General features: G+C 38.9%; 1 protein-coding gene and 2 long non-coding RNA genes across 8 annotated transcripts; 2 read left to right on the forward strand and 1 right to left on the reverse strand.

Moving 5' to 3' along the window:
• Positions 1-46075: 46075 nt before the first annotated feature.
• On the reverse strand, positions 46076-86907 carry PCMTD1 (protein-L-isoaspartate (D-aspartate) O-methyltransferase domain containing 1). Of its 5 annotated transcripts, none has more exons than XM_048286604.1 (7): positions 86660-86907; positions 69181-69607; positions 65147-65249; positions 53437-53608; positions 52909-52929; positions 51771-51894; positions 46076-48754 (listed from the first exon to the last, which is right to left on the reverse strand). In XM_048286604.1, the coding sequence occupies exons 2-7, from the start codon at positions 69485-69487 to the stop codon at positions 48384-48386; spliced, it is 1098 nt and encodes a 365-aa protein (XP_048142561.1). In that variant the 5' UTR covers positions 69488-69607; positions 86660-86907; the 3' UTR covers positions 46076-48383. The 5 variants fall into 5 exon arrangements, with proteins under 5 accessions (XP_048142561.1, XP_048142563.1, XP_048142564.1 ...); XM_048286606.1 differs by lacking the exon at positions 86660-86907 and adding an exon at positions 86140-86346; XM_048286607.1 differs by lacking the exon at positions 86660-86907 and adding an exon at positions 86022-86043.
• Positions 86908-87095: 188 nt separating this feature from the next.
• Positions 87096-99172, forward strand: LOC125317288. Of its 2 annotated transcripts, none has more exons than XR_007200002.1 (3): positions 87096-87545; positions 89266-89420; positions 91892-99172. It is a non-coding gene; the product is annotated as an uncharacterized LOC125317288 (long non-coding RNA). The 2 variants fall into 2 exon arrangements; XR_007200003.1 differs by having other exon boundaries at positions 87096-87318.
• Positions 99173-115837: 16665 nt separating this feature from the next.
• Positions 115838-117706, forward strand: LOC125317402. Its single transcript, XR_007200057.1, has 3 exons — positions 115838-115953; positions 116182-116190; positions 117695-117706. It is a non-coding gene; the product is annotated as an uncharacterized LOC125317402 (long non-coding RNA).
• The last annotated feature ends 4190 nt before the right edge of the window (positions 117707-121896 follow it).

The following is a 121896-nucleotide window of genomic DNA, read 5'->3' on the forward strand; positions in this document are numbered from 1 at the left end:
AGTGCTATCTCACAAATTAATAGCTACCAGAGACCTGCTTTGTTTCTGTGGCTTTGTCTCTTCAGACTTAAACTTTCTGCTTTTGAAGTGTTTTATGAGAAGCATTGTTTAACATTAAAATCCAACATATCCAAGTTAATTCTGACTCAGGGTCTATTAAATTCAGTGCACAGTTCTACCAATGTGAATGCGTTTGAGGCCCACTCATTACTCTTTGAGGCAATTATGAATTTTACAAGACAGTATAATCACGAATTCAAAAAACTTTACAGGTTTTGTAGTCCATTAAAACTTTCTTGCTGATCTCCATTTGTTCTAAAAATAATGAATACATTTCTTTCAAGCACTCTGCTTTATCAGCATAATATCTTTTTGCCTAAGCAGATTTTATCTTGGATTTATGGAAAGACATGGTTTGGTTTGGGGGTTTTTTGGTTGAGAAAAGGGGAGAGCAATGGACCCTGCCCCAAAGCTTATCTGTTGCTTGCTTTATTTTTCCCAAGCCAACCATGTACTCAATAAAAAATAAACTCAGAGAACCCCAAATTTTGGTTGTGTTGGCACCCTCAGTGTCACAACTACTACAGTGACAGCTTAAATGGCGTGTGGATGACAGTCTCATATATCAACTTATATATCTCTTATATATCATTGCCAGCCGCCCTCATTGCAAACTTGAAGCAGGCTCAGGTGCTCCAGTCCTGCTGGATACCCCAGACCAGGAGGAGCACCATGTCAGTGCAGTTCTTGTCACTCCTAAACTGCTACAATCATCAAGCCCTGCTGGACTGGCTGCCTGCAGGTCACTTCAGAGCCTTATTGCATTTCTCTTCATTGCTGGGCCAGGCAGTACCACAGCACCAGTGGCTCTGCTGAAACCAGCTCAGGTCAGGCGTGACAGATGCTGTGCTAGACCATAACGCAGTTCTGTGCTCGTTGCACGAGCTTTGGTGTGCCCTCGATCAGAGAGTCCATCTGTGTTACTTCTGTGCGTTGCAGAAGCGACTTCGGCATCAGGAAAAGTGCTGCTGGCTGAGCTCGCTGGCTTCTTTGCAAAGGAAACATGGCAGGAGCGGATGGGATCGGCTCACATTAGTTTGGAGGTAAAGGAAGAGAGAGGCTGTTCTGGTCTGGCTTCCAACAGGTTTATTGTCAGAAGTTTAGCAACCAGAACATGGCAATGATCTTAATGTGGGCTCCCGCCGAGAGGCTTCTCCCTCAGTTTTATAGGGGGTTTGAAAACCGCGGGGAAAGGGGAAAACAACCAATGAGTTACAAGCCAGGGGGAGGATACAATTCAACAAGAACCAATGGGGGAAACCGAGAGGCGGGAGTTATAACAAGAACCAGTGAACAACCGAGTAACTGGGAATTTTCCCGAAAGGGGGGAGGCAGCTTGGACCCGGGCACAGCCCTGGGGGGATGCAGCTTAGGCTTCTGAGCCGCCCCTCGACCCACCCTCTGAGTCTGTGTCTTGGGGAAACTCGATCCACAGGAGGGTCCGGGGTTGACTGGCATCTCGCTGCCCCAGCCCTGCAGTGGGCTGGGTCATAGCAACAAGACCAGGCTGGATAAGCCCATCCAGATGCCCACTGGCTTCAGGTAGGGTCACTTGGATGTAGCTGCATCACTCTGCCTGTGAAATGGAGTATTGCCTGAAGCTGGTGAGAAGCCTGCAGCTACAGCAGGACAGGCATCAGTGGTGGCACCAGTGCTGGCATTATTTTGCAGTGCCGTCCCATAGAGAGCATTTACCTCATGGGATTGCCCTTCTGACAGCAGGAAACAGGGCATGAATAACACAGCATTTCTGCAGCAGGTGCAAGGTTCTGCACACTCCATGATCTCCATCCTCAATTATCATGTATTTTCAGATGTTCTTTGGGAGATGATCTGAAGAAGATGACACACTTGAGCTATTACAGATCAAAGACAAGAGTATATTCCATGGGGAAATGGTTCCAGAAAAATAGACTGCATTGTTAGCTGTTCTTTCCACTTTATGCCAGCCACGCATAAACAGACCTACTCAGTTCTCCTCCCACAATTAGTAAAAGGTACATCAATACCAAAAAGTATGTTAAAAACTTGAATTTCAAAGTTCTCAAAAGCAGGCACGTAGCCTGTCCCATTGCTGCCTAAATTAAGATGAAATATCTTGTTCAGCACCACAAAAAGAAAAATAAAAAGAGTGGCAGAGATTTTTTCAGATGCAGAATGAAGTGCTCCATCCACTGAACCATGCCCCATGCATCAGCTTGCTTTATTTCTGATACACTTGACCACTCAACTGTTTCTGGTTTGTCATTTCCTTAGGAGACAAACAGAAATTAAGGGAAGAAAACTGCTGACGAATAAAGCAGGCAATAGCAAAATAAAAATCAGGGTGAGCTGTGCTCTGAGAAGAAAGGTTAAGTAAGGAGAGAAAACAAATACTGGAGGGATGTAAAGGAAACATTTTAGCTGTAACAGATCTGGCTATACACAGAATACATTAGCTTGGCCAAAGCTCAGGGCTTATACCACTAGCTTGCTTTCAGAACTTTGTAATAACAATGTATTTCTGAGATATTAAGGAAAGACACATCATCTAACATCCCACTGTTAATTGTTAACAAAGGCCATCCACCTGTGCTGTTGTGATAAAAAGCACTGCCATTTCCTACTGTCTCAACACTTGTGTGCCAATGCAGAAAGCTGACATGCAAATGTTTCTGGGCTCCTGGAAGCATTCATTCATGCATACATAAGTGTATCTTTAGAGAAGAGACTTGCTTTCTCTGCTTGAATAGAGGAATATGGGAATCATCCTTGAAGATAACAGGAATACAAGATCAGCTCTAAATTTGCCAAGTATTCTCACCATGGTGACTGTGTAAATTTATTACAAGTTTCAGTAGTATCTTAATCCTTCAAGTAGCACCTAATTTAATATCCTGATTCATTACCTGAAACAAGCAGGAGAAGGCAGTTTTTAAAGAAATACAACTCACAGATGGTAGTAAAAAATGACAGTCTCAGTAGATTTTTCATGCCCAGGCCTCATAATTTGATTTTTAAAAAAGACTAAGGAGACTTTAAATCCAAATAAATCAAGAGGTACACTGCAGAGACCATGAACATTTTGGTGGTCACTGAACAACCTAAACAATTCAACCAACCAACCATCCAAAGAAAAATAGCCATAACAACAGAGAAAATAAAACTCTATACCCCTTAACTCTACTCCAATCTTTCATTCATATTAAAAAATATTGACCAAGTTAAATTGAAAAACACTTCTATTAATCTAATGAATCCGTTACTTTGGGTTATCTTCAGAGGTTTTGTTTCCACAAAAAACCCAAAAACAACAACAAAAAAAGGCCCCCAAACCTTGATATCTAGTTTTGATCCAGTAAAGAACATATATGCAAGCTTCATTTTCTATTAAGAGTTCTTTTCCTAGATCAACAGATCCTAAAGTAAAAAACCAAAATCCAGAAGTGGTAATTAGAAGTTGAAGGACATATCAGCCAAAAAGAAGAGTAAAAAAAATATACCATTAGTAGAATTAACATAAATTTTAATGGGGCTTGTATACTTTATTGTAGGCTCATTTTCAAACTACTTTGCATTGTGAATATTTTCAAGTAAAGATAAAAAGAAAGAAGCTTGACCAGGGTTTGGCAAAGTATGACTATAACTTTTGACTTAATAGGAAGTATTTTTGAAACTGTCATGCCTGCTATAGACCAGACATGCAGCAGATACAGTTGCACTCACCATTTAAATAAGCAAAATACAAGTTAGAAATCTTACCTTGAAGTGTTCTTGCTACAAGGCTTATAGTATCTACAATATCATTCATTTGTCCCAGAAATATCAAGGTGCCCATGATGATGATAATGATGATGATATTCTTATATTTCCTATTATGTGACCACATTCATGCACAAACAAATTACTATTTCTTTAGTGATACCAAAAATATTTTCTTGATTATCAATTAAAAACTGAGAACATAATTCACGTATACCATTACATAGATATATGTTAATCTCAAAAATTGGAAAATGCGTAAAGTCATCCAAAATATGTTCACCAACAGTCAGATAATTTAAATCTAATTTAAATCCTACAATTTAATCTAATTCTTTGATGCTTAAAGTTAGCAAGTCCACTAGTAAGGTAGAGTTGGAAAGCAGAACTGATTCAGCTACAGTAATTTTTAAATGGGTCACAAGAAATTATTAACTACTTTTAGCTTTCTGTAGCAGATAAGCCATGAACTGATGCACATGGAGGACAGAAAGAAAAAAAATCTTCTGAAATGGAAATAAATTACTTCAGTGGACTCTTCCAGGCATACTTCCCTGCATTTGGAGCAATATTTTGTTATCTCTTTGACTCCCGGGAAAGTGTTTACTCTGTACCAACTGGCATATACAGCACTGTATAACAGAGTTGCCTTAGCTCATGAAAACGTGTTTCATTGTAGATGCTCTTCCAAAGGGTACAAAGCCTGGGTTTCAGAGCAATTAGACACATCACAGGTGACACACTTGGCTCTGAGAAGGGGAAAATGACGTTTGTTCAACACATAAGCACTTTATGCCAACGGGTTCATTCACAGGCATTTCCTGCCAGAAAGCCTGAAAGGCATTGTTTGTACCACTGGGATTGCAGCGTAGGAAGATGAAATAAAACAGAAATAAATATTGTATTCTAAACTGAGAATCTTGGCTAAACCAGAATGGCCACTGACTGTTGTGGTTTAGGAATGGTGCTCCCCAATGTGGTGTTCACAATGAAACCACTCCAAACCATGCGCCGCGTGCTCATTCGTCCCTCCCTCTCCCTTTTCCCTGCAGCTGGATGGAGAGGAGAATTGGAGGCAGAAAAGCTGAAGATCATGGATTGGAATATGAAAATTTACTGGAAAAAGCAATGAGATAAGAAAGCAAACAGCAACAGCAGCAATATGAATAAAAAAAGTGTACAAGAGAGAGACGAGCAATTCACATGCAAATGGTCACGGCAGAGTCTGAGCTGACTGTCACCACACTCCCCCAGTCTGGGAGAGATCCTTTCCACCTGCCCTGTAAAATGAAGTGAGGTGGTAGAGAATAGACTCTGGGTCTCAGCCATATCCCCTCCTGCCTATTGCAAAAATGAACCTTGTCCTGGCCAGAACCAGGACATAGACACAGGTACAGGGTATACCTGACAGACAGAAAATGGCATTAAAAGAGTTTTGCCACCTTGACAACTTCTTGTTTATTTCTGACAGTCCCACTTGAAAGAGGGCAGTCACAGAAACAACAAAAAATCAAAAAATTTCACACAGGTTTGAAGTCTTGAGCTCAAAACCACCCCACACAGGAACACACACCCTTCAACCGCAATCTAGAGAGAAAAACCAAAAAATCCTCTGTCTTTCCCAACATTTTTGACCCTGTCAAAGAAAAGAAACAAGTTTTCAACCCTGTGATTTAGGAAAGCAACAGTATTGTCATCAGGGAAAGAAACTTCTCTGCTAACAGAAAAGCAGAACACAAACCTTGCCCTGCAGGGAGCAACAGGATGGTAACCAAAAGATTCCTGGGAAAGAGACTGCTCACTCTTGACTTCTGAAGCAACAGGGATCAGACAACAGGGATCAGACAACACCACTTAGACAGATTTTCTCATCAACAGAACTCAAACTGCAAACAGCAATTGTTTTCTAAGCCTATTTTATCCTCCTATGACTCCAGTAGTCTATGTAGTATGTTCTGTTGTTTCAAATGTACATCTTACATGTGTTTTGTGGTCAGTACACACAGGAGCAAGAAAACCAGAAAAATATGGCTATGAGTGTCTTCCCACACACCACCCCATGAAAAGAAGAGGAATCTAAACCTCTGGTCAGTATAGTTCCAGTTAGTTCCCCAGCTACATCTGCTGTCATTCAAACCACGCAACTCTGGCCTGGCTGCAGGGATCCCTAGCAGTCCTTGCTCACCTTGCCTAGGATAATTACTGAGCTCCCTGGTAAGGGGAGTTGGCAATGTGGTCTCAAATTGAACAGCATCACTTTACAGAGCACACAGCTTCCTGAGATCTGGCACCAGGATCTGAAATCCCATCACTGTCTGCCATGGGTAGAGACTGCAACATTTATATTATGCACTGGGAAGACACGTAGCTTAGTTAAGAAAAGCCTCAGGAAGATGCTAGTGTGATTCTAAAATGTGCAGAAAAGACAACAGTATATAGAATTTAAAACTGGGATTGCCACCATATACATTATCAGAAGCTGACATTACCACATACTTGAAAAGAAAGACCTGGAGCAAAGCTCAGGTCTCTGAATAAGCAAAGGTAAATACCAGTCTGGGTTTCGAGGGTTTGGTTTTGTTATTTTGTATTTTTTTGTTGTTATTTGTTTGGGGTGGGGAGGGAGTTGGGGGGATAATATTAGGGAATCAGACTCACTATTTTATTTGCAGACATGATACAGGTGCAATGGAGAAATCTCTTGGTTAGCAACATAAGCTTAGAACCCTAAATTTTATGTTTCTTTAATAGAACTAATGATTATTCACTGGAAGCAGATCTGGAAACCTCTTGGGTTTATAGCGTACTGCAAAAAAAGCAACAAAACCCAAACCCCAAAGGGAATTACAGTAACTGCAACATATACCTTAATTACATTTGCTTAACCTCAAGTGTCCATTACTTCCCTTATGCAAATGGAAAGGAGCACAAACTACAGAGGGAAGCTTCATTAAGGGAGGCAATGGGCTGACCTTGCCAGAGAGGCAGGGGGTGGCTGCAGACAGCCCTTCGATCCAGAGCTCATCAGGATCCATCTTTGAATTTAAGGAGCTACATAACTCAAAAATGGCATGTAAAAGATTAAACAGCTTCAGATTCATCCTTGTGTGTTTACAGTTCCAACAAAGAGACATTATATATATATGTATGTGTATATGGATGGATGTGTCCTTACTGTGCAGGATCCCTCCCCAGAGTATACAGCTTTAAATCACTGCAAACAAGAGACATCTCAGGAAAATGTTTTAAGATAATTGATTTCTCATTTTTGTTTGCACAAGTCTTTTTTGGCAAGCTTGTTAGCAAGGTACTCTGTGAATGATGGATATAAAGGGAGACTGCATGGGAGTCGTGACTGTTTATGGGAAGGTTAATAATGGAACTGATCATGTCACCACTGACATTTTTCCTGTCTCTATTCATTTAACATACGGGAAGAAAGTCAAGGACAGAAAATGAAGTAGAAAAGGAACAGCTGAGCTCCTTCCTTCATTGTACTTAGATGAGCTGAATAATATGGAGTCATTCACTGTGAAACAGGGCAAAAAAGTCAACAAATGCTAATAAGTCTCCATAGGTTTTCTAACATTCAATTCTCTATAGTCTTTACTGGTGTCTCTTCTGAAGCCTTGTGCTAGCAGTAAAGAGAAAACAGCATTTTGAAGCAGTACTAGAGGTCAGAGCCTGTTGTGTTGAGCTTCTCAAATTGCTGGGAATGAGGACAGCTTTAGTAGTTCCTGTACAAAATTTAAATCTATATTTCAAGTGGCATTTCAATAGCCACTGAGCTGCTGCACAGACTGAGTGGACAGAAGAAGAATGCTTCATATCCTTGATTATTTCCTCAATGGCCTTTGAACCATTCTGTGGAGTACAGCTGAACATTTTCAACCTGTGGGCAAAACTGAGAACATAAATAAGAGTATAACAGTGAACAAACATTGCCAACAGACCATGTTCACGAACGTGCTCGGTCACAAGGACAGAATACTTCTTAGAGGAGAAATAATTTATACTAAAATTGGAAGGGAACCTTAGAAAATGTTCCCTGGTGCATGTGAAGTACAACTTCTTTAGAAACCCTAATCATGTACCAGGTGACCTCATGGAGGGGTGTAACCCTAATGGCCAAAATCTACAGTGAGCAGCTGGGTCTGACAGTGCGCAGCTACCTGCACCACATAGCTGCACGAGTGCCTTTTGGGATGGAATCCTTCATCTCTGCCAAGAAAGTCTGGTGTCTCCAAAAATTGCCCCCACCTGTTCTGCACCTGAGCAAAACAATGCTGAAAAAACAGCTGCTTAGGAAATAGGTTCTTAAGACACACAGTAACCTAAATTTCACAAGATGAGACCAACCATTTAAATCTTCAGCTCTAAACCTAGGTTTTAACTCTTCAGCAAGAACCCTATTTTCTGAAGAATCTCTGCAGTCCTTGGTTCTTACACTGGGGACAAACTACTGTCCTGCGTTCACCAGGTTCTCCTTACCACTTGCTAGTCAAAATTCCTATCCAAATTTCCTTTGGGAATCTGGGATTGGTCGCCAAGACTAGCAGGCTTATTCCACAACTGGAAAATATAATTTTTTAAAAAGTGTCACTAGCAGTCAGTGTCACTACGTGCATTTATTTTTCATCTCCCTGTATGCTCTGCCATGAGACAAAAGAAGTATCTCTCCTCTGGGAGTAAGGGAGCAAAATAACATTTATCTTCTGAATGCCTACTCTACATTCCTTGCACATGCAGAACTGTCCTCATGCCAAAATTTTTTGTTTCAAACTGTTTTGGTGACTCAGCTGGGGAGTGGGACAGGATAAATGAAGATAGCTGATTTCTCTAGGGATTTTATTTCATGTAGAGACAAAGTTCAAAAATCCCTGAGCATATGCTGAATGAAAATACATGCAGACCATGCTATTCAGCCCCATGAAGCCCCCAGTCACACATTCCAAAAACTATAAGGCTATGTTTTTAAGGTGAGGTACATAAGCTAATAAGCTCAGCTGTTCCCATGCTTATTAGAAGTTAATTCAAGGATCTATGCTGTGCTCCTGCTGAGCTGCAACATTTGCCTGATTAATATTTTTCAGTATGAGCTAGTAGGGAATGATTACTTTCCTCTGTTTCTTCAGGCAGCGAGTCTACCTCTGCTACCAAGACATCTGCAAGTGTTTAAGAAACATTTCATCTCAGAGAGAGGATCCAGGCACACTGTTCATCAAAGAGTGCTGTTAGATCATGGTCTCAAGGTCCCACTTACCAGTTCAGGTTCAAATTCAAGCTGTCCCAATGTCATTTAGTTTCAGCCTTTTGTTAATGTTACCTTGAGAAGGAAAAAAGAAAGAAAAGGGAAAAAAAGGTTGTAATTTATGTTAACCACCCCTTAGCTCCATTTCTGAAACACCAGAGATGAATACTGATCACGACTTCCTAGCAGCTGCTCCTGCTTTGAGCAGAGGAAATGGCAGCTACCTGAGCTCTCTGTAGTGATCCAGGATTTCAGGACTCCGGTTTCAGTGCAGCAGGTTATGGTCCCTAGGTACAAAACTTCAAGCAACTGCTGGTGAGACACTCTCCTGCAGGATCTGAGTCATCTGAGTCAACACAGCTAGGATTTCTGTAGTTTCCCACTGCTTTTCAGCTTTCCCCCTCATCTTTAATTTCATTGGCTATCCACACAAGTTTTTTCAACTCGTCAGTCTGGTTTCATTACAAGGATTCAACAAGAATTCAAACAGACACAATATGTTTTACCTCAGACCATTGACTCCTGTTTGATTATCTAGTGTCTTGAAAGGAAACCCAGCAAAGTCTCAACAATCCTTTGTGGAGAAAAAAAAAAAAATCTAAGAATAGAAAAACAAGTTATATTATCCATAAAGCTCAGAGGGGAAAATACAGAATGCACAAAAATATGATAAAAAAAAAATTAAAAATTATGTCCCAAAACATACTGCAGTACATTCTGTACTTCATGTAGTAGCACCAGAAAGTTAAAAGCATAACACTAAAACTGCATAAACTCCTGGTTTATAGAATTTACCTTGCTTTATTTTGTCAATAAATTCTAGTACTAACAGTTATTAGGAAAAAAGAAAAAACAAACAAAAAAACAAATTAGGAAGATAACAGTAGCCTGGAAGCATTTCAAAACTGAAGGGAAACCTGGTCATTATTTGCTGGAGAGTGTTGGCAAGAGGATATAGCATTAATGAACAAACCTGCTTTGCACTAGACAGCACATTTTTGCTATAAACACAAATTAAAGCATTTGTTTCTAGTGTAGAAATCTATCCTATCAATTTTTCCTCAGGCTCTATTTTCTCACTCCTCAGGGTGTCTGGCTGTTGGAAAAGAAAAGCATTGATTTAAGACTCAGTTCTGCAACAGACTCAGTTCTGTTAATTGTGGGAGTGGATCTTACCCACAAGTCCATCCCTATGAAGCTAATGGAAATGCTCCTGTGCATAGGAATTAGAGCTGGCTGGGAATTCTCCTTTTCTCTTTTTTCTCTTTTCTTTTCCTTTTCCTTTTCTTTTCTCTTTTTGCTTCTCTTTTCTTTTCTTCTCTTTTCTTCTCCTTTCTTCTCCTTTCTTCTCTTTCCCCCGGAGACAATTTTTGCATGGATACTAAAACTTTTGACAAAATATATCAGTTTTTACACCGAACTTTCAGTCAGTTATCATTTTACTGGCCACTCTGGAAGAGAGTAAAAACAGGAGTGAGGAACTTGACTGTTCTCAGAAACACAGACACGTCTGAGGCATGTCCCCTTCCAGTTCTCAGCTGAAGTGTTCTGCCTTTTATAAAATACCCAGTTATTCCCAGGGCTAGAGAAAAAGAGATGGAGCAGTCATGGTGAATGTCTGAGCTGACAAGCTCCCACGCTGAGACTACCAGACAACATGTACCTCTGCATGTTGGATAGGGAGGAAGGCCTGAGAGGAGCAACTTCCACTCTGGTCTAATTTTTAGTCTAGAAATTAAAGAACTTGTCAGGCAAGTGGGAAAATATTTTAACAGAGGCTCAGTCGCAGTCTCACATATCCCATATGGATTTTTTTTTTTGTTAAAGCACCTTTTCTGAGAGGTGGAGTGTTTTGGCTGGTATCTGCTTCTTTCACAGACTTGGAATGGAATTTTCCACACAGATTTGCACACAGAAGCTTGGGGTCAGGAGTATTTTATATTGCACTCACACAATACACACAGTCCAGCAGAGGTCTCCTCCTGGGGCTAACATTGCTGCCCTAGGAAAACTAGTTACATGCCACTTTAGTAGGGTCAAGAATAGGAAATTTACACTTGCTTTACAGAACTTTACAAAATAATATTTTAAGTTATGATGAAGAGTAAAATACATTCATGTTAACCCGTTCCTGCTCTGGTCATTTTGTTGGATCAGCACTTACAATATGCTCTTCCATGCCTGTGTGGTAGGCACAAAATGCCAGACCATCACTCCTCAGCAGCAGGTTCTTCAATGGCTGAAACACCTTTCCACTGACAAACCAAACTCTGTGAATTCCTTCTCCTTGCTTGGAAGGATGGTGACATTTAGTATTTGACTTTAATCATATAAACAGACATATGTTCTTTTCTGTTGGCCACTAAACTGCTTGGGATTTAACCTCCCATTTACCTGCAAAAACAGCTTCATGCATAATCAACACAGAGAGATGCTATAAAACTGTAACTGTAATTGTTCATTGTATATTACCATGTGCTGTCAGACAACTTTATCTGCCCTTACTTACTATGTACTGGTCCAAAGCATGCTGAGTTTGAGATGTAGCACAGCATTGACAAACCAGGTGTAACCTAATTTATTCGAACATATTTGCAGGTTCAGCCACAAATTTAAGAGCACACCAGAAGTCCAAAATCTTTCTCTGCTACTCCAGCAAGTCTTGCAGGCAGAGCTGATCCAGGTCTTGCAGCTATGCCCAAGCCAGTGCCCAAGCCAGCTAGATTAAAAATAGGAAAGCTCCAGCATTGTGCTAAGTCCTGCATGTGTGCATATATACATGTATGCACACATACAGTCCAGTAACATGGTTTTGAGGTTTTTTTCTTGAATTACTAACGCATGCAGGAAGCTAAAATTCAGTACAACTGGAATTTTTATGTAGATATGCCCATCTTTTAATATTTTCTGTGGTTTAACTCATCAAAGTTAAAAGGTCTCTTTGCAACCAGATTAAACCAAGCCCTTCTATAAATACAGATTCTTTGTGGGAAAAAAACCCTAAGGATCACCCTGCTGTTCTTTTTAGGACTCAGTTCACTGTTCAATGTTATGTTAGAGGTGTGTGAATGGCTTCTAAAGCAAAGTACATTTCTATAGGCCTGGCACACAGTGATAAACTGAGTCCTATTCAAGAAGAAACACAACTTCATCAGCAAGGACTTGGATCAATGCTAGTACAACAAATCCCCTGACAGGAGAAACAGGGGGTTGTTGTGACCATCACATGCATATACTTCATACAGATGAGGTTTCCTATCGACATCTGTTGTAGAGGAAAAGGATTGGTCTAATTAAAGCTGAGGACCTGGGAGAGATATATTCAGGTCTCCTCATCTGGGATAGATTTGCTGTGGGACTTGGCCTATGGCAAAGTCTGACTGTGCTTAAGATTCCCATTTATAGAAAGTGGAAAAGTAGCTTTTTCATTTCTTTTAGGGATTTTGTGCAGATAAATACGTGGTACTTACAAGCACCGTGTAAAAATGTAAAACAGAATCTGAACAACAGCCTCCAGAAGATGAGAATGATACTTATTCTTTTAAAGCAAGGATATTAAACCAGTCAAGCAGAAGTATATCATTAAACTATTCTTCTTTCTAAGGTTGTAAGGAAGCTCATTTCCCTGAAGGTGACTTGTCAGGAACATATGCATTTTCTGTAAGCTACCGATCTCTATTTGCAGTTTGTTAAATATTACTGGGAATAGAATTAAAGCATTTATGCCCACAAATGTGGTATTCTCAATGGCTACACACAGAATCAACTACCTGTCAAATTTCCCCATCTTGTACCAAGAAGAAATAAGGTAAGAGGAATGGGATTTCTCTTCCCTAATCTAATAGCACAGACATTTAAATCCGAGCTAGTCACCCCAGGCTCCCCTCTCAAGTTCATGTCGGGAATACATTCCTTCCAGCCAGCGATTCATCCCATCCTAAAGCAGACAAGTAAAAATAGGTCAGAACTGCAGACCAGGAGGGCTTTTACTTCTGTCAACTGCAGCAGCAGGTTAACAGGAGAAGCTTACCTAAAAAGGTCTATGCAGTGTCCCACCATGTATCAATTTAGTGCCAGTGTTTTGTGTAGGCTTTTTCTCAATTCTCTTGCATGTGTTTAGAAAGTCTTTTAGCATAGTCTAAAATAACAGTTTGACAAAATATAACATGTTTAGAAAGAATGTTAAATGCAAATTATACCTCTTACATCCTATGAGATGAACACTTATCTTGCAAATAAATGGCACTAAAATTTTCTGGAGCTTGTCATCTACAGCTAGGTAAAGAACAGAGGAAGTTAAAACCCTCACTGGTCTTTTTCTTCCTCCTAAAGTAGTAGATGTTCCTGGTCCACAAAAATGGGGAGCTTCCTAAAGCCAGGCTTTACAAATTATGGGAGAAGAAAAGAGTATCTGTCAACCCAATATGATTTCTTTTTTTGACAAACTATATTTTTCCAAGTTCCTTAAAAAAAAATCTGTATTTCTCTTCACAGGGCTTATATCTGTACATCTTGTACCTTATGTGCAATAAGAAGGCTCCTTCACCCCTCTGCAAGGAAAAGCACAGCTTTCCCACAGGATCAATCCCACATAGGATTCAAAGTCTTACCCAAAAATTTCAGAAGCAACAGGAAGATATCTGTGCAAGAATAAAGCTCTGTCAATAGTAATTAAGAGTAAGGTACAAGCTGATAGTTTTAAAAAAACCCCAAGGATATATTTTGCCCGAGAACACTGGGATTTAAGACAGCATTTGTGCCTTAAAAAAAGAACAGCTTCCACAAATCATGATAAATTTTCCTAATTTTACTTCAGCGATCAATAACGTGTTCAGTAGAGGCACTTTGGGAAGACCTGCTAAATGAGCAGTCAAATTCACCAGATATACTTTCTTATTAGTGGTTACTTTAGAAACAATTGCTTCTGAAATGAAAGATGAGTAAAATTACATTTAAACTACTGCCTTTATCACACCAAAGAGCACCTTAAAATGAACTGAAGAGGAAAGGTATCATATGATTTTGTGGCTTTTTCACACAGCACTAATAGAAGAAGGAAAACAGAATTGTAGTTACAGAGCAGAAGTACCGATCTTCTTGTTGTTTTCATGGTACTAAAAGGATGAAAAAAAAGTATTGTTTTTAAACCATTTTGGAATAGAAGAGAGAAAGGAAATGGATCTGATTTTTATCATCCTTGTTGAATGTCCAATTTATCCTTTTACTGACTAACCTCTTCACATGTTTGAGAGATCTTAGGGACCTGTGAGTACCCAAGAAAAAGCAAAGCCACTGCTGAATTTATAAGCTGTGTTAAAAATACCACTATCACCTTTTTTTAATAGCCAGATGAAAACAGCTGAATTTTATCTCTAGAACTCATGCTACAACAGTAGGTGAGGGCCTGACATATTCCTGACAGGGCAGAGGAGGCACAAGGCATCTGGAGATCATTCCCCATGCATGCCAGATGTGCTCTGTGCTGCTTCCCATACTGACTGCAGGTGCTCAGGTGCTGGCAGTGGGGAGCAGCAGACGAGGCCTTTGTGAGGAGAGGCCAAGGCTGTCCCATGCCAGGCACAGCCATCTCCAGGAGACCCACTGCAGTGCACAGCTGAGCCCATCAACAGCACTGCTGGCTCCTCTGTGCTAATGTATTTCAGATGGTAAAAAATGCTGCACAGCATCAGTGAGAGAGGAGTGAGAAAAACATGAGAAACAGCCCTGAAGACACCAAGGCCAGAGAGGAAGGGAAGGGGGTGCTCCAGATTCCACTGCAGCCCCTGGGGGACCCACACTGGAGTCAATGGAAATTCCTGAATGACTGCAGCTGATGGAGAGTTCATTCTGGAGCAGAGGAAAGCTGTGGAGAGTAAAGAGCAGCTGAAGGGAGCTGTTATGAACTGAGCCCAAACCTGCTGCATTTCTGTACTGCTGGCTGAGAGCTGGTACCATACGGAAATTTCAGTTCATTCATCAAACTTTGACCATCACCATTCACTAACTTAGGATTTGGTCCTTTCAGCCTTGACTAATAGGGGTAGTACTCATTGAAGTCCACATCCACAGGCTGTGGTAAAATAAACAAACTTTTAACAAACCCTGTACAACTAGCACAGAGCAAGAGAGATAAAATAGTGGCTCTACTTTAAACTGCATCCAGGCCCTTGTTTAAGTCAAAAGAAATCTCAAAGATCATTTCAATCAAGGAACATTTACCAGAGCTTAGGTACACACTGCTCACACATAATTTTTGTACAGTGATATAGAAGAGGCATTAGAAATATCAACTTGGGAGTCTTCTGCCTTTTGTCCTTCACCAAAAGGGAATCCTGGAGCAGTCAGTGAGGTGGGCTTAGTAGTGGCTCCATTGGAAAGTCCATAATAGAATATTTTATTCTGAAAAGACATAACTTTATCTGCAGTAAAAAAAAAAGCAACAGAAAAACCTTTCTTCTTGAAAAGTCTGGTGTTTTCATGGTGTGAAGCCACATGAGGATGCAACAAAGGATTTAGACATAGATATCTTTTTAAGAACCCAGTGCTCTGGTCCAGTACTTCACAAAAATCCAGTCTCATATGCATGCACACACACATACACAGGCCTTGTACATTTGTTGATCTCTAATTTCTTTTTCCTCTTGACAGAGCTTATAATAAATCAGAAAGGGTAACAGGCAGATTTACCACACAAGAGAAATGAACTGGAAAAATGGATAATAGTGTTTATGTTCATAATTTATATTCCATTTGCAGCTTCATTCAGAACTGCAGCCTGGTAGCCAGTTGCAGTCTATTCAAGTGAGTCAAAAAAAAGACTTTTATAATTTTTGTTGAACAATCTCTCAGTTTGCCTGTAAATAAAATTATTTTTGTTAAAAAATTTGAATTTGCTCTAGGTAATGAATCATTTGTGGCACACTCTGAGCACACTAATACAGAGAGATGCCTGGACAGGTAACTTTTATCTGAATTGGTAGGACAGCAGCATCAGTTCTGGCACTTCTCAAGTTTGCAATTATAGAAAAGACTTAGTCCAGAAAAAAGCCTTTCAAACTTAAATTTAATAAAACTGAAGAGGGAAGGAAAACAAAACTCAACACACACCTCCACTCACACCGGAAAAGAAAAAAAAAAAAAAAGAATTTCCGGACGATTGCACCTGGCTTTCAAAATGCACTTTTGTAATTTGTTACCAAGAAATGTGAAATACTCCTAAGTGTATACAGTACATTACCAAATACATAGGTTTTCTGACAGCTTTTTCAGGCAAACAGATGAATTGACCTATGAAAAAACATAATAAGTTATGTCAGATATTAAAACATGAACAAAATGTAATTTGTCATGAAACTACATGGCAAGTTTTGATCTCAGCTGGTTCTAAAATGAAACAGTGTTTTTTCAAAAAGAGTCATGAGCAGCAAAAAAACCCCAAACAACTGTAAACCATACTGCAGACAGGGTTAGTCATAAATACCCATGTTGCAGAAGCAACACACAACTCAAAGCTCACTAGCTGACTGACCTTGAGAACCTTTTGTCTTTTCCATTTTATTTTCTTGAGAAGTGAGACTGAAAACTCTTGCCTCACACATTTCCTGATGATTTCCCCAGCCAAGCCACAGAAGAGACACAGTCAGGTATCCTGCTCCCTCTGCAGTTCAGCTGCAGTACAATTCTGGAAAATCTAATTTTCAATTTTCTTAGGGGAGAAAAGCCAATATTTTCAATCAAAATTCCAGTTTGAGAAAATATGCATTAATGCATAGCATTCCAATAGAAAATTTTTAATCAGTTTCGCTTTTCTTCTGAAAACATCTGTGGGAAAATCCCCCTCCCCTAATTGCCGTAGAGGTTCACAGGACCCCTCAACCCACTGCCATCTTTCCACCCCCCACACAAGGAACAGGTATCTGGACTGTAGCCCTCATCTTTGCAAAACACTCCTGGTTTCTCAGGAATTCATTGGACTTTGAATCTGCTCCTTTAACTTTCACTCCAGACCCATAATCTGCAGCAATGGGAATACAGGAGGCTCTTGCTCACAACAAGCCATACATTTCACTCCACACGTTCTGCCTGCAGATCTCCTGTCCCTCTCTTGCCCCTTAACTCCCTGCCCAAATTTTGTTCTTCTTCAACAACGGTCCAAGTCATAAATGGTACCTTTTAACTACTGAGAAACCATTTTCTAGCAAAATTTTACAGCTAAGAAAACATTACCATTCAGCCACCTAGAGCAGTGACGGGACTTAAACAGGTGTTTGCTGCCCATACAGTCTACACTTTCTGTTACAGGCAACGTTTTATCACAAAGGAGAGCAGTTTGCTTCAGCTGTAATCATGAATCTGTAATAAAGGACTCAGTCAAGCTGTGAATATGCTACATTAGCTACAAATTATTCCTAATCTACATACATTCCCAGCTCTGGCACTCAGTAGATAGGGAATTTGTCATATCTCCCATACAACTGTGCAGCTATTTTGTTAAATAATGTTGCCCTTCTCCTCCAGAGACAGCCCAGCCTGAAGGGTGTTCAAAACCGTGTGAACTGAAAATATCCAAAACTTGGGCAAGAGCTATAAAAGCAAATGGAGAAGTGGTTGGTAGGAGCACAGTGCTAAAAATGCCAAGATCGTGGGGTCAATCCCTGTATGGGACATTCACTTAAGAACTGGATTCCAGGATCCTTGTGGGTCCCATCCAACTCAGACCATTCTGTAATTCTCAAGTGAGATTGCTAAAAATAAGAGTTAGGTGAACAGAACTTCTTCATTTCCTGAGAATGCATCCTTACAAAACATTTTCTTGCAAGCCAGACCAGCAGGCCTAAAGCTAACTCTTGTTGCCCGTGTGACACACGAGGATAAACTGAGACATTCTGCAATAAAGCCAGATCCATTTTCCTTCCCTTACACAGCTATACAAAGCTACCCATACTCCAAAAGCTGCAGCTCTGAATGATCAAATGCAGCAAATTGTCAGCGGTCCTAAAGCAGCTTCACCAAACCCATTCCTCAGTAACAAAAAACTTGCCCTGAAGTTCAGCTCCCAGCAAGAGCTACGCAGCAGAGCCCTGTATATACTTATCTAGGGAAAACATATTGCAATACAGCACATTGCTATCTCATGCTCTAATTAAAGGTATGCAAATATACCTGCAATCTTGCCCTAGAGACCCACTAATTTGCATTTTTTCCTCATAGAATCCTTTTGACTTATTGGCATGACTGTAAGTTATCTGAAACATGAGGTGATATCATGAACTCTTCCTCAAAATTGCTTTCAGAAACTGGAAGAACCTTTGATTTGCCCCATTACTAAGTACCTACTATGCAATCCACAACCATCAATTTAGAGCAAAATTCTGGACCTGAGGTGAAAACTTATTTTTCCTCCATTCATCAGAGGAATGCACTCCACCATACAATTTTCCTGAGGTCAAAAAGAGCTTACTTGTCAAAGCAAAGCATTTAAACAGATGTTTTCTATATGTTAGTATGAATTCAAGGATTTATTTATAAAATTTTAATGTTCATGTTATACTTTAAGGTCAAATTAGAATATTTCCATATAAGAAAGATACATCTTACATCTCTCTCTCTCTCTTAATTTGTATTTTTACATACAATTCTTCATAAATTGGCTTCAAAATTTGCCTTTAAAAAGAAGACTTAATACTAGAGTGCATTAGCCATTTTTGTGGCTTTTCCAACCCATGTTTAAAATTTTAACTTTGCTCAAACTTGGAAAACAGTTTTTCATCAGACGAGAACTAAAGTTACTGGATACTGCAGTTCAAATGCAGTGCCCTTCAGACCAAAATTAAAGGACTTCATTTCTACTTAAGGAGAACATAATTTAAATGTGAACAGGTAGGAGAGAAAAACATCTCTTCTGTGCTTGTTTCACAGCAAATGATCACTTAGGAGCCTGTTAAAGTTAACAGTGCCTGTAGAAGCAAGTACAGCTTGGTGTTTAAGATAGAGTACCAAATACAAACAGGCAAACAGTCTTATCTTTTCTGTTTCCCTTTATTTCTACCTGCATGTGGCTTCAGCATTTAACCTGTTCAAGCTCCATTTCTTTAGCTGATGACATTTGGATTGTGCTGGTAATTAGCCTGGGGAGGCAAAGATTAATGACCCCAATTATTGCTGGAGGCACAGCTGGAGAGTCTTAAAAGCTAAAGTTTATCAGAGTGTGTGTGGGGGTGGAGGGTGTTTCAAAGAGAACAGCTTTCCACAAGCTAAGATATCTAAATATGGTTGTAGTGTTCTTGTTCTGTATTGTAAATTGAAGTCTTTCATTGGCAAAAAGCAGGGGTTTTTTTCTGCAATGTTATTTTGTGACAAGGAGAACTTTTGAGAAGTATAAGCACCCCGTTAAAAATGCCCACATGCATTCAGAAGAGCCTTTTATTTCTCTAACTGCGTAGCCCTGTTAATAGAGTACTGCCACTACTAGCAGCAGATCACATTCTTTTAATGAGTTTGAAAGGCCTCTGTTGGCAGAAGGAGATGTTTATGACTCACCCACAGTGTGGTAGTGCAGAAGATGCAGCCTTGGTATGAGAGCAGAGTCCCTGAGAAATGGGGATGCAGGAAGTGGCAAACACTGACATGGTGTGGCAAGAGGTGGGTCCAGTGCTTGGTACAGATGATCCCACAACTGTGCTCTGGTCTCTGTAATTTTCAGTTAAAAAACCCCAAACCATACAAGAAAAGGAAAAAGAACACCCGAAGCTGGACAGAACTGGTCTTTGGGGTAACAAATAGAACATAGAAACAGCATCTAACACCGGCAAGGAATACCTTGTATGTACAGTAAATCCAGATATAACCTGGCAATGAGGAGCAATGAAGAAAAAGAACAATACAGAAGTGTTACCAAATACACAAATGATGGATCCCAAGAGGGTCATGGGAGTAGAAACCAGTAACGTGAACACCATATTCCCCCTGGGAAAGGACTCCAGATACCAGTGATGCCTTCTAACACCCCTCCACACACCAAACCCCAGAGTGAAGCCACTGACCTTTGGATCCAATGGAGTAGGGGAAGGGTGAGCATAACCCTAGGAAAAGGGGTAGAAGCATCTGTTACAAATTTAGTAGTATCATTGCTATTGTTCATGACATTTTTCTGTATCAGTATTCTGGTTACACTATTCTTTGTTTTTCTGTACAATTAGACACAAGCTAATGATAGTGCTTGAATTAAACTCCAAGTATTTCCACTATACCTACACTAAATTCTTTGCTTTACAGATAGATAAAATTATATGTATGCCATATTTTTTAAATATATATTTATTTATATAAGGCATGTTTGCATTCCCCATAAACACGGGTCTGAGCATTGCACTACACAGTTTATTAAATAAACACTATGTCTGAATTCCTTACTGATAATTGTTTGCTTCACAACACAACTCATGATCTGCCAATTCTTAGCAACATGACGTCTCTATTATGGTTGCCCTGTTGGACATTTTGCCTCTCTGACCACCCAAAATGTATGTCTTGCCCTTATGACCTCTGAAAAGAGATCCAAGGACACAGAGTGTAAGGGCCTTCTAGAAGGAGAGGGCTTGCGGCAGCTACTCAAGACTGGCACTGTCAGTTTCTTGTAACATCATACTTAAAAATATTGGAAGAGTTATAACAAAAGTATTAGCAGAAATCATTCACCAAACTTTTCTGAAGAACAAGACAGGATTCCATTTTCTCTGAGAATATGACTGTTTTCCTAAAGAGAACAAGCAGTCTTCTCATTGTATCATAATGAAAATCTAGGTATAGTGCCGTGTGAGTTTGTATGGGATGACAGTCTGAAATATTTTTACATGGCGTTATCTGTTAATGTTCTTCTAAGAACATCAAAACTTGCCCCTCCAGGTTTCAGTCCAGCTGTATGTTTTGCCTCTGTTTCTGAAGAACTTTGTAGTGTCCCATGCAGACGAACAGGGGCCAGCCCTGCCTGTTTGGGGAGCTCAGTGAGTGCACGCCCTCCTCAGGCATGTTGCACACACAAAATTTGTGCTCTTCATTTTGCTCAGAGGAAAAATCACTCCAAGCCCAGGTAAATGGTGAGCTCTGTGTGTCCTAGACCTACCTACAAGGATCAGGTGGGTACCATGGAACTCCATTTTAAACCTCCATTGAGAAAGCTGCTTTTGGGAGAGGGTCTCTTCCATGGTACTCAGGCTCCATCAGGGTGCAAATGTAGAAGTCTGAACCATCTTCCCAGAGACATTTTTTATTTCACTGTCAGTAGTATAGTATTCCTTTGAAGTACAAAACTATTTCCATTGTCTATAATGAGACTCTTCATGTGTGAGAAGAGTGCATAGATTGTGCACAAGTATAAGCAACAGTGGGGTATTTCAAAGATAAGAGAACTTGAAGATACACCTCAGTGACATGAGGTGACATTCCACTTGGTGACATGATAGTAATCCATTTCAAGACCCAGAAAAAAAATACAAAGAGACAGCTACCTTTATATTTTCCTTCTGGAGACAGAGTTTCTCCAACTATTATTACACTTTTGACTCACTGAACTTGAAGTCTTTTTTAGGACTAAATAGGCCCCATGCATGTTTAGTTTTTTAGTTAAATGCATGTTCAGTTTTACAGATCATGACCAGACATGTCCAAAGCTATCAGTGAATTAAAAATACACTATTCAGACAAGCCCTACCTCTGAATTAACATCTCCAGGAATGAAGGCATTTCAAATAAACAAAACCAATGGGCTAAATATTGTACACATACTCAACAGACAAAGGGGAAAAAAATTCCACATTTTAGTCTTTTTCGTCTGCATGTAATTAGATTACATCGAATTCAAACAGTCATGTAAGAAGAGAAAATTAGCCAAGATTCATTTACAAACTACACATGCCGAAGTAACAAAGTTAGCTAATATGATCCTAGGAGTGCGTGTTCCTCCTAATCTCCGCAGCTGCCCCTGTGACACAGCCCCTCGGGCAGCAGTGGGAGAGCTGCGCTGTCTCCTGCGGCGGAGCCGCTCATTAGCACCGCGGCTGATAGCATCGCGCACGGCAGCGCGCACTGTGCTGCAGCCAAAGATAAGAAAGAAAATGAAAGTAGTAATTTTCTTCAGCTCAGGCTTTTTCTCCGCTTTGATGTGATTTGTTAGAACGCAGTTAGTAATTTGAGAGCATTCCTTTTTTCCCCAGTCAGGTTCCAGCAGTACTTTCACGGTGCCCTGGGGTGCCTGTCACTCTCTGACATCTGTTACGGTTGAAGGCCATCAGCTGGGTTTGCATGTCGAAAACAAATTCTCAGTGAGGTCCACAATTTCCCTGCGCTGTTGCTGTGCAGCAAAGTAGTATCTATTGATCACTGACTGTAACTGTGGTAGGTCAACAATTACTGCTGGAGGGAGCTCTCCCGCGCCTCAGTGCAGCAGCACGCATTTATGCTGCTTTAAATGAGCAGGTGGAGGGGAGGGGACTTGGGTATGTGAGACAAGGAAAGACTTTGCTCCTGAGCAGCACGTTTATAAACAAAGAAACTTAAAAGCACTTAAATGTATAAAAAGAAAACCACATTACTTAATACAGAGTATCCATCTGACACAGGAAAAAAAAAAAGGAAGCTTGCACAAGATTAAATGTCTACATCAAGAAGTCAGAGATGATAATGGATTATTCCTAAACTCTCAATGCTTCATCCTACATCTGATGTTTCAAATACAAAAACACACACACGCACAGAATTAAAGAAGAACTAATGTATTTGGGAAGTATTAAAATAATTTCTGCTTAGACACAGAGCTATTTTAGACAGTATTTCTTCCCTTACTTTTTAAAAAATTAGAAGACTTTGCAACTTCAACCAATTCAGTTCCACACTATAGACAAAAATCACTGTTTCCAATTTTCTAGGAATTAATTTCTAGGAACTAATTTCCTACCTATTTGTAGGTAGGAAAATAGCATATGTGATAGCACATTTTTAAACAGCCCTACATATATGTAGACACCTAGGGGGTTTTAGGAGAAAATAGGCAGCATAGAATTCAAGCCAGAAATTTGGTAATGATGTGGAATAACATATGTGGCTTTGTAACAGGGGTGAAAATCTATAAGTGTCAAGCTGGTCTCACTGCCCAGAGCCTTTGTACTACAGTGATTAGATTTCCCAAACCAAGAACTTGTTTTAACCATGGCTTCTAAGACAGAGTGCAATTGGCCACTGGCACATACCTTGAAGGAGGTGCTGTTTGTGAAAACTCCCTGTCAAGTCAATCAGACAAATAAAAAATCTGATTTCTATCATTCTACCTCTTTCAGTTTGGAAAGAAACAAATGGTGGTTTATGTATATACTCTACCAACCATGCCAAATGTATTGCTGTCAGAAACAGGACCAGGAAAGCTGTTCTCCAGTTCTTTAGGCCATCTCACACACTGTTCTGTGTCTTCTCCCAGTATGACCAAGGTCTTAGTTTCTGTGCCCCAGGATCTTCTGGTCAGAAGACTCTTCTCATGCCAGGCTACATGACCACCAGTGCTCAGAGCTCCTAACTTCTCTCTGGGAAAGAAGGTCTGCAGCTCTGATCTCCCAAATAAACCTGCAATCATGAAACAATGCAAGTCCTCTCCTCTCTTAGCAGAAATGATTATTTTGTCTCTGAAATAACCCCTAACATGCCTTGTACTGGTACTTTTGGTAAAGGGCTTCAAATAACCCTGTCTTAACCTTATAAACCACTCATGAGCAGAGCAGAGCTACTCACTCTACTGCACTCATGTTTTCATCAACTCTCTTCCCGATCTTGACATGAAAAGGAGACTAAGAAACAAACACACAGAGACTGACAGTTGTTATTCTGCAAACAAAAAAATCCCTTCACCCAGAGAAAAAATTCTTTGCCACACTTACCATGACACATTAAAAATTAATTTGCTTCATGGCACTTCAACAGCGACCAGGGATGGGTGGAAACAGGAGTTAGGCACTGGTATTTTTCCATCAACAAGAAAGAAAATAGGAACCAGAAACATAGGTAAACAGAAAATGAAAATAATTTTTTTTTTTTAAATCAAAGCAGACAGTTCTAATGTTAAAGGCTGCACTTGAAATATCAGAAGTGCCCAGAAAATAACAGGACAAGTAACTGATAGAATCAAATGTAAAACTTAAGAAAGTGCAAATGAGAGATCTTTGAATTACTAACACCAGTAGGATGTAGGCAAAAGGACTAAAGCATTTCCACTAATTACAATGATACACCATGGAATTAAACCGTGGCAACAGTCCTGTCTCTTTCAAACAAAGGACATGATTTGAAACTTGTGATAGGAAAGACAGTAAGGGATAGAATTACAAATGAAGTGGATTGGAAAGGTTTCTGGATTCAGTCATACCCAAACAAATAATATTTAAGATGCTGCCTTTTGGAAAAATAACAACACGGCACTTCCTCTGCATTGCTTAAAACTTTGAAAGCATAGCAGGGGAATGAATTTTTTTCTCATATATGTACCCCTTTGTTTCATATTCAGCAATTCTAAAGACTGATTGAATACATGAAAACATCTTTTCTGTATCTCTACAAAAAGTTGTTTTCCCTTCCTGTGTTTAAAAGAATACAATAAAGTACAAGTAACTTGGGATACAGATCTAGTACCAGTGCTCCAGGGGCATCAGTCATGGCAAATACAGTTAAATGATCATAAACCAAGTCAAATGTGGAAAAAATCTGTTCAGGCTGTGTTTTTATCTTTTGTTCTAATAATTTCTGGAGCTTCTCTCTCACAAGGATATGCTGAGAGATTTGGACCTGTTCAGCCTCCAGAAGAGACAACTGAGAGGGGACCTCATCCATGTCTGCCAGTATCTGAAGGGAAGGTGAAAAGAGGATGGAGCCGGGCTTTTCTCAGTGGCGCCAAGCAATAGGACAAGAGGCCATGGGCAGAAGCTGATGCATAGAAGTTCCACCTGAGTATGAGGAAGAACTTCTTTGTTGTGCCGTAACCAAGCACTGGAACAGATTGCCCAGAGAGGCTGTGGAGTCTCCCTCACTCGAGATACTCTAGAAGCATCTGCACATAATCCTGTGCCATGTGCTTAAGGATGACCCTGCTTGAGCAAAGAGGCTGGACCACATGAACCACTGTGGTGCTTTCCAACCTGAACCATTCTGTGATTCTGTGATTTCTGAAGTAAGTTTGCCATGTGCAACCACAAACACTACTTTTGTGGCCTCTAATTGTAATCACCTCATGCCTTTCTGCTTCTAGATTATTTTACTTCCAATTCACTACTATGTTTCCAGTATAAAAATGCTTCAGTTTAGCCTAACTTGGTTTTTTTTTTACAAAAATTTAACCTTCTTTGTCAGACCTTATCTCTGGATGTCACAGGAATCTACCATGATAGATTTGCTGCACTTCTATATATGTTGTTTTCTTCCAGTACCATAAAACTATCTCTCAACAACTTCAGCTCGCTTTCAAAATCTTCTACTTTCCACCTCCTTCCAAAATGCTTTCTAAATCTTACTTTTTTGTACTTTGGGGCTTGGGGGTGGAGTGAGTGGAATATCATTGACTGGGGTATTTTTTTGTTGTTGCTTTTAATTCTTATTCTCTTTATTAAAGTCTCTGTTTCCCAATTAAATAAAAATAAAATAATCAAATAACCCAGGAAACATTTTTACTACTGTTGATCACCTTATTCTTTCATTCAGGTAGTTTCTTCCTTTTGTTTCTTCCTGGCACCCACTGGGACAATGCATGCTGGTTCACCCACTGCTTTAAATACATCCAGGGAGAATCTGCAACAATGAAGGAAAAGCTCCAGATTCTTCTTCCCTCGTTGTGCAGTGTGATCAGCAACACAGAATTTTAAAATTTAGTAAATTCCATTTTTAGTCTATACTAGGAAGTTTCTTTTAAGAGTATAAACCAATCTAGTCCCCTCATTAAGACCTTTAAAATACATGAATAAAGCTAGGGTGTCATCTTCTTATATAGTAATACCCTGACAGAAGATTTATTTATTGTATTTAGGTATTGTTTCTAGACTATTATTTCTACTTCCTTTGTCTAAAATTTGATTGATTAAGAGAACTGTCAGGTTACAGAAGTGTAAGCCTTTTGAGTGGTGTAAAACATGGCTGGATTTCTCACACTGGCAGTAACAGCAGAGCAGAGACAGAAAAAGAATAAGATTAACAACTGTTTAATTGCTGTGTGGAAATGGGTTCTGTATGGTTACTGATCTGAATTTCCCAATAAGCACCTAATGAACAAAAAGAAAAAGAAATTGAAAAACCCAATTTTTATCAGTCAGATAATCTGCATGAAATGCATTTTTAGGTCTCTGCAATATTGCAAAGAACTACCATATGGACTAATGCTGCTAATCCTACTTGAGACAATTAAGTCTACTTAATGAGACAATTTAAGTAAGTCAGGAGATAAGGTGTGCTTTTCTGTTTGGTGTTGAATTTCATGAATAACAAGGAAGAATTATCAATAACAGCCTTTGTAAAAGTAGCAGAAATACTCCTAAGAAAGCAGAAGCAATTGAAATCGCACAAAGTTCATGTCATGCGGTAGATTAAAGTATGTCTGGAAAGAACCAAAAATTGTACTTAAATTGGATAAATGCAGCATACCTTGCTCTTTTGCAGTTTAAATTGCAATTTAGTTCCTAATCAGTCAGATAATTTCAAATAGGAATTAATAATGTAGTCTGTTTCCATATCAGTGACTACATGCAGAGTAAATTCTGCTAAAATACTCCAATTATTCTTTCTTTTTACTTTGATATCATGCTGCCTCCAAGTAATTACCAGAAAAGTTGGACAAATGTAGTTCCATAGGAATTATGCTGGTACCAGCAGCTAGCATTCAAATACCATACAGAAACCAGAAAGTGAAACACTTAATTCCTGGATGGTGTTCCTTGTTGACATAAAGATTTTTGCTGAGAGTTACTTGGGGTCTGGCAGTTCCTTTGATGACCTTACTCTGGTGATCTGAGATTTTATTCCCCAAATACTTGGCAGATGTGGTTTGTGCCACAGGTGACCAGCTACACTCAGCCACTCCAATTCCTTGACTGGCATTTAGGGCAAGCAGTCGAAAAGGGGCTTTGCTGGCCCATCAGCAGGTGGGGGGTAGAGATGTCCACTTTGTTCTGTTCGAGCTGCCATAGCACAATCCATCAGGTGTTGTCTGTGAGGGACCTGGACCTCTGCTGGGAGGACACTGGAGACAGTGTTTGCTGCAGCGGCACACAGGAGCTTTCTCTTCTGGACCTGACATTTCAGCAGTACATGACATGTCAGTCATGGCTGCACTCAATAGAGGAAATGTAAAAGGGTGTAAGAGCTCCTCAGGGATTGTGAGTATTTTATTTTTAACATAATGTTTAGTAGTGGGACTATGTTTATGTAGAAGAGATAAAAGCTGTCATACATCTTTCTATTTGGGATCCAGCGTGACTTCTACTAGCCTCTGACAGTTTCCATTTGACAAAACACAAGAGACTTGTGTCTTATTAGTGGCGCTTTTTTCTTTACTGTTTTCCTTTTGGGATAATAATAGGAGAAAATAATTTTAAGACCCTTTGGAGACTGTACCTCTTGCATAGGCTTATGCAAGAGAACTGATTTATCAATCTAGCTAGTAAGTCAGAGTTCTATGACTTTTTTTAAAAGAACTTATCAATTTGAAATGAAAAGCAATTCTTCATCCTACACTAAATTAGAACTTTTTGTTAAGAAAATGGAAGTGAAATGGAACAATTCCTTGTATCACAGAAGCCAAATTTTCTGTCATATCTCTGAAGTATCTCTCTTGCCAAATGTATAAGGGAAATATTTGTTGCTAGGGTTGTGTTATGTACAAGTTATTCCTAAGTAATTCAAGAAAACAGTTCATGCTGAAACCTTACAAATCTACTTTTTAATTCCCTGTCCATATTCATCCATTCAGTCCAGTAATTCACCTTCTCCCTATTAGACTGCTATTAACAATGAAGGCAAATATTGCAGCAGTGCTAGTTTCATGCAGCCTTTGACTTTTTAACTCTTCAAATCCAGATGACTGACACATTTTCTTCACCTTTACTCTTTTATATATCCAAATATTTCTTTCTGAAACTAGTGAAACAAATTCTTTTAATATTGCTTAAGACACAACTTTCCCATGAAAGAATATTCAAGAAAATTGAGCCTTTTTATACACAGCTATCATTAGGTATTTCCCACTGTTAGTCTAAACACACAAATTACAGTCTGTACTCATGGTTACTGAAAATACAGGCTTCAGTCCAAGAGATCTTCAAGTAAAATTCTCCACAGTAAACTTCAGTGTCTATCTTATTTTACTTCCACATTCCTCCCCTACAAAACTGATGGTGGAGTTTGTTTTCAGAGGGTGAACCTGCAAAGCCTTCAGCAAAAACTTCAGCTGCAGATGGGGAAATGTTGCCCTCTGTGTTGTGTGCTTATGCAAAGCAGTCATTTGCTCTTTGGTATGTAGATTTTAGGAGTCTGACATCATATTTACTGTTCCAAAATCTGAACTGGACTCTAAAAGATCATTAAAACCATCACCAGGAGTAAATAAACAAGAAGAACAACAAAGGTATGATGCACTTGGCCTTGCTGAAAACCGATGGAGGCAGAGTCAGTAAGAAAAGATTCCTCATTTTCAATGAAATAAGGCCACGTATTTAAAAAAAAAACCGAAAAGCTGTGAAATACAAGGCCACTTTGCACACACCAGAACTGATATGGTGGGCCTTGGGACTTAACCCTTTCCAGAAATCAAAAGAAACAGAACCAGCAGTGTCCTCTGCATTTCCCTCCTTACTTTTTTCTCTACATTCCGCTTTTTGCCATGTGAAATTCATTCAAAACCAAGAATTTCCTTCCGGACAGACTTACCCATATGGGTTAAGTAAGTCTGGAGAAACACAGAAATTTGTAAATATAAACAAATATAAAATAGTAAGCATGACAGTCACAACAAATACCAGCCTATCAAAAGAAACTGCCTTAAAATAGTCACATTTTCTACCCAAAAAAAAAAAAAAAATTAATTTGGAGACAAATGCCACAAACCCTACCCAAACCTTCCTGTAATCCCTGAATATGCTAGTTATTACCTCAGGCTGTAAGCTGCACTGTTACTCAAAGCTAGAATGAATTATCAGGCATTGACACCATTACAGCAGCATACATTTATGAGATCTGTACTTACACTAAATCTGTTTTGATCATCTCCCATTAAGTGAAAGATGACAACCTAGGACAATTTCTACATGATTGGGTTTTTTTTTCATTATTATTCAATAAAGAAAAAATCCTGGAAATATTTTAAAAGCTAGTGAACCAATTAGAAATTTGAAAGCACGCTCTTCTCGTAGTTTTTCTTTTCATTTTTTCCTAAATGAAAGTGAACTCATTAACATTATTCCTCGCAACTGTTAAAAAACCTCTATTGTTACTTGTTGCACGTGCTCAGAAATCTTGTATTGTATTAGAAAACCTTCAAGAATAACATCTTTCACAACTACTATCCAACTCCACTGCTTTGTGATGGGACAATTCTCGAAATAACTTACTTAGTCGTCTGTTGAGCCTCAGAGGAAGCTCAGCATGGACATGGCCCATGGAGCTGCTGGCAACCCCCTGGTGAATGTTCCCATCAGAACCTGTGCCTTCAACCACCCCAGAGCCCATCTGCAGCACCATCGACCCCCGCTCCCCAACAGGTCTGTAGCCACCAAGACAGCACCAGAACCCTCTATTGTGCCTCCCATTCTGTGAATTCCCATAAAAACCTTCAAATTCAACCAGTTTACCTTAGTTTTGCAGACGAAGAGGTTTGCACATAGTTATTCACTGTTGGCTGTAGTGGATGATGACTACCCAGTCATCAGCCAAGGCTTGCAGGTGGCTTAGAAACACGAAATGGGAAGACCTGTAGCATCAGGCTGACTGTACAATCAGTATAGGATTTATCTACAACTGGGCCAGTATTATAAGAAAAAGAAAAAAAAAAAGTCTAATAAAAGACCAGTGTGATAACCCGTATGTCAATTTTTAGAAACTGGATAACAGCCTGATGAAAATTTTTTTCACTCTTCTTGTACCAAAGAGCAGCCAGCCCAAAATTATTCCAAGAACCTTTATTTCATTTATATACATTCCATGGACCTGATTCACTGCTACGCAGTAACAAACTAAGCATAAAGAAAAGTCATGACAAAGAGGAACTTATTAAACAGTTAGCTCATAACAACATAACACTGGCACCCAGAAACTGAGTTTATAATTTTATAGATCATTACTAGCTGTCATTGTAACTGACAATTTTTGAATGATGCTCTGAAACAACATTCTTTAAATAATTTCCAGTGAATCGTATAAAAACTAAAATAAACTATGCTTCTCCCTATTCTATACAATAAAATATGTTCTCAGTTTAGTACACGTGAAAGGAACAGAGTGTAAAAATGCAATATATTTCTCTACAAGAATAGTCAAACTGCAAAGTTTTGCTAAAATATTTTTCTTTTTCCACTGGAAGGATTCTCTTGCAAAGTCCCAAGATTCCTCTGCTATCCATCTCTCCCTGCATATTTGCACGAAACTTTTCTGGCTATATATTGCAAAAGGAAATGTGTCATTAAATGCTTTTCAAAGTGACATTGCTGAGTATGTTGGAAGTATTTTCTGTGCTCTTCATGAACGACAGGCTGCACATCCCAGGCATCAGCTGCAGTTCATTAGTGCTACAACTGCAGCAAACCAGATGACTGTTCCACACGGCTTTTCAAAGGCAGCGATGATAAGCAGCCAGCTCTCACTGACGAAGGAGAAGATTATTCCTTCAGCTTTTTTAAGGAAACAAGTTGCCAGCCTGGGAAAAGTAGAGTGAAAAATAGATTTCTAAGAAACATGGAAGCACTAAGAAGAAACTTCTCTAAAGTGGAGAGTGGAGAATTGATACTGTTGGGGCTGCACAGCGTCCAGCTGGAGACATCCTTGGCTTCTGCTGCTGCAGGCAGGGGTCGGCTGCAGCAAGGAGGGAAAGCTGGCAGCTGCAGCAAGCAGGGAAAGCTGTCAGCTGCAGCAAGCAAGGAAAGCTGGCTCCTTCGCAAGGAGCGAGCCCCAAACAAAGGTGGTGTAAAAGCGTTGGCAGAAGCAAAGGACGACAGAGGTATCTCTGTATAGGTTCCAGCCGATTTACTGCCAGTGGAAGGTCCAGGGACAAAGACCAGCAAAAAGGGGAGAGCACAGCATTTTATAGAGGGGTGGAACAACGGTAAACAACCAATGGGGATTGAATGAGGAGGAGTTAACAGAGGACTATCCAATAGAGATAACTTAAGGGAGGGAATTACATGAACCAACCAATGGGGCGTAGAAGAAGGGACAACTTTCCAGAACTAATACATAAGCAATTAAGAGAAATGCATAAACATGAGCTTATGCATAAAACTTGATGGAGAATTCCTGACCCAATAAACTTAAAACATATAAACTAAGAACCACTAGGAACATGGGAACTTGCCGTAACCACGGGGTGAGAATCAGACCTCTGTGTTCTGGAGGCCTGTCCACCAGTCCTCTGAATGCTCTGCTGCAGGGGCCACTGCCACATGCACTGCAACAGGGAATTGTTTGCTGAAAATTGTTTTGAAAAAAAAACCTCTTTATTTCTTGATGCTTTGATTTTTATAATTGGTGGAGGTTTTTAGGGAAATCTAGCATGAGCTCAGAAGCACACAATGCCTGCAAAGGGTATACAGAAGTATACTTCAAGTTTCCTCACAGGTATTCATATTATGCTCTTTAAATTTGACTCGTATGAGTGGGTTCATTATTACTAGTAGCTCAATTTCCTCTAATGGTTTCCTGCATGACTAGATTTTCATGAACAGAAATTGAATCTGTAGATTAAAATCTTGCATGCACCACAGTATTTTTCAGGTATGGTTTGGGAAAGATGAGAGCAGGAGCCTCTTAGGTCTTGTTGATTTAAAACCATTCTGAAGATTAGTTGTTCTTACACTAAAGAATAGGATATTCCTCACAAAAACCAACCAACCAAACAAAACCAACAAACAACAAAGAAAAGCAAAAAAACTCAAACCAAACCAAAAAGAAACACCCAAACCAAAAAAAAAAACAAATAAAAATCCCCAAACCAAAACCAACCAACCAACCAAAAACCCTGGAAAAAGACATTTTTAAAAGGTACAGGGAAATATTTAACAAAATGCTCTATTAGTTCTCTAAAACAAAATTGCCAAGTTTAAACCTGACGTCACAAATACTTTCAGAAAGCCTTAGAATTGTCATAGGATGTTGGAGGGGAGACAAAACTGCTCCTCTGCCAAATCTCACTGCTAAGAACTACAGAATGAGATCTGAGCAGGTACCTACAGAAGTTTTAAGCATAAACATGACCAGTTTCTGCATGCATTGCCGTAGCATCCCACATCTCCTGAGAGATGTCTGAGAAGCTGTCCCACAATCCAGGACACTGGCAGTACCAAAGCAAATCTTTGCAGCCACATGATACCATAAAACTAAATAGACATTGAAAGAACAAGAGCATGCCACTTTTGTTAGCATGCTCCCTTGAAAAAACAATTGCAATCCAAACTTGATCTTTTTGATGGACCTCAAACCTGAGCATCGGGAACTCCTATTATAAAACTCTCATGTCTTCTTTGCTTTTTCCTTTCAATTTAGAGAGGTAAGATGTCAGGAATGTTCATAACAAACTGTAAACTGCAAAGCAAAAACCTTCAGGCTGGATAGACACCATCCACACTTCCTTTGTTTCTAAAGTCAGTTCAGATAAGCTTGTGACAAGACATTGCTCAGCTGCAGGAAGGTTTGTAATTAGACATAATTAATAGACTGAAAAATGCCCAATACATTCTTGAATGGCTATCAGAGAGTGGAACATTTGACAAGACATCAGGTAAAGAGGGATGGATGAAGAACACAGACTCTATGCAAGAAACCAGGGATCAAATTGGGTCCAATCCCACAACATTTCTACAATTGAGTAGTTTCAGCTCATACACACAAAAAAAATGTTTGTCCACACTGAAAGGGTTTCCAGCTCAATGAATAACAGCACAAAATAAAAGAAAGAAACCCCCCAACAGATGATCACAACTTTAGACATATCATCTGAAACATGAAAAACAAAGTTATATTTGATGCCCTTTCCTGCTAAGGAAAAGTTAACTTCTAGCTGGACTGAAAACTCAAATCTCAAGCAAATCCTATTTTGTCATTGACAAAAAAGACGTTATTTGTTCAAGATGGAAAGCAACTTTTTGACCATCCTTACTCTTTTTACACTTTGTATCATTGCTTCACAGGAATAGGCAAACTCTTCATTTCTACACCAAGCAAAACATGCTAGGAATAGATCAAACATGGACTTGACACAATCCAAGTGAGAGATACAATACATAGGAGAGATTCTACAATATATGAAAGGAATCCTAAAACAGGAAAAAACCCCAACTTTCAAATAAGTATTTAAAATTTATGTCTGACAAAGCACTGCCTACATTCAAATGCCAACCACGTATTGCACTTTCTTGACTTTTTCTTTAGTTGGTGTTTATCTTCTATACAGATTCCCATACAATTCACCAGAGGATTGCACAACATATTGCAACAATGCAGAGCACTCATCTGAAACATTTGAGACAATGTTAGACTCTCTGTTAGCAAGCAGCTATTTTGCATCTAAAACCCCTGTGTTTATTACCAAGATTTTTAGATCTTCCAGTGTTCTGATCCATTGCAAAAAGCAGAAGATTTAGGCATTGCTTAGTTTATTATGGGAGTTCATGCTCTTTGAGGGACTATACTGCATGCAATGTGTATGTGTAGCCAGGTTAATACTGAAGATAATGGATAAAATTTCAAGCAGATGTAGTTTTGCATTTAATTTTAGTTTATTTAGCTTATCCTTAAACAGCCCTAGTTTTTGTACACTTTGACAGAATAAGGTTACAGCTTAAATCAGTAAATAAGTAAACAGGGACAATTACATGCATACCAACCCTTACCTAGTGTGCTTGTGGGTATATTTTCAGGGCTGGGTGATTTTTTTTTATTTATGGTAAGTAGATATGTTCCAGAGCAGAGGTTTTATCACTTGTATCTTCTTTTCGCAGGTCACAGGCCTGAAAAATGGCACACTGTAGGAGTTCAACTCATTTCTTATAACACATTGCAAACCTTTGTTACCATTAAATTAATTTAAATATTTTAAAATAAATCTCTCTGCTCCCAGAGGTTTCCATTTCCTACATGTATTCTGTTACTGAGTCTCCTGTGGCTCCATGGCTCACATACATGAGCACACAGATGCAGGGATGGCTTCAGTAATATTAAGCCGACAGCAAGGAGTTGAGAAGGGTCCTTGCTTAGAGTTCCACAGAAAGCAGCTTATTGCTACAACTTGAGAAGGTTTCTAGAGGCAAATGACCCCAAACATGTGACAGCTCGAGCTTAAGTACAGGGCTGTGGCTAACACCAGGAGCCAATCGGGGAAGCAGAACTGGGGTACATTACCATAACCAAACAAGGCATCCTGGCAGAGGCTCCTTTCCCTCACCATAACCCATAAGTCTTTGGCACCAGAGACTGTCTTACCAAAAAGCTCTCTCTGTCTTTTGTACCGCTGGTCAATCGGCCACCACAGTAATCCACCTTTTATGGGGAACATAGCCTTAATTATCTTTTAAGATCCCCCATTAATATTGTGCAAAGCACTGATTAATTGTACAGCACCAATAATAAAAAGAACTGCCAAGATAAAACCATGTTCCTTCTTGTGGAAGGTATGCAACAATGATGATTATTATGGTAGGTGGTAGATTCCTCATATGCCTCAGCCTGGAGGGGGCTGGTGCCCTCCCAAGTGACAACTCTTGACCAAAAAACACTCATAGGCATCCACTGAGGAAACAACATTTCAGTGATTTTCTCAACATACTTTTCCCCCATTCTCTTCCATACTGCATCATATGTAGTGTCTTCCCAGTGCTATTCCACTCCCTGCACTACACATTTCCACATTTCTTTCAGCTTGTGGATAACACCTTGCCAGGTCCCTGGCTCTGACAGGGCAAATTGTGCTGCTCAAGACACAGGCAGAATTTCCATAGGAAATTTCCACAGAAGAGGCTCCCTCATGCAGGAGTGATGGGCAGGGTCTGACTTCAAGCTGTCAGCTGGTGCACGGACTGTGCAGTGAGCTCAACATGTGGGCCCTTCATGAATGATCAGTGACTCGACCAGTACCTGCAGTAGCAATGTTTTTGATAATCATATTGTAATTCATCTCTTAATGCCAATATAATCCACAGATGACTTCACTTCTTTACTAAGGCCTCCAGCACCCAGCTGTAGGTAGGTGCTGTGACTGTAAATTGCTCTTTTCTTTTTCAGAAGAAGTAAGTGGGTGTGAGAGGGTGAAATTTTCATTGATCTGAGCTTCAGGAAAGAGAATTTGAAGGAACTTCACACAGTGTTGTGGCTATAAAACTTACTGCTTAGCAGCTTCAGGTAATATACTGTATTTGAGAAGATTAATTAAATTGTGATCAAATCCAACCCAAAGCTCTTTCATTCCCCTAAAATTTCCTGCCCTCCATTTTTCACCCTTCTATTTGGAGCTTGCTTCCCAGGCTCCAAAAAAGCATCAGACAGATCCCTATTAAGGCTATAAAGACAAGAAAAATGATTACAAAGTTCTCAGAGACGCTGTAACTCTTTCCTGAAGACAAACACCTGACTCAGATCATCCCATACACACACACAGAACTGGTCAGGAAAACAAGGCATATTTGACCACAATAGTTTTAATCAGTTACAATCAAACTAATTTTGATTTTAAACAGTTCACAAGGAGGTGGCAGGCTCAAAAGTCTAACTGATTACAAACACACAGTCTAAAATAATAGTAATTTGATAATCCCATGCTGCTGTAATCATTATCCAGTGTTTCTTGTTCATATTACACTCCCACAAAACAAGCATTTCCAAGCATCCCCTTCTAATGTACAAACATAAGGAGAGCAAAAATTACATGTGGGAACCTTAACTAAATGACAGTAGAAGTAATCAAGCTGAAAACCATCTGCCATTACTGGCTGTGCAGTGAAGTTTGCTCTGAAAACTAGTGTGGGAGGCTTGTTTTGTGAGCAGAGATAAAGGTATCCTGGCAAGGAGAGCCAGCAAATCCCAAACCTTCAAATGCACAACAGCCTCCTCCACCAGCAACTGCTCTGTGTGGCCTAAAGCCTGCCATCAGCTATGCTTCAGCTTCCTCAGACATAAGGACATTACCTTGGACATTACCTACTGTTTGTACTAGCAAAGTATCCAGCACCTTTTTTGTTCAGCCAGGGCACCTGATGCAGCCATGTGGTGCAGGAAACAAGCACTTCTCAGTTAAGCAGACAATTTTTTGTCCTCCTGCTGCTGCTTTTTATTCTGCTCAGAAGTCCTGCCAGCACTAGGATCTTTGGAGCTGCTGCACTTTCACTGCTGATATATCCAGAAATTCAAGCATTTCAAGGTTCTTCTGTGACTTTTTAAAGGGAAAGAGAAAGCAGAGGAAGAGCTTCTCCTCCCCTGGAAAGTAATGAAAGCAAGGCTGGACAACTCAGCTGTGCACAAGCCTACAGGAAAAGGAGGAAATATTACTGATGCCAAACTGTCTTGTAAGAGGAAATCTGCCAAATATGGTCTGCTTCCAGAATTCCTCAGAGACAGTATCAGTCTCAGGCTGTGATAAGCAAGAAGCTATCTAGATTCAGAGCCTAAAAGCTACATCACATTCTCTGTAGAATGGGCAGGTTACTCCCTTCTCTTTTGCTCTTGCTCATTCTTCCTTCACTGCTGCCTTTCCCTGTTCCTTCCCAGTAAGAAACCAGGAGGAAAGCAGATCACTGACTTGGTTTGTCCTGCACCAGGATCTAGGGCCAGCTGGGTAAGGTTTCATTTAAATAACAAAATTCTTTTTATAGGGAAGAAGTTCTCCTTGTAAAAGCATTTGCCAAAGGGGTTAAGTGACACAATGCATGTTTTCCCAATGGGTAAACTGAGGCATGGGCTAATGACATGTATGGTAACCTACAGACCAGGAAAGGAATCTTCAATTCCACTCAGATTTTTTCCATCCCTCTTACTAAGATAGGCTGTTTCCTCAGATCTGCTGACAGAATTCAAAATTTGTGGTCAGATCTGCCAAGCAACTTAGATCTCAGTTTTAGCATAAGCATTGCATAGTACTCCCTAACTTCCGGACATCTTGCATACAGATGATAAATGCTCCTATTGCCAGGCAGCATTTAAAAGCTTGAAGAAAATTTTGGAGACGAGCTCTTTGTTTTCAGCTCTGCATTTTCATGGAAATAGACTGGCATCTTCAGAGGAAATTAATATTGTTCCCTTGGATCACAGCGTAGAGCATCTATATTTATTCCCAGACTGCTGTTGTGCCTCATGCCAAAGAGCTATTCCACTGCAGCACTTTCGCCACCTCCAGTCAGCTCTTTTAACAGCAGATTTTAGGATATGCATGGTATATGCATTAAGCAGGCACCCTCCCCTCTGTAAGGCCCCCAAACTGAGGCTGGAGCCAAGGCACAGGGGAACTGCAAAGGCTAGGGACTGTATTCAGCTAAAAGGAAATGCTGAAGAAAAGGTGGGACTGGAGGGCAGATCTGAAATATTACAGTTCCAGGAGCAGGGTATTTCATTGTGTCTGACCATTTATCTTCATTGAGACTGAAGGGGCTGAGCACTCACCTGATAGAGGCTTGTACTGCTCCTTTCTCATGAAAAAAGTGCAAATGCCAGCACTTTCTTTCCTCAGTAGTTGAATTACTACAGGAACAGTTTTCTAATATTTTCCCTGCTCCCCTGAGGGAAATACGCTGTACTGGGGTGAGATGGTGATGGTGAGACTCTGAGCCCTGGCTGGGGAAGGGCTGGCCAGACCCCATAAAAAGCAGGAACTGGTGGCCAAATCACCACTTAGTGACTGTGAGTTCATTCCAATCCCTTTTTGGGGGCATCCACAGCCCTTCCTTCCTCCCCATCTCTGCATATCTGTTTTACCTGTTTGCAGCCAGGAGGCAACAGCAGAGTCCTTACCGACTTGAATGGAATCAGGATTTTATCTTTTTCAGGTACTCCTAAGTAGACTACTGCTTTTTGTGCTCGCATCATTGATGTTATAGGTAAAATCCAAGTCAGAAATTTCTATTCTGTCTGTTCTACTCTGAGGGAAAGTTTCTAAAATATTTACTTCTAGGATGTCAGAGAACAATACAGTGAGAAGCTTACTGTTCAGCTATTTTCATTAAAGGTTTTATCATCTATTCTTAGCCATATCCCCAAGTTCTAATTAGGAAATTGCTTTGACACAGAGCTTTAAAAATTGAATTGTCAAAGCAGCATAGTTGGTGTTTTTGCCATTCTTGTTTGTGACTAAACACTTTCAATAGCTTTTTCAATCTCTTTTTTAATACTGATCCTGAAATCCCCAAACAGCTTAGCAGCAAAGCAAGGCTGCATCATTAAAGGCAGTTCACTTACAAACACTATAATTTCTGGAGAGAGGGGAAAAAAAAAGGTAAGATTTGAACCTAACACAGAGCACATGCAAGCAAATATAAGTTTTGCTGTGTGGTGCCAAGACCACAGTGGGACTTCTTTTCCCCAGAAGGGTTAAACAGATGAACTGAGACCTGGTGTCCTGCTACCTGTCCACCACACATCTGAGATAACTTGTGGGGACAGCATGGGATTCACAACAGTCAGCATGATGGCATGGGAACTAATAAAACCTGCCCCATATATTGAAGTCTAAGAGAGCAAAAGATGATTGTAATTCACTTCCACAAATTCTCCCAACATGGAATTTAGATTTCCTACCTGTCACAGGGGAATTTTCATTGAATACCTTTGTCTTCCTGGTTTTGTGAGAGCACTTGCACCAGTATCTGGTGTTGTTTGCAATAGCTTCATTCACCTTCTCCAAGGCCTAATCCAGCAGGAGTGTTTTGGGCTTTCAGTGATGCCATGAAGATTTTTTGCCTTTTCTTTTATACCCCTGTTATACTTTTTTTACAACTTCTGTATTCTTAGTGCTTTTTGCCTACATTCTTGGACTTGTCAAGCTAGGAGACTAAACATCTTGGAAGCCTCGTAGTTAGGGATCAGTGTGCCCCAGACCCCAAGGTCCTCTCCAGAACACATTTCGTAAACTGAGATAGAACCATCCAGGGGAAGGTTCCTTGGGGAGGAGGAGCTCACTCGAGCCTCTCACTGGAGAATCTTTGATAGATATGCTAATTAGTAAGACCTATAATGTTATGCCCGATCTATTGTGGGTGTGCATTGCAGTGTGCGTTTTGGCGCATTCCACCTGGACGTGGTACACCTAAGGGTCCTTAAAATAAGTACTGAGGTAAAATCCCTTTTTCCCTTCTAACCATGTTTGACTCTTAAGACCAGGAAAAGGCATAATCAGGACAAACTGAACCAGGAAACAGCTGCTCCATGATCCTTTGTTGGGACTTGGGTGGCAATTAAGTTACATTAAACCCCAAAGCAAGCAGGTGGGAATTTGAGGTAGCACTTAAGAAGCTATGGACATACAATATTTTACTTGAGGTACCTCAAGAGGCAACCGGACACTTGAACACCATTGTGGACCTTTGCCTATATGATCTACTGATTTTTAAATCTCAAGTTAGTATCACATCATTATCACTGCCTTCTCCACAAAAAAGGAAAAAAAAATTAAAAATGTGATATACTTTTGTGTTCAAAGGGAAAATAGTCTGCTTTATTTTTAAACCAAATTTCTTGAAGCAAGAAAAGGTCCTGGAGTTGCATGTCATAATTAAAAAGATTTAGTAAGAATTAAACAAAACCTAAAATCCTGGTTCCTCAATGTGGAGAAGTCACTTAGTGCAGTACTTAGAATGGCAATCCTGTAACACCTTTGTACAACATATTCATACCATCCCTACTTTGGGGAGTAGAAAAGAAGAGCCATGGAATGAAGCACTAGAGGTTTTCGTAAGGAGACAGCTCATTACCCATTTCCCGCATCTCATATGTTTAGTGGCACTTTGTGCTTGTGTTGGGTTGACCCTGAGTTGATGGACAGTCTTTAAGACCAATTACGCTTCTCACAATTTACATATTTAAACGGCACGGAAAGGTGGGACTTCCCTTTTTGGTCGGAGCTCGCCTGCTGGAAGGTGGGGGGGCTCCGAGCCTCCAGGCCCCGCCGGGCCGGGCCGCGGCCACTGCCCCTTTCCCCCTTTCCCAACGCCGCGGCACGGACCCTGGGTCACTGAGGGGGACTGTCCCAGAGCCGCAGGCAGCTAAAACCAGCCATGGACTGCTCACAGCTAAACCCATCCAGCGCGGCTTCTGGGGACAGGCGGGTCCCTCTCCCCTCCATGCGGAGCCGGCGGAGCCAGCGGGAGCCGGCAGAGCCTCCTGTCTGCAGCCAGCACACTCCGTGCTGAACTGAAGAGGACACCACGCAGCCAGCAGCACAGAGGGAGCGAGGCTTTCCCCACCGTAAAGCCCGAACAAGAACACTCTTCAACATGGCGGCTTCAGAGTCAGAGAGAAAGAGAAGTGAGTCACGTGGGACGGAGCTGAGCATGGCGACGGGAGAAAAGAGGGCGGTGCCGCGATTCTGGCGCGCAGCTTAAAAGAAACCTTCTTGCATGCCGTGGTAAGAAACTGTAATACCACAAACTGTTTGTCTCTTTAATCCATTTGAAGAACATGGGGGCGGGGGGGGGGGGGTGGAGAATCAACGTGTGCCTATGAAGTTTGTGAAGAGTGCCTATGCCAGGCTATATAGAAGTAGTAAGAGGCTGTTAGAGACTTGTGGCGAAGAAAAGCCTCTGTGTGCAGGCCAAAATAACTTATCCTTAAAAAGATGAATAACCCCATGTGATGGCCCATGTTCTGTAGTGTGAAAGAACTGTGAAATTCTTCATGGGAGAGATGTTCTACACACAGCAGACTGTTTGTTTCCGGGTGGGTCTGCTATTGGTGGCAGTTTGGGAACCACGTGCAACTGAAGGAAAACCCTTTTTTCCTTAAGCATAAGAGAGAGACTTTTCAGGAACTGCAACACTGACTAACATCCCATGTTCTGTTATCCCTTGTGTGAGCTGGATAAAAGGAGAGAAGTGCTGGAAAGAGGGGGGGGGGGAGGGATTTACTTTAATTTTGTTTTGTTGTTTTCTCTTTACTTTTAATTCTGTTAGTAATAAAGCTCTTTCATTGTACTGCAACTGTTTAAGGTTTGTGCCTGCTTTGCTTTTCTCCTAATTCTTATCTCACAGAAGGAAAATAAGTAAATAATTAATATTTTGAATCAAAACCACTACATTTAATTGGCGTTTCCGCCCGGTTTCAAACTCAACCCGCTACAGTGCTATTTGGGCTAACAAGCCTGACAACATTTGTGCCCCTGCAAATCCCCACTCTGGCCTTTGAACATTCACTATTCATGTCCTTCCTCTGCTATTACAATTGTTTAGAAATGTGCTGGTTTTATTGTTTTTTTCAAGAAAAATTGAAACTGCATCTGAGCAAGATTGTTGCCAATGCTCATCTCGGCACTGGCATCATTAGCAAAACTGGTAACAAGCTGTGGAAACAGTATGATAGATCGGGTTTATGCCTTAAATATGACACTTGCTTTTTTGGCCACCTTTTCATATTTTGCCCAGTTTTCAGAAAGTAAATCAACAACTGTCAGAGACTATAAGCTCTTCGGACTGAAAAGCTGCCAGCTTGCTGGATAGTGAGGTTGGTTGTTGCTGAAAATGCTGAAGGTAGGGTTGGGATCTGTTTGTGGCATAGCTTGAGTATCTGGAAGGTACACAACAGTCTTGCTGGGGCCCTGGGCAGCACAGCAGCAAGCACAGTTCTGAGGCACTTTCCTTCAGATTACACCTCCTTCTCGGGGAAATGTCCTGCAGGGGCCAGGCTATAGTTCTACAGGCTTCAGAACATAAAATGTGTATTTGTTTCACAACTCTGGCTTCCCAGCCTATGCCTCTGCTCCAAGCAGGAAATGAGCAGCAGCACTGTGCAGCAGGAACAGCAGCTACTGCATTACATGTCTGTAAGTCATGCACAGACACAGGGTGTGTCAGCCATGGCAGTTTTCTGCGCAGGTGTGCTTTCCTCATCTGCCCAGATGTCCAGTTCTCAACAAAAGGTCTTAAGTAGGCATTAGGATGAAGTCCAAAATAACTTTGGCAGCTGAAGGCATCAAATGCCCAATTACACAGCTAGTCAAACCCTTACTGACCCTTTTGCAGTGTGGTACCTTGAATGGTTATGAGTGAAAGGCTTTATCCACACCATCACTTCTGGAAAGTCTCGGATTGCATTAAAGCACAACCCAGAAAAAACCTTTTATACTATACACCTAACACAGGAATTTCAGAAATTTATCTGGAGAAGTCATAAAGACTCTTCTGAGACTGACTCTACATTTTACAAATGTGTGTTTGTATCTAAGCAAGTTACTCAAAGAAATATTTCACTATAAAAATATCAATGTAGATTTTTTTGTCTTTCTTAACAGGTGCCAGCACCCAGCCTTCGTTCCCGAAAGGCAATGCTGCCCTCTTCTGGTGTCCTTGATTACACACAGGGTTTTAGATGAAATTCTTCAGTAAGGTAAAAAGCATTTTTCAAAGATGTACAACTTTTAACTGTGTAGAAAACAGACACGTCAAGTTTGGAGAAAAACAAGCTAGAACAAGTGAAGTGCCACAAATAACAAACTTAGTTTAGTAGGCTGTTGATCTAAAAAGGGCACTGCTGTTAACAGATTATGGAAAGTCAGCCGAAGAGAATTTGTGATATGTGGAGCGGAGTACAAAAGCAGTGCTTTAGAGGGTTGCTTTTACTGACTACATCACAAAATAACACTGTGCCAGTTGGTAAAGGGAAAACTGAAGGCCAAGACAAACAATAAGGTTAGAAAGATTTAAATCAGGTATTTAAAGTGGTTAAAACACAGAGCAAAAATCTCCTTTCAAGCTAACATATACAAAGACTATGGATTGTACAGACCTGGTAAATGGCAGAAATGGAAGATTTTTGAAGAGGAATCAAAACTTGCAGCTAATTTTATGATATAAACTGATCTCTCACTACCATTTATTTACCAGTAACTTCCCCCATACCAATTATCCATCTCTCCTTTATCCCTGCTCCTGTTCCAGCCCTGAAAAAAATGCTTTTTAATTACTGAGTCGAGATATGAAAGCTTCTTTTCATGCTTGTGTAGCTTTCTCCTATGTACAGCACTGACATTGCCCATGGCAGGACAAACACTTCAGTCTCTCTGGTTGACCTGTTGTCTATAGATAACCTTTCACTCTCCTACACTTGTGTGGCACAAGCTTAGTTTCATATAAGAGTAGCATGTCAATGTTATTTTAAGAATAAGCTATTTATCATTCTCACGCAATGCTATAGTGCAGAAAACACAGCTGTGGTCTGGGAGCAGAAAAATGGAGACACAGGAAGCAGCAAAGGGACACAGGTGTGGGCCACCTTGGTACTGGAGATTCCAGAGTTACGCACAGCTCTAGAACAGTCAGTTTTAAAAATATGCAGACCCCAAACTTGACAAAACTGGTCTCTGAAACAACAAAATATAGTATCTAACATAATGCAGATTCCACATACAGGTAACTTGAATACAAGCTGGAGATGCAGAACAACGAATGAAGATACAAAAAGCACATTATCCAACATACAAATGACTCCCAATGCAGATCCCAGGAGGGTAGGAAGGAACCATCAGCGTGAACAAAATATTCCGCCCACAAAAGACGGCAGAGGCAGAGAACTCTGTGTTACCCTCTCAAGCAGTTGCAAGCTGTGGATTTAAAACTCAAGGTAAACAAAGGGAGACTGAGCATAACTCCAAGAGGAGGATTAGAAATGAAGAGCATGTGCTACAATTTTAATTGTATTACTGTATTAAAGAACTGCAATTTAACTCTTCAGGTCTATTTGCCTGCAAGAAACATTTTTCAGTTTGTTGAGATCATCCATTGAATGCAGTCAAGTAAGCAGCAGAGCAGTTAGAAACTCTAATCAATTATTTTTCAGCCAGGATAAAACGGCTACCAAAATGGAAAGGAAATGCTTATTAAAAAAAAACCAAACCACCCAGCATTTAGCCTGTACTGATACCTGTAATTTTGCTCTCTGTTCTCTCTTTATCCTAAATTCATGGCTAGTCATGAATTTATGAAGAAAAAGTGAGAGAAAACAATGAAGTGCTTTTGCTTCTCTCCAGCATGACAGTATTTTGTAAAATATCCTGGCAAGGTATTACATAGACTCCTCCCTCGCAGTAGAAGAGGACAGAGCTTTACCAGGGATGTGCAAGTTCCCTTTGCTCCCCTGACAATTCTCTTTAAAGCACTGCAGAATACAAAGGATGACAATCAGAAAACTCTAGAAAGAAAATGTTACCATCATGCTGAAAAGCACTGATAAATCAGCATTAGATTCTTGCTTCCATACTGACCACAAACATGGTGCAAGTCTTGTGGCTAAACAAGCCAGCTTTACTTAAATAGAGTAGTTCAACAAGTTGACACATACACTGTGAAGCTACAGAAGCAAGAGAGGCATTGACCAAGCCAGTCATCTAGATTTTACTGAGAAGTTGTTTTACTAAAGCAGCTCAAGAAATACACACCTTTAAAGCCTCACTGTTCCAGTTACACTCCAATGACCTTCTCAGATCAAGTTTATGGAAAACACCTCATACATGATTCAAGTGTTGTCAAAATAAGTAGCAGCTAATTAAAGTGAAGTTCAGTATATACACCTCTGAGAAGAACACAGAACACCACTCCTTTATCTTTTATAATTGATTAGTAAATCACACAAAGCCTTCAGTTTTACTCAATTACATGAATGATGGGAGCAGACACTTAAGGACATAAGGATAAATATTTAATGAGTTAAAACAGCTTTAATCAGAACACAGCACATTTTATTACATTCCCTATTTGTTTTCAAATTGACAGGCAAAGATGCATTTTTAAAAGTACTTTAGAGAAAGAAAAAATACAGAATTAAAAAAAAAAAACAGACTTAAGTTGCCAGCACCTGAACAAGCAACAGAGTGCTCAGTCAAGCACAGCTGTTCAGGCTCATTGCAATGAAAACTGCTCTTTTCAAGTTTTTGGGAGGCAGCTGCTCAGTTTGTCCTGAATGACATGGGATTAAAAATCCATGTCTTTTGAAAAGACTGCACTGGTCTTGGGCCCCCCTCCAGATCAAAGAAGAGAAACCCCCGTGAAGTTCCAATTCATCACATCTTTCCTTACAGTGACCACAATTATAACTCTGCTCATCAGCCTACCCAACCCACCTTGCATCTTTCCTCCAACTGGCAATAAAATGGAGCTGCATCCCGAAGGAGTTGCAGTAGGAAGTGTGACTCACTGTTGCTCACCACCCTTGAGGCTCTTACCTTCAAGTTTTTATTTATTTTGACCCAGGAAACTGCTCAGTTGAGGACAAAAAAAAAAAAAAAAAAAACAACCACCCACCCCCTCAATATTAAGAAAAAAAAAAAACACACCATGGAAATATTCTTCAGTATATAGCTTCAATATATTAGCTTCTGGGCTCTCTCCAGAGGAAACTCTCCACACGAGTACTCCAAAAGTAGTGTGGGACCAAAATAGCTTTCCCTGTGTCATGAATAACATCTCATCTTTCAACCTTTGCAAAAATACAAAATTTAGCAAGAATATATACTTCTGAAATTCAAAACCAGCCTTTATTAAGAGATTACTGACCTAATTATGAAACAACTGCTACCTGAATTTCCAAATAACTGAAAATACTTCCACAGAAACACAGAAATTCAAGCAAGCAGAAACCACAAAAAACCATTTTATTGCAACAATGTCCCCATCATCAAGTGAGATGGCAAAAATTAAATTTTAATTAATTTTTCGTTTCTACTTTTTTATTTATGTAAATATAAATTCAAGAGTGTAAAATAAATCCACATATAAAACACAAAGGAAACATTCTCTTTCAGTGACTCCAAAAAAAACTTACATACTGAAGATTCATGACAAGTCATCCACTGTCCATTTTTCCAAGTATACAGGCATGAAAGAATGCAGAAATTTTTTCTCAAAAAGCATCCTGTATAAAGTCCTTGAAGTACTTAAGTAATATTTAGTAATCTCATTCTTGAGATTATGGATGTAGATTCCAAGAAAAGAAGAGACAAACATTTCAAATTTCAGATTATTTAACTTCCATCTAAAATAACCCATTTAAAACAAGATTATGTTCAATTCTTATAGCTGAAGCATCACAATTACTTTATTAGTATCATTATTTTGGAAAACTATTTCTTATAAGGTTTTCCTGCTTTTAGAATAAAGTCAGAATATTTATTTCAAATACTTTTCCTTAGTTATACAGTAAATATATTGCGGAAAGTAACTCCACATGCTGGTACAACAGGCCTTCATGAAGTTCCAATTAAACATTACTATGATGTACCTTAAAAACAGGGACTACAGCATGAAATGCACCAAAAAGAGTCAGTGTCATGGGATTGTGCCTGATCTTCCTTCTCAGATGGAATAAAATGCTAATGTATTTTGAAGTTAATATTGGAGTGCTAGACCATATGAACACTGGCTGGTTACAAATATTTGGAATAGGAACATTTACTGCTTTAGAAATATGTGATTATTTTGTTAATTGTTTCACACAAAAAGAAGTGTCACCAGTATTATAAAATGTATCATGGGGGATATTTCACTAGGAATGTTTTTCATTGGGTGTAACAGGCATATGTTTCCAATGATTGTGGTTTTTAATACATATCATGCCAAGTTCTTACTAAACTGTTTACCCTCATGGTTATGTTACAACAGAATGAAGAAATTAAGATGGTAAAAGCAAAGTTAAAAATGAGAACTGCAAGTAACTTCACAACTAGAAGAGGAAAAAAAAATCATTGATGGATTTAAATCAGCACTATTGTGGGTCCCCACAGTTGCACTGCTACTCTTAGGTTTCCAAAGATGCGTATGATTTTATAAATATTTTTGTGCTAAGAGCCATGCTCAGAAACAAAATATAGGCTGGCACAAGTCTACCTTCTTGGAGATGCATGTTAAGTATAAAATTCACTTACTAAAGTGCATTTGCTGAACAAATTCTAACTTCTACTATTATAGCTATCCCAATAAGCAATACAAACTAAACTTTGTTGAAATTCTACCTCTACTTAAAAGCAGTAAATATAGATGACTGAAATCTAAATTACAATCTTGCATTACCAAACCTTTTGACTCAATGCTGTGAGCTTTAGAAATAAACAAAATGTACTGCCCTATACTTCCCAAAAATGAGGAATTGCCTCTAGTTAGAAATACTGACAGTGTAGAATGGAGTTAAGTATAAGCAGAGCTGAAGTAAGCATTGCTTTGCTTCTTATTCAATATGGTATTTCTTTAAGGCTCTGAGAGAAGCTGTTAGTTGTCTCAAGATCTTTTGGCAAAAGATAAATACAGAAGTAGCAGGGTCATCTGACATTTCAGAACTTGAATTTTCGTATTTCACTAAAGCCAGCTCATTCAGTGTCTGTATACATTTATTGCACTTGTGTTGTTGGAATACATCTATACCAACATAGTAATAATGATTGCAACAAAGCCATAGTAAAATAAACTTTAAAAGGGTCTGATTTGGACATTAGAGGATAAGTGTCTGCATGTTTAAAATGCTTCCCTAATAGTAATAAATACAGACAAATTGCTCATCAAGTCAGATGCACATGTTTAACCAATTATTTAGCATATATAAAATTTCACTCATCCTTTTATCAATACAAATCTGTTAGGGATCAAAAAAGACTTACCATGCAAAATATTGATTAGTGCTGCATAATGGAATATATATTTCTATCAGAGTTAAAACAGCATTTTCAAAATTTAAAGAAAAATAGATTTTTAAAAAGGGATTCTACTGTCGAATGCAAGTCTTCCTTGTAGCAAAGACAAGATAGAGACAAGTTACCATTATCGCTGTACTTCAGTCTTGATGAAAGACTAATAATAATTTGTCCACCTACTTCTTAATAAATGCTACATTTTCAAGAATAAAGGAACTATCAGTAGGCATTATCTCTACTTAAAACAAGTTATTTTTCTCTGTAATAGGTCAAGTATGCTTTTAAAGATTCAGGTAATGGTAGACTCATAATTTTCTCTCTCAACAGATTTCGAGGAGGCTCTTCTGGCTTCAAGGCCTCACTGTGATCTTTATCCTCCTCCTCTTTGTTATCCTCTTCCATTCTTTCATCTTCTTCACTATCTAGAGGCTGAGGAATGAGCTGATTACCAACAAACACATAGGTGTTAATCCTGCGTCTACGACATCTCCTGCGTTTGCGTTTTGGAGGAGCCTTCTGAGTAATACCCTTGGCTTTCATCTCCTCGTTTATGAAGTTTCTAAGAGTGCGTCTGATATATATTCGAGCTAGGTCCTGGAGGTTCCTAACAGCACATGGAGCTAGAATGAAAGAAAAGTAAGTTACACTAAGTGAAATTTCCCTCTAGCAAAAACCCCCAAACTAGCTGCAAGGTGGTGAGACTAATGTTCAAAAACAATTCAGTTGAAATTTACTGAATGATACAATATGCAAATGAAACAAGGTTAGATAGTATCACCTTGACAAACCCTGTGGCACAGTCCAGGAGTAGAAAGCATGTACAGATCACTAAAATAAACATAAGAAATCATACAAGTACTGTCACTTTTTAGCACCTGGCACATCTTGACACCTACTGCTACCACTGTTAAGATCCTGTTGTGGGAAAACAATTTCTACCTCTGTGTCACATTTGTTTAGGCAAATGCCTTTCGTCTGCCTCCTTCTGCTCACCATGCTTTTCCTCACTTCCTACTGAATCTAACTGATGAGGGAAGGACATGTCTAATTCACAGGTGACCAACCAGATAAGCCACCTATATCTTTGCAGAAGAGGAATTAAAATTACTCAAGTCCTAAGGGGAAAAAACCCCAAACCAACAAGCAAGAAAAAGCCAAAACTTTATGTTTTCCAATGACAGGCAGGTGATAAAATACTGCTTGGTAACTCGACACCTGCCCTAGATGAGCTATGGATGGCTAATTCCAAGGAAAACAAAACCAAAAAAAGCACACCAACCACAGCTAAAGCTTGTTTAACTTTCTTACTTGTCACTTTCCTTCCTGTACAAAATACCCTACACTTAATGGGGACTACAGCAAGTTAGTAAAGAAGTAATTTCAAAAATTACACTTCCAGAAAATTTGTTCAGCTAAAAAAGCTCCCAATGTAGTTGAAACAAGATCTATTGTCACATACAATGACTTCAGTTGCAGACTAATTAATTTATCTGAGACAGAAAGGATGTTAAGACTGACAATACTGATTTCAGGTCATGCCAAAGAAGGGGGGGGTGGGTGTGAAAAAGTGTCTCATTTCTTTAGTATAAAATCAGCTCAAAAGTTCAAAATTCAACAACAACCCTAGCTAACCATCCAGAACAGGTTTATAAGTTCAGGTGAAACAAACCATGATTGCAGATTGTATGCCAATTATAACAAAAGCAAGCATTTTTTAATAAGAGGAACAGGATGCAAAATTTTGGATATTTAATGTGCATGTATTTCCAATTACCTACTACCAGTGAACTGCATCCTAACCAATTACATTGATAAAACAATGATAAACATTGATAAACCTTTTAACACCACCTCTGTAGTTTTCTACAGGAAAAAAGACTCTACTTTGAGCATGGCTGACAGATATTTTACATATGAGAGTTATTTTAGTTATATATAAACACTACATATATGTCAGAAGGCATTCAAGGGTTGTCCAAAGTATGGCATAGACTCCATGTTTACTTCGTAATGACATTTGCAACCACTGGCTAAAGTTTACAGAAGGAGCATTTTCACTAGACTACTTTGAACTTTTAAGATAAATTATAGGCCTTTGGATTTGAAACAAATAGACAATGTTACTATAAAAGAGAAATTACCTAAAAATTTTATTTCTTAAGCTTTTTACACCCCCGACCTCTTCCACGTACACCCAGCACACCCACGCAATGTTTTAAGTTTCAAAATAAAACCAGATCAGCCTGAGCTGTGGAAAGAAGCTTATCTCTCTGATCTCATTTTACAGTGCAACTTCAAGTCTCCAACACTTTTTTATTTTAAATAGTTCGAACAGTACCACATTTGCTTATTTTTTTCCTCTTCTCACTAAAAAGTCATTTTGAAATTGCAGCACAGGAAACACCTTTCTTGTACTAGCATTCAGCTCTGAATGTCCACAGTCCGCAATCCTCATTCTGAAAATTTAGGAATGTTGATAGAAAATCCTCTTTTGTTCTAGGGAATTAGACTGTATAAAATCATTGTAAAGTCTGACTATCCACCTCTGTATTTCATTGCTAGATATGTTACAACCTATTATGGACGGAATGGAGGAAAAAATAATCTTGTATTAGTAAGTTAATTTCAGGAAATGATTTCTGAGGGCTTGAAACAAGTGTTCAACCAACCAAAATTAATTATTTCTGCAAAGGAACAGATTACATAAAGGGAATTCTCTTCTATACTTTGTATAAAAAAATGTAAATGTAACTATCATAACAAGCTCACAAACACTCAAAATTAAAAGCCAGATCAGCAGTTACAGGCAATGCAAGCTGATTGGACTCCTGAAGGGCTTACACAGTTAAAAAACACTTGCACTTGAAACATACAAAGGGGACAGTTCTCTTTAGTTACTTGTTAACAGATCAAAAGAGGAGAGAAAAGATGTTATCTTTTAGGCTCTTTGTTGGTTTATTTAATTTCCCATGTGCTACGGAAGCTCTGTATTATTCTTCTCCCAGCCCTGACTACTCTGACAGAAAATTTCAACTCTATGCTCTTCTCTATCAGCTTTTTGTCCTTCCCTGTTATCATCCTATCTTACCATCCTGGCAACAGGCGGACTTCCAAACACTTTCTAATTACCTTTACTACCTCTGCTCAAAGCATTGCAGCTACAAAGCCAATCCTGATGACTAATAACAAACAGCTAGGTATGACTATAACCATTGCAGACAGACATAAAAGCACACTCGGGCTTATTAATACTCTGTCATACCACAGCCCCAGTTTAGACTCTTCCTTCCATTTCAGAGGGAAGAGAAAAAAGGTTTTCTCTGGTAGATCATGAGAAAGTTAGCACTATGAGGGACCTAATAGTAGCTGCCTATTTTATCTATACTGCTGTAACAGAGAAGCTGAACCTAAAAGGAAAAGGCGGCCAGAAAAACAAGGTAGAAACATTCTATCACTTAAATTCAGAATATTAACTGTGAAGCAACACAAACCATGCACCAGGAGCACAAAAACAGATCAGTGAGCTACTGCTTTGCTAAATGGAATGTCTCTACACCACAGCCTCTCAACTTCCAGACCTCCAACATCATGCACTGTAACATCGCTTCAAGCCAAAGGGAGGGAACACAAACTTACGCAGTCCTACAGTGTCATGTTTGCCGTTGTCATTCCTGTTTGGTTGCACTAGTGGAGCAAATGAAACAGCAAGGATATTCTTACTTTCCCATGTGTTCTGTCCTGTTCTCAAGATCTGTGTTAGCTGCAAAACAAAACCAAAATAAATCAGTGGTTACAATTTTGTCATACTCAGTACTATTCAGATTGGTGTTCAAACACACTGCTATTTTGTTTTGCTTCAAAATGAATAAATTAAGGCTGTTTTATCAACAGAAAGAACTTTGATAATCCTTGCTATCACTTGGTCACTGGAGTACTGAATAAGGCTTTTTGGTAACGGGAAGAGATGCAGCTGGAAAACTAAGGCCCTAAGGTAAAAACTAAGGTAAGTTTCGTTTTTTCTCATTTTTCCAAAAGATCAAAGAACACTTTAGATCAGAAGCAACCTCTGGAGTCCTACCTCTTCCCTGAACAGGGCCAACTTCAAAGTAAAATTAGAAGGTTTTCCGATTAAGTGAAAAAAGATCTAGGACTGAGATTCCCCACCTGTCTAGGCAACCTGCTGTAGTGTTCAACCATTCTTACTATGAAAAACTGTTTTCTTTATTTGCAGGCAGAAAGCTCCCTTACTGCCAATTTGTAACACTCTTTCAGTATGCTGTGCACCTGTGAGGAGACTTGGACTCCTGTCTATCAAGTAAATTCTCCACCCCTGACCACAAGAATCAAACATTTCTTCATTGTTTTTCTGCAAGCTAGATTATCTCAGATCTTATAGCTACTCCTCATACTTTACATGCTCTAAGCCCCTATGTACCTTGTATGTAAGGTAAAAACAGTCACAATTTCTCTCTTAAATTGTGACTACTTTTAAGTTGGATTCCATCAATTTCAACTGACAGTATCTCAGTTGAATAAATAATGAAATTTTTAATGAAACTCCAGGAACTGAATCATGGAGGCTATGCTTAAATCCCTTTGGTATTTTAAGAAAGCAGGTAGATAATGTGAGAATTCTTTTTTGAAAGTAAAGTAACTAACATGCTTATCAACAAGCACTTTAGTAATTATCTGTATTTAGGACAACATCAACTTAAGTCACATGATGTACTTTTCTCAATTTCCCTATAAGTAAAACAGGGAGAATAATACTTACCATTGAGAAGCCTTTTGAGGTCTAAGGATGAAAAGTGATAAAAGTGCGAAGCATTATTAAAATAATATGCCCCTGTCTGTTAAATGCAACATGGAAAAGCAACACTGAAAACTGCTGGGAATGAAGTAGTATTTTCCCTTCATTTTTTTCCTCCCCTTACAATGTCCCACTAATCACAGTTATTTTGTATTCTTTGAAATCAATTCTCCTAGTTTCTTTGTTTTGAAATACTGACTGAAAATGTCTGTGTGGCATGAGATTTCAAAGCAGTTCTCGGGCGGTATAACACATAGGAGATAGTAAGAAACAGACTGTTAAAAGCATGTTATTGATGCCTTCCTACAAATTTAAGGGAAAAAGGTTCAAGACTTCATTAAAAAGATCAGTATCTGCTTAATTGCAACAATACACCAAATCAAGGTATCGTTAGTTGAATATTAACTTAGTCAAATATATATTCCAAAGCATAAATTAAATTACATATTTATCATACTAGAAGATAAAAAGGGGAAATTGTCACTAAGTCACCTGATCTTCTATAGGCATTACTAAAATGCCTCCAACTTTCAATAAAATTTTCATGTAGTTTTCATGGTCTTTCTGGACTCCAGCTCCACAGTAAATCCGGTCATATTGATGGCTGTCTGAAGCTATTTCCAAACAATTACCAACCACAAAGGCAGGTTCACAGAACTCAAATCTAAGGGGAAGAAGAAAAAAAGAAAGAGGGGACACATTTCAAATTAGGATTTTTAAGAAAATCCAGATAAAGACAGAAAAATGTATTTCATATCTTCCCTTATATCATGAAGAAAGATTAACATACACAACTTAGAAGTCTGTATTAAGACATTACTTTGAAAGTAATCTGGTTTTTTTCTGCCACATCAGGGACCACTGAAGAAAAACTCTTAAGCAGTTATAATTATGTACTATGCAAAACAGAGAAAGCTTAGAAACATCATCTTCCTCACTACAAGCAAGTAGATTCATCCAAAGAAATCTTAAGACATATGGTACAAGTGCCACTAAAACAGTATGTTTATCAACAATGAGTGATACCCAGGCTGTTGACTAAACATTGAAAAGTTTCATTTCCCAGTAGCTCCCCTCCATTTTCTCTAAGTTAGGGTTTTTTTAAAGACTCATTTTTCTCTACCTCCCGATTTTCCACCTTGAGCCCAATCCACTTTCCCCCAAAAGGAATTCAATGGAAAAGTCTGACATTTTTTTGACACACGCAAAGCAAGACAAAAAAATAAAGATTCATTATCTCAGAAACATCTCATTTTCATCCGCAAATGAAAGTTACACAACTGCATTTTAGTGGACCTAAATTTATAACACAAGTTGCAAGGACTGTAAGTGTTCTCTCTCACTGCATGGAATACCCAATGAAAAATGTACAGGGCAGTACTTTATTGCTAAAGCTTCATATATTCTCCATAACACTGTTATTTTCTGACATTTTTTACATCTCTGAAGCATGTTACTGCTTCAGCTGTTAACACCATAACAAAATTTACCGTTTTGTAAAAAAATTCCTTGTGTGAATAGCTGTACATTTTCCCCAGGCACTTTATATTTAAGAAGAGAGGTTACAAAGTAGCTCATAGAAAGGATTTATGATTTTATTTGAAAAAAATATTACATAAAACCTAACACCCTTGTCGTTGCAAGAAGAAGTTCATAAACTTCATCTGGCAGTATTAAAGTCCAGTGCATCTCAAACATCATCCAGAAGGAATGATTTTTCTGAAAACTTCAAATACATGTGGCCATTTTATGAACATTACAGCTGTCAATGGAAAGTAATTTTTCTTTTTGCTTGGCTACCATTAGCAAATCCCAGTACACCACCTGACAACATTCAAATCAGTATTTTTTTCAGCTACAGTAAAATTGGCAGCTTTCACTGCTTAGGGATGAAACCTGTAAGGGTTTAGCTGACTTTCTGATCTAGAGGGCTGCCATTAACAAATCAGGAAATTGAAGTTTTTGCTGGAAGTATATTTTTTCCTCCAAGATAGGATGCTTGATCTTGAAAATACTCCAATGCTTCTTTCTTTGATTAGTCCAGAGAGACCCAGAATCTTTTAAAAACTACCGAATGGCTCTCTCTCATGTACTTCTTGCGGTCAACAGTCCACGTTGTCGCTTCCAAACCCAGATGGGGGGAAAAAAAAAGAAAACTACAAACAACACTGGTCAATTAAAGAGAAAAAAACAAGATGGAAGGGGAGTAGGGATAAACTACCTTGTTGCACACAACTGGGAAGGTGAAGCTAGACCGGCCTGAACTGTGGTTGAAATAATTCCAGACTAACACAGAAAGATCTAGAAATACATTAGACAAGGTTAAATGCTGGAAAAAAAATTAAATCCAAGGCACTGATCAATGTGCTGAAGAAGCAAATCTCATTTTGTAAGCACTTGTGCTATCATGTTCTACATTTTCTACATTCCACATACAGGTCAATCAGGCAGTTTATGCTATAGTTTTCATTTCAGGTTGTCTACAGTTTAAATTAAACTTTACCGCATCAATTTAATTTGAAAGTTTGAGCAAAGTACTTTTGTGGATTTAAAAAGTAAAGGAGGAAGGGAGAGGGGACAGGGAGAGAATGAATATGGTACTTTTCCAAAATGCAGTTTTAAATCTTGACACAGTCCCTGGTTAGTTATAGAAAAATGAAGACAAGCCTCCCTGCCTGCCCACACAGCTTTTACAACTTCTTCTCAGAACGCTCTTCTAAAACCCACCAAATTTATTACCAGATAATCCTGTTTCCTCTACCAGAAAGCACCTTAAAAGCTCAAGAATACACTGATCACAGCCTCTTAAAACAAGGAGGAACACCAAACTGTCCAAGAAATACAAGACACAACAAAACCCCACGGAACATTCCCCAGACACAAAATACTCTATACAGGAGCTGAGGACAAAAATCCACAGCAGTCTTCACTAATACAGTAAAATCTGAAGATAATTTGTCATTTAGCTCCAGGGCTTGTAACCAGAACGGCACAAAGTGCAAATAAAGACACAAAAGCAACTTCTTAATGCATTTATAAGAGTAAAATGGGTTAAGCACTAGAGACCAACTCTGTCTATAGGCACCTTAAATTAGCGGGACTGTGCTCCCTCCATGCTATTAGCAGAGTTTTGTGAACACACAAAGCTCATGACCAAAACAGCTGTTCATTTATTATTCCATTTGCTTCAAAAAATACTGTCTTCCTCTATATAGTTTTTCAGCTAGTTTCAACCCAGTCTGTCAGTGGCTGGTCTTCCTGACACTCATTTCCCACAGCAAAACTAAACACTTTATGGACTAGGTTACATGTAAATTCTGAAGACACCTCTTTAATCCATGTCAGATAAAAAATGAAGTCTAATCAGCTCACCTGGCCATGCCATGCTCACCCCCAGCTGGCCTGAATTGGTGTGCTAGCTGCTGCTGTGCTGCTAGTTCAGGAACTGCCACATGTAGTTCCCTGTTATCCAGAAAGGTAAAAGTAGGTAGAAGAAATGGGAGGAAAAGGTGATCAACTGTCTCTGGTAACAGCAACATGCCTGTTCAAAAGCCAATTCCCTCATTCGTGCTTCTCATGAAATTATTCTAAAGTAACTGCTTCACGTGTTACGGTTTGAGCAGTGACTTATACCAGATATACCAGAAATACAAGAAAAGCATACTGCATTCCTACTTAGAACAGCACCATGGACTTTTCATGGACTAGTTAAGTTGTAGAACAGTGAATCTGGTTCCTCCACACTCCCATGTAACATAGATCTCACTAGTGATGTGGCAAGACTCTTTCCTAGATCCCCGAATCTTGAAATTATTTCGATTTCACAATTATATACACACCTCTGAATGAGAAAGAGCTGATAAAGGTATGTACCATTTTCTTGTATTTATCCAATCTAGTAATTTGAGATGACCTTTGAACACAGACTGAAGTATAATTCTGAAAATTGTTTCTACTAACTTGCCTAAGTAATTTTCAAAAAGAGTGAAGTTTAGATTGGTTTTACTCAAGTATATGAGACCCCATCAATTGATCACAAAATTACTTAAAATTTAAATACAAAGGTTCTACAAATACAAGGAAGTACTCAATATTAAGAGTACCTACCAAGAGCAACACAAGCATGTTAGTCTTACATTAGGAAAGTAGTACCAACCATATTAGGTCAAGTTCCATTTTAAAACAATCAAACCCAAATTCTTCTAGTACTAATTGTCACTACATCCAAAAAGTTTCTTTGATTCCTACTGCATCTGGGGTATCAAAACAGACCAGATATTACATTTCATTTTGTGTTACATGGAGCTATCTTTTATTAATATTGATGAAAATAAAATTGTTTATTGCTTTAACGTGCAGTATTGAAAAACATGCAAAGTAACTATCAAGAACAGCTAATATTTCACTTTAATACTTTGTTTATTTCCAAGCTGAAATGGAATTAAGAAATGCCATGTCCTTTAATGTTTGTTTACCTCTACCATGTGGCCAGGGTGGCTTTACAGAGCATTATATTGGTAAAATGAAGAAAACCTCTTATTTCACACATCAGGTAACAAAAAGAAGGGAAAAAAGTTCTGTAACTATCTGGAAAGGTTCAGTCACTTCAGGTCCTTCAGTGGAATCGGCTATCTTGATTACAAGAGAACCAACAGCCAAGAACACAGAAATTAAGAGTTCCCATTACAAATAAAATAGCAACAGAAAATCTCTGATTAAACAAACACTTGCCACAGAATAAATTTAAGCACACACAGATCACATGAAGCAATGGCCCAGGATAACCACACAGTTTCAAGCGTGTAAGACTTTTGCATGGGATAGGCATTTCAAGTTTGCACTCAACATAGCCAAGGTACTTTTTCTCCAGCTAAAAAAAAAAAAAAAAATCTGTAGAATTTAAAGTGAGTTTTTGCCTCTGCTGCAGAAACTTAAGAAAATGATCAAGTAATAGATTGTAACTGCCCATGTTTTAAAGTCAGATTCCCTATAGATATCAACACAGCAAAGTATTACTACTGTAATAAAATAAACAGCCATTTAAAACATTTACAGCAAAGAACTAAGGTAAAGTTTGTTGCTCTTGTATCCATATCCACCAATCTAGTGTATGTGTCATAGCAAAATACTAATTAAAAAAACAAGAGAGTATAGCACTAACTCACCCTAACAGCAGGGATTTTTTTACAAGGGGATTCACTGGTTAGTCCTAATATGATACCCACCCGTGAACCCTACCTTTAATTACTTCCAGCTCTGAATATGTACAGGACACTTCTTGGGCTAAGCTCTTCTACCTATACAACCTCCATGAATGCAGGATGTTATGCTGATGTCTCATGAAGATGAGACTAGGTGCAAGGAGGTATGGATTGTCTCCCTTTTTGTTGTTTTAAATGGTAAACATACTTGATTTAAAAAGGAAAAAAAAAACCAAGTTCAATAAAATTGGAGAGAAAAATAACAAGTTATTTGAAGGAAAAAAACCTGCCAGCATCCACAGATTTGTATCTGAAGGAAACAGTAAAACATGTTATGAGATGTTTAAAAAAAGCAATATTGGGGAACCACTTAAAACTGTTTTTGCTAAGAGAAGAATTATTTAGTTCTTAAAACCAGCACCACTCCAGGTACATTTTACACCTCCTAACTACTACATTCACATCAGAATATCATCTGACAGTACACTTCCGCCTATCCCCATATTTACTAACACACTCATATCTCTCAGCTTACTGTTCACAGCCCTTATAGAAAGAAAATCCATGTCAGCATGAATTTAGTATGCTGTTTTCCAATCCACACATTTCCTTTAGTTGGTCAACTCAAACGTCTAAAAAGCCTGAATTCACATTCAGTACCACCGAACTGCTTTAAGTAATTCCCTTCTAATGGGAAATTTATTTAAATTTATTTAAATTTAGGGCACAAAGGACCACCGTTCTATTTTAATAATGTATAAGAAAAGGTTGGCAAGTTGTTAACATTTGTCATTTGAACTACAGTGACACGACATTAGTAGAAAGAATTTCACTCAAGTCTTTGTGGGGAAAAAACCCCCAAAACGTAACATATCTTAATAAATATTTCATAACAGAATAGTAAATCCAGCATAAGAACTCATGGAATTAGCTTTCTATCAAACTACCCTTAAACCATCAAATACATTAATAACCAGACACTGAAATGAATCTGCAAAATGTGTTGAGTCTGAAAATAAGTGATAAAACATTAAACAATTTTGCTTACTGTGATGAGGAAGTAACACTTACATTTGTCCTATACTTATGCACTTTTGTCCTAGCTCTAATATACTGCTAGCCATACTTTCCAAAAATGGACTCCTCAGGATGGTAGAAAAAGAGAGGAAAGAAGGAAATAAAACCCCCACCAGTACTGGCACATTTGTTGGTGAAGAGAAACAAACCCAAAAACTGGTGTATGAAGCTACAGCAGTTGCAGACTGAGTTCCCATACTGATTTGAAGACACAGACTGAAAAGCTACACATCATTTAACCTAGAAAGGTGTGGCTTCTTTGTCCAGTTGAATTAAGAATACAATCTCAGAGCTTTTCTTATATCAAACAAGTATTTCCTAAATCAGTAACCTTACTCCAAGCATTCCGAGAACCTAGTGTTTAAACACTAATGTATTCACTGAAAAAAGCTTTGAAGAAGTTTTCAAATCATTTAGTCAATTTTTCAGGTTTTAAAACTTTTCTTCTTTGAAAACAACAGATGAAGGTTAATATTCACACAGCTTTATGTGATATAACATGCTACAAGAACATAAAGCAGATTAATGAAATAGCTTTTGATTTCTATGACTCATTAGTCTCTCTCATTTTAGTTGACTGCAAAAATGCTCTAGAGCTAACACCAGTCAGATACAAAGGTAAACAATGTTTGAAGACTGTTAATTCTTTTCCCGTGAAGTGGGGCAATATCAGGACAAGATGGCAAGCTCTTTCCTCTATTCCTCTATCACCTTTTCTCTATTTCTTTCTCCACTGTTCACTGCATCTCTTTTAAGTATTTTTCCAAGCTTTTTGAACTAGTCTTTGGCTCTGTATAAATGTATATTTATGTATTTCTAGCATGTTTTGCTGAAAAGTCACACATTTTTCACCTACTAGTATTGTTGATACCTTTTGCATGTATACTAGAAATACTAGAAAACAAACAGATTAAAACATTACATCTTTGAAAAGCTCCCATTGTTGACTTCATTTTAAGTCCCTTGCACCCAATTAGAACAGTAATAGCCAAAAGCGATGCTGGCAAAATTTCTATTCAGTAATGTTGCCTTGAACATTTTTTCAGCTTCCAGGCAATGCTGTAGGGATAGTGAGAATCTCTCTACCTCACTTGTATTTGTCATTTTTCATGTCTGACTAAAACTGTCTTGCTCCTTAGCTATCTTGTTCATAATTTCTGATATTCTCATCAGTTTCATTGAGTGGTTCAAAGCACATTATTCAAACATTCCTGAAAAAAAAGTCCAATACTGGTTCTTAAAAATACTTATGGACTAATGATACTCTTCCTTCAACACTGATTTACAAAATTTAACCTCAATAATACAACTTCACTATATTATATCTAAACTTTGGTAGTAAATTGAAAATACTACTGAAGGAGTACTTTTTATCAATTCCACAGAGAATTTTAAGAAAAGTGAACAAGCATAGGGAAGCAAGAAAAAATTTCTGTCAGTTCAGTTTATTATCAAGGCCCTAATATACCCATGGAAAAAGTCTACAGAAAGATTTGTCTGTTAAAAAAAAAACTAGAAAAGTATTTTCCTTCTATTTTTACTGAAGCAGAAAATGACTTTATAGGTTGAAGAAGTCGTATTTTGTACTGAGGATTTCTGTGAAACAACAGCTTTTATAGAAGCCACACACCAAGTATTGTCATCACTTGTTTTATTGCAAGAAAAAATTTAAGTACTACCAAACTTGTAGACATAAAAGATTTCCAAAGAAAGGCAGTGTCCATCATGGGATTTATTTCTAAAAGGTATTTTATTTGTTTTTCTACAGGCAAGAATAGATATTTTTGTTACTATAAAATACTTGGAAAATGCAGGTTTAGTTCCTCCCCAGGTAAGAGGAGATTCAATTGTCTTTGGAGCCTTCTGGTTTACAAGATAAAAGAATGAGAAGTAGTATTTCCCTCATATCCCTAAATAAAAAAAAAAGGCTATGTTTCAAACCCCCGTTTTCCTTCCCTTTTCTTTAACATAATCTCTGGCATCAAGAACCCCACTACCTGTGTTGCTCTGATTAGATTAAATCTCAACAAGAACGAACTCACCACTAAAAAAACATTATTTACACTATCTGAAATTAAGTTATCAGTAAGATTTAAACTGAGAAAGCCATCAGTAAGTTTTGGAGACAATTCGCTGTTCCTGCTTACATTTTTACTGCAGTCACTAGCCAGCTGACCAGCGAGAAGGAGCTTTATTCTCCTTTGTGTGTACACTAAGGGACTTGCCTTTCAAATCTACTTTAATTTACAAAGTGAGCCTTTAGAGTCCATTTCAATGAAGAAAAATACTCTGATGGAAGACGTTCTTTACTGTTCTTCAATGCCAACACAATCTACTACAGGACTTCAGGAAGAAGTTTCACCCATAACAGTTATCCCAGAATTAGTACTAGGGTTCTTGTCACTTACCATTGAAGTGGTTTCTTTTGATCCTGAGAAGGGTTGGTGATTTTCTTTCACAGCAGGGACTTCACCAGCTTACCCAGGTTTGGGTTTTGATAAGGTGCTAGAAGATGGGCAACCTAGCCTTGCCCTTTGGCTCTCTCTCCGAGCTGGATATTCTAGGTCTAGAAGTTGAATGGGAGCAGAAAAGACAACACATTCCCCTTCAATAAACAGGTGAAGCGGGGCCTGGTACTTGAACATACGTGTTTTAGATAGTGCCTTCTTAAGGAATGATTCTTTTCCCCTTAATTGGCATGCATTCTCTGAAGGTTTCAAGAATGAAAGAGAGCCTTACATACATTTCAGACTAGAAGAGTTTTCTTTAGTCTATACCTAAAATCTTTGTACCTCAACCATCATGACACTTTCAGATGTTTTCAAGAAAAAACTTCTCCTTTGCTTTTACTGGCAAACATATATCATCAAGTAAATCAAGGCACACTTTATCTTTCAGAATGCACAACTCCACCTCCATTTAGAGGAACACTGTTTTTATAGATTGGTGGGATATGGATACAGATACAAGTAATTACTGGAATTATTTGCCTTTCTTAAAACAGGTATCTGAGAAGTCTTCTTCCAATGAACAGTTCCAGAAGCCAAAACTGAGATAAGACCAGCTACCACAGATAGACAACCCTCCCTTTAGTCTGAGAGAGAGTCTCAAATCCTTCTGGACATGGTAACTTTATATTATATAGTATCAGGTCTCTGGTGAAGTACCTTACCTGAATCATAGAAAAGCAAATTTTTAATTGTACTTCAACAACATTAGTACCAGGAATCAAAAAAGCAAGTTATAGTGTATCACACAGCACTGGAACATTCTCCCATACAAACAGCATCAAAGCAATATTCTGTCTTGTTTTATTAGGCAAGAACCCACCTAAACCATCATGACCCAGCTACACACAAAAGTCAGATGCAAAACCAAGGGCCTATTGGTCCAAGCAAAGGAACAAAGTTACAAAGTGTTTATTTACACTTTATCCATGCTGAAGCTCTCCAGGTACCTACCCATAAATTTAAAATCGTGTTTTTTGTTTCAAAAGCAGAATGCTTAGAACAGTCAGACCAGACTGTAGAACTTGATACACTAAAGACAGAATGCAGGGAAGTGGCAAAGCAAAGCTTTACTGAATTTCCCATTCACATAACTCCATTAGTGCCAGGAACACACATTGTGATCTCTGTGCTCCTTATGTCCTCTGGGTGCCTTCTTAGAGGCTGCTGGTCAAGTGAAAGTTATTTTTCACGCACACATTCACTGAGACAGTGACTTCATTCATACCAGTCTGCCATATAATCTGTTTTCAAACAGTGAGACCTCCTGCTCAGTATACACCAGTGCTCAGCAGCAGACAGATACCGCACACCTCTTCCCTGGATGGTCTTTCAGCCAAATACTGAGCTGACCAAAGCAATAGTTAAGTTCAGATGCCACAGTCCCATAACTCTGGGTAAAAATCTTTCATTTATAAATGAAGATGCAGGAAAAAGTTACTGAAACAAGAATCAAAACCAGACTTACTGAGTCAGAGAACATTACTTTGAGAGTCTGCTTAAAATTCAGTATATTATATTAATACTTACAGTAGAAACAAATACTAAAGAACCCTACCACAGAAAAAACCACACATCATCTTCATTAAATACAGTAAAATACAGAATATTTACAAAGAAAGCAGTCAGCCGGAATCAGCTATGCAGACAACTTGGAAATTCCCCCCAAAACACAAAATCCAACCAGGCAACCACTATTGTATCAGCTGCACTGCAGCTATTACAGGCAGATTTCTATCAAAAAGCACTTTCAAAAAAGCATAATTTTTGTTATGCGGGTGAGAGTCTTATTTCTTTGAAACACAATACACATATAACACTAACATTTGCTTGCATTGTTTAACAGTTTTGTTTTGCTTGTCTCAAGTTCTTGCATGTTTTAAAGTGTAACCAGCTCCCCCCAGTGTTCTGCTATTCGTTTACTAAACTATCCTAATCAGATTTTGCTTCAACAATGAGAAAGCATTGCTACCCCAATCTCCTTTAATTTCTGTATATAAACCTATCACCTGGTTGGAAAGACATTCCAAGCAAAACCAGCTTTTTTGTATGTCTTGTACAGACACCTACAGTAACGCACAAGTACAGGTACGTGCAGGAATTCACTAGCTAGCAGATACATCCAACTTAATAGAGCCAATAATGCAGTATTAGGATTGATCAAAAATGACCATATTTCACATTTTTTAAGACCCATAAATTGCATCATAAAGCTCCTCACTGAATTCATTTTTATTTGTTCTAGCTTGTGTTATAGATTAACCTCAGCCAACATAAATGCTTGTATTAAAATTAACACAATAGTAATGAAACATAGGCGTTTTCTCCTACATGATTTTATTTATTTTACTGGGTTAACACAGTACTAAAATAATCTAACCAGTATCAGAACTCCAAAACTGACTTCAGACACAGGTAACACTAGGATGGTACTTTTCTGTTACTTAGGAACATGAAGAGAAAGATTTGTGGTCAGACAAGCTCCTGAAGTTAGGGGTATGAAAAAAAGTGGATTGAGCTTCAGCCAACAATCAAGAATGTGGCAGTTATAAAGCACATTACACAGGTAAAAAGACAGCAAGAATTTTCTTTACTGCCCACTAGGGAAGAAAGAGGTATAGAATGTGCAATTTTTTAGGCTACTCCTCCTATAAGTCAAAAGCTTTTCTGCGTTTCCAGATGCTACCTTATAATCACTGTTGGAAAATTTATTGCCTGCAAGGAAAGAAGTCTTTACAAAGAACAGCCCTAGCCAGAACCTTGCTTTCCCTTCCATAGAGGCAGAGATGCCCAACACACTTACAGGCCAGCTTAAAATAATAAAAAATTGTTGAGTAGGTAGAAGCAATCAGGTTCAAAGCCCTGTAACCCAGAGTTACACCCAGAAGTAAAAATGAGTAGTGTTACAAGCACAGATGACTACTCAAGTCCTTCTCTTCAGGGAGTAAACACAAGGACCATCAGAAAAATTTCTTCGTGTCCAGATCAACAGGGGTAGATTAGAAAAAAAAGTTAATACTGTAGAGAGAGATGATGCACAATTACATAATAAAAACTGACTTAATGGATAAAAATTGCTCTATACATGCAAAGACACCCACATATCATGGCACTCTCCTAAATGTATATATGCATGTACATGCACATACATATGTGTGCCCATGTATGTATACACATTGACAAAATGCAGGGAAATCCATTTCACTAAGCACTGCACAGCAGAAATACTCCCATACTTCCAAAGAGTGTTTTCTTAAGCCTCAACTTACCTCATGAAGTAGAGCCACAAACTGGAAGTCTTAGGTTTTGGTTGTGTGATGCCATTCTTCTCCCCTCCCTAAGCTCATAAGCAATGACACACTGAGTTTAAAACCAAAAATGTTATTGCAAAGCAAGCTAGACAAATTAGATACTTACTTATCAAAGCTATCACTGTATTTTATGAAGCTCTCCAACTTTTCCTTGGCATATTCTACCACATCTGAATGAAGCTCTATTCCATGATTTATCCCGAAAGGTCCTGTAAATAAAAATAGCATGGTGTCTTTTGTGGTGTTTCTTTTCTAAGCACAGCAAAACTGAATGGAACAGCACTATACTGTGAAAACATTAAAAATGCGTAAAACCGAAGTCTCCAAACACTGCTAGACAAAATTACTTTTTGCATCTGCATTACTGGTGCTTAAGAGGAAGGTAAAAGGCCAAAGGTTCAATAAAAGAACATGGACAGAACTACAGCAAAACGAATACAGAATGAATTTTCTTTGTAAGCATGCAGGAAATGTTGACTATGATGAAGTCAGTCTGAGCAAACTCTTTTTCAACACATTATTTACTTGGAGTACAACAAATAGAAATTATAATTTAGTCTGTATTTTGTATTTAAATTTTGAAGCTTTCTTATGGCAAACTTTTAATCTTCTCACAATTTAGAGATTGAGGATTATATACTTTAGCCCTATATGCTCTTCTATTTTGCAGGTTGCAAAATCAGAAATTTGTTGCTGATTTAGTTATATATAATAATTAATTTCCATCTAGAACAGTGAAATTGCCCACACATTATGTTCACTCATCACAATCCCATCACAGTTGCATTGCTTTCCTGTGATCAAACCCAAGTATAATTCCAAGTCATACTGTGTCCTAAAAGTTAATGCTATATTTCAGGAACAAGAAGAAATCATGAGACAGTATTATGAGGATTATCCACATCAGGAAGGAATCTGAATCAGACAGTCACATTTGCTGTGAGGATTCTAAATTTAACATGCACTCATAGCCCAGGGTCCTTAGTCATTGGAGCATAGAATTGGAAAAGGGAGAGGGAAGGGGAAAAGTAAACATCAGTAAGATTAGACAAAACTTATATTTATATCCTCTACTCCATTCTAAATCTTTCCTAAATATTTAGCTCCATGATGTTACTCCAGTGAAACAGAACTCAATTTGTCTTTTCTACAGATTAACAAAACAGACTAGGGTTAATAAGAGAGGTTCTGTTTTACTGCAATAGAAATATAGCATATAGCTATGTACCATTAAGCTGATCAATAATTGCAACTCTTAGCATAGTTTAGAACATGTCCTACTGGGTGAAATAAAACCAATCCACAAGGTTACCACCGGCAGTGCTCGTAAGACCTCACTGACTGCAGGCAACAGGTAGCTATCATCCAAGAGATCTTCTCAGAACTTGTGAAAACATGTACCTCCTGCTGACATTTTTACTGTAAATTCATTTTCTTATTGGTCACTTTAAGACAAGCATTGGCATAGGCAATTCCTTTCTAGCTGTTTAATATTCTCTTGTACCATAATAAGCTATGATGTTTCTAACAGCTCTACAGCATACAGCAGCATTCAAGGTATGTTTTCTTTACTTAAAAATTAATCAAAATTCCTTTAACCTCAAAGTAAATTCAAAATGCATAAACATCATCTGTCCAAAAATTCACATGTACATTCCTTCAAGTACCTAACTTTAAAAACAACTAAAACATCCTGCAAATGTCAGTTGCTCCAACATCTTGAAATTAAAACTATGAATGCAAAACACTACCACATCATTATATACCACAGTATCCATAATTTAAATGGAAAGATGAAAAATGTGTGCTCTTCTTTCACTGGGAATGTCACAGCTGGACATGTAAGCAGAGTCAGCTATTATAAAAATGTGAAACCAACTTCTCCACTGGCCTCTTTCAGCATAATGAGCTAGCATTTCCACCACCTAGCTGGAACTTCGTTTACATTTTAACAGTATCAGCAACAGTTAATTTAATCTCTGTGGATTTGTGCAGGGTCTTTTAAGCATGTTGCTATACTTAGAAATGATCACTGATTTCAGATTATTTGATAATTTAACCAATGTGGTAGAAACGTTACTCACTACACTGTCAAATTGAAAGATACCCAACTACTGTCAAAACCCGCATGATTCTGCTCCTCACTGCAGTATATGCTGAAATTTGTTTGGAAAAAAACCTGACCTTTTAAAAATGAACATGGTTTATTTGTCAGAAAATTACATTTGTTTATTTTTCTGTGTTAAAGCAACTGTTCCCTGATTTAAAACAAACACTGAAGTAGAATTATTATACGTAACTAATTTTATCAGAAGGAGTATAGTAAGAAAATAAAGGCACAAATTGCATTTACACCTTCCACGCCTCAGGCTAGAACTTAAAACACATTACAGCACTAAGACTTTGGTGACAGCATACAGCACTCTGGAAACACGGAAAATCTACTTTTGTAAGTAGCTGGGCAGCTGCTACTCCAGGCTGCACAAGACCTGCTAGTGCCTATCAGCACCTGAGCTGCCTTTTTGGGAACATCTGCAGGGTAACTGTGCTCTTCACAGGCTGTCAGCCAATCTCACCCCCTATAGAAGACAAGTCTTCTCCTGTTTGATTTCCTCAACTCTGCATATATTATTCTGAAGGACAGGAATTCTGATTGATATGGAGAGGTCAAACCCAGGAGCATTCAACAGCCACTTGCAATTGGTTAAATACAGAGATACACATAATATAGACAATTAAGTGCAATAAACAAATTTCTTTTTTTAACACAGTAGCTAAGAAAGAATAATGACGTAACAAAGCTTTCCACAAAACAGAAATAAACAAGTACCATTAGTCACTACCCTGAAAAAACACTTTAGAGAAAAAAATGCTGCACTATTTAGTAATAGTTTTAATACCAAATTTAAAATATTACAATCTAAATTAAAATATCTACTCTCAATTAGGAACACTCCCAAACAGGGGAAAGCAACACTCTAAGAAAGTAGATAGCTTTATCTTATTTTTACCTGTGAATGAACATAATTCCTGTTTCCACAACACAGTGGAATCTCTTGTATTTATTAGTATTAACTAGAACAAAAGATACTGCAGATACCAACAAATAATGTTTGTTATGCACTATTAGCCATAATTTCTTCCTTCCAATAAATAAGAACTGATGCCAAAAAGTAACTAAATTAATTGAAAAATAAAAAACCAACTCTTGACACCTTAGTTTTGTATATAAATAAATATAAGCAAAATCTGTATATTACCTGTCAGCAAGGTTTCTGCAACCAAAGAAAAATTGCACGTAATATGGTCAAAAAAACTGTATCTATGAAAACTACATTACATAATACAGCTGCAGTTATTTTAATGTGAAATTAATTTGTAAAAAAATTAGTTGTTGGTGTATGTGTTCTGTAATCTACATGTTTGGCAAAAGGAAATTTAATGCATTTTTCTCTCCAGGTTTTAAAATTTAATTTAGGCAACAATATTTAATTCCATCTTTTTTCATATAGGAAATGTATTTGAAAACAAGAAAAAAGTGCTAGTGTGTTCAACTCTTTTGAAAACCTACAGACGCCATTAAACAGTCTCATCAGTCTACATCCCAAAATTCTCCCACTAAAAAAAGATTAAATGTATTTTAAAATAACTGTTTGCATACTGATACAAATTTACTTTTCATTTAAATTTCTTCAAGAGAAATTAGCCTTTACAATTTAGATTTAGATTTTCCTTTCCATAAACTGAAGATCAAAACAGTAACCTACAGTAAGGGCACGAATAGAGTGCAAATGCAGATGAAAATTTTAGTCTTCAAAAATTGTTCCACTCTACCTTTCCCTTTTAAACAAAAATAAGGATTGTTTTCTTTCAAATGAGAATTTTAGACTACAGAATGCAGGAAGAATTGCCTCTTTCAAAACATCCCACGAAATGTCACCAAACTACAGCACCAGTGAACTGCTTGCAGATAACCAGCAATATTTGAACAACACATCTCAAAGAGCCAGTCTTAAGTATGGTACTGTCATTGTTAAAGAAGTAAAAGTAAGGTTTTACAGGGCTTGCATAATCTTCTAAAATATGCAAACCCACCATATTTGAATAAAAACATTCAGGTTACCTAATATTAATAATTACCTAATATTAATCCCACCATTGTACTCAAGTATCCGGTTCCACTACCCAGATTTAGAAAAGACAATCCAGGCTGAAGTTTCAGTGCTTCCATGACTTCAGAATAAATGCAAGGTGCTGACAAGTGTATATTTCCATGCTTCCAGGCCAAGTCTTTATAAGCATTGTCCCTGTATCCTTCCAGATAATAATCACCACGATCAATTGCTCTGAAGGCTTGCTCCACACTCTCGGTGCGAATATACTGAGCTTCTTTCAAGTTATCAATTAAGTCATCGTTGTCTTCTCCAGCACTCACAGCTCCTCCCATGCTGAACTTCTACGGTAATTCAATTAGTTTGCAAAATACATTAGGAGGAGCGTTTTCCCAAAAGTGTATGTATGTAATGGAGTCTCAGTTGTTTTTTCAGAAGGCCATCACAAGTGAATCCTGCAAAACAGATACATTTACATAACTTGAGTTTCAAAAGGCAAAGAAATTAACAACTATTAGCAGGTGATGAAATATTGTTAGTACTGGGTAACTTTGTGAAGCAGAACTATGAGTCAGGACAGCTAGTATTTAATCAAAATTCTGCCCCTCACACTTTACCTCAAAGCTGAGGAACACAAGCTTAATACATCAACATGGGCTGTCTACATTCTGCAAACCCTTATGCTGAAGTGCGTGCTAGACACTGCAAACACTGCAGGGCCAAGAAGCCATCACCCATGTTATATATTTGAGGGGGCACGGATGGGACAGCAACTGCCTTTGGGCAAGCTCTAATCCCATCCTGAGAACTAAATGCCCAACAGCAGTTGGAGTATGTACCACCTTAACTAATTTTGAAAGAATTTGGGTTTCTATGCTCTAAGATCAACCCATGGGGGGAAACAAAGCCCAGTAAGGGGTGATGGAGATGCTTTTCAGATGTTCACTTTTGAGCTGAAACAGAACACTAGTGCAGATACAATGGCACATTGCTCTGCTCTGGAATCAAAACAGGAAAGCCCTCCAAGTAATTGAGCGCCTCCTAACACCTGCCATATTCACTAGAGGAATAAAAATTTCTAAGTACCTAGAAGTTTTCAACAGCTTGCCAAGTCCTAAGTGTAATTCTACACAGCACATTGTGATAAGTCATATTAACTTCAAAATAATTCCTTCAGATCTGTGTTTTATCTACAGTTACTTCATTATTAATTACTAAACTCAAAATCCAGATGTTAACATTTTTCATGTTGCATGAATTACCAGTAAAATAGCAACAGAAGGCTAGGAGACAGGAAAACAGGAAGTTTAATGCACCACTTCTAGGTGAATAGAGTACACAGTGAGTATCAAAATAACACATTGAAGTTTTAGTTGTTGCTCAGTAGTGTTTACCCTAAGCCAAGGACTTTTCCATTTCCCACACTCTGCCAATGAGCAAGGCTGCACAAGAAGCCAGGAGAGAGCATGGCCAGAACAGCTGACCTGAACTGTCCAAAGGGATATTCCATCCCATAGGGTGTCATATAAACTGGGGGGAGTTTACTGGGGAGGGGGTGGAATGTTCAGGGCTGCTAAAGCCCTGGTAAATCAGAGGTGAAATGATGACTGTTCACCATCCAGCTGTGTGTTTCCCTCTGAAGCAAAACCAATTCCCACTGACATTCAGGAATGGAAAGAGGTAAAGCGTCACCAGGTGCAATTATCCAGCAAAAAAAAAATCTTCGATTAAAGTAAAAAAATAGACTTCTGAACACCCTAGTGTTCCACAGCAGGATAAGTAGGCCTGTGTGTGTTCAACTGCACAGGAATTATTTCTTTCTACTTGTGAAAAAATTACAGGACAACTTGGACAGAAAATATGAAACCTGAGAGAGACTTTTACTAAGTGTAGTTCATAAAAATATTCCAGCCCTACTCATTTGTTTACACTTGCACCACACCTCAAGGTCCAATGAATCAAATGATACTTCGGTTAAATAATCTACAGTGACTAACGAAATAGTTTCTGCCATCTTTCGTACTAAAAAGTTCATGATTATATTGAGATATGTTTGAAAGTAATTTTAAATAAAAACACAAAGGTAAGAACTGAGTTTTCTGAAGCCTAAACTCAGCTGCTACATTTGAGAAATGGGACTGCTGCTTCCAGCCCTTCCACCTCACACCAGCAGATGGAGAACTTGGCTCGCCATCAGCACTGCGCCAGCAAATGTGCAGAGCCCGCCGATGAGAAAACGTAAAGCTTTATTAGCATTTCCATCAACAAGTGTCGTCATTACTTTCACATAATACTTACTTCCTGTAAATAACATTTTTCTGATTTTCAATACTCACAACACTGAAACAGAATTTTTTAGGTATTTGGTAATTTTGTATTCGTGGCATTACATGACAGCTCAAGTTACTGCAGTATCACAAGACTTTCTACTGATGACACCCACCAAGTGTCTCAACTTCAGTAATAGCTATCACACAAAATCTCAAAGCCAAGAACAGAAAAGGCGTGGTTGACACCGTGACATTGTGGGAAGTAGGGGAGACAAGAAATGGACAGTCCCTCCTCTCAAGAATGAGACAGCAGAACAGTGTAGCTATTTGGCAGTGCAGTTGAAGGTTACATCTCATTCTGGATATACTGCCCCTGTCTGAAGAAGGTGATATTAAGTAGATGACAGTGATGGTGTTTGCTTTTTAGGTATCTTGTTTAGGTTTGCTTTCATTAATCAACTACAGTGCTCTACTCTGGACTCCACAGCTACAGGTAGGAAAAAGTGCTGGTCAAATGGAAAGTATTTTTTTCAAAACCAAAAATGCCCTAGGAAGTGAAAGAAATAGATCTTTTCACGAGAAGTGGCCTCTTGTGCTGCAGAGAAATACTTTTTGATAGTTCACTTTCCTCCAATGCTTTTATATTCATAAGCTGTTGCTTATCAAAATAAAACTACTACTAACAGAGATGATAGATATTTTAAACACACAAAAGAAAACATCTCAGAAGCCATTTTAGCACAGCTGGAGAAAAAGGGAAAGTTACTAAAATCTTCCTTGTGACAGTTGACCCAGGATCAAGACAAAAACAGAAGAGCACACTATGACAAAACTTTCTACACAGCTGAATGCTCACCAGAAACATCCTGTGAAGCTCCCTGATATTAAAACTGAAAAACACACAGTTCACAAAGAGCACAAGCAGCAGCATTCTGATGCCTATTAGAGGTGCAGCAATTTCACAAGACAGAGGAAGGTTTGACAAGATAACAAAATGCAGCTACTGCTTTTAGCCTCAGGAATCTTTGGAATACAGAAGCCAATAGAAATTACAGTTTAGGAGTTAACATTTCAATATAGTCTTGATAAGGTTCATTCAGTTAGTAAAACCAACTACAATTAAAACAATCTTCGTTTCTCATTCCACACTACTCATGAATTTATTTTCAGAAGTTGGAACCCTATCTTGAAGTTTCTTATATTTACAATAAAAATGAGATGGAAACACACTTTCCAATTTCCATAACAATCCACACAACTGTGTAACACCACCTCTGTTTCTGACCTAACTAGTAACCAATTTCAGTATTTCTGGGTGTTCTTTTGATTTTTTTTTTTTAATCATTTTTACATTAATTGAACACATTTTTTGGCTATGTGGCTAAGAAGTGACAACAATTTGAGTGCATTTTAATTCTTCACTATTTTATAAGATATGCAAAACTCTTAGCTGAGAAGTTAGTAACGAGGTAGAAGGTTTACCAGATTTCCTTGCCAGCTTTTAAAGGGACACAAGTTTTGCACGTTTCAGAATTTCTACAAATATATTTGCACTTCAGGTTAATTCCCTGGGCCACTAAGGACTTGCACACTCTCTTAAATACAGTTTAAATACTGTCCTAGCAAGGTATCCAGTTAATTTGCCAGACAAAACCTCATCAACACTGCTAAATCTGTATGATGTCAAGTATCTAAAAAATTTGGTATCTTGTAATACTGACACAACCTGACTCCATATAGATAACTACTTAGAAATACAAGCTAATTGAGCCAACTAACTTGATCCTCACTTTGTTTCAAAGGATGGAAAATAGAAAATAAAATAATAAATGGAATCAGCCATATTTGAAGTCTCCTCACAACTATTTTCACTAACACATCGGCTTGGAGAAACATGACACTGAATCAGGAGTGTGATACATTACTTTAAACTCATAGAGAGAATACAATCTTGCTTGATCAATGTTCCCTCTTACCTGTGAGAGGGAGAAAACAGCAACAAATTACTGAGCTCCACATTAATACTATGATTCAGCTGTTCAATATCCCCAAAAAGGAATATTCTGTGACTGGCAATAGAAGGAAATAGCCATGAATGCACACAAGAGCCTGAAACACTTCATTCAATTTAACAGTTTCAGTTTACTCATGTCAAAAATCAGCAACATTGCTCTGATGAGCAGAGATATAAAGTTTCCCAGGCCACCAATCAAGCATCAGATTTACTTCTTTCTGTCCAGACTCAATTAATGACACCCCTGTAGCTGTTATGAACTCAAGATCATGCTGCACCTGTCCTCCCATGCAATGACTCCTATAACCACAGGACTCCATTTTCCATTTAGTTTCCCTTTTTCTCCCAAGTATTGTAACAGCAACTCACACAAGGAAATTCAACCTCGAACTGCAGAGTTGAGCTTAAGATTTCAACAGGAGCTTTAAAATAAACAGTATAATTGATTATGATATGAAAGGGAAAGAATAATTCTAATATTACCTTCACCCAGCAAAGACTGGAGAAAACCAAAATATGATGTATGTGCCGGCAGTAACTGTAGTAGGTGACCACAAAAATAAGAATAAAATGTGGAACACAGAGGTATTTTGGAATGAAATCTTCACAAACAATTAAAACAAAAATTGTACCTACACCTTGCTGCTAAACTGATACTAAAGGCAGCAAAAAGTCTAAGTGCTTTGGAAAACCAACTACTGGAACTGCCTTCTCGTCCACAGCTATTTGTTTTGTCACTCCTAACAGCTATGAAAGAAGAAAACCTGTTGTTTTTAGGATATATGATCCTACTTGGTGCATTAAGGAAAACTCTGTTGAGAACACTGCACGTTTTTGAGGTCTATAGTCTAGACTAATCTTACTTAAAAGCATTCACTCCCAACCTACTGTTAAGTGGGTCACTTCAAGAAGCCCTTCAAGTTAAACAGAAAGAAGTACAAAACCAAGTAGAGTCAGCTCTCCAATGCAGTGCACTCCACAAAGCATGCTTCGAGGTTCTCTGCAATACAGCAATGGAACAAAGAACAGACTACAGGATTAGCGTTAAGTCAAATGAATGTAAACAGCTACAACTACTGACTTAGCCTGAATTGCACTGACCTACTTGGGCAGAAAATGTTTGTCAAGTCTGATGTAAGCTTAAGCCCTGACCTTCCTGTTTGAGCTTTCAACAGCTGTTTATACAAGATTCTGGGTATGTGCCTGCTCTCACTCTTCCTCCACCTCCAGTCACCTGAACACACTGAACAGCAGACATGGTACTGCATTTCTCTCAGAAGAGGTACTGAAACTTCTGGAACTCCACAAATGTATGATCAGTGACAAGCATATAAGCACATGATCAAATGAATTTAACCTTGGTAGCTGCCCAAGGGCATAATTTTGGACTAACTTGCTGAGTAGCTACTGAACTTTTTTTTTTTTTTTAATTGAGACAGTTCACATGAACTTGAGTAAAAAAATAACAATACAACATAGAATTTTGTTAGTTGTTTTTGTGTTTGATTGTTTTTCTCTCTTCTTTGAACTAGGATACATTCCTGTCTTGGTCTGGGCTTTCTCTTGTACTTAATTTGTTTTTCTCATCTGAAATTCTACCTACCCCCTTCACACCATACCAAGGACTGAATGCTGAAAGGAACATTTTTCTATACATCAGTTCTGTATGCCAGACCTGTTCTCAGATATGTTGATAAAGACTTGAAAATTCATTACCTTTTATTACAAAGCAAAACAAACAATCCTACATACTTCCTGGACTGAAATTTTAATGTGCAGCTAACCCCACATCCTGACTGAGCTCTCCTAATTGCTTAAAATCTGGGCAACCAAAAAACTCTTGCAAAGCTGAGCCTCTTAAGCTTCAAGAGCAGTTTCTTCTTCAAACACAGACTCACTAATTGCTATAGGCAAACTGGTGATTACATCTCAACAGGTTATATGTACACCTTTATGACTGAATGAACACTAGCTCTGCCCTGATTCTGTGTCTGTATAGTGTACCATCAATTGCAGACTTCAAAATAATTAATATTGCTTCTCTACCCACACCAGTCCAAAACATTTCCTGTTGCTTAGTTGTTAAGACAATGCATAAAATACTCTCGTCTCTGGGGAGCCTAAGATGACTTAGTGACCTTTCAAAGTTCCATTACAGATCTCCTAAGCAAAAGATACCAGTTTAACCTAACGTCTAACATGCAGAAGATCCCCTATCCTTCCTCTGATACCAGTGTCCATGCAGAAGCTGGCAGTCCTCTTCTAGCACGTTTTGTAAAGGTCTCAGCTCCTGAGAGGTGTGCCTACAGCTCTGTCCATTCCCAGGCCACAACTATTTTTAGTTTGCCCAGCATGAACTAGCCAAAGAGCTTTATCACAGACTGGATGGGAGAAAGGGGAAAGACGAAAAGCTTCTCTCAAGGGCCAAACAGACCCATAGGGCCAGGAGGTACCAGGTAATAGTGGTTTGTTCACTGCTTAAAATATCAGGAGTTCACAAGGGATATGAATCAATCTTGTTTAATACATACAGATGTCTGATATTCACTGAGCCTCATGCACCTGTTTTGCAGATCAGAAACTGATGTCTGGGCACACATTTCACAAATTAGTGGGCTACAGAGTGACCAGGCTGCAAAACTCATTGCCACTATACACAGCTTTGTAGAAGAATATTTAACAGAGAGCAGGTTCATATAAGCCACAACAGGCAAATGCTAAGCATTAGAAGAGCTGTAGAGTGATGTGTAAAACGAACTAGTTCTGGTATATCTAATTTTGTTTAGCCTGAAAAGGCAAAAGGCATTAAAGTGACACAAACATTTCTGCAAATTTTAATATTATTGTGATCACTTTCCATCTAAGACACCTTGATATACATATATATATAAACAACAATTGAAATACTCAACATTTTTAAAACAAAACTTGTTTTTCTTCATGAAAGAAAATGGTTAATAATTTAGTTTGGGTGACCAGAACATAACAAACCAAAGTAAAATGATGCTCCTTTACTTTGAGTATCACCTTCACAGAGTCACCAGCAACAACTAGGGGATGGGGAGGGAGAATCTTTTTTTATAATTAAATACAAAGTAGGTTTTGTACAAGAACTGAAACATATTTTTCTAACCTTTCACCACAGAAGTTATAGTTCTCAAGCAGATCAAGTCACAGTTCATATAACTCTGACTAGGCAAAATGTGGCCCATGACAAAATTTTCACTATTTCAGCCAGTACTAAAGTTCAAAAACTTATTGCACATAAACATTTCAAGCTATTTAAATAACTCACTTCCAGCAGCAACAGAACAACATATGCCTGTTGCCTTTAGCAAAAGAAAATAGAAATGAGGTCAAGTGTAAAAATAGAAGATAGTTACATTCCTGATACTTGAAACCTCATCTTGGAGCTATGCATTTACTTCAGTCTCTACAAAAAAAACCCCCAGGCCAAATTAAAAAACAAAAATATCAATCAACTTTACCACTAAAACTTTTTGGTTTCTAATCTTTGGAAATATATCTAAAAGCATCAAAATAGCATGCAATAATCACAGCATAAATAACTTAAATACTGTATTATCAGGATGTTTTCTTTCACAGCCTGAGAACTTTCATTTACTATGCATCCTCTTCTTACGAGATACTAAATAAATACAGTTTAAGGAAAGAATAAATCCTGACGCTTCTTTGCTTGATTCTTAAAACAGTACAGTGCAATACAATAATATGTTTTGAGAAGTTATTTTATTACTTACTCCTGTAATTCTCAAGAGGGAAGAATGAGTAAAGCCTACTCCTGTTTCCTGCTTCTCTTCCTCAGAACCATGACACAAAATTCTTTCACAGATGCAATCTTCAGAAGCATCACACTGGAATCACTATTTTTTTCAAATGTAACTTGTTTACTAACACTTGCACACTGAGTTACTTTTATCTTGTCAAAGAAAGCAAAGGATATCCACCTCACTTTCTTCTTTTTAATCCCCAAATCCTGCATATCCAAAATCTTTAGACTTTAAGGATTCAGATCATAATTTGTCTCAGTCTCCACACATACCATAAATCCGTGTGTTCAGCACAACCTAAAGTGATGTGACTTTGTCCATACATCTCTCTAACTTAAGATTTTCAATGCTTACTTTATATAAAAGAGAGATCAACTCTCCTTTCACAGTTCTAACCAAAAGAGATGATTTATCAAAACTTTCAAAACATACAAATCAAGTACAAACTAAATCCAGAATAAAATTTTAACAAAAAGTCTCTAGTCATCCAGGAAAATAAAAATCAACACTTAAATTTACAATGTAAAAGGCTATAGCATTAATACCGTTACCAAAGTCTGTTTCACAAAGCTTCATGCAAATATTTTATTATTCTCCCTACTTTGAGGTAATGTTTCAAAGTATTGCTTTTGTAACGGTATCACTTTAATTTACACCTCTGTGGACAGTCAGTACCTTCTACCTTAAAATTTTCCACAGGGCTTGCAAATGATTAAACAGATGATTTGCCTGCACATATCAAAGTTAACCTTGTTGGGTTATGTGATAGAAAGCTGTTCTGCACACAGAGGAGCAGGGGTGCACTTACAAATGGGGGAAACACAAGTGAATACGGTGATCCGGGCTACCATCGGCTCTCTCCACACTCCCACCACCACCGTGCCTCTTACAGGGCTACAAAAGCTCCCAGGGAGTTCAGGGGAAAGGGACTCTGGGATGGCACAAGTCCTGTGACGGGATGCATAGGGGAGGAACCAGAGGTGAGGAAAGGGAAAAATCACAGTGTCTTGGTGAGAAACAAGCATGGAAAAGCCAGGGCTACGATGACAAGAGGGACAGGTCACCTGTGAGCAGGCTGTAGGTGAGTATGTGCGTCCAGCTGTGCTCTGCCTATCCTGTCAGACTGTTAATCTCCTTTTACAACTCTCTCTTGGGCCTCTGTTTGGTGTCCATCAGTATCTACAGGACATGGAGTCAGACCACGAGTCACAGGGGCCAGTGGGTCTGTGGTGCCAGCAAAGCAGGGCATGAGCTTCTGCAGATCTGGGTGTAACCACACAGAGTACCAAGCTGGACTGGCCAGCAAACCAGCAGAGTGGCCTTGGAACTGGGATGGGACACACTGGCTGAGAGAGGCAGCTGAAGGACTCGGCTGCTGGAGGAACAAAGAGGGGTCCAAGGTGAGCTGCTGGAGAATCTGTGGTGTTTGGGACTGGCAGCTGAGCATGTGCATGTGTGTAAGAGGCAATGTGGCACAAATGGATGGAAGAGCTCCAGGGCAGAACAAGTGCCTAAACCCAGTAACTGGAAAGATTTGTAATATATACACACGTGTTTGCAGACATTCAGCTTGGCCATCCAGAAAAGGTAACAGGATGAGGTCACTGGTGCTGTTTGTGCTTGCATTAATGCCATCTCCTGTGTTGGTGTGGTAGCAAATTATGTACGTACACGCTGAATACATTTGTTTGTTTGCTACTGAGAATACAGGCTTAGCCTCACAACTCACTGGACCTGAGGCCACGACACCTAAACTAAAAACTGGAAATACTTGAACAAAACCCCTTATAGGCCTTCTTTAAAAGCGAAAACCAAAACACATAAACACATTTTTAACTTGAAAATGGTTCTGAATTATTGTTTTTCTTTCTCTTCAGGTATGAATTAAGTACTACTGTAAATTTGACTCCAAAGTTATAATTTACTTACAGTACCAACAACAGCAGATGTCGTCTGGAAGGGATTTGGAGCATTTGTGAAAGCTCCAGTAACCATTCCAAAATATTCATGCAAATACTTCAGCAAGAAATGGAAGTTGAGAACCTTTTATCATATAGCAGCTGTGCACTTGCACAGCTCAAGTTAATCATCACTCCCACAATTTTACTGTATCAGGTTTTTTGCAGTCATACAAAGCACATGGTTTTCACCTGGTAGAACTGTAGTTTACAGATATAACGCAAGAGGCTGCTACACTCACACAACCTGATGTAGTTATATCATGGACAACTCCAGTTTACCCAGAGCATGCCAGAATGGAGAAGTCAAATTTTACACTGACTTTTTCTGACAACTGAATTACTTCAGAAAACATCACAGAATCTCAGGAAACTTGGCAGTAATGAGTCTTAGTCATGATGAATGCATAATTAACTGAAGCAAATAATGAGAGACTAAGGCCTATGGGATTTTATAATACTGCAGATCTCAGCTCAGCAGAAGTCAAAAACTCAGCAACTCGACTTTTCTCTGTCCTTCCAGTTTCACTGACCTTCTGACCGCAATAATGCCAAATTTAGAGTTTCTTGAAGGAAGAATACAGCAGAGCTTAACAAACTGGACTACACTGAATGGAAAGAAAACCACAGTTCATTCCCAAAACGGTAAAGGGGACAGTTTTGCAAATAAAGAGCAGGATCACATGCCCCAGCAGAAGAATAGCCAGCAAAACCCCATCCACCAGAAACCAACAAGAACTTCAAGAGCAGACAAGAACTTCATGAGTGTCAGGCAAAAATTTTCAAATGAAAATTAAATTCTGTAATGGCAAACTCATGTCCCAGTAGAAATACAGCATTCCTGATTACTTGAACTTATTAGTACTACAGAAATATTAACCATTTGTCAAAATTAAGCATCTCCTTTAGAGAACTTTGGAGTTCATTCTTTCAGCAAAGCTGACTTGCATTCATTTCAGTCATACCTATCAAGAAAAAACAACTGTTCTGCAAATATGATTACGAGGATAGTGGTTCCCACAATCATCTCTAAGTCTGATATACAGACCATGATACAGTACAGTCATCCTGACTGGGTTGAGTAGTATTACTTGGCTTTTTCTTTTATATGTCAAGAAAACCACATGCTAATTCCCAAATATCTGCTAAAAACATTTGCTACGGAAATAATAAAATCTCAAAATAGTAATCACTTCTCATTTTCTGCCAACCACATGGTCCTAATTCCTCTCAATGTTAAAACAACCATTTATAGGAATCAAGCCTTTCATTTGGGACAGGGACGCCACAGGCATATCAATTACTGACTGTGATTCACTAGCTGACTATTACTATAAACAATTCCAATTATTATCACTTCACTTAAAAAAAACCCACACATTGCAGAAATCTCCTTTTGGAGAAGAAGATCTGTCTTTCTAAAATATGAGCAAATAATTAAGACGTCACCTCTGAGATGATCTCTTTAAAATCTAGTTCCCTTTCACTCCTGAAGACAACTCATAACAAATTCTATTTGCTTTGCTTGAAGGATGGTACCAATACAAGCTTTTAATAGTTACATTCCTTTTGTGTCTACAATATTACTGCATACTTCCTTTCACTACATCTTAAACCAGTATTTTAGAACAACTCTGATTTGACTCTAACTCTTACCACTAAATCTAAAAAGACATTTGTAGACATCAGCTGGAAGAAAAATCTTCCCAGTGACAGATGCCTCCTGGAGGAACATTATCCAGCATTACAAAGTTGTCACTATTCATCCTGAAAATAGTTTTCAAGATTGCTTAATTTGCCATTAGAAATATGCACCTATCAGTTAAGACTTTAACAAGACAATTGTTAAAAAAAAAGAAAGAAATAATTATGATTACTGACAGCTTTAATAAGACTTATCTATTTAGAAACCATGCAAAGAAAAGGTTTTGTAATAGAAACAGCAAGCTTCTGGTACTTGCGATGTGACTCAAGTGCTTAAACACAGACCTCTAGTGCTATTTTAGGTGCACACGCTAACTATTGGCTACTTGGCCAGTGCTACAGCAACAATTAGTGCTAAAAAACAAAACAGAAAACTCTTCTGCCCACATCCTGTCTTTGCTTGTCAGCAAGTAAGTCAGAGGAGCTGCTCTTTCTGTGTGCTTTAAGACTGCTTTGAAAGGAACCTAACAGCTGGGACTGGAAAAGCAACCAGATAAAAGGCATCATTAGCCAAAACAGACCAGAAGAGCAAACCTGGAGACAGTGACTTGTAACCAGTCTGTCATCACCAGGTTCTAAAAACATTCAGAACAGAGATCCTGTTTACAGTCTCCACACTGCCACAGAATTGGTTGGTTGTTCACGTGCTCTTTGTGCAAGTGTGTCTCTAAACACACACCATCTCCAGTAAAACATGCATGTCAGCATCCAAGACAAGGGCTCTCTTCCCTAACCGCTCAGCTACGTCTGCTTCAGATTTATCCTGTCTGACATCTGGGGGTTTTTTTATACTTCAAATAATGTAGACCTTCAGTAAAACCTCTCATATATAACAGCATGCTAACAACTCAGATGCCCTACAGCACCTCCATATAAATGTCTTTCATTCAGGATTCAGAACACCGCATGTTGCTATCAAACCACTTGATCTAAGCCTGTTATCTTTTAACCCTGATTTTAACGTTTTATTGTCAAATTCTGAATTGTTTCCTCAAACAAGTTTTTCAACATTAATTCCAACTGTACTCTTTTACACCCTAGAAACACAGCAAATCCAACTTTGTTTTTCAACTGTACACTCAGCAAATACTACTTTGAGAAAAATCAAGTAAAATGCAGTACTTGAGAGGCATTCCAAACCTCCCCTGTTATGTCACCTTAACAACACTCCCAGTATCTCAAATCTCCAATTGCATGCAACTCATAGAGCTCAATACTCTGCACCTGGAAGATCTTTACACCCTTTCTTCACTAAACATTACACAAAACAAAGCCAGAACTCCAAAATTAGCCTTCATTAAATACATTTTCTAAGCAGCAGGCTCCAGTATATTTCTGCCACAAGACAGCCCCTCTAAGAAGAGGAGTTCTGCAGTCATTTCCCACTCTAGAACTCCACCACATGAGAATACACCAGAATCTGTAGCCTTTGAGTTCCCACGGAGACTCCTGATGTCACGCCTATACTCTTTCAGGGCTGTGGAGTTTGAGGTTTTGTCTGTTTTTGTTTGTTTAAGTGCTCTGTAATGATCTCTAAACCAGTGTCTTTTCCTCACAATAAAGGACAATTTATATTTTTGCACTTCAATTTAAAGGACTGATAAAATTTACTGAGAAATATGTCACATACTAATTGTATTCACAATGTACAAGTGACAAAGACCCTGCAGTCATTCTCAAGATCAGTGTCCAATCCTACAGCTTCCAATCCTTTTTCCTTTCCAAAAATAAGTTTCTTTGGACTAACTGCCATTTTTAAAGACATCTTTGCTTACGGTTTACTTTTCGTCTTACTTTCAACAAGCTTCTGATCAGAAGTAGATTCAGCAAGAATGCACACAACATACATTCCATCAGTATTCCAAGCTCTTTCAGGTTAGTTAACATCACTGTCAACTTTGCAACACTATTCTAAAACATGAAGTAGGCGTGACATACCAGGACAAAAAGGACAGAGGACCAACACCACTCTTCTAAATGCCAGCCAGCTATCTTTCAGTTCTGAAAAAAAATATATTCAGCATCCTAAGCTACTATAAATTCTATCCTTTCTTCAAGGACCGAAAGTCCAGCCCAAATTTCTTAACACAACAGTAGAAACTGCTTTAACAGCTTGCACGAAGGAGGCCTGAAGGCTTTCATTAACATCCAGTGCACACAAACAGGTCCCAAAGGAATTGGAGCACAGTAGTCATTTCCTGATGCTCTCATGCAATTATATCCATAATATTTAATATAAACTACTAGACTTTAGTCCCTATAACTCCATAAATGATGGAGCGGAACAGCATGATCACCCTTTCTGCAAGGCAGATACACTAAAATAATTCTCCATCCCAAAAACCCACCCTTGTTGGTTGGAAAGGATGAAGCACGCAGATCCACTTCTGACCCTACCGGAAGATTCCTGGAGTGCCTTAGGCCAGTCACATAACTGATTATTCATTTGCAAAACATGATCACACATACATTCTACCCACTTTTGCTTTGAGGAATTTACATTCTAAGTAGATAAAATAAATGAGATTATATTAAACCATGTCTGCATTCAAGAGTACCAAGAGCTGTAGACTTCAAGGTACTTTTCTTACACAGAGAGCTAATTAATCATCAGCTACAGAACATCACTTTCAGTTCAGCAGGGTAGAATAGCAGATCTCTGTGTCATTCCTGCTGAAAATGGGAACAAAGCAGGAAATGACAAGAACAGGTACATGTAAAGACACCTCTCATACAGAAAAAAACTACTGTATTCTCAGGTGTTTCTCCCCATGCGCCCAAGACTGGCACAAGCATTCCCATAATGCTTAATATTTCAGAATTGCTTTTAATGTATTTGTTCTGGGGAACTTTTGAAACACCTGGCATAAACCTTTCTGAGACACAGCAGGGGGACATTTTATTGCCTGGTTCTGGGGGGAAAAAACAAGAACCATGCACTATTATGTCTTGCAGTAGGAATTTTGTGCTAATGTCTTTTAGCATTAAAAAACATTTGTGCTAATGTCTTTTAAGTTTGCCTAAAACAAAAACATCACGGGCAACATGCTCTTTTAAGACTTCCACCAGCACTGGTACCATGCCTAAGCCTACCTTTAGCTTCAGAATACACACTTCCCACCTCAAAGTGTTTCAAGTTTACAGAAACACAGCTAAGTCACTGCTCTGGTATGGTCCAGCACAGGCATGGAAAACTACAATACATGCCTGATACTGAGGCCCTATTCTTAGGTTTCCTATTAGGCAGAAGCCTCTTCAAAAGGAGCTGCAGCTTGGGCAGTCACTGACAGGCAAATAGAAGACTAAGCAATAAAAATCACCAAACTGTCAAGATTATGATTATAAAAATGGCAAGAGTTCATAATATATAAATAGAATACTGCAAAAATTGAAACTGGCCAGTCACATATCTAAAGCAAGTCATGACACAGATAAGATGAAGAAAATTCAGAGAGAAGGCCCATTAGAGAGGTAAGAAGATTTTTACAAGAATTCTGGAATGAAGATCAGAGATTATGCAGGGAAGGAACCTAACCCTGCACAGACAGTAATAAAATTTGGCCATCCAGGACTGTTCAGTATTACATACTTTTTTCTGTTTCTGCGATTTCATTATATTCTCCTCACTGCAGACCTCCCAATAACATCCAATTGTATTTTCTAGCATTTCTGAGGGACACTGACTGTTGTAAAGAACATCTGGCTAGGAGTCCATCTCCAAAGCCCTCATTGTGGCTCTCTGACCTCACTCACATACTTCTCACATTCCTATCATTATATTTATCCACCCAAAGTCAGTTAAAATACCAATAGATCTTTCACGCATTTTTCCACCTACACATCCAAAATACTTTTCAAACTTTTCCAACAAATCAGGCAGGAGTTCTGCAGAAGACAGCTCTATTTATCCAAGCCTGATTCCTTCTAGAGATCGTCTGCCCAGAGTACGGTAATGGTCCTGTTGAGGGAAAAAAATGCATCACACATTATGATTAATTTGCAAGCATAATGGATTAAGGTTACAAAGACATTCTCATCATGTATTACTGTAATCTACTAACTCTAAGCACTGGATTTTTGTGTCTTGCATCTTAAAAAGCATTCTCTGTAACACAGAGGTCATATGGTCAAGAGGAATTGGGTATCTTCATTAATTTGCCGAAGTCCTGACTAGCCTTATTCTGGGTATTTTTTTTGCGTGTCCCAAAGTTTGCTGCTCTTTATGAGAAGAAATCTTACTTTCTTACTAAAGTCTGCAGTTCCACTCTGCTTGACTTTTACTTGACAGGAGTAAAAAAAAATATCTCCCAGGAGAACACCAACTACGTTGGCACTGGCAAGTACTGCAAGGACACAAGCATTTTCCACACACTGCAGCAGTTTAGTACTTTCATAAAGACCTTGTTTTCAAACAGACATCCCCTCACCCTTCCACCTCAGGTGTCGTTTTTGTTTTTTCTTTTAACAGCAGAGCTGCACAAAGCAGGCCCAGGCTGCTGACCGAGTATCAAATAAATGCCAAGATTCCTTCCCCCTCTGCCCTCCCTTCCCCTTCCTGCAACTTCAGTGCGAGCCGCTGACAACTGCCGAGGCAGGGGGGAGGAGGGCGGACGGAGGGCAAACAAGACCCGCACATGCACTGCAGAAGGCGGCCCGAGGTTTCGGGCCCAAGAGGAATCCTATTAACACCTCAGACCGCAGCTCAGCTACAGACATGACCCCAGGACGCCTCCTCGAGCAGATTAACAACAAAGACAACAGAGGGGAGGAGGTGGCAGCCCCGGAGCCAGTTCCTGCTCCTCCCCTTACGCTTCTCCCAGCCAAAACAGAGACCACAATGTAAACAGAGACAAAAATGTGCGTTTATGGCAAAGCGGGGGGCAGAGGCAGCCTTCTTTTCCCCCGGCGGCTGCCGCCAGGAATGCTCACAGACCGACTCACCCTGGCTTGCGGGCGAAGTTATCGCGCATTTCACACAGTTTATGTAAACAAAGTATCTTCCCCTCGCTGCAGCCGCACCACCTCCTCCACTCCCAAAAGGAGAAATATCCTTCATTAGCCCACGGGTTTTTCTTGAAACAAAACAAAATGTTGTTTCACGCACCACCCAACGATGCCTCGGCTCAACCAACCCCAAAACGCAGGCTCCTCTTCTCACTGCATTTCCTCCAAGGCAAAAAGCAAACCCACAGCCGTCATGGGGGGGAGGCAGGGCGCTGAGCCGCAGCGGGGGACGTGTGCTGCCCTCACCTTGCCCGTACCACCATCCCCCCGCCTGGATCTCGAGGCTGGAACCTTCTCTCTTGTCCCCGTCCTCTCACAGCTGCCCAGGCCCGCGGCAGCTACACCAACCACATCTCCTCCTCCCAACCCTTTTTGGGCCAGAGATTATTTATTACGCAGACGGCACGAGGGGTGGCGAGGGTCGGGCAAAGGAGGAGGAAAAAGAAGGGGCTGCCGAGGGCGTAGGCACAGAGCCCGTCCTGTCCCTCCCCAAGGCGAGCCCTCGCCCCATCCCGGCTGTGCGAAAACAACCGCCCCCCCCCTCATCCCCCTTCGCCCGCGCCTGCGTGCGGGGCCCACGGACAATGGGGACCGGAGCGCCCGGGGCGCCAGCGGAGGGCAGGGGCCGGAGGGCAGGGGCCAGCGGGCTGCGCTCCCTCTCTCCCCCGCCACAACCCACCGTCCCGGCCACCCGACGGGGCCTCCACGCTGCACAGCGCGGCCGGAGCGCAGTTCTGCCCACCCCCCTACAATGCGGAACACTCACCCGTTCCGCAGCGGGCCCCGGACCCTGCGCTGGGCGGCAGCGGCGAGACCGCCTGGGGGGGCGAGAATTGCAGGCAGGAGGGCACTCCGGCCGGCCGCGGGCGAACGGCTGAGCGTGCGGAGAGCGGCGCTGGGCAGCCACGGGCCGGGGTTCGCGGGTCAGTTCGGCGGCCGGGGCCGGTGCGAAGGACGGGACGGGACGGGACGGGACGGGGAAGGCGGGGCCCGACAGCTGAGAGGATGTAAACAGAGCGTCACGTGACCCCGCCCCCCGCGCGCGGGGCCGCCGGGCGGGGCGAGGGCGAGCGCTGCGCTGCTCCGCGCCCGGCCCTGATTGGCCGCTCGGCGCCCGCGCGACAGCCAATGGGCGGCCGGCGCTCGCGGCGCTCGTCACTAGTCGCCCTGGGGTCGCGGCGGCCCCGCGCGCTGACTCCCCCCTCTCTTTCCCTCCTCTTCCCCCTCCCGCCGGCTGGGAAGCCCTGGAAATCCCGTGTCCTCCGCCCTTTTATCTCTCGTGGGCCGCCGAGCATGGAGAACAGCGCCGTGTTCTCGTGCGGAAGGGCCGAGCCGCGGGGGGAGGAGCGGCGGCGGCGGCACCGCGTGTGGGCGGCGGGGGACACGCAGCCACGCCGGAGGCCCGGATTTAAAAACATGCGCAAGGTGCCCCCGGTGCCCGTCCGAAATAGCTCCGCTTTCCCCAGGCTTCCGCGCTGTGTGGCGTTCTCGCCTTTCTCGGGGGACGCGGCGGCTCTGCAGGACCCTTCCGTAGCGCCTCTCCCAAGGGGGGTCAGAAAGTTCCCCCCACGCCCCGAGAGAAGGGCCCTTGGGCTTTGTTGTCGAAAGATAGTTTGAAAAACTGCGGGAAGGAAGAGAGATCACGGGGAAAGGTCAGAGAAATAATTACAAGTGTCAGAAAACGTCTAAAGGAGGGCTGTAAAGATGGTAAAAGGTTTAGAAGGGGTGCCACATGAACAGCTGAGGTCACTTGGCTTGTTCAGACTGGGCAGGAGACCTCACAGCAGTCCGCAGCTTCCATGGGAAGTGGAGGGGCGGCCACTTGATTTCTTTTTTCCAGTGACGATAAAGAGCCTGTGGTAATGGCGTGAAGATGTCGGGGAGGTTTAGCTTGGATATCACGAAAAGATTGTTCACCCTGAGGGTTGTTGAGAACTGGAACAGGCTCCCCAGGGAAGTGGTTAGGGCACTAAGCCTGACAGAAGTGTTTGGACAACACTCTGAAAGCCCATGGTGTGATTCTTGCAGGGCTGGGAGTTGGCCTTCGGTGATCCTTGTGGGTCCCTTTCAACTTAGGATATTATATGATTCTATGAACTTGGGAAGGAAATAGACATGAATAAGTGGAAATCAAGGAAGCCTGAGGCCCCAGTGTGGACTTGAAGCCCAAGGTGATGAAGAGTGTTGGGTCATTCTGAGCCCTGGTCTCCTGTGAGATTTCTAAGGCGTTGTCTTGTGTTTGGTTTGGCCGAGAGGAATGATGTGAGATTTGGAGAGTCAGTGGGGAAAGTAGGCTTGGCTGGTGTTTGGGAGAATTAAGACTTACACAGGTGTCAGGACTTGTAGCAACTTGGCTAATCTGTTTTCATTGTGGAAAGGAATGAGAAATGCCTGAGGTCAGTATCAGAAAAGGAATGACATTCACACTTCAGGAACAGTAAGTTTATGTTCACCAAATGATCAGGCAAAAGATGTGGTATTTAAGGATTTCAGGCTAATGGATATGAAAACCTGCAGATCTGGAGTGGATGTTAAAATAAAACTAATTAGATAACTTGTAGACATTTACAATGATAATTTAATCTGGAGTGTTGTAAACACTGAGTGTTTTGTGAAATGCAGCTGAGAGGCATAAAGTTTTGAGCTTTAGCCAAAATTTGAGTAGTGGCGGAACAGGATTTGTAAGTAAAGGCCTTGAAAATTGAAGAACACAAAAGTGTAGCTTGTAGGAGGCTAGGAGTAACTATTACTCTCTTGGGGGGCAGGATTAGTTAATACCTGGCACATACAATGGCTGTAGATGGCAACAGCTGAGGTGAAGATAATTGGCCACATAAGGGGGAGAGTTTCTGTTAGGCTGGGACTCAGAAATAAGTCTCCTGTCAGCTGGACTGAGTGATTCAAATAGTGCTACTAATTGCCACCCGATTAGTGATGTAACTGATGGCTCCTTGAATGAGAGAAATAGAAGGGAGAATAAATACATAAATTCAATTTTTGCATTGAAATCAGTAAACAAATAATTTTTGCTGTCTTTGTGTATTGAAAGTTTGCTTCTGTTAAGAATTTTTAGTTAGATGTAGTAAGTGTGTATAATTCCCTGTCTTTTGTATGTATGAGGGTTTCCTGGTGTTAATTCCTTCTCTTTACATCACGTCCTAGATATTCTTGTGCCTGACCAACACGTAGTCATAACCTGTCAGACAAGGTGCACTTAATCAGTATTCAGTCAGGACAGGAGTTATGGCCAAGTTTTGCTCATGAAGTTTTTAGAAAATTTTTCAGATAGCTTTTTTTGCTTTGTAAATTACCATGCTTATTTATAAAAAAATTTGTAAAATACCATACTATTTTTTTTTTTTCCATTTGCAGTGAACGTGGACATACAATTAGGAAGGCCATTCTGCAATCTTCTTTCAGAGCTGAAAAGAAGCTTTGGCATTCAGGTCTAGCAGAAAATTCTACTTGAGCATGTGCAGTTTCTCTAAATCTGTTTTAACTCCTGTCCATGCATTGTCAAAAAAGAAGTAAGGTATTTTCTGATGCAGTATGTAACTTCTGCATCTTGATGTGAAAGATATTTATTGTCCCATTATTTTAAATTCAAGATGTGCATTGACGCTGATTGTGCCGTACTCAAACCTCTCCTGATGGGAGAGAGTTTTTAAAGTCCTTGCCAGGAGTTCGAGAGACAAACGGGGACTCTCAGCCTTTGCTGCTTCTTGATAGTTGTTTATTAAGTCTTATCAGAGAAAAAGAGTCACTAGTGTGATCCAGACATAGCACAAAGCAGAGAATGCAGGAGAAAGCCCAATTATCAAGATTTACACAGCCTTTTAAAGATAAATTAACCAATAGTTACTAAAAACGTACATTATTTTTACTTTTCTGCCAATTATTTAGTAACACAGCCAGGAACTGCGGCATTCTTTGTCCAATCATCCCAAACTACTTTTACTGCAGGATATGGAGTAGTAAAAGAAGAAGAAAGTTTGGAGAACAGCAACAATCCTCCATTTTGATGTTTTTTGCTTTTATCTATTTACTACATTAACAAACCCAAAACCTCTAAATTTTTCACCCTGGGACAATCTTACATAGTATTCTATCACCTAATTTACAGTAGTGTAGTTTCTAGTTCTTTTTTAATAGTAGGCAGTTTTTTCCACGGACAGAGGTCACAAGCTGTGTTGTTCAGGGGGGTGAAACCCCTCAAAACAGGCAGAGAAATATTCCCCGCACTCTGAGTTCCTACATGCATCATTTGGGCAACTTTTGTTTTCATCTGAATGTAAGTTGATATTCTCAAAAAAAGCTAAAGTATTATGTGACCCATCAAAAGGTCCATAAAAGGCCCATCGAAGCTCCATATAAGCTTGCTGAGTTCAAAACCCTTGCTTCCCACTTCTTAACTGAATGAAATTGAAATAATGAAACCCACTTCTTAACTGAAGCACAGTGAGCATCCTTTCACCCTCATGAAACAATGGGTTAGGCTAAAGTTCCCCCAAAACTTTATTATTCTGTGCAAGTTTGCAGTTGTTTTATTTTAACTGCAGATTTAAGCATAATTTACTTTTTCAGTATTTTGTCCTGCTACTTTGTCACTTTTTCATGATCACGGAGATAAAGTCTGAGCAATGTTGAAGACTCCAGTGAAATTTCATTCTGTTCTTCTGGTGAAGGTTATAACATTCAGATATCTAATAGAAAAGTGCTCAAGACTGCCATTTTTTAGATAAATTTGAAATTTGCTACCAGGGGTCATTAAAGTTTTTTTTATAAAGTTTTTTTTTTTTTTTTAAAGTTTCATTACTATAATGAACAGAAAATTGGATCTACACAGTAATTTATAATTAAAACTGTTTCCCGTAAAGATCATGTCATAAACACTGATTAGGCATATTATTAGACATATTTAATTTCTTATTTAGGTAGAAAAAAGTTGTCCTTTAGACTAAAGCAGCATATTGGCCCTCCTAACAATTGCAATAGCTTCAAAGTAGAGCAAATTATGTTCCCCAAATGCAATCCTGTTGGCATAAAGCTAACAAATAATGCATCATTTGTACATCTCTAATTAATGAAAACCATTTATATATCATTGCATTAAAGGTACCTTGATTTGAATGCTTCAACTTTATGTTCTCTGTTGTTGAATAAGCATTTTTAAATATTTTCAAATGCTACAGAAAACATACAGAACAAGTATTAAAGTATTTTTCTTTAGCATTTGTTTTTAGACATGTGCCATTTTCTTAATCTAATAAAGCTTAAATTTGTAAGATTTTTGGTGGTGCTTAAGATGATACCATTTAAAATATTTTTTTATACTCTGCAGTGCAGTCTAATTTTAATCAAGTTGTGACAGTACAGTGTTTTTTAGGATTTCTTAAGGTTTGGATTATTCATACCAAGTAAAGAGCTTCTTTACTTGGTTGTTTAGCTCTGGAAATTCAATGCAAGGATAAGGATATTAGAGACTTACACCTTATCTCTATTTCTTATTAGTTATTTCACACTTTGGTACATACATTTGTATGTTGACACAGCTTTTTAAAAAATACTCATAACTCACTGTCATTTTGAAGCAGTGATCATTTTCCGATTCCGCTTTTTTTCTGATTCATTTTGCATGTAACTAATTTTTTTCTCTAGTTTCCACAATCTTACTAGGTTTCCTTTCCCCAGACAAATCTCATTCTGTACTTTTGTTTCATCTTTAATTATCAAGCATTTTAAAATTATAGTTGATTTACTAGATCTACTTTATATACTCCCTCATATTCATAACTTCCTGACACCTTTCATTCACTGAGCTCTTTCTTTATCTCTTTAATTTTTCTTTTCATTGCCTTCTGTCTGTTCCTTTCTTTTTGGTAGATTTTCTTTCCTGACAGGCTTTGACCAATTGGTTTTACAGGTGTAGAACAAAAAAGATGTGCTACAGAAGTAGCAGTTACAGTTTTCAGATGATGTCCTCTGCTCTCTACAACAGATACCACTTCTGGCAATTGGAGACAATGAGCACATTCTTCACGCTGTGTCACACATTCCATTGGCATAGCTTGTTTTACGAAGAGGGTCTGAAATGGAGAAGTGATGCAGTGGCTTCCCCTGTCTTGCAGGCTTGATCTTCCTGCATCAATGTATTATCTCAGGGAGTAAAAGTACTGTACTATTGAAAACATCACAGGTAATGCAAAAGAAAAAAGAGTGAAATAACTTTTGGAAAGCAGTTTAATTTGTCCTTGATTTTTGGCCTACCTTTCATATTTTTAAAAAGTTTTATTTTTGAATTCTTTGCCCCCTGATGTTTGAATGTACCTTCTGCAGCTCTCATCTGTATCCCAGCAGTCATCATGCCAGTTCCAAAGATTTGTGGTAAGTAGTGGTCAAGTTCCCAGGAAGGGAACTGGATCGTCCCCCAGAGAGTGCCAAGCTGTGTCCCTTCAGGTTGCATGCACAGGATGAACGCACCCGTAGCTAAGATGTAATGGACTGGTCAAGGTGTAACCTGCAGTCCCAAGGAGTGGCCAAACACCAGCCTGGTGAAACATCATCCAGAGGCTGTTGATGTGGTCCTCTGGAACCGGCAGCTGTGCAGCTGCGCTTCTTTCAGGTGTGGCCTGGCTCTGAAAGCGGTTTAGTCACATTCATACAATGTTGCTTTGACAGGTCAGACTTAAAGATTCCACCTGTAAAACTGGTGAGAGCTACATACACAGTCTATAGCATCTTTGACCTTGTTAATCTGCAGTTTGGATAAACAAACCCAGTATTACTGTCTTAGATAAAAGTAGTTGTATGCTAATTGAGCTTTAGATCAGAACAACGTTTCCCAAAGCTCCAGAGCTAGGTGACTGACTTTTCAGTCACCTTTAAAAGCACCTTTAAAAGGAGTAAATCAGCATTTACTACAGGCCTTGTCTATGTGCCAGATTACTTCATTGTGCATTCCTGCTTTTTCTTTGAGATCTGCACACCCTTCCTCCTCTCTAGCCCCCTTCAGAGAGGCAGTTTATTACTGTAATCTTGCTAAGACACTTGGAGTTTTTAGGGATAGAGATTTTCATTGCTGTAAATTTTGAAATGTGCCTTTCTCAAACATGGATTTCATTAAGCAATTGAACAGTGTTCTTAATGCTGTGCATCACAATCATACTCCTCTGAAGCACACCAAATAAAATGCATTGGGGTTTGAGTTACATATATTTATTTGGGATGCCTGTAATCTATCTGTGCATTCCACCTCTCACATACCATTTAAGGAGTCACAACTTTTGTCAACTTTATTACAAGAAATGTGATACAATGGTAGGAAAAACATCTTCTTTTAATGCCTGAGTAGGCAGGAATAGCAGTGATAATCTTCAAAAGTGATATGCCTTCATACAACTGGTTAGGAGAGTGCAGGAGGCTTTTTTCCCTTGCCGTGACATCCTCTGCTAGGGTGGGATTAGCACTCTCAGCCCCTCTGTAGCAGTTTTTTTGGGAGAGCTTCTGGCAGTGGGCAAAGCATGTTTCAGAGCTAGAAATATTTTACTTGTCAGAACATAAGCTGAGCTCGGTTCAGATTTTAAAACCTTGAAAGCACATACTAGAAAAAGAAAAACACCAAAACAATGAAATGAAATTTTAAGATGCAAATGAGTGAATGAAATGAAGAAAGAAATTAAATGGAATCTGTGGCCATAGATATTGGTCTTAAGGATGGGTCTTTCATGATCAGCTGTTCAGCCTTCTTTAGATTACTCTTCCAATTTCCTGTGTGCACCTTCCTGATTTTTTCCTCTGTTAAGAACAAGCTTGAGGTTGTAGCAACAGAAGGGTTCTAGTGGCCTGTAGTCACTGCTAAGTGCTTAACCAAATGTTGCTCGTAAATACAACAGAGCACATCTAGATAACCATCGACATAATACAAAATCTAGTCACACAATCAAATATTAAAAAGTCTTCTAGAATTTGGTACTAAGGCAAGTGTCAGTATTTAGATTTCATGTATATTACTTTTTATTTTTTCCATGACCTGTGATGGAAAAAAAAAGTCTTCCTTCAGTATTTTCTGCTTTAAACCATTTGTAACTTGTCTCAGAGGTATATTAGGATACAAAATGAATATGTAAGCAGAAAGTGTCATATATTATCACTTCTGTCCTCCTTATTGATTGTAAACTGCAAGCACGAGACATTCTCCATGGAAATATGTTGATTTGTCTCTAGATGTAGCTGACAGTGAGTCAACAACATACTCTTTATGTCATCCCTTTCTTAAATCAATAGGGTGCTTTCTAAATTTATAATGTTCTTTTTTTAGAAGGAACACAGTCCTTCAAACCAAGAAAAATTATATACCACCATGGTTAATACTTTAAAGACAGTCTCTGAGCTTCCCTTGAATGAGTCATTGTCACAGTCATATTTAAGGGACGTTGCTGTATTTATAGCAAATATACAGCAGAAATATTATTCTGAAAATAATAAATGTTTTCACTTTATTTTTGCCTGATTTTGTTAATCAAATATGGAACAATATGTAATGTAATTTATATGAGTTAAAATTTAACTTGTGGAGCCTCTCTTCTGTATTTGGCCTGATAATACACTGTAGTATATTAGTGTATACAGTGTACACTAGTCCTGTTACTGATAGTCAGCTGGCCTATGTACCATAATTTTGGAAGCTTTTAAGATCAACTTGATTACTAGATATCTAATAGGCTCCAAGCACTCTTATTTCTTACATGCAACTTTTATCTTTAAGTAGGAAAGATGAGGAAAGCTATCTGCATGTTGTTAAATGTGTCAAAAAATGCTTCTAGTTCCACTTCTAACACATTTAATATTTTGGCAAAGTGAGAAGGTTATGTTTATATATATTTTTTTTCCCCTGAGAGAATTTAAATCTCTTAATCAGTAGGATTGAGTTGTTAGAGACATAAACTTAGTCTTCTTTTTGTTGTATAAAAGCATCCTTTATCAACAGACTACCAAAAAGACAAAGAAACAATTTATTTTATAGACACTAAAAAATAAATAATATTAATTAAGTTCATATTACATAATATTCTCCAGTTTAAGTAATTTTTGTGAGATGTGGACAAATAATGCATTATATCCAACAGGCTTACCAAAAGATTTGTGCTTGAGATGCAGCATGCAGATTGCTCTTGAAAAGTCCTCTAACAGAACATAATCTTCTCTTTTTACCATGTCCAAACTCCTGATGCTTTCAAGAAAAAAAATACAATTGCTATTTTTCTCCAAATTGGCAGAGGTTTAGCACCTTTTTTTTTTTTTTTTTTTTGCTTCTTTTTGCCTTTTTGGATGATGCAGTTGGCTATTATTAAGTCTTTAATATATGTGCAGATGGCAAGGGCACTAGAAGTGAAACTTCATAACTGTGTCTGAGGAGCACATTATTTAGTAAGTAAGATGAAACGTCATTGTTAGGAGAGCTGCAAAGGATCTCTAGAGCAGATCTATTCTCAACCAATTAATTAGAGTGCTTACTTAGAGTCCCTCATCTGCAGTTGTACACCACATGCTTAGGTATATAGTAAAAGGAATTAAATGGCCTGAGTATTCTCCCATTTTATCCCCTGGCTCTTGGAGCAATTGTGAGAAAGGTAAAATTTTTGAGATGTTAGCTAGGTAAGATACCGTCACTGAAATCAGTTAATTGACAATGGCTATGGGGAGCAATATGCATTTCTCTTTTTGGCTACATGAGTCTCTCTTTGGCCATTTCTCCAGCTGTTTTCCCTAGCACTAAGGGCAAGATATTTTCTGCCTTCAGCTGTTCTCATACAAACCCATAGAGATTGAAGCACAGCTAGACCCTTTGTTGTGGGCAGTGGTAGCTTCATACAAAATTTATTAAAGAAGCCCTCCTGTTGAGTCACAGGGTTCTGAGGGTGCAGAAAGGACCCCTTTGCTCTCTAAACTCCTTCTTAGAGAGGAGCCTGGGTGTGGCTGGATCCAATCTTAGCCCCAGACTTTGTCAACAGTTTATGTCTAAAGGAGTATATATGTGTAATTGAACTTTGTCCTGCAAGATTAAGGTTGGAAGAACAGATATATTTATATAAATATATATGATTTATTATGATCATGATTAGACAAAAAGATCTTAATCAGATTTACTACACAGTATAGGAGCTGTAACAACTATTATAATATAGTGCATTATAAAAATGTTGAAGCAATTGCATTAAAGTAGTTGTATTAAAACTAGCAGAAACAATTACTAAGTAGGGATTGATGTTACTCACCCATACCGATGACTGTGGGCAAGTCTCTTTTGCTCAGCCTGGAGGAGTAACCTTGAGGGACATCTCCACTCACGAGAGGAATCTCCACACATACACTCCAAGAGGGGATGTGTTAGAACACCCTGCCATTAAAATTTGGGACTGGGTTTTTATAGTATAGAGTGACTGTCAGTCTTATGTCTCCAGGCCAGCTGTGCCAGTTCAGCAGCTTTAGATAAGTTGTTGGTAGTATCACTTGTTTATTCCTTTATCTGGGTACTTTACCAGTCCTACCACATCTTCATCTCACTGTCAGGGTGCTTAATTTTGGGATTGATGAGTCAGACTGCTTTCAGCTTTATTCAACACCAGAAGCAGTGTGATGCCCCTTCTTCATTTACCACTGGTAGCTTTGTGAATAGGGCATTGTTCAAGCTGTTTTACCCCATTCCAGGCAAAGCATCCTGCAAGTGCATGTGCATGTTGGAGGAAGAGTTGCTAGCACATTTTGAAAAGGTTCTTAAAAGCAAGAGTGGCTAAAGAAAGAGTGAGAAAAGAATGCAAGATACTGAAGGCAAATCTTGTAACTGAGTGTGCTCACAGTGAGTGGTAGATTTGAGCTGCTCCATGCAGAGCTGTTGGCATGATATGCTGAATGCTTTCAGGGGCCTCACTTCGAAGAGAGTCCCTTTTGACAGGAACAGTGGCCACTGAGTATCAGCCAGCAGCAAGAGAAGAACTCCAAGGCTAAAGGTGAACCGAGAGCTGAGAGCAGCCACAGCAGAGGATGAGTAGTGTTCTCATTGCCAGGGCACAGTCTGATCACACCTGGGCTGGAGAAGTAAAGGAAAGCAGTAATAGTGACGGAGTTTATGGAGAAATCATAGAGCAAAAGCAAGGCAACAAGCCAGAACAACCATGTGGGGATGGGGATGGTAGGTAACACCTATAGGATAGAGCAGCCTGAGGATAAATCAATCTTCTCAGGCCATGGGTCAGGGCTTGTGAGTGTACTCTCATCAGGACCATTACAGCCTCTTGGTGCACTAGACCGTGATGTTGAGCTTTTCAACTAATCAAGCCCAAATGGAGCTCTTAAATGACATAACTTGGCAGGCCAAAATTTGCAGTGAATACATAATTACAGGGTGTAATAACCAGATCAAGATTGTACTGATTTGTCATGTTCAAGGTATGCCAAGTTAAAAAGCTTCTGGTAGCTTCACCAGCCTTAGGTAGGCATTTGGTCTCTTGTAAAAATTATGTCTTACTGTTGTGATAAGAAATAGATTTGTGATGTCTCTCATTTTTTTAATTTGGCCTAATGCATATATCTTCATATGCAAGACAAGGATGAGTAAGTTTGTGCTAAGTCTTGAGCAAATGCTGAAGGCCAATGTTTTCCCCTTAGTGTATACTGGTAATAGTGGAAGATCTTGTTAAAGCCAACTCGTTCTTGCATGCAACTACAGGACTGAACATTCTGTACTGCATGAGTGATGCTGATGCATGCTGATCTGCATGAGTGCCTAAATCTCCACCCTTTAAATCATGTGAAAGATTGTATCACGGTGAGACACTGGAAGAAGTTGCCTGGAGAAGCTGTGGATGCCCTGAACTGTTCGGGGCCATGGTGGATGGGGCACTGAGTAACCTGATCTAGTGGGAAGTGTGCCTGCCCATGCCAGGGAAGTTGGACTAAGTGATCTCTAAGTTCCCTTCCAACCCAAACCATTACATGGTTCTATGTTTGTTTCATCTTGTTTCTTGGCAATTCTCAATTTTCTACTAACCTAAAGAAATAAAAAAGCTAAATAATCAACTATTTGGCAATAAAAAACTATAAATCTTCATAGGGGTTATATGCCTTTAACTGTATTACCCAATCTATTTTTTCCATACAATTACATGAAAATAATAAAAAAAGTATTGAAAAAACACGAGACAGTGTGAAAATTACTCTGCTAAAGTCTGTGTTTTCTCAAGTAAAATAACAGCCTGAAATCAACAGGGCAACACACAAGTGTGAGGGTATACCTTACATAGCCTTCCTTCTTGAGTGTGTGTTGAGCCTTTCAGTGTCTTGAAAATCTTCAGGGGACCCCATATGAGAAAAGTATAAATGTTTTCTGCTAACAGGATACTGTATATTGTAATAGTGGCAGAATCTGGTCCTGGAACAATTAAAATCTCAGTGTATTAAAGAAAAAGAACACAATTCTTTGTTTTACATGCTAAGTTTGCCTCTGAATGACTTGATAGCCTGCTACTGAAGCAGATAAAAAGACTGTGGTAATACAAACCTCATTTTCTTCCCCCAAGGTATGAATTGTATGTAACTGATGTGCTTTTTTGCAATTTCTAGAGTATAATTAATTGGAATCTGCATACATGAAAATGTTTTACAGTGTATAGGTAGCAACATGTTATTGTTAGAGAATGCTCACTAATTATCCCTGTTGGACCTCCTGTTTTTAAAGTCTGTATCTAGGTAATTTTTGGGTGCTTCAGTGCTTCACATAACTATTTCCTATTGAAAAAGTAGAACTCAAAGCATACTCTAGATCACAGGTAAATGTAGCAGTGGCAGGTAAACATGCTTTTTTAGATTGGGCCAGCATCGACTTAGGTCAATGAAGAAAGATTATACTCAAGTCTCACTTTGGCTTCTAAGTAGTTCTCATTGCAGAACTTTGCTGATTTGACGCTTCTGTTCTCTGAAAAGAAGGTTGATGCTGTAGAATAGAAAATGAAGCTCAAGAACTTTTCTTTCTGTGAAAAAGTGTAGAATGGAACAGGCTGCCCAGAGAGGTTGTGGAGTCTCCTTCTCTGGAGATACTTTAAAGCTGTCTGGACACAAGCCTAAGTAACATGCTTTAGAGGGCCCTGCTTGAGCAGGGCGGTTGAACTAAATGACCTCCAGTGGTCCCTTCCAACCTCATGCATTTGGTGAAAATAATTGGTGCTTTTTCTTGTTGTGTTTTGTTTCACCTGAATAAAACTACTTGTATTTTTGGAATTTAATAGAAAACTGAACACATAATGTACACAAAATTGTTAATTAAGACCTATGAATAGAATTACAACCAAATTTTTTAAGCCTCTAGAGCAATAGAAGTCATTAGGCACTACCCAGCGTGTAAATAACCACATAGGTCAGACTTGTGTGACAAATGAAATTATTTGTTATCCAACTGGATTCATGGGGATTCTTCAAATACATCTGTATTTAGAGTAAAATTCCATAGATATATTTAAAAAATAGGTATACAATACATACAATGGCAAAACAAAAACACCCCGCAGAACTTAGGCTATTTAATCTTGCTCCATTTTGTTCATACATATCTTTTAACATTAAAAAAATTAGATGAAGGCTACTGCATAGCTCTTCATATCTTTTATGATAGTATTCTGCCTTCCAAAAGTTGCCAGAATCTTTAGATGAAGTTTTAGAATATACAAGAAGAAGAAAAAAACGTAGTTTCCCGAACCTCAGCTGTGACAAGGCAAGAGTAGAAGCATCTTATTTTCTGGAATAATTCACAAGAAACAGATTTTAGAAAGCCACAGTGGGAAATACATTCTAGATACCTAAGAGTTTTTCTGAATAATTTTACAAATGTCACACTTCCTTGGATTCTAGTTTAGGATTTTTCTTCTCTGTTACGCCACAGAAGCAGCTTTTGACTGCTTAATCCTACTTTTCCCCAGACACTTAAAAATTTCTGTGAAATTTTCTACTTGGAACTCTTGGGCGCTTTAGACCTTGACTGTCAGAGTAGCTTCAGTTTCTCATGTAATGTGGGTATGCTGCTGTTACAAGTTCATTTAGCCAAGTGACCCTGAGGCTTTTTTTATTGCCTTTTGTTTGGTATCATCTGCACTATCACTGACATTAATAAAGTCAGTGTACTACCTTTCTTTATTCTGATTTTCCACCTGCAGCCAAGAAGGATCATTTCAGACGATAACCGTAACTCATCTTTATTCTGGTGTTTAAATGTAAGAGAAGTCTTACAGACCCCTCATTTAATTCATTCACTGACCCCCTTCAAACATTAGAATTTATTTTGTCACATGTTAATTAGTTTTCCAGAACAGAGACAAACTAAGTATATGGTTGTAGGTTTGTGTGGCTATTTAAAAGTAATTTAGCTGTTGCAGAAGAGTGACACCATTCATTGCAATCAGAACTGAGGAATCAAAACACAATCAGATACCGAGAGTCCAGACTGTAATAAATACTTGTTTTGTGACTCGGAGCTGCAGGCAACTGTAATGGCTGAATAATTTTATAGTTAGAGGATGAAATACACTCTTCATTTCATAGGAAAAAAAAAATACATGGAAGCACATAAAGGTGAAGACCCAGGATTTGAATAATGTTGCCTTCTCAGTGAGTCATGATGTAAACCTTTCAGCATGCTAAGATATAAATCTGACCTGCTATAACCAGCTTCAAAAATTTCAAACCAACATACTCAATACCTACATTTTATCCAAAGCCATAAAAACTTTAAATATCTATTTAAAAAATATACAGTTAGCTCTGATAAATTTCTTTCTTGATGGTTACTATTTAAACAACTCTAAATATTCTTAGGGTTATTCTAGCACACTTTTTTTTTCCCCCAATAGTCACAGGGTCAGTAGCACCCAAAGATGGTGGTGTTGTGAAGTACAATAACATCGAATATATCTTCACTATTTCTCTGCCTAAAACAGAGTGTAAATTCTTTGGGAACAGGGGATGTCTTTACATGGGTTTATTACTGCATCTCTCTGATAGCTCAGCTATCAGAATGTTCCCTTTTAGTAGATAATTTAGCTTCTGACCTCACTGTTGTTGTCAACTTTCTGCTGACAACTCTTCTGATTTTGCAAGAGTTCTTTTCAGGAATATAGTCATTGGTTAGTGCAAAGGAAGGGGGAATTTATGTGGCATTAATAATTGTTACTAATTTTCAGTGAGGAAGCCCTTGGATCTGTCATAAAATAAAATTTCTATTTGACAGGAAATTCTCTGAAATACCTTATTAAAGTCAGCACCGTAATGAGGAAATTTTACTAAAATTCTATATAGAGATTTGTGCTTAGTCAGCTTCCTGTTGTTCTCTTCCCATCTGGGACATTAACACCAGAGAGCTTGATTTCTTTAAATAATTTTTAGATTTTTTTTTTTTTTTGCGGTGTAATTACTAGAGCAGCAATGTAATGTTCACAGAAACTAAAAGCTCCCAGACCTGATGACTACGATATGACTGTGAAGAACCTAAACTAAACTGGTGATACAAGTTTGATAGGGGTTCTTCCTCCTTTAGAAAGAAGATAGGCTCTGTTTCTCTAAAAAGACTTGGCTTTGCCAATCAATTCATATAAATACCTTTACCCGTAGAGGAAATAAGGGACTCTGGTGTTCATTACTTCTGCTCTCTTGTTTTATTAAATACTGAAGACTTTAATGGAAGTTGAAGGATAATTTTTAATACAATTAAATAACAGTGAAGTAATGATACTATTCATTCCCATAGCTTTGAAATGTAAAGATAATTATTTTCCCAGTTCTCTGTAGAATAAGCATGTATCATTAGCCTTTGATTACAGTGAAGTACAACAAGGTTAAACAAAATTTTCAGAAGTAGAAAAAAATAAGGAAAACCAAGAATAGCGCTCTAATTTTTTGTCATCTTGTTCTGTTCTGTTTTCACAAGATCAGGCTTTATTAAGTTGTCATCTGAAGCACCTTTAACAGGTTATATCCATGAAGAATTTAAATTAGAGGCTTCTAAAGTTTATTTAGGAAATTAACTACCAAGACGGGATATAAAAAGCATTGCACTGATGATGAGTTTTGTCAGGTATACACAATTTTAAGTCCCTGTCATGCTGCTTGCTTGGATGCAAATTTCTTGTGGATTTTCTTCTCATGGCTGGAGTGCTTACCAAAACAAAGCCCAAACTGTCATTATATAGGAGAAATACCTAGGTTGTGGTTCTTAATAAGAACAAGTTTCCTGCTGTTGTAGGGAACCCAAAATGCTGGTAGTGTCCTCTGGTAGCTTTTGCAGTACAAGCCTTACATTTTTCACAAGGCGAAGGAGAGTGATCTCTGATTGATGGCATGCAGGGACAGAGCTCTTGGTTTTTCTTTGGGCCCACTTTTGTTTCCTTGTGTCTGATTATGGGGAGTTGGGCAAAACAGGGATACCCAGCATTTATGGTTTTTTATTCTTTGATAGATTTTACCAGATTTTGTAGACTTCAAGGTGAAATTGCTAGAAGCAAAACAGTCTCCTGGCAAAATTGTATGATAGCTATCCAGTCTAGGCAGCTTTACAAGAAAAATAAGTCTTGCAGTGTTGTTTTGGTTTTTTTAACCCAACCAAACAAAATGCAGCCTTAATATTAAGCTGTATAGCCAGTATACCAAATGGGGTTCCTGAAGTGAGTAAAAAATTACAGTCCTGACATTTCTATTTAGATTTTTCTTTAGGGAGGTCATATTTGGATGAGTTCAAAAGCTGTTTTCATGAGTTTTTTCAGTTTTCTTCTACAGCAAAATTTAGCTATTTTCATCAGGCATCACTGCAAGTTGCCAGGAAAGTGTCAGAATTCTTCTCAGTAAATCAGTTTCTACAAATTTGTCCCAGGTAGAAAAAACATTTGCAAAGAAAATGAGTCTTATGACCAAAGGGAAAAACAGTAACAAATCTAGTGATGGGGAAAGAAAAACAGTGTTCTTGCTAAAGGCTATTTAATTTTATCTTTGTAAATTTTATTATTTATATCCTCTACTGTTTACTGATCTAATCATTGGTAAGAAAAAATGTTTTATGACTTTCAAAATATTTCTGTGGTAGATGAGGATAAAAAGGTTGCTACACTCTATGAAAGATAATTTCTTCTATATTAAAATGTTTTTCTCCCATATTCTTATTGCCTATTTTTCATCTTGTAGGTTAGTGAGCTTTGCAGTCCATGCTTCAATGTCTGTCCAGTTGCACCTTGAACCCTGAAAACAATTGTACAAAATCAGTTCTTCCTACAAGCCCCAAATGCCCACTAGTGAGGCACACTGCCAGAGTGGACCCCAGCCTCCCACGGTGTGACAGATCAGAGCTGCCTCCCTACAAAGCTTCATTCCTACACTTGCTCCCTAAAGCGGAAACACTAAGGAATATTCTGGTTAAATACTAGAGTAATTTCTGGTAGGACTTGAAAATAAAATTGTTATTTTTTCATGAGAGACTGTGCCATGGTAGTTCAATTGTAGGACTGTAAACAAGTAGTGCTCTTCTGGCACTGGCTCCAAATAGATTACAGTTTTGTTACCAGACTGTACATCTTGCTTGCTGGAGGTCTTTAACTCTACTGTTAAAATGCTTGGCACTGTAAGAAGAGGAATACTTGGTACTTCAGTAAACATGTAGACCATGCTTGAAACATCTCCAAGATCTACTCTGAGGTTCAAAGCAAACGCTGCATTCTTAATCAATAAAGGAATTGTGCTGTTGCATTTGCATCTGTCTCTTTGTTGAATAAAGAACTCTTGGGATGATTTTTATTTTGGGAAAGGAATGTTTTAAGAGATTTAGGAGAAATCTTGGTTCAGACAAAGAAGAAAATTAAAAGCTTAGACATTGCTTAGAAAGCATGCATTCTATAAGAACACAAATAAAAGAAAAAATGGCACTTTTTATTGGGATTTGTTATATCTACATCTAACATAACAGACCTGAGTCCAGAGTGTGTTGCAAAACCTCTGCTGCTGGACTGTCTTCTGTCAGAATTGATGTGGGGGGTTTTCTGCAAATTTACACAGTAATCTTTCCATTTTCCATGTGAGCACAAGCCCACACTCAGAACTTGCAGTTCTAGAGCTAGTCAGGCTTCTTGTCCAGGGACTTAGTGAAGGTCACTCAGGATCTGTGTCTATAAGGCACACTAAAATGTGTCACAGATGAGAAGAAGAAATATGGAGACATTTCTGTTCATTTATAAAAGGATTGTGTCTGCAAGCATAATGCCATTAGTTTTCTTTCTGAGATGTTTTCTAAGTAGAGAAATGTCAAAAGGCAAAACCCTGAGGGAACCATTGTGGTATGATTTCTTTTATATTTAAAGATAGTGTTCAGGAGAGGGAGTACACTTGTTAAAAGGGTAGGTGTTTTAATCTGAAGTGAAAAATGGAAGGCATTCTGTAAAAGACTTGAAAACAAATTCATCACTTCACACATTAGGCTATCTAGAGATGAAATTTTGGCACAGTGTTTGAGGATAAATGGCATGTCTTTTTGATCAAAGTTTTTGGAGATTAGCTGAATATTAAATATGTAAATATACTCTCCTCTAACAGGTATGTAATTGGCAAGAATGATCAAAGTATCCTTTCAAATCTCTAGACAGATACTAAGTATGTATTTTCCCGTGTTCTGAATTTTACTTTTTTTTTTTCTTTTTACAAGAGCCTCTTCATCTGCTCTTCTTCAGGAAAAAAAAAAACCACACTGACAAAGAAGACTTCTTTTGAAAAGCTTAAAGAGGAACATTTGCTGTGATATATTGATCTTTGGAAGCAGCTGATAGTGGCAAAGCCCACTCCATCACTTAGGAGTCTGACAACCCTGGAAACAGGCTGGCCAAACTGCATGAATCTGATTTTTGCATTGCTTACATCCCTGTGCTAGCAGCTGTTATCATAGTATTAGCCTTCTGTAGTCCTCATGTAGCCTCTTGAAACTTATATGGGCTTCATGCTCTGAGATTACCTGCCAAATATTTAAAAAAAGAATCATCATCACCTCTCTCTTTCTTTTCATTTTCCACCTGGGGAGAAAATAGCTTGATTAGTTTGGGTGATGGTAGGAAGCTGGAGGAAATCCAGTCATGATTTTTCAATCTGAAGGGTTTATTTCCTTTCATTTCATTCATTTCCATTCAGCTGAAGGTAATGAGGTTATGCAGATCTGATTTCAAAGGGCACAATTTTGAAATGACGGGTTTTGCTTAGGTACATTATAGCTTTAAATTGGTGATTTTGATGAAGTTGCATAAACTAGAGTATAATGCAGTTTCTCCCCCCCCCACCCCCCAGATATGGTGGCTCAGCAGCGAAGACATGCAGTGGTATTTTTTCTTTTTTTTTTACTCTCTCCCCACTAAAGCATACAAGAACAGATCTGCTGAGTAGGAAGTGCTATTTTTACATAATCACTTTTCAAACCATAGCCTCACTGTAGACATTTTGAAGACACCAAACTAAGCATTCTAGCAGTCACTTCTCCTCCAGCTGCAAAACTGCATGTACAAAGCAGTAGTGTAGGTCATTTATTAATTTAATAGCCTCCTCTTTACCTATTCTGCTGTCAACTAGCTGAAGTATTTCCCAAGAAGTGTTCTTCACATTTCTGGGATTAACCATCCAGATATTCCTTGCTTACATACGAACAGCTTATGATTTCAAAAAAGAAATTTTTGAAATTAAGGTATCTAAAAAATAATGTAAATGTGGTTATTTTGTTTTGAAAATTCTTTTTAATTTACTGGGATGCATTGCTATAACATCTGAGCATCTAATTTATTTTCATAATCAGCCCTTTGAGACAGAGAAATGTTGCTGTTATCCTCATCATTCAAATGAGAAGTGTTTTGCTTAAAGCTGTCCAGGACCTGCATAAAAGAGAAGGGAGATAAAACCATCTTTCACATTTCAATCTGAATTGTTCAGATGCTAATGAAATAGCAAACATGATTAAAGTACTTGTTTACAAGTTGATACAGAGGCGTCTCTTCCTTGACCATGCAAGTGACTTCCATTTAGCTCGCTCTTTTTTTGACTCCCTCCAGCTGCTGCCATTGACCTGCACTTTTTATTCTTTGCACCAGTGTTAGGGGCAACATATTTTTCCCCATGTCATTGAGGCTAAATTTCTCTTTTTTCCAGGCTCTGCTATAATCTGGGATGACTCTTAGCAAGTCCTTTCTATCTATTGTTTATCAAAAAGAAAAAGTGTTAAATGAAAGACAGACAAAGCCACCACAAACACATTCATAAATCATAGATCCAATAAGCATGTAGTAACCACAATGATTCAAAACATTCATTGAAAGGCAACCTTTTGGCCAGAGAGCATATCTTTTCAGTAAGTTAATTACTGCTTAAGATATGGATGCATACATAATCTTTCTTTATAATTTCTGCAGAAGTTTTTACGTAAGAACGTCTGCTCACATGTGGCAAATTAACCTCTTTGCATGCCAGCTGGGTTACACGTGTTTGTGATATACAGCTGACATTAAAAAAAAAAAGTGCCAGCAAAAGTAGTAAGAAATAGAAGGTGTTTTGAAAAGATTTCTGCCACCCATTCCTTCCAATGAAGTAGAAGAGGGTTTTTTTAATGCTGGAGAGCAGACTCCTTGACTTTGATAGCTCAAATTTCAGAGCACCTGTGTAAGGTTTTATAGCACCATAGCAAGGGACTGCAGGGCCCATATCCAGAAATGGGCTTTGAGCCAAGTTCTAGTTAAGTGACTTACAGGCTTTGTGGGTAGAAATCACAGTGTACTTCAACTCAAAACACTTTTTATTTGTGTTAAGAGACTTTCACATCTCAAATATTGTCCTTATTAACCTTACAGTTTGAATTAATATTGCCCCATAGTTTCCAATTAATATATATTCTGCCTATCAGAACATCTGCTTTCCAGACAAATTAGCCCTTGCTTCCTGGCACAGTCCTTCCTGTTCATAGAGCAGCCTAGGTGATGCCAAAAGTTGAGATCATTTTAGGCTTGGCTGGACAAGGACTTCTCTCATCTGTGACCAACAAAGTGTCTTGCTGAGTTCTGAAACAACCAGAAGGAAAATGTACAGAAAGTGTCAGTGAGTCGTTTGTGTACATGCCTCTGGGCATTTATCCTTCTCTTGGAAAGGCATTTTCCCTCTCATCCACTGAAGCAGAACAAAATAATATTTTAATTTTAGGACTGAACTTATATGTAAACATTGTACTTTCAAATTGTAGAATTCTGATATAGACATTACTATAAGCCAGTAATTGGCTATGCCAGTATTCAGATAAGGAAGCGAACTCACACTGGATGAACAGGCAAGTGAGTGCATCCTACTCTGTAATGATATTCTGAAAATCACCTTGAAAATGATCCAATGGGCTTCTGCTATCCAAGGAATAGTTATAAGTCACTGCACACGCCAGCCTTGTAAACACACAAATAATTACCATGTTTAAATTCTGACATCTAAAGTTAGGTACTCATCTACAAACCTGAAAAGCTGGATGCTTTGCATAATATGAAGATCATTGGCTGCTATATTCTTTACATCCTTGTGTAAAAATAAGTGTTCTGCTGAAGAAAATACTTTCTGGTCTTACTATGTGATGATTTATCCACAGTTTAGATTTTTTCTTTTCTTACGTAACAAAGTTTAATCAATGACCTCAATGACAATTCAGTGTTTTTGTAAAAAGAAATGTATTATTTTACATAATTTATTCAATAATCTTTCGTTTTATTGCATTTCAGAAATATAGATGATTCCAAACTTTGTCTGATAGGTTGAATTTATAAAAAAGATCGTTTAATCATATTTCTTTCTTTTGTTTTTTTAAGAACAGTCTAGAAAATTGCTAGTATGCTCCACTGAAGAAGTGGCTATTAGAGTATCTGGTAACATATAAAAGATATAATTATGCATTGCTACATTAATATGTGAAGTCTCCTGTTGTATTGCTTTCCCTGAAGACCCTATTGCTACCTGAAGAACAGAAATGCAATAATATTATGAAGTTGCAAGTCATTACTTGGTAAAAAAAGAGTTTGTGAGATAACTTAGTTTTGAATCTCGAGATGGACAATAAAGTTGTTTTCTTGTGTGAAGCTAAGGGATCATTACAAGTGCTGCTAAAATTATCAGACTTTGAAAAAAAGAATGCAAACATTAAGGCAATTGCCATGAAAAGCTGCACAAAAGCATGAGAAATGCTGTTTTCTTTGTCTTTTCCATGGTCATTTTCTTTCAGTTTTAGCGACATTATTCATTCTGCTTGATTTATAGAAAATCAGAATTTATAGGTATCAATTTAGAGGCTGTCTACATGTTAAGCTCTTTGAGATGGAAAAAAATGTTCAGAATCCTTTTATAAGATTTCAGACTTGTAAAATGAAAGCATATTTTTCTAATAAAATTTTTAAAGGACAAATGTACTTCCAGCTGTGCCGTATTTCTATAACTAATGATATGCAAAAGGCTGGCTCCTCAGCTGATGAAATTCAGTATTACTTGATGCTAGTAAAGCAAAATCCACATAAACATATGGCTCACTAAGTAGAAAAAATCTGCAGTGTGTTAGCTAAGCACTAGGAGAAATGAAACCTAAAACTATGCAATTAATAGGTGAAAAATCAAAATCATCTTAAGTTTTTCCTCATATTCATCTGTTTTGAAGGGAAAATATGTCTTTGGTTCTAATTGTTTATTTTCCCTCTTTGTTTACAAGTGAGAACTAATTAATTTACTATTTTTCCCAGTAAAGGAGCTACTGGAATGAAAGAGCAGTTGAGAAATACCTGGTAGACGCTGCGCTTGGGATAGTTCAGTTTGCAGTAAGCTTTTGATTAGTAGTATGAAATGTCCAACATCCTAAGAAGACTAGAGCAATAATTTCCCGTCGCTTTCCAATTGTTTACCGATCTGCATTTTATTGCGGCATGGAATGCCCTCTGGTGGCGCACAAGCTTTATGGCAAGTCAAAGTACTGGAAAAACGGGAATCATCAGTTGGATGTGCAGCCTCTCTTCTGCTCTGATTTGCAGCTCAGTGACAGAGCTTTTCCAGCGACCTGCAGTTGTGATAACTTTTGGCAAGTGGCTGAGGTTAGTGGTGAGGCTTTATTCAGAGCTGCTTCAAAGAGCTACAAAGCTCCTGCAGCCCTGCCGTGAGTGAGCGGTACTGCCCTTGGAAGAGGCAAGAATCCTGCTAGTGCTGATGCAGAGTTAAGTCAGATACTACTCCTAATTCCTCTACCATAGGACTAGAAATAAAACACATATCTTATTCAGAATTTATTCCTGTGTATCTTTATTGAACACAGAGGACTATATAGCAAAGAAAGAATTTACCCTGGTAATAAGCACAGGGGCCTGTCTTTAGCATTTTTTCAAAGTTCATCTCAGCCTGGAGCATAGAAGTTGAACAGTTCTGTTGCTGTCAGAGATAAAAATGTATAAAATTATTTTTAAAAGAGTTTTAAAATTACTTTCTTAATCTTATTAATGTTTTATATACCTAATACATTTTCTTAAAATCACCTGTTGTGAATATACTTCAGTCTTTTTTTAGCACAATTATTGGAACCAGATGGTGTAAATATTTTCTTTACCCCAACAGGTAAACACATAGGAAGAAGAGTAATCTACCTTGTGTTTTGTGAAGATCTTAATTTTTTTTAGGAGATGAAAAGATGATTGAAAAGATGATGAATAGAGAAGGGATATAGGCAATCTCTTTCCCTATCTTCCCCCTCACACTCCCCTCCAAACCTATCTTTTGTCTCACTTTGAAAAACTGTAACTAAAAATAGTCATGGAAAAAGTAAAGAAAAATATATTAAGTGGAAATGGACTTCCAAAAGACAGTAGATTTTTTGCTCTATCTATCAAAATGATAGCATTTTGAGACATACTTGCTAGATGAATGGATAATTTTTCTTGACCTGAGTTGTTAAATATGGAATTTATATATAGCATTATAAATCTACTGGCTTTCTAATGTTCTATGGCAAAGACCTTTCAACCTTTACACCCAAGGCAAAGCACCAAGTATTAGCAAGACATAGAAAGAGGAAGAAAAGAGCCCCCAACATTTATAACTTACACGATTCCAGCAGGAAGGAAAGAAGCATGGACGCATGAGGCTCTTTAAAAATTCAGATATTCTGTTTTGTTCCACTCCAGCTGTATTTAAATCCTACTGCTGCTGAAAGGTGTTGAGATTATTCAACATAAACTGATCTAGACATTAAAGAAATTTTTGCCTTTGGTTAGATTGTTAGTGACAGTGTTGTGGGTTGCAAAGGGCTGATTGTGAAATCAGGCGAACAACAATAATTCAGAAAGTTCATTTTAACATGACAGAGCTGACTGGAGGCTCATTATAAATACCAGTTCCATATGAAGAAAGGCAGAAGGGAATTGACATCAGTGTTTTTATTCCTGGAGGTGACAGACACACACACAAAGTGAAAATAAACAACGAATAAATAAGAGCAATTCTTGCTTTGTAGAAGGTCAAGCTTGTTTCATGCAAAATTTTGATTTAAAATTGTTTAAAAACCTCACAACATTCTGGGTGCTTCAACTTTTACATCACTTTGACTGAATACCATTCCATATATTCAGAGAACAATCTTATTTCAGATCACTTCTGTTACTGTGAGTATTCTGCTCATGTCTTCTAAGATCTCTCGAAGAAATTCCTGTGAAGGCCCAATTTTGGCATTTAACCTGAGATATGTCAACTGGCTGAGAAAACTACGGTCCATTTTTAAGTGCCTGACTGTACTTCAATTTTTAGTCTTAAGGTAGCTCTCTGCCAGAGCAGTAAGTGTAGCTTGCCCCTTACAGCACATCTTAGGTATTTTAGGGGAGGCACCAGTTCAGTCTGACTGCTCTGAACTGAGTAAAAACTGCATAGCCTATAAGATGAAGACAAGACAGACAGGATACCATTTCAGAGCCAACACAAGTATGTTCTCACCACTGCATGTTCTCTACACAGGGCAACTGGACAGTTATTCGATGCTGGCACAGCAACACTGGATGATGTGTTCTTCCTCCTGAAAGCATTCAGTGGTTTTGTAAATGTATAAACATCAAGAAAAAAATGTACTGTACTGAATGATCCATCTAGCACATTCCCAAGCCATTAACTCTGGTTATTTGTGGGGATGAAGACAGGAGGATCTAGAACTTCCTACCTGGGAAGTGTAAAACTTGTCAAGAGATGTATTTGAAGGTGTTCAGTATTACCTATGGCAGGCATGAGGCCCCAGAAATCAAAGGCATGTCTTCTACAGTTACGTGGATGCCATTTGGCATGGCAATTTGAGGACAATCTGGAAACTCAGGAAGCTACTGGGATAGCAGAACAGTGACAGACTGACTCTATGGTAAATCCTTTAGTCAAAGGCAATCCTAATAAGCCCTGAAGAGACTAACTCAGAAAAGGTTAGGGGAAACAGAAACTCATGGCACACATTAAAGTTGAAATGAGTAATTGTCATGTGGATTCTATTTTGTGGCTTACCAGCTTCTCAGGTTTGGAACAGAGCATTTATTTTTTGAAAAAGCTGGTTGCATTTATAGGGCATTCTGTCCCTGGATAATTTTATTGACAACAGGTATGCAGTTAAATCTGCAATTTCTCAGACAGTACTGTATTGATTACCTTTCACCTTATATTGTATACTCCTTAAAGATCAAATCACCTAGAGTACATTAAGAAGTAAACTAACTTTTAATTGAGTGCCTTTTTATTATACTGCGTAGTTTAGATTAGTGGCACGTCAGTGTGTGGAGTGGTTTTACAGCTTCCTCTATTACTGTGCTTCCATAATAACCGTAATAACTAGAGGAATAATAACTACAGGAAGGGAAGCTGAGGCCTTACAAAAAAAAAAAAAAAAAAGGAAATAAGTAAATCAGCTTAGATAGCTATTCACTGTCCAGAGAACTTAATTGACTAAAATATGATTAAGTTTATGGAGTGAGGTCAGACATTAGTGTAACGATAGATATTTGTTTAAAACAAAATAGTGTGCAAATCAAATCTGTGAAACAAGGAGAAATGAGGTGCAAATTTCCCTGAATCACTACTGGACAAAACCAAAGTACAACATGACAAAAATTACAGGTGAATGCAAAAAAAAATCAAAAAAAACCAAAAAACAAAACAAAACAAAAAAAAAAGATGGGGAAAATGTCCACAAATAAAAATCAGACTTATCTTAAAACAGATTAATATCAACCAGGCCAAAAGTGGTATGAGAGGAAAAGTAGAACTATGTATGGTGCTCTATATGGTGAGTTGTACTTTAATCACAAAATCTGAAGTGTAGGAAGAGAATATCCATGTCAGTGATTGATTGTTTTTATTGCTGCCAAGTCCTACCCTATGCCCCATCCATGTTTGTTTTCTCTTCATCTAGTTTTCCTGACCTATCTCATCTCATATTCTGTGGGAAGCAATGACCTTTGCAAGGCTCTCAGTTCATCACAAGAGGAGAGGAGACACAAGAATTGCCAACACCTTAATCAAGGTATTGATCCACAAGTGATCTGCAGGAGGATGTGTTTTGGCCAGGGTTAAACTTCCAGTTTATGCAGCATCCTCAGACCAATGCTATATTCATGTGACACCTTATCTACCCAGGACCTCAATAAAGGTGCAGTAAGTGTTCTCAGTCTGTCTTTCAGGTATGATGTTTCTTCTTCAGCCACTAACTGTACTAGGTCCCAGCAGGTGACAGCATGGAGGAGGAAGATGAATAATTTGGATTCTGCTGCCATGGACTGACTTATCTCTGACTTATCTGTGAAACAACTGATGTGCCCTCCCAGAGATGTAGCCAGCAGCCCCCGCTCCAGGACGCTTCCTAACACGAGGCCTCTGCCTCCTCCACCTCCTGTGAGCATCAGCTTTGTCAACATGCAGTCCAGCACTCCCCCAGCTGATTATTGGTAAAATGATTGACTATGCATTAATCCCCAGAGAATTTGCTTATGCAGTTCATCATGTTGCAAATTATTTTTAATCTCTCTTAGTCGCTTCTGGGCAGATTAATCACAAAAGCAGAACTGCAAAACTTACTGTTCCACTTGTGCTTCTTTGTTGTTCCTCATCTGCTTGGCTCTGCGTAAACAGCACATGCTGATGAACATATGGCTCAGGCAGAGTGAGACTAGAAGGTGGGAGAACACCCCAGCAGAGCAAAGTGCTTCTTCCACTGGAATCATCATAGAACCACAGAATGGTTTGGGTTGGGAGGGACCTTAAAGATCCACTACTTCCAAACCCTCTGCCACCTTTCAATAGACCAGGTTGCTCACAGCCCTATCCAGCCCAGTCTTGAACACTTCCAGGGATGGGGCATCAGCAGCTTCTCTAGGCAACTTGTTCCAGTGCCTCACCACCCTCACAGTAGAGAATTTCCTCCTGATACCTCACCTAAACCTACTTTCAGTTTAAAGCTCTTGTCCCTTCTTCTGTCCTTCCATTCTCCTTGTAAGAAGTGCCTCTCCAGGTCTCTTGCAGACCCCCCTGTAGGTACTGAAAGGCCACAACCGTCTCTCTGGAGCTAATTGAGCCTCAGAAGAACAAAATTCCTAACTAATTTACCAACAGTCAGAAAATATTTTATTTCCTTTTGTATCAAATTATTTACTTTGTTTGTTTACTTGTTTTGTTTGTTTGAAAAGTTAACAAGTAGTACAGATAATAGACTAAGGCTCCTACCTGGCAGCATTTTTTACCCTATGCACAGGCTGGCTGAGTGGCTCAGAGATTCCCTTTTGGTGTCTTACATCCTGTACAAGCTGCCCCTGGTACCCCAGCAGTCCCAATGGTTCTGTCTTGTGTTGGCTTGGAAGTTGTGCCCTGACACCCCTCTGCTCCAACCACACTATGTACAAGGCACCAGTGAACAGCCGCATCGGGACCCTGACAAAAATACAAAACTCACACTGATATTTTTTCAGCCAGATCAGCAGGCTGGAGACATTAGCTTCATTACAAGACCACTAGGTGGCAATTTAGTAGCCCTGTTTTAAATGTTTAATATATTTAATTTCTTTATTGCTCTAGATACCAGCTTGAGGAATGACATATTTAATAGAATTCTGGAAAACCTGTACTGTTTGTTCCTGCCAAATATATTGAAGTCTTTCTGCTTATCATACCTCTCCCAGACATTCATTATGTCATCAGTGAATGCCTCTGAGCACTCAGTGAACACCTCTGGCCAGGTGGCAGGAAAGGTAATTATTGATTATCAAGAAAAAATAAGGGTCCTTCTAGCTCTTTAATACATACTTGGTGCAGCTAAGGCTGTATAGGAGTTGCAGCTGTGTATGCCATGAGGAGATTGACCCTGTCCTCAGCCACAGCTATAGGACCATGACATAACTATGTACATACACTGAAGGTGAATTTCTGTGGCAGCACACCAAAGGCAACAGGGGAGCTACTGTGGCCTTCATCTGTATCTGCCAAATGTGTTTGCAGTGGCCCCACAATCCCCTCGCCTTGATAACCATAGATCAGAAAGATGATGTGAACCATTTTCCTAGAGATTCAAAGTTCTTTTCCTAATTAACAACTATTGTATGGTTGTGAGAGGATAGGATTGCTACAGAAAGCATTTCAGGTCTGGAAGATTTAGGACTGGCATCTAAACAGAGAGAGAGGAGGTGAACAACTCAAGTATATGCATATGTGAATGTGTACAGTTATTTTCATTGCAAATACTATGTAATTGATAGAAAAAACACCACGAGGCATATACCAAAACCCATACAAAAGCTACATACGAGAGAAATGTTTTGATCTCATACCCCTTCACCTTTGGGATAATGTTTATTTTTTTGCCCCCTTGTTCAGTGTTGAGAGTCTTTATGGATTTTACTTAGCAGTGAAGTGATGCTGAAATAACTGATCCCAGAAGTTTTGTGAAAACTATTCATAGTAGCGCCCACAGTTAATGATTCAAAAAGGAGGCTTACAAAGTATTTTTTCCCAGTGATCTCAAGTGACACCACACAAAAGTGGTGAGCTTTTGATGCGCTGACATTTGTTCCCGGGAAAAAAAAGAGCAATAGCATATTGTAAAATTTCAGCCTTCAGATGCTAAAAATAGGAGGAAATGAAAGAAAAGAATTGCTTGAAGTCAGAAACCAACATAACAATATGTAGTGCTTCTGTAGCCTCAAAGCAGGCTGACTCAGAAGCTAATGTTTTGGTGGAAAAGGTCAAGAAGAAAATGGTTTATGATTCTCAGTGATCTCTATATTAAGTGACTCTTAGGTTTCCAATTACTGAGCTGCTACCAGATAAAAAAAAAAATTCAACCCGTCTGTTAATAGCAGAAAATATTGCAAATGACTGCAGCTTAAAGTTGCAGGGTGTGGGGAGGGGGGACAAAAGAGATAACATGGATGAAACATAAAGAAAGGTTTTGTGAAGAGTGCTTCAATCCAGACGAAAATAGAACAAAGGATTCTCCCAGATAACACAGTAAAGAGGAACCAAATTGATCAATAAATAACTGCATTAATAATAGGAAGATTGATACCACTTTAGAATTTCTTTTTTTCTATGTTTCCTTTCAACTGTGGTTTTAATTTTTAAAGGATCTGAAAAAGGGATTTCTCACTTATCTTAACATTAAAAGGAGTCAGCTGAAGTGGGGGCAGGGGGAGGAAGGGAAGGTAGCTGTTTCCAAACCAGCTAGGAGAAAGGAAAACTTATTTCTACTTTTATGTACAGCTTGGAAACTGCACTAATTTTTATCAATAATGAATATGAAGGGGAAAATAGGAAAACAAATCCCAGGATTTATTGGGGTAAGAGGGTTTGAGCATCTCATCAATATATGAGTATCTGAAGGGAGAGTGACAAGAGGATGGAGCCAGGCTCTTCTCAGTGATGCCAAGCAATAGGACAAGAGACAATGGACAGAAACTGATGCTCAGGAATTTCCACCTGAGTATGAGGAAGAACTTCTTTACTGTGAGAGTTACCATGCAATGAAACAGATTGCCCAGAGAGGTTGTGGAATTTCCCTCACTGAACATACTCAAGAACCATCTGCACACAATCCTGTGCCATGTGCTCTAGAATGAGCCTGCTTGAGCAGGGAGGTTGGACCTGCTGACCCACTGTGGTCCCTTCCAACCTGACCCATTCTGTGATTCTGTGAATACATTAGAAACTGAAGAACATCTTAGGTTTCCCAAGTTGTGGGTGGTTTTTTTTTTTTTGGATAGCTCAAGACCATAAAAGTTGTGAGAGTGGTGCTGTTGCTTTTCATGCAGTGACTGATGAACAGCTGCTGGTTTTGTGTTTGCTCCCAGCCCTCGGCCTGTGTTACCTGCTGGAAATCCCAGTGCCATCAGCTGAAGGAGGGAGTTTACCAAAAGGTATTGAAGTACCAGAACATGCTGTGGTCTTGTAGCAGTAAGAGAAGGGGAGGTGGCTTTAAATTGCAAGAGAGTAGGTTTAGATTAGGTTCAGGAAGAAACTCCTGAATGTGAGGATGGTGAGACACTGGAATAGGTTGCCCATCTTCTCCCAGAGAAGCTGTGGATGCCCCATCCCCGGGAGTGTTCAAGACCAGGTTGGATGAGGTTTTGAGCAACCTGGTCTAATGGAGTGTGTCCCTGCCCATGGCAAGGGGTTTGGAACCAGATGATCTTTAAGGTCCCTTCCAACCCAAACCATTCCATGATTCTATGATCTCCCACAGTTTTATTGAGTAACAGGTAGAGGGAAGCTGAATAGAGGCTCCAGAGCTCTCTGGCAAAGCCGTTCCTTATTTGACCCTGCTTCTTCACATTAAATAGTTGTTAATTACACTGGTAAAAGCTCATGTTTGAAAATTTTCTGGGAAAAACTCAACTACAAGCACAGAAAATATTTTTGCTTGTTAATTTCCCATGTGCAAACTAAGAAACTTCATGTTCAGTCATAAGTAGTAGCAGTAGGAAACTACTTTCTATATAAAAGTCCAGAGAGAATTTTTCTCTCTTTCAGAGAGAAAAATTATTTTAGAATACTCCAGAGAGTATTCTAAAAATAAACATTTTCTTTAACCTTAAGAAACAGTATGGAGATTTTATTTTAATCAAATAGGTGGATTTTGATTCCTGGCAGCCATTTCTTTCTTTATCAACAGTTAAAACAATTTCATAATACTTTCTTTTTGAGAAAGTAATAATTTTATGAACACTTTTTTTTTCCCCCTTTAAGCTAAGACAAATTAATGTATGTGGGCATTTCAACACATCTGGATTTAAAGCACCCATTTTTTTATTATTTTTTTAAACAGGGATTACTGTGTTACTTGTTACCTCTATTTATTTTTTCCTTTAAACCAAAAACAAGTAACCAACCAATAACCTCTTCCATTCCATTTTTGAAACTCATAAAAAAAATCCCTCAGATGCACTGTTATCTAAATAACATACTTAAAACCTGAATTATGAATAGAAATTAAAGGCTATAGAGTAATTTTTCCCTCATTTTTGTGAATTATACCAGTTGTCTTCCTACTTTATAGCTGTCTTTTATCTTACAGCAGTGACACCCCCATCTGACTTATGATCTCTCCACAGGATGTCATTGAGTGACACAATAGAGTTAATGAATTGGTCTTTCACCTCCAAAAACCTGATCTAAATGCTAGCCTGAGATAATGAGCATGATGGAGTTCAGTAATGTCAGCAGAGTATTAACTTCTGTTTAAAGGAAGAATGAGCACTGGCAGGAAAATGGATTTTAAGAGAGATTTGGAGCAATTGCACCTGCATGCATTATGGCAACTCTAGCCTTCCTTCATTAGAGTCATATTCACATTATCCCTTTGCTATTTGAATAGAATTTGGCAGAGGTTTGTCTGCAGAGTGTATCATTTGTCAGGGATCTTTCTAGATATTTAAGTTCCCTGCCATTCTAGTATCTGAGCACTATGCCTGCAGTACCTGGTGGTTCAATGTCACAATACATCTCTGCGGAGAATCAGAGAGGACCACTTGACCAGTCAAGGGTAATATATTTTATCACAGACATGCACAATGGTAACATATTTCAGGGGAAAAAAAGCCCCAAAACACTATCTAGGAAGCACTGGGTTAACTGCAGAAGTCAGCAGGACTGACAGAGTATCTGTTTTTCCATCACAGAAAGGCCAAATATAGTGTACTTCACTGAGGATCGCTATTCCTGCTGGAGGTGGATTACTGGGATGTCCTGGAGGCCTTCAGAGGTAACTACAGAGCATCTACAAAGGTAACCCCTTTGCACATTTTTGGAGAGACTTGAAAGAGGTCAGCAACGACTTTCCAAGCACTTCATCATTCACAGACATAGCGCAAACTGTCAAACCATTTGGCCAAAGACAAAAAAAGTCTTCAAGTTTGTTGGCATATTTGCACCATCTTTCCAGCTCTTCCTCTTTGTTGTTTCAGACAAATCCCACTTGCACTCTCAAAAGGTCTCAGCCTAAAGTGGGAAGCATCTCCCATGCTTCTCCCAAGTGCTTGACAGGTTTGTAGCTCTGCTAGTTCAGTGATGTCATTACTTATCTTAAGGCTACTTCAGAAAGTATGATAAGTGATATAAACACATTCATGTGACCACACCAAGTGCCTTTGCCCACTTCCAAGCTTCCACAGGCTCTTCAAAACAATGGAAATGGTCTAGCTGTCTTGTCAGCTAAGAGAATATTTCTTTGCAAAGTGATAGATTGCAGAAAGAGCAGCTGGCTGCCAGTGAGCCATAGAGAGGCTGCCACTCCCTAGCTGCAGCTTCATCAAAAAATCAAACCAAAGAAGAAAATTCCAAGCAGCAAACCCCAGAACTCACCACCAGCAAGACTAAGTCCAAAACAAGTAAAACCTTAACACAACAGCAACGGCAGAAGCTATCCCTTCCCCACATTTATCCCCACTGAATTTCTTTCCCTGTGTATGTCCTGTGTCTTTGGGAGAGAGCTGGTGATCTTCCTAACTGCTCCTCAAAACTGTAAGGGAGAACAAGGTTCTCAGAGTAGCTGTGCTGTTACCCTAACTGATTTATTTCCCTCACACAACAAAATTCAAGCTTTTACCTCAAAAAAAAAAAAATCAACAACAACAAAACCAAACCAAAAACAACCAACTAAACAAACCCCACCAAACCCTCAAACCCCAACCCAACCTAACCCAGACCAAACCAAAAAAAAGAAGCATAAATCAGGTATTTGCAAACTAACCACTGAAAATTTTCAAAGGAATAGAACCCTGAATAACCAAAAGAAACAAGGATTTTGGAAGAGTGAAATAGTTGGTACCATCATGTGTACACAGAAAACACCACCTTTACCTCTTAGCCAAATAAGCTTTACTTTTTTCTGAGTGGCAGCAGCATCTGAGTAACTTGTTCCCTGCACAGTCGTTGGCTCCTCACACTCTTACACAGACTGACATTTATGCAATCACCAGTTCTGTATCTCTCTGACTTCAGGCTTCCAATCTCAGCAAAATTTCTCTATTGATTACAGCAGACAGACTGTAAACAGTTTACAGGCTGGTATTCTGTTAGCTTAACCATTACCATCTTTTTTACTTTCTTCTTGGTTTTATGGTTGGTTTGGGTTGTTTGTTTTTCCTTCACAGCTTGTGATTCACCCCTAATTACAGTCCATAGACAGCTTTAATATACCTTTGTCCTTCTCTTGTGCTCTCCTGCCTTCCCCTCCAAAGCTGCCTGCAATTCCCACCAGAAGGCTGGTTCAGACCCTCACTGTTCACATGTTTATACCCAAGTTTATCTGAGCACAGACTATGCCTGTCTCTGATCAAAGGTTAATTTTAAACTTAAGCAGATGTCTGCCTCCAGAGTTTACATAGTTTATATACTTAGAAGACAAATGTTCTCTTGGCTTTTGTTATTCTATGTTAAACAAGCCAAATTCTTTTTGGGTATGACCTTCAGGGAGCAGGCAGTGCTGTTTGTGCTCAGTCAGTGCCAGGAGCCAGCTGAACCACAGCAAACCTGTGCCTGAAGCGAGGCAGGTCTGTGTGTGTGGATACCTGCTCAGTGCTACACTTACAGTATTTAGTCCTGCCCCTCAGGGCTTGTCTCAGCAGCAAGGATCAGCCCACATCCACCAGCTATATTATTTTCAGTCCTGGATGGCTTTGCTTTGGTCAGAATACAAGTGGAGAAAATGCATCTGGCTGTGTGAAGCAGAACCTCAGTCTCTCCCCAGACATGGTCCCCAGTCACACAGTTTAACAAGAAGTTTTCTCAAACACAGCTCTTAAACAGATGAGCTCTCTTCTATTCATGGAACATTGTTCTGAAGACCATGTCCTTACACCTGGTAAAGCTGAGCTGGTTTCCAATAGGTTTGAAGATTTTATTTGGGTTTGGGGTTTTTTTAGCCGCGGCCCAGAGCTGTAGGGCTTGGTATAGATGACTTGTCCTGGTAGTATGACCTAGGACTTGCTCCAGATGGCATGAACAGAGCACTCAGCAGGGCACTGATGTGTCAAAATGCTGAGTAGGTGCCACTGAAATGCTGAATGAGGCACATAAGAAATGTCCCCTGCACCAGGAACTTGGTATCATGTGTGGGACATGCAGACATGAAAACTTCGAGACCTTCAGAGCCTGACATGAGCACAGCCCACGAAACTCTGCTTTAGAGTGCACATGGGTGGGGGAGAGGAGGAATGTAATGATGCTTGGAAAGGAGTTATCTTTGCTTTTTCTGCCTGCCTATTCACTCCATTTGTTCTGTGCTCCAGCTGAGAAGGAATCTCTTAGATGTACCAGTACATACTGTCATGGCACATTTGCTCAGTTACATTAAGCTTTGTTGTAATTTTGTATCATCTTAGATATATTTTTAATTTTTTTTTTTTTTTTTAATTTTAGTTTTAAAGATGCATTATTATAAGGTTTAGAGGAAATTTAGGCTATATGGGGAGTATATCAGTATATCAGAAGTTTGTCAGTTAATTTCTTTTAAAAGTGTGTGGCAGGTCTGTGGAAAGGAAGTTTCTTTGCCCTGTCCTAGCTTCACACACTAGGTCTTCCTCTGCCTTCTGGAGTTGCCACCTTCCCCAGAAATTCATGGACATGATCAGAGAAGGGAGGATTCAAAACTGAAGAGCAGGGCAGACAGAAGGATAAATGGAAGATCCAACAAGGAAATAGCACAGCAAACATGGGTGGGTGGTTCCTGAAGAGAACAACATCAAAATCGCAGCCAAAACAGGAGATGAGCTAAAAAATCACCCTTCCCCAAGGTTTGAAAGAGGGCAGTGTGGGCACTTGGAAAGTGAGTTTGAAATCCAGATTGGACGTGAAGGCTGCTTCTGCTGCGATACTTGGAACATCCTCAAATTACCTTCTGTCTTCCCTTTTAGTTTTGAAGTTTCTCATATTTAAAAGTATGCTCTTCTAGTGTCTGTTCAGAAATAAACTGGCTTCTAAATACATGTATATAAAACCCCTTTATTATTCTGAGAGTGGTTACTTCCCAGAAAGAAATTTATACAGATCTCCCTTATGTTGTGGCATATTCAGGATGAGCATCTAAACAGTTTCAAAATATATCTCCAGTCCTTCTTGGTGGCAGTCACTGCAGCCTTTCACTGTGCTCCAGAAGGAGGGAACAGGTTCAGGTTCTGCAGCTTCACCCTGCTGCTTGTTTTGCTGAAGTTGGTTGACTGTAGAAACTGAGCAGACAACAACTTAGAGTGGATTTGTTTATGCCTTCCTTCTATCTGAGCATTGTATATTCACAACTGGATTTCAAAATGTAGCTGTCCAGGGTGTCTCATGTCTGAATATGTTCAGAACAAAATAAGAAATGGCAGAGCCACATTTAACACGGTGCTGTGGTCAGGTTAATAAGTCTTGCAAGCTTTCCAAATAGTGTGGTGTTGTACTTGAGGTGGACTT

The sequence above is a fragment of the Corvus hawaiiensis genome, chromosome 26 (assembly GCF_020740725.1).
Source record: "Corvus hawaiiensis isolate bCorHaw1 chromosome 26, bCorHaw1.pri.cur, whole genome shotgun sequence".
Taxonomy (NCBI): domain Eukaryota; kingdom Metazoa; phylum Chordata; class Aves; order Passeriformes; family Corvidae; genus Corvus; species Corvus hawaiiensis.

Bases quoted from the DNA above. Each gene is read 5' to 3' on its own strand.
- PCMTD1 (XM_048286604.1), bottom strand. From the start codon at position 69,487: ATGGGAGGAGCTGTGAGTGCTGGAGAAGACAACGATGACTTAATTGAT. The intron at 52,930-53,436 runs GTGACTTAGTGA...TTTCATCCTTAG, and splicing joins TAATGCCTATAGAAGATCAG to ACCTCAAAAGGCTTCTCAAT. The intron at 51,895-52,908 runs GTAAGTATTATT...TTTGTTTTGCAG, and splicing joins CCTCAAAAGGCTTCTCAATG to CTAACACAGATCTTGAGAAC.